This window comes from Dunckerocampus dactyliophorus, chromosome 9 (assembly GCF_027744805.1).
Source record: "Dunckerocampus dactyliophorus isolate RoL2022-P2 chromosome 9, RoL_Ddac_1.1, whole genome shotgun sequence".
Lineage (NCBI taxonomy): Eukaryota > Metazoa > Chordata > Actinopteri > Syngnathiformes > Syngnathidae > Dunckerocampus > Dunckerocampus dactyliophorus.
This window is the reverse complement of record NC_072827.1, coordinates 6133333-6240566: the sequence shown is the minus strand read 5'-3', so window position 1 is coordinate 6240566 and position 107234 is coordinate 6133333. Positions and strand designations below refer to the sequence as shown.

General features: G+C 44.3%; 1 protein-coding gene and 1 pseudogene across 1 annotated transcript; one reads left to right on the top strand and one right to left on the bottom strand.

Annotated features, from left to right (window-relative positions):
- Window positions 1–42621: 42621 nt before the first annotated feature.
- Window positions 42622–74573, top strand: LOC129187279 (centromere protein J-like). Its single transcript, XM_054786319.1, has 13 exons — window positions 42622–43184; window positions 43304–43397; window positions 46775–47297; window positions 47619–47806; window positions 47887–48049; window positions 50222–50353; window positions 50432–50578; window positions 55623–55754; window positions 55833–55940; window positions 64822–64927; window positions 65047–65195; window positions 73019–73159; window positions 73528–74573. Exons 3-13 carry the CDS (start codon window positions 46782–46784, stop codon window positions 73810–73812), a joined length of 2067 nt encoding a protein of 688 aa, XP_054642294.1. The 5' UTR covers window positions 42622–43184; window positions 43304–43397; window positions 46775–46781; the 3' UTR covers window positions 73813–74573.
- A 1514-nt stretch (window positions 74574–76087) lies between these two features.
- Window positions 76088–102411, bottom strand: LOC129188207 (centromere protein J-like; annotated as a pseudogene).
- Window positions 102412–107234: the final 4823 nt, after the last annotated feature.

Sequence of the window (107234 nt, the reverse complement as noted above, 5' to 3'; positions counted from 1 at the left end):
CTCGGTTTTGAGCTACATAGTTGTTAGTGTTCTGCACAAATAGCGGTAGTGTCTTGTCTGCTGTGTTGCTGTGTGATGTTTTTAGTTTTGCATCATGACTGTGACTGTTGTGCTGAGTGATGACCTTCCTGATTTTCAATGTGATTGGAAAAACTGAATGAGAGTTTTATTCTTAATGTGTCCAAAGACATAAAGCACTATCGCTTTATCACTGACTCCTGAGCGCCACAGTATGTTTTAGCGTGCATGCTTGCTATCGTATGTTTGACCATGCTTGTGCCCAATAATACGGTGCACCTTATGTACAGTATGTGTGAAATACAGAAATACTGTAGCAACTGAGACTGCATTTTTAATACGGTGCGCCTTATGGTCGAGAAAATAGTTCTCCTGTTTCCTCCCACATTCCAAAAACATGCTATAAAAGCCAAAATCTAAAACTCAAAATGTTCATTTTCTGTCAGGGATTCCCACTGTCATGCCCTCCTGATAATGAGGATAAGCGGCATAGAAAGTGGATGGATGGATTTCTATGGGATGTGGGAGGAAGTCAGAAGGGGAGAACATTAAAAGTCCACATAGAGATGTTCCACTGCAGTCATGAATCCTGCTCTTCTAACTGCAAGGCCAACATGCTAATAATGAGGCCACCAGAGCCTTTAGTCGCTCTCATAGAAACTTCTGTTCAACCTTCTAATTGATTGAGATACGCCTTCTACTAGCACTCCTCTAAGCCAACTACTTACTAACATCTATATTTTATTTAGGGGACAGCATTGTTGTAAATGCTTCAAGGTCAAAAGGAGAGTGTTAGTGGAAGTGTGTTCGTGAATGTAAAATGTGTCAATGCTTACGTATATCTAGATGTACCATTTTCCCCCAATAATCTAAATGGGTGCTGCATCTGGACTTGTAGGATAACAGTTGATTAATAAACAATGTAAAGTCTATGAAAGGGTCTAATATGTAAATCTAAGTTTAAAAAGGCTAAATGCTAAACTGTTGGCCATGTGGTTCACTAATATAGCAGGGACAGAACGAAGGAGGGGTGATGCCCCGTGCATTACAGCCAGGAGGGGGTGTGATGTCCCCCTTGGACCCTCCAAGGGCCACACACTGGAGTCTATTATCTTGAAACAATTATTGAGTATCACCGATCTTTTCCAAGTTTAGACACAGGAGCCGTGATGTCAGGCATAATTCAGATGATCTAAATTTTGACTGAAGAACTTTTGGTGTGGGACAAAGTGGAGACAAGGAACTCTTAAAACCTGAGCCATTCAATGTATCTTTATGGTTTTCACACCTCAAACATACCAGCCTGATTTTCTTTCACATATATTTCCCATTTTCAAATTCACGTACTTTTCCCTGCCATGGTAGTCATCACGGCCCACAACCTTAGCATCCTCATGCCAGCTTTATGTAAACCTTCTAACTTCAGTCTGCTTTTACTCTGTGTTTGCTTCCACTGACTAAACTTAGCTTTGTGAAATGTGTTGGAGAAATGTATATACATGTTATCATATATTTGCTTAAAGAATGTGTATCTTCCTTTGTTTGAACTGCTATAACCTCTGTGTGTGTGTGCTAAGTAAGGTGATTCCTGCAGCCATAAAGAAGAAGAAACAGGAACTGCTAAACCACAGAGATGCTTGGAATGTTCCGGTGTAACTGTTGGGTTTATGATGTACTTTCATCCCATACACACAGACACACAGTTGCTGTGTCATCCTGTCCACCTGAACTTTTGAACTTCCTGTTTTTGAGTCCGCTGCGAGACAGCAGTTGCACACTCTTGATTGTTTGCTTGTGCACATGTAACCAATGAGTAATTAAACAGAGTCCTGATAGCAGTTTACTATCAATCCAGATTTAATTATTTGCTGGACTGAAATGCATCTCTTATTTTGTTGCACAAACTAGAAGTCAGCGAACATAACAACATGCATGGACAAAAGATTTAAACATAACACACACAAAAAAAAATATCTATATATAATAATGAATGTCCCTTAAACTGTCCTGAGCACAATTTAAGATTTGCTGGCCAGCATACAAAATTAAAGAGTCTATAGAGCTCTATACATGTATATATGGGCTGTGTATGAAGGAATGAGTGTGTGCTGTGGTGCCTGGGATGCTCCAGCAACGGCAGGATGGTGACGATGATGATGACAAGGAGGTGGATGGTGTCCTCTTCCTCCACTGTAGCCAACGAGGAACAGCAACAGTCTCTCACATCCAATTCGCTAGCAGGAAAACAGCATAGTGTCATGCAGTGATGGATTGAGCAGACAGGCCTGGCACACACAGGTGGCTCTCCTACACACTTTGACCATGTGCGAGCCTACAGCGCTCACTAGGGGCACCATGGTAACCAATTAACGACTGTCGCAATACTGTCGTAAAGATGTCCATTTCTTATAAAGACAATCACATACAATTATAATAAAACAACGAATGTATAAAATTTAGTAGCACATTATTTAACTGATTCAAGATTCAAGAGAGTTTTATTGTCATGTGCATGGTAAAACAGCAGTTATACCATGCAATGAAAATCTTATTCTGTTCATTCTCCCAAGAAAAGAAAGAAAACAAATGAAAGAATAAGAACATAAGAAACATAAACACATAAACATATATACCAATAAATTAAGCAACAACAACAGACGAGACATTAATACAAGTAAATAATACAAATAAATAAATAAATAAAGTGCTATGAGTGTGTGCGTGTGTTGCGTGCGGCGTGTGCGAGTGCTTCGTTGAGGAGCCTGATGGCCTGTGGGTAAAAACTGTTTGCCAGCCTTGTGGTCCTGGACTTCAAACTCCTGTAGCGTCTGCCTGACGGTAGGAGTGTGAACAGTGAGTGTTGTGGATGTGTGCTGTCCTTGATGAGGTTGTGTGTTCTTCGTAGGACTCTAGTTTTATAAATGTCTTGCAGTGAGGGGAGGGCTGCCCCAACAATGTTCTGTGAGGTCTTGATCACCCGCTGGAGTGCCTTCCTATCACGTGTTGTACAGTTACCGTACCAAACAGTGATGGAGGCGGTAAGGACACTTTCGATAGTGCATCTGTAGAAGCAACTCAGGATTGTGGTGGACATGCCAAATTTCCTCAGTCTTCTCAGGAAGTACAGTCTCCTTTGGGACTTCTTCAGAATTTGTTGGGTGTTGTGAGACCAGGTGAGGTCCTCGCTGATGTGTGTGCCAAGGAACTTGAAGGTTTTCACCCTCTCCACCTCAGTCTCATCAATAAACAGGGGTCTATGCGGCTCCTTTTCCCTTGTTCTTGGGTCGATGATCATCTCTTTAGTCTTATCTGTATTGAGAAGGAGATTGTTATCACGACACCAAGCTATGAGGTCTGCCACCTCTCTTCTGTATGATGTTTCAACACCACCAGTGATCAGTCCGATGACTGTAGTGTCATCTGCAAATTTAATGATGCTGGTGTTGTTCTGGGAGGCCACGCAACGACAGTGGCATTAATCCCTGAACATTACCTATAGAAAAATAACATTTCTTTTAATCACACAAAAACACAACTGGGTTACACACACACACACACACACACACACACAAACACACACACATACACAGTCAGAAAGAGCATGTGCTGACACGTTGCAGCTTGTGTGCTTTCTCCTCCTTAGAGCTGCAACGTGCTCTGTGTAACTAGGGAACGCCCTAACAGAATAAAAGGGAGGAGATGGCAGAATTTACTCAGAGCGGGTGGAGGTTGTAAACTGAGTACATCTCTGTCCGTTCTCCTCGCGAGTAAAAGCAATCTCGTTGTCGTCTTTCTCGTTGTGCTTTGCATGTTTTAGGTTGCTTGAACCTGACAAAATGTGTGTACAAAATTGTGTCATGACCTCAACAACTAGCATGTTTTTCAGGAAAATCAACCAGCCAAAAACTAACCAGATTAAGCCTGAACCAACTTTCTACTATCTTCACCAACAAACATGATCCTATATAACAAATAGGTTTCATCACACTGCAATATTATCGATATGACTAAGATCAATACAAATTAAAGAACAACTTTAAGCTCACCCTACAAAATTTCAAAATAGCCAATTTGCAGAAGTTCCAGAAGAAGTTACTGCTTACCACAGCCTTCCACAGTCCAGGCCGCATGTTTTGACAACGCCTGCATTCTCCACCAAATGTTAACGCAGGCAATTTTCATTGTCAAAACAAAACTCACCAAGCCTCTGTCAATTTCAGATTCACTTTCATAGATTTATTTTACATTGTGATTGATTGAAGCAAAAACATACAATTTCAGGCGGGCATCCCAAAAAAGGAGACATCCCATCTTCTCCTCGCTCCTCTGAAAGATGTTGGAAAAAATGTCTCCCCTCTCCCAGCTCAGAATGCTTCTTATACTGTCCCACACCCCAAGGGTCAAGAAGGAGAGTCTTTGATATTTCCAGGGGTCCTTTTTGAATCTCTTTTACCGGCTTGCTTCTCGTGACAGAACAGGGAATCCATCCTGCCCGCATATCCATTTGGTCTGCTTTCTCATGGGAAAGTGTGTTGTATTTTTGTCATGTCCTCTGAGTGTGATGTATTCTTGTCGCACAGTCATGCTATCACTGCGATGTCTTTTATCTTTTAATTAGCATTCTAGTGTTATGAATGACAGACATGAGGTAGACTTGCAACTTGCAACCATTTGGGCTCTGTGTCATTCTATTCCAGTAAAAACAGTTTAGAATATATAAAGTTTATAACAAATACATATGTTGGCTCTCAGGAAAATACATATGTTTACATCTGACCAATATTATATTTGTTTTCGCTATGTATACCTATACAGTCAAACCTGTCTTAGCCGCCACATGTATATAACGGCCACCTGCCTAAAGCGGCCACTGAAAAATCCCCCGCAGAAAATTTACGTGTCATAGACCCTGTGTATAGCGGTCACCTGTGTAACGCTGCCAGTGGCCACCCATTTTGTATCCCTTCGTCAATGTCTGACCGCATATAGCGGCCAAAATGCCGACTCAAGCAGAAGTTTCATGCACGAAAAAGTTTCGTTTTTTAAGCAATGAAGCCGTCGTGTGTAGACTTTAATTATTGAGTCCTAACTCAGTCACAATCATTCACAAGATCCACACAAACTGTCAGTTGTTCGACATAAAAAAAGCTGTCTTCTTTGGTGCTTGTTGCAGGCAGTGACGCCGTTTATTTCCTGGTGTGAGACAATGTGCACTGGTCAATACTGTAATGCCCCTTGTTGTGGGGAAGGAGAGACTCACGTCGCTGATGCACTTTAATGGATTTATTAACAGCAGAGAACACTGCAGGACTTTACATCGACGGCAACATCCACACACTTCCCAACTCTCTCGAAACTCACAGCTAACACTAACCGAGCTCTCCTGCTCGTGACGTCGCACCGTCGCTTCCCGTCACTTCCTGATGAACTAAAGCTGTAATGACACTCTGCCGTATATATAGTAGCACTGCTTTGTTCTGTGGGTGGTGTAGAATAACAAGCCTAGTTGTTCTTTACAACTTGTATCCGCAGTCCCACAGTGCCCTCTACTGGTCAACATGTAACAGTATAATTATATGTATCTGTAAACACAACAAGCTTCTAATCACAGACATGTTAATATGTGCTAGCACAAATTCAAAATGGCCGCCAACCTGACTATAACGGCCACCTGCCTATAGCGGCCACTTTTGCCGTTTCCCTTTAGTGGCCACTATAGACAGGTTTGACTGTATACCATACCCATGTTATACACTACACACATCATGTCATTTTTACCATTAGCATGTAAAATTTTATGGAACCTTTACAAAGTATCAAACAAAGGGTTGTCACAAAGGGTATCACACAACACCCACATTTAAAAGCTCAGCTGAGCACTTGTGTAGCCGTCAGGATAAATGGTTCACTGTTAGTTTTCTCGCCTTCCATTCCCAAGGCAGAAGCTTTGATCCCATGCAGGCGCTGGCAAACGGGCTACACTTATAATTTATCCATTTGCACCATGGATATGATATATATTTAAAAAAATCATGGAGTGCACCGTTTTATATAACCGTAGCAAAGCAATGGATGAAAGAAATTGCCAAAAAAACCCACAGGAAAATCAATTCAATTTCACCATTACATACCGCCCTGGCTCTCGTAACAGTAAACCGGAGGCCCTGTCCGGACTCTTTTCCCCTTCTTCAGAGGTCCCTGAGGCTGAACCCATCCTCCCACAGACCCGGATCCTGGGCGCTCTCCAATGGGAGGTTGAGAACCGAGTGACAGATGCCCTCAAGGACATTACCCCCCCCAGCAAAGTGTCCACCTGGCCTGCTATAGGTCACCCCTGCACTGCGCTCCGAGTTTCTGACCTGGGCACACAGTTCCAGGATTGCTTGCCATCCAGGCTTCCACCACACTCTGTTCCTGCTTGGTCAACGTTTTTGGTGGCCGTCCTGTCGAGTGGACATCAAGCAGTTTGTGGCGGCCTGCTCAGTGTGTGCACGCAGCAAGGCTACCCACCAGGCTCCGGCTGGACTTCTCTGCCCACTCCCATTACCCCTCCGCCCTTGGTCACACATTTCAGTGGATTTTGTTTGTGGACTGCCTCCCTCTGACAACAACTCTGTGATTTATACTATAGTTGACCGTTTCTCCAAGATGGCCCATTTTGTTCCCCTCCCCAAACTCCCATCTGCATTGGACAAGGCCAAATTTCTAATCCTCTATATTTTCCGCCCTCATGGCATACATTTGGACATTGTTTCCGACAGGGGGCCTTAGTTTACCTCTGCCATGTGGAAGTGTTTTTGTGAAGCTCTAGGTGCAACCACTAGCATGTCGTCGGGATATCATCCGCAATCAAACGGAGAGAACCAATCAAGACCTGGAGACAGTACTCCGCTGCATCTGCCACCAACAACCTGCTTCATGGGCTACACATCTTCCCTGGGTGGAATATGCTCACAATTCCTTGGTCAGCTGTGCTACAGCTGTTTCACCATTCTACTCTGTTTACGGCTACCAGCCCCCTGCTTTTCCCTTCCTGGAATCGAATGTGGCCGTTCCCTCTGTGCTCCAGCACCGACGCCATGTCCGCCGTGCCTGGCGCAACACCAGAGAAGCCCTAAGACTCATTTCAGAGTGAAACCCACGTCTAGCGAATCGCCACCGCAACCCAGCTCCAAGTTATAGACCCGGCGAGAAGGTCTGGTTATCATCAAAGGACATCCCTCTGGCAGTTACTTCCAAGAAATTTGCCCCTAGATATATCGGCCCATTCACAGTGGAATGAGTCATCAACCCTAAAGCAGTCAAGCTCCAGCTCCCTGCATCTCTTAATATCCATCCTGTTTTCAATCTCTCCCGTCTCAATCCAGTCTCTACTCGTCTTCTCAGCCCTCCAGTCAGGTCACCTACCTACTCCTCCGAGATTGGTCGACGGCCATCCCGCTTATTCCGTTAACAAGATCCTTAACTCTCGGAGAAGGGGTAGGGGTTTCCAATATCTGGTAGAGTGGGAGGGATACGGTCCAGAGGAAAGTTCCTGGGTTAGTGATAAGCTTATTCTTGACCCCTCTCTAATTTCAGATTTTCGGAAACGATTCCCCGACAAGCCTGGTAGGCCGCCGGAGGCGTCCGTTGAGGGGGGGGGGGTTACTGTTAGGGTTCTGTTTCATTTTGGTGTTGTCACCTTTTGACCTCTGTGTGCTTCTTTGTAGATCCCTTCAAAACCTGAGTGGACGGCGCCACCAGGCACACCTGTAGCCACTTTGTCATCGAGGGCTCTTAAACCAGATGGCTGCAGGAGGAGGACGTGGGATTGTACTACTGGTTGTAGTACAATGTCAATTAGAAGGTTGAACAGAAGTTTCTATGAGAGCGGCTAAAGGCTCTGGTGGCCTCATTATTAGCATGTTGGCCTTGCAGTTAGAAGAGCAGGATTCAAGACTGCAGTGGAACATCTCTATGTGGAGTTTTAATGTTCTCCCCTTCTGACTTCCTCCCACATCCCATAGAAATCCATCCATCCACTTTCTATGCCGCTTATCCTCATTATCAGGAGGGCATGACAGTGGGAATCCCTGACAGAAAATGAACATTTTGAGCAGATTTTGGCTTTTATAGCTTGTGGTCTTAAACTTTTGATCAGGTGATAAACAGCCTATTTAAGTTTAATTGTTGTTTTCAATAAATTACTTTTTCAAAATGCTTTTTGTCTCACTCCCCCTTCTTGTTTTTGCATATTGTAGCTCTATTTAAAACCTCATTTAGATCCAAACGTGTAAAATGCAAATTCTAGCAATTTTTCAACTGGTCTTAAGATTTTGATCAGGGGTGTATGTGATGTGAGTTTTGTGTCCCTACTTTTCACAGTAGTAAATTTATTGAACGTACATGTTACAAAAGTCAATTTATTAAACAATATACATAATACAATTTCCTACAATTATTTAAAAGTAAAATAATTGTTGTAGTAATACCAGAAAGAGGTCACTGATGTGTGAGGTGAGTTTTGTGGTCCCACACGTTACAGAAGTGAATTTATCAACTGCCTATAAAAATTACCCTAAATTATGTAATAGGCAATTTTCACAAACTGGTTGCTTAGTATGACCCATCCATCCATTTTCTATGCATGCTGGAGCTGACTTTTGGGGTACACCCTGGACTGGTCGCCAGCCAATCGCAGGGCACATATAAACAAACAACCATTCACAATCACATTCATACCACACATATCATAGCTATGGACAATTTAGTCGTCAATTATCCTAACATGCATGTTTTTGGAATGTGGGAGAAAACAGGAGCACTATTTTCTCGACCATAAGGCGCACCGTATTAAAAATGCAGTCTCAGTTGCTACAGTATTTCTGTATTTCACACATACTGTACATAAGGTGCACCGTATTATTGGGCACAAGCATGGTCAAACATACGATAGCAAGCATGCACGCTAAAACATACTGTGGCGCTCAGGAGTCAGTGATAAAGCGATAGTGCTTTATGTCTTTGGACACATTAAGAATAAAACTCTCATTCAGTTTTTCCAATCACATTGAAAATCAGGAAGGTCATCACTCAGCACAACAGTCACAGTCATGATGCAAAACTAAAAACATCACACAGCAACACAGCAGACAAGACACTACCGCTATTTGTGCAGAACACTAACAACTATGTAGCTCAAAACCGAGTTTGGTTGTACTTTATAGAAGTATTTAACAATGTACTCACGTTATTTCTGTGCCACGGTAGTTCTTGCCCGGAAGGATAGATGCCACCGTTTCATAAATACACCTTTTTCCCTCCTGGGGGTGTGCCTTTCATGTCCTCGTTCACGCCCACTACATCACCCATGATGCCAAACACAAGTCAACAAATATGTGATGGACGTTCACCTACTCTTTAATAGTCAATGTTTTATTGTTCATAGTTCACATTGTATATCGCACATCCTTTATCCATGTCCATTTCGGGTGTCTTATTAGGTAAAAAAAAATGATGTGGTCTGGTGTTTCTGGTGCTTCTGAAAGAACACAGTATAGCAGATTGGATGACACTTTTACAGATAAAATAAGACAAATAATACCAGGTGGACTTTTAGAATCATAAGCTTAAAATAGTGTGCGTGTATCAAACTTGTCGATAGCGGCCACTAGAGGGAGTCTGCAAAAGTGGCCGCTATAGACAGGTTGGCGTCCAGTTTGAATGTTGACCAGTAGAGGAAAAAAAAGAAAAAAAAAGGGAAAAAAAATTATAATAATAATGTTGACCAGTAGATGGCACTGCGGACTGCTGATAAAAGTTGTACAGCACTACTAGGCTTGTTATTATCATGGTTCATGGTTTTAATCCTGAACATGCATGAGTCAAACAGTAGCACATCATATAGTACAATTCACAATGTTGCATGTCCAAAAAGGAGTAGGAAGAAGCAAAGCTTATTTAATCCCACCCCTCATCAGCTTCACATCAGTTGCAATACATTTATTCACCTCTTGTTCTTCCAAGTGTACTTTGTAGGTCTACATGACAATGTAGTGCAATCATAGCCAAGGTTTTTACTTACTAAAAGGAAGCTAGAGGCCTAATAATAACTGATAACTGATAAAATACTTCAGTTAAGTATAACCGAATTCAGTTTTGCTCCCGCTGCCGCATGCATGCTAGCATATGTTTTTTTTTTTATTGTAGCGTCGCTGGGAGCACGTTCTGTTCCCAGCCTACTTTGCGGTAATGTTTTGGTGCAAATGCTCTTAAAGTTACATGTTTGACCAGAAAACATATGTGGAACAACTGACAGTTTGTGTGGATCTTGTGAATGATTGTGACTGAGCTAGGACTCAGTAATTAAAGTCTACACACGAGGACTTCATTGATTGAAAAACAAAACTTTTTCGTGCATGAAGCTTCTACTTGAGTTGGTAATTTGGCTGCTATATGCAGTCAGATATTGACCGAGGGAGACAAAATGGGTGGCTGCTATACACAGGGTCTATAACATGTAAATTTGCTGGGGGGGATTTTCCAGTGGCTGCTATAGGCAGGTGGCCTTTCTATAAAGGTGGCCGCTAAGACAGGTTTGACTGTATATAGTATTCCCCCCCTCCGGCCAATTTTGTTAACTCAATGCGGCCCGTGAGTCAAAAAGTTTGCCCACCCCTGTGGTAACTGCCTGGCCACCTCAGTATAACCATTATTATTTGTAGTTCTAAACATATCAAGGTGCTTTTACCCACTTTTATTATCCCTCCTAGGAGGTTATGTTTTTTCCTAAATCTCTCACATTATATGCAAATAACATGCAAAATAGCCAATGACGTCATTTAGCGACATCTAGGACAGCCAATAGCTACGTTTCTTACTGAGGAGTTGACAACTGATGCCAACCTCCAAAATACCAAAGAAGAAGAAGACATTTGTAGACGGTCCCTGCTCTCCTGTCTCTCTGCCGGCTTCTCGTCGAGATCAATGTAAGTCAGACTGCACAGAAGACGGCTCGTTTTGATCAAAAAAATAGGTTGTAGCTCTTTGTGTTGCCACGGTTAAAAAGAGGGATGGTTTGCAATGTTACAAACATTCAATTGTGAGTTATTGATCGCAGAAGTTCGAATCTTTGAATGTGTTTGTAACTTTACCGCAGTCGCACGCACTCTTCTTACAGAGCGCGCATGCTCAGTGCCAGGATTTTTTTCATCGCTAAAATACTGCTTTTGCAACATTGCTAGTTATATGTGTCGAATATTGACTAATACTGTACAGTCAAACTTGTCTAAAGCGGCCACTAGAGGGAGTCTGCAAAAGTGGCCGCTATAGACAGGTGGCCTCTATAGACAGGTTGGCGTCCAGTTTGAATGTTGACCAGTAGAGGAAAAAAAAGAAAAAAAAGGGAAAAAAAGAAAAATAATAATGTTGACCAGTAGATGGCACTGGGGACTGCTGATAAAAGTTGTACATCACTACTAGGCTTGTTATTATCATGGTTCATGGTTTTTATCCTGAACATGCATGAGTCAAACAGTAGCACATCACATAATACAATTCACAATTTTGCATGTCCAAAAAGGAGTAGGAAGAAGCAAAGCTTATTTAATCCCACCCCTCATCAGCTTCACATCAGTTGCAATACATTTATTCACCTCTTGTTCTTCCAAGTGTACTTTGTAGGTCTACTGTCAGGCTTGTTGGGAGGAGTCTGGTGTAGGATCCCAAGATGCAGCAGCAAGACAACTCCAGGTACGGAAAAAATCTTTATTCTAACCCAAGGCAGTATAACCAAAAAGAACAAAAAACAACGGTGCCAACTAGAGTCCAAGGGCACCGCGATAAAAGGAGTGAGGCGGGTAAGGAAACACAAAATACCTGAGATGCGTGCGGGTTGCCAGATGAGCAGGCGGAAATTCTAACATGCACAAAAACAATGTCTAGGAAGACAAAAGGGTGTCACAGGTACAGTCCAACGCGAGGATTAATCCCACGTCTTCCAGACGCAGCCACAGGGATTAAGTAGCCGAGAAAATGAGATACAGCTGTGCTCATCAGGCAGCTCCGCCCATCTCAGGAGGACCAGCATCTGAGTGACACAGAAAGCACGGCAGTAACTGAATCTAGAAATAAACTTAATGAAAGCAAATGATATGTCACCGTAGAGCGTGACATTATCCCCCCCCTCCCCTCAAGGAACGCCACCTGGCGGTCTACCAGGCTTGTCTGGAAACTTATGGTAGAATTCCGAAAGAAGAGTGGGATCGAGGATGAGCGACCGGGAAACCCAGGAGCGATCTTCAGGACCGTAACCCTCCCAATCGATGAGGTACTGAACACCCCTGCCCCGTCTCCTGGCGTCCAAAATGGATTTAGCTGTAAAGGCGGGATGACCATCGATCAAGCGAGGAGGGGGAGGAGGCACTGGTGGCGGACTCAGATCACTCTCGGCGACAGGCTTAAGGCGGGACACGTGGAATACCGGGTGCGTCTTGAGGGAGGGAGGAATCTTGAGTCTGACGGACACTGGCCCCACCTTTCGATCCACTACGTAAGGTCCGACAAATCTGGGAGCCAGTTTCTTGGACTCCACGGCTAGGGGCAGGTCCCGGGATGACAGCCACACTCTCTGCCCGGGTTGGTAATCCGGTGCTGGCTTGCGATGACGATCCGCACTCTTCTGATTCCGCTTTGCAGTGCGTGAAAGAGCCAACCTTGTGTCGCGCCAGACCCGGTGGACCCGGCGAAGAAAACCGGCCACAGATGACACTGACGATTCTGCCTCCTGGGATGGGAATAGTGGAGGCTGAAAGCCGTGGACTACATGAAATGGGGAGAGACCAGTAGAGGAACACACCAGGGTGTTGTGGGCGTACTCCACCCAGGGAAGGTCACGAGCCCAGGATGTGGGGTGCTGATGGCACACGCACCGTAGAACAGATTCCAGGTCCTGGTTAGCCCGCTCCGTCTGGCCATTGGTTTGAGGGTGGTAGCCCGAGGAGAGGCTGACAGAGGACCCCAACGACTTGCAGAAGGACTTCCAGGTGGCTGAGGCGAACTGGGGACCCCTGTCAGATACCACGTCGACGGGTATTCCATGGAGTCGCACAACGTGCTGGACCAAGAGTTTGGCTGTCTCCAGTGACGAGGGAAGTCTGCGTAGAGGGATAAAATGGGTAAATTTAGAAAATCTGTCCACAATTGTAAGAACGGTGGTGAACCCCCTAGAAGCGGGCAGACCGGTAACAAAATCCATCGCGATGTGTGACCAGGGGCGGGAAGGGATGTGAAGAGGTTGCAGTAATCCGGCTGGTGGTTGGTTCGATGACTTGTTCCTGGCACAGACGGAGCAGGCTGCCACGAATCTTTTGGTGTCGGTGTGGAGGGAAGGCCACCAAAAGCGCTGGGCCAGGAGGAAGGCCGTGCGTCTGGCTCCTGGATGACAGGCGATCCTGGAACAATGCGCCCAGGTCAGAACCTCTGAACGAAGGATACGAGGAACGAAGAGCCGACCTGGCGGACAACCTGCCGGAGGAGGTGTGTCCCGAACAGCTTCTGCCACTCTCTTCTCCACTTGCCACTGAAGACCCCCCAGAATGCGGGAATGAGGAAGGATGGTCTCCGGAGGACACTCCTCAACCGGGGGGGCGAACATCCTGGACAAGGCATCCGGCTTGCCGTTGCGTGACCCAGGCCGATAGGTCAATGTAAAATCAAACCTGGTGAGGAACAGTGCCCACCGAGCCTGGCGGGGGTTGAGGCGTTGAGCTGCCCGAATGTAAGCGAGGTTTCTGTGGTCCGTGAAGATAAGGAATGGATGTGTTGCTCCCTCCAACCAGTGCCTCCACTCCTGCAGGGCGAGGACTACCGCCAACAGCTCCCGGTTGCCAACATCATAGTTCCTCTCAGCGGGCGAAAGACGCCTGGAGAAAAAGGCGCAGGGGTGCAGCCTCTGGTCGTGACTGGAGCGCTGGGAGAGCACGGCCCCGACCCCTGTATCAGACGCATCAACCTCAACGGTAAAAGAGAGAGAAGGATCAGGGTGGATCAAAACAGGTGCTGAGGTAAAGGCGGACTTAAGGCGCCTGAAGGCCAGGTCGGCCTCCGGCGACCAATCAAAGGGGACCTTAGCGGATGTTAGCTTGTTCAGAGGTTCGGCTACTTTACTGAAATCTCGGATAAAGCGCCGGTAAAAATTGGCAAATCCCAGGAACCTCTGCAAAAGCTTTCTGGATGTAGGAGTAGGCCAGTCCACCACTGCCTGAATCTTGGCAGGGTCAGGGCGAAGTTGGCCCTTCTCCACAATGAACCCAAGGAAAGACACCGAAGAGGAGTGAAAAGAGCATTTCTGTGGTTTAACGAAAAGCCTGTTCTCTAATAATCGTTGCAATACGAGACGAACGTGGTGGTGGTGCTGATCGAGTGAGGTAGAGAATATGAGAATGTCGTCCAGATAAACAAAGACGAAACGGCCGATCATATCGCGGAGGACGTCATTAATAAGGGATTGAAACACTGCGGGGGCGTTGGTGAGTCCAAAGGGCATGACACAATATTCAAAGTGCCCCAGAGGAGTGTTAAAAGCAGTTTTCCACTCATCCCCGTTACGAATGCGCACCAAGTGATAAGCGTTACGTAAGTCCAGTTTAGTGAAAATATTAGCATTGTGGAGCGGTGTAAAAGCGGAATCTAGAAGGGGTAGAGGATATTTGTTGCGTACTGTAATTTTGTTGAGCGCGCGGAAATCAATACATGGCCGTAGGGAGCCGTCCTTCTTTTTAACAAAAAAGAACCCCGCCGCTAGGGGCGAAGAAGATGGTCGGATGTGACCAGCGGCGAGCGAAGTGGTAATATACTCCTCCAGAGCACCTTGTTCAGCTAGAGAGATGTTATACAGGCGAGCGGAGGGAAGAGGTGAACCAGGAAACATATCAATAGCGCAATCATAGGGTCTGTGGGGGGGGAGTGTCATGGCGTGGTCCTTACAGAAAACCCTCCCAAGGGAGTGATACTCCCTGGGAACAAGTGAAAGGTCGGGAGAAACGAGTGGGGAGGTGTGGGAGGGCGTGACAGGAAGTGAAGCTGAGCCTAAACAGTGTGAATGACAAAAAATGCTCCAATTGGAAATTTTGAATGTAGACCAATCAATAGTGGGGCTATGACGGTGAAGCCAAGGGAGACCCAACACCACGGGAGCAGAGCGAGAAGGAATAATAAAAAAACTAATGCATTCACGATGATTACCCGAGAGTAAGAGGGAAAGGGGGCGTGTCTGAAGCGTGACGCTAGCTAGATGTAGACCGTCAAGAGAACGAACATGTTTGCGAGTCTCAACAGGCATAGTGGGAATGTCCAGCTGTTTAACAAGACCAACGTCAATGAAATTCTCGTCAGCTCCAGAGTCAATAAGAGCGCTAATAGTGTGCCCCTCCCTCCCCTGCCAAGACAGCGTACCTTCCACTTGGAGACGCCCCACGGAGGAACTGGAGGGAGGAGGAGGAGGTGAAGATCCTCTCTCCGCTGGAGCGCTCGTGAAAGCAGCCGGTCGCCGTGAGTGAGGACGACTTGGACAGCGGGTGATAGTGTGGTCCGCTGCTCCACAGTACAGACACAGCCGCAGGAGAACGCGACGCCTCCTCTCCGTGGCCGACAACCGACTGGCACCCAGCTGCATCGGCGACTCCACCTCGGCGGTCTCCAACGAGGATCCGGACAGTAGCGGAGGAGGCGGCAGGGTTGGGGGGAGATCCAGGCGGCGAAGAGATGACTGATCGGCCGTGTGGGGAAGGAGCCCGCCCCGTTGTCGGACACGCTCCCGCAGGCGGTTATCCAGCCGGATAGAGAGGGAGATGAGTTCCTCTAGCGTCCTCGTCTCGTCGCGGGCAGCCAACTCGTCCTGTATACGGGAGCTGAGGCTGGCAAAAAACACGCAGCGGAGGGCTTTCTCGTTCCAGCCACTCTCCACTGCCATGATGCGGAACGTGATGGAATGCTCCGCAACTGAATTCGAGCCCTGGCGAAGAGCCAAGAGCCGGAATCCGGCCTCTCGTTCCCGCACTGGATGATCAAAAACGCTCCTCATCTCCTCCATGAATGCCTGCAAACTGGTGCGGAGCTCCGGCTTGCTCTCGCAAACAACCATAGCCCATTTGGCGGCGCGACCCGTGAGCAAGCCAATTATATAAGCCACCTTGGATGAGTCGGAGGCATAGGTCTGAGGCTGCTGGTTAAAAATCAACAAGCAGTGATGAAGGAAGAGTCTGCACCCACCAAAGTCTCCCTCATACCTTGAGGGGTGAGGGAAGTTGGGCTCACGTGGTAACTGGCTGGGTGACATGAGCGTCAGAGGACCCGGCGCCAGCGGTGAAGACGCCTCAGGCGCTGTGGTGACAGGGGAGCTCGCCATGCGGGCATGCATCTCCCGGACGAGGGTAGACAAGTCCTCCAGGGCCTGGTCGTGGCGACTTAGCATCTGGCCCTGGGCCTTGAGGGCGTACTGCAATTGCTCCTGTTCTGCGGGATCCATGACTCTGGTGGGATTATTCTGTCAGGCTTGTTGGGAGGAGTCTGGTGTAGGATCCCAAGATGCAGCAGCAAGACAACTCCAGGTACGGAAAAAATCTTTATTCTAACCCAAGGCAGTATAACCAAAAAGAACAAAAAACAACGGTGCCAACTAGAGTCCAAGGGCACCGCGATAAAAGGAGTGAGGCGGGTAAGGAAACACAAAATACCTGAGATGCGTGCGGGTTGCCAGATGAGCAGGCGGAAATTCTAACATGCACAAAAACAATGTCTAGGAAGACAAAAGGGTGTCACAGGTACAGTCCAACGCGAGGATTAATCCCACGTCTTCCAGACGCAGCCACAGGGATTAAGTAGCCGAGAAAATGAGATACAGCTGTGCTCATCAGGCAGCTCCGCCCATCTCAGGAGGACCAGCATCTGAGTGACACAGAAAGCACGGCAGTAACTGAATCTAGAAATAAACTTAATGAAAGCAAATGATATGTCACCGTAGAGCGTGACATCTACATGACAATGTAGTGCAATCATAGCCAAGGTTTTTACTTACTAAAAGGAAGCTAGAGGCCTAATAATAACGGATAACTGATAAAATACTTCAGTTAAGTATAACCGAATTCAGTTTTGCTCCCGCTGCTGCATGCATGCTAGCATATGTTTTTTTTTTTATTGTAGCGTCGCTGGGAGCACGTTCTGTTCCCAGCCTACTTTGCGGTAATGTTTTGGTGCAAATGCTCTTAAAGTTACATGTTTGACCAGAAAACAGGAAGCTCAAAAGAATACGGCTTTTTTATGTGGAACAACTGACAGTTTGTGTGGATCTTGTGAATGATTGTGACTGAGCTAGGACTCAGTAATTAAAGTCTACACACGAGGCCTTCATTGATTGAAAAACAAAACTTTTTCGTGCATGAAGCTTCTACTTGAGTTGGTAATTTGGCTGCTATTTGGTGCAGATATTGACCAAGGGAGACAAAATGGGTGGCTGCTGGCTGCGTTGGACAGGTGACTGCTATACACAGGGTCCATAACATGTAAATTTGCTGGGGGGGATTTTTCAGTGGCTGCTATAGGCAGGTGGTCCTTCTATAAAGGTGGCCGCTAAGACAGGTTTGACTGTACTTAGTTTGGCTAATGTTGGCTAACGGCACGGATGAGCATTTCAGTGATAGCTATTGTTAAAAGGTGTTTTGATTGTCAAATGTACTTTCAAATGTGCTATAATTTAAAAGTGTATGGACGATGTAGTTTTATAACTGATGTACCAATATATGAATGTCAAGATGTCTACACAGGAACTACGGTAGTAGGAGAGCACATATGATGCAATCAAAGTGCCACTCAGTCCAGACACCGGTGCTGACCGTTTATTTCTCCTTTGATGTTTCAGCGCGACATAACATACATGGAACACCTTGAAGTGTCATCTTCATGTGTGTAACATCTGTACAATCCCCGTAACCCGTCTCCATAAACTGTCGCTCAAGTGTCGGATAGGACGAGTCTCGAATCTCCGGCCGCCGGACTTCCATACTCCAAGGTGGACTTTTTGTCCCGCTGGACGCCCAGCAGCACCAGGTCAGGAGGAGGTAAGAAGAATTGAACAGACTTGTCTAAAGTTCAGGTGAATTCAAAAGTTTGGTCATGTTCAAAGGTGACAGTTTTGATTGATGTGATAAACTGCATTGCGTTGTGTACCTAATTCAATGAAGGTGGTCATCTTTCATACAAAGTGAAATATTTTATTTCATCTTTTTAGTGAATTTTATAGGGTCACTGACATGAGTTTTCAACTCTGCTTAAATATGTTCAATATTGTTTATAATTATGTTCTATGTTGTTTTTTTTAAAATCGAACTTTAAATTCGTAAAATTTACATTTTTGTACCTGCCGTCCACCATTTTGGGAATCATCTTCTTAGACAAAGGGCGTTTGCCAAGTGTTGGGATTGAGGCCTCCTGTGACTTCAGGCCAACAATTCCCGTGGGTGTCGAATTGGAGGAAAGGAGACTAGATTACTACCATATAATCAAAAGTAAATATTTATTCTTGACAAACAAACCTAATACAATCGGAGCTCCGGGCCTAGCGTCTTTCCCTATAGGCCTACACAGAGGTTGGTCTTAATACAGAGTCAGAGAGGAAGAGCACAGCTAACTATCCCTGCCCGGTCCTTGTACATTTTTAGATGCAAATGTAGGTTGATCCTCAGCCAATGGTAAAGACAGCGCCCGTCACTGTAGATGTTGGAGAGCCAATCAGATGCCGCTGAAGGTGTGGTGTTGTAGTCCCCGAGGACCAATTAGATGTCTCTGGAGGTGTGGTGTTGTAGTCCCTGAGGACCAATCAGCAAAGTGGGGCGGCACCAGCCGATGTGAGAAGCGGGCCTTTGTTCGTTGTGAAGGTCAACAAGCTGCTGTAAGCAGGATGTTGCTGTGGTTTGAGTACTCCCTCCTTGAGCTGCTTATCAGTTGTGAGGTATGTGTGGATGAGATAATGAGCGCGGGCCATGCAAGCACGATGTGTTTTGTGTGACTGCCTGTATAAAATGGGTGCGAGCGGCTTAGCAGATTAATATGCATATAATAAGAACACAAATGAGATATAAAACCCTTCATTCCCCCTCATGCCCTCAAAAGAGGCCAAAGAAACACACAGTAGGAGATAGTACTTTATTTTTCAGGATCAGGAAGCACAGCTCGCGTGTCCCCCTCAGGAAGTGGCGGAAGCCGGATCAGTTGGTACTGACCTCGACCATCGCCAAAAAGGCCTATTGTGGCACGCTGGAAAAGGCACTTGAAACAAGGTATACAACAACACGCAAACAAGGCAAAGAGAATGAAGGAAACCATAACCGCAATAATAATACCAGAAGCCAATTTTTGCCATTTACCAAAGAAGCTTGTCAAGCGGTCCCAAGGGCTGGTGTCCACTCCCACATGCGATTTCATTCGCACGTTAAGTGCGAGACCATCGATGGCATGGGTCAGTCGGCCACCGGGTGCAGTATGATTGGGAATAAGTGTGCAACATTCAGTGCCAATCATTGCACAAACTCCATCTTTTTCAGCCAATAACATGTCTAGGGCGATACGATTCTGGAAGGCCATGAGAGACGTGGCTCGTAACTGGTCACTCACCGCTCTGAAGGCTTCCTCGGTCTGATTCGATAAACGCCACCACTTGATCCCACCCGTGTGTGCATTTCCCATTGGTGTTGTGTCCCTGCCTTAGATACCATGCCCATGGCCATCCCGACGGCGCCACCTGCCCCAAGTTGTAAGAATTGTGTTGAACACCCTTATTTTTTGCATGACAGGTAACCAGCTGCCGCCTTGGCGGCCAAGTCAGCAGCCACGTTTCCACGTGCCTGGAGGGTTTCAGCTTTGGAGTGGCCAGCAGTCTTAACGATTGCCACGCGAGAGGGGAGAAGCAAGGTTCCGCTAGCTGTTCCACAATCTCACGGTGTGCGATCGGTTGACCGCGAGCCGTCATGTAGCCACAACGGCGTCACTCCGGAAGATCACAACATGCTGCGCTAACAGCATAAGCAGAGTCAGAAAAGACAGTGGCCGCCACTCCTGACGCATGACGAAGAGCCAACACCAGAGCACGCAGTTCAGCAGCCTGAGCAGAAGGAGAAGAAAACGCAGTGTCAGTACACACAGTGTGGAAGGTGTTAGCCACAGGGTCAAACTGGACAACTGCGGAAGCTGCATGGAGGTCACCAGAGGGCGACCGGAAACAACAGCCGTCCGTAAAAAGTACCAGTCCGTCACTCAACGGTTTGGTTTGTAAGTCTGGGCGCACTTTGGAATCAAATGAAACCTGCAGGGCGCACTCATGAGGAGTGCCGGAAGCCGAGATCGAATCGGCCATATTAACGCCAGAATGTATGAACTGAATGTTTGGGGCCTGCAGGGTGCGCAACAGACGGGACTGGCGGAGGGCTGTCATTGTAAACGAGGCAGACGCGACGAAAGACACAACAGAATGAGGTGACAAAATGACCAAAGGCTGATCTCGAACCAGGTGAGCCGTCTTGAGGACCAGAGCAGCGATCCCCGCCGCGTAGCGAGTACACAACGGTTGCCGACGCTCAATGGGGTCAAGAGGGACACTGGCGTACATCAGGACCCTACGGTGCCCATTGGCACGCTGGAAGAGGACACCATTCGCGACTGTGTCCGTGACAGACACGTCCAGATGAAACTGGCTGGTAGGATCTGGAACAGCCAGGGCGGAGGCCGTCGCTAAGGACTGGACCAGGGACATAAAAGCCTGCGAGGATTCCATGTCCCAATCCAGAAGCGCGTTAGAATGGCGCGAACCCTTCGCACGGACGAGAGCACGTAACGGAGCGGTGCGCTCGGCGTAACACGGAATTTAGTGTCTGCTGTAGCCACACAGCCCCAGAAACGAAAGCATCTCCCCCACTGTGGAGGGCTTCGGATGCCTCAAGATGGCCGTCCTATGGGCTGTGGACATGGCGTAACCGGACGCGGAGAGAACGCGGCCCAAGAAAGTGACAGTACGACGACAACACTGCAGTTTCTTGCGCGACACCTTAAACCCGAGTTTATGCAACTCCGTCAACAGGGTTTGAGTAGCCAATAGGCAGACGTCAGCTGAATCACAGGCAAGTAGAACATCATCCACGTACTGGACCAACAGGCACCCCTCCGGGAGCTGTAGGCCAGACAAGGCCTGACGCAGGTGGTGGTTGAACAAACCAGGGCTGTTTTTAAAGCCCTGTGGCATGCGCGTGTATTGATAACGCTGGCCATGATATGTAAAAGCAAAATACTTTCGTGAGTCTGGATGGAGCGGGAGACAGAAAAATGCATTTGCCAGGTCAATCACTGAGAACCACTGGAATGAGGGAGACAGGGAGGACAGGATCCTGTGAGGGTCAGGTACCGGAAGCACCGGCGTCAGAGTGACATCGTTAACAGCACGTAAGTCATGTGCCATACGGTAGGTTTTGCCGTCGGCTTTCAAAACAGGGCGGAGGGGTGTGGACCACTCCGGGTCCGAGTGTTCCAACACCCCTGCATCCCACAGACCCGCCAAGGCCTGTGCCATTCCCTCGTCTGCCTCAGGAGGCCACCTATATTGAGGTTGGAACACAATGGGATTCTCTTGCACCTCAAGTGTAATAGGAGTGACAGATGAACAGAAGCCCACGTCAAAGGGACCCGTTGACCACACCCCCTCAGGGATGCTGTCAAGCATGGGTGCCGACAAATCATGATCAGTGAGCTCTTTGCGCATGTGTGGGTCAATCAGCTGATGTTGGACCAACGAGGGGTCTTTGAACTGGCCAAATATGCGATACGCTGACTCAGACGGAGAAAAGTGCACTTGTGGGAGATCAGGGGACGGTGTCCAGTCAGTTGCGGCTAACAACCGTTTGACCATGGGACCTAAGGCCCTCTGTTCGTGACCAGGTGCCACGGCCAAAGAGATGTGAGGTACTGACGCTGGACCTCCACAGAACCAAGCCTGTTCCAACGCTTCTACAAAGTAGACGGAAGACGCCACCTCCTCAGGTCCTGCAAAGATACAAGAAGAGTTTAGCACCCAAACAGTGTTTTTGATTTCCTCAAACTCTTCACGATATATCAAATCTTGTTCTGTGTCATAAAACAATGTGCAATGTGGTGATGTGACAGTAGGCAGTGAAGGGTTTTTTATCTCATTTGTATTCTTATTATATGCATGTTGATCTGCTGGGCCGCTTGTGTCCATTTTGTACAGATAGTCACACAAAGCACATAGTTTTCTTATGGTCTGTGCTCACTACCTCATTTACACATTCCTTACAACTGATAAGCAGCTTAAGGAGGGATTACTTGAACCACAGCAACCCCCTACCTTTGGCCGCTGGTTGACCTGTACAACGAACAAAGGCCCACTTCTCCCATCGGCGGGTGCCACCCCACTTTGCTGATTGGTTCTCAGGGACTGCAACACCACCCCTTCAGCGGCATCTGATAGGCTCTCCAACTCCTGCAGTGACGGGCGCTGTCTCCTCCCATTGGCTGAGGATCAACATCCATTTGCATCTACAAATGTATAAAGGCCGGGCAGGGATAGCTAGCTGTGCTCTTTCTGTCCGACCCTGTATTAAGACCAACATCTTTGTAGGCCTATAGGGAAAGACGCTAGGCCCGGAGCTCCGTTGTATTAGGTTTGTTTGTCAGGAATAAATTTACTCACTTGAACATAGTCTCATGTAACGTTTTTCCCTCCGACTTCGACACCCACAAGGATCAAGGATTTTCCTACAGCAGGTAGACAGCCTGGGAAAGGATCCAAGGCTTCCACATCTCATAAGCTGTCAGCACACTGTCCGGAGCGGATGTCGGCTGGAGGACACACCAGTAGATGTCAGCAGTTGTTGTAGCTGGTAGTTCTTTCAACAGATATTGGCCACCTCGAGGGCTGCCGTTGCAGTCCAACGTTACACCATTTGGTAACGTGAGTGTGAGTCCCTTGTCAGTACACATGATGGTGGCGTTTGCAGCACTGAGAATGTCTCTTCCGATCAAACACACAGGCGCATCCGTGGCATGGATGTAAGCGTGTGTAAAATGTGTCCCAGCAAAATCGGTTGGTAGGTCAACAGTGAATGGCAGCAGACGTCGTTTCCCCGAGAAGCCAACCAGAGGTACGCAGCATGGTGCGGTGCGGTGACAGTGGAACATTGATGACAGAATGTGTCGCCCCCGTATCTACAAGTCCTTTGATTGTCTTATTGTCCACTGTGAACAAGAGCATGGGGTCTGCTGTTTCCCTGCTCTTGGGGCCTCCCGTTAGGGCCCTGTTGTGGTGGCGGGCCCCACCCTTGCTGCTGCTGTGGACCTTGCATGTAGCGGCGTTGTGGGCAGCTGCGAGCCCAGTGATCCATGGCGCCGCACACGAAACAGCCACTGAAGCCCTGCGACATGTTACCTCTTCCTCTTCCCCTACCAGCTGCACCACCCCGCCCCTGCCACATCACACTAGCGGGTTTTGCTTCCTTCTTTTGTGCAGTGCTTTTTGCACGTGCAACAACCACATTTATAAAGCTCAGCTGAGCACTTGTGTAGCCGTCAGGATAAATGGTTCACTGTTAGTTTTCTCGCCTTCGATTCCCAAGGTATAAGCTTTGATCCCATGCAGGCGCTGGCAAACGGGCTACACTTATAATTTATCCACTTGCACCATGGATATGATATATACAGTATTTTAAAAAATCATGGAGTGCACCGTTTTATATAACCGTAGCAAAGCAATGAATGAAAGAAATGACCAAAAAACCACAGGAAAATCCATTATATGGTTGAGTGTTAAAGAACAACCCATAGGACAACACATTAGGTACAGTGACATATTTGTCATCGTTTTGCGATCGTTGACCTTTATTACAGATAAAATGTGTGCTATAAGCACATAAAACATTGTTTAGATCCACAGCTGTTCGACCAGGGGTGTTAGGGTTGCAGGAGGAGGACGTGGGATTGTACTACTGGTTTGCTTGCTGCCCGCGAAACACCAGTTTGGTTACTCCTGTGCTCTTGGCCTTAAGACTGCTGTGTTATTTATACGTCTGTTCCACGTGCTCATTGGCTCCGTGACGCCGTCTGCTCATCAGTGAGTTTTTTGGCTTTTTCCACGGTGCCTTTTTGTTTTACTACCTTAGTTGCACCGTTCTACCTCAGTTTGGAATCTGGAATTTTTGTAATTCCTTTGTTACTTGGTTCCTGCTCAACTAAATGAAATAGTATTTTTGACCTGGATTGTATCTGGCTCTGCATATTGGGATCTCCACCTGACTGTCCGTAACAAGGGTGTTGAAATGAAAGAATATGGCGTTTGCTAGCTAGCACTGTTAACTTCGCTAATGCTAATGTGTTAACTTTGCTATCTTAATGCTAATTTCATGCAAAGTCCCAGCGTGCACTCAGAACATAAAACACTCCTAACTTATACAAATGGTTGAACCGGGGGTTAAAATGAATAACATATGGGATAATATGACGAATTTAAAGAAGGCTAACGATCGCCAGCTAGTACTGTTAATACATACTTAATGGTTTTATGGTAGGATCATCTTAGTCACAATCTAAAAATTATAATAGCATTGTATGATGATATCAGCATGATTATATGAATGATATGACAATGGCAATGACATAAATATGTATCATTGATACATCTTTCAATAACACTAAACCATTTTTCGAGGCTGGACTGTTTTTAGTCAGCAATAAAGATACCAGAAGATTATGGTCACGGAAACACGAGTCCATCCATCCATTTTCTATGCCGCTTGTCCTTACTAGGGTCGCTGGAGTATGGTGGAGCCCAGGCACGGACTGGTCATCTGTGAGTTCTGGAAAATTCCAGAACGGCCGTCCAGTCTACGGCCGATAATTGGTCTTTTTTTTTTTTTTTGGTCAACCAGCCCTGTCTAACAGTCTAACACCTAGGCCTACCAGCAGATGGCGCTGTAACGATCATTTGTCAATCAAACATAGGCCTACATTCTGTCAAAAAGCCAACAAAGAAGACACGAGTGTTTTGGAAATGGCGAGGAGAAAACGTGGACGTGGATGGCAGAAATTAAAAAAGAAAAAAACAAAGTTATTGGAGAATGAAGCTTAGAGCTTTTTAACCACGGCGAGTGTAACTCGCCCTGTTTCTCACCTGCCCGCACCGGGGCTCGAACACAGTACCTTTGTAATGGGAGGCGACGGCGCTGACCACACGACTAAAAGTCTGGACTGTTGCAGATCATGTGGAGGGAGAGACAGGATCTTCACCGCACGATAGGCATGGCTACTTGCCGGGGGTCGGGGGGGAGAAGAGGAGGTACTGGTAAGTGACGTTATGTAGGCTACTCAGTTGACTACTCTGATAATCAGCTTCTACTTATTTGCGTTGTGATGATGATAAATAATGGCTTATTGCCATAAAAAAAAACACGCAGTGAATTTGACAAATTGGCTGTCACGAAAGGCTGTAAGCCAAGTGTTGGAACCCAAAATGCAGAAGGAACAAGCGCTGGGTGAAAAAATGTACGTTTATTACTGCAGGTAATAAATATACAAAAATACAACACAAGTACAAAAACACACAACTAAGAAGCTCAGGGCTAGGCCAAAAAGTATAACAAAAAACACTGCAAGGCAGGAAGAAAAGACACATGCGGTAACTAAGGAAGCTGTAGCAAAAACGGCATACAGAGTAGGAAAAAACACGTAACTAGGAATCACAACAGTAGCAAGGCAAAGAGTAATAAGGCCCAGGTAATTGGTCACAAGTGATTCACATGAGTAATTTGGGGTATGGTATGCACTGCAACAGAAAACAGATAGGCGGCAGCAAATAACACAGAATGTGACAGTACCCCCCCCCCACACAAGTCGCCCCTTGGCGGCGTACCTGGTTTGTCTGGATGGAGAGAGTGGAAGTCGCTTAAGAGTGTTGGGTCAAGGATACAGGAGCGGGAGACCCACGATCGCTCCTCAGGTCCGTATCCCTCCCAGTCGACCAGGTATTGCACCCCCCTACCCCTCTTTCTCGAGTCAAGAATGGCCTTCATTGTGTAAGCTGGTAGGCCATTGATCATCCGCGGAGATGGCGGAGACACAGCAGGAGGACACAGTGGACTGGTGGACACTGGTTTGAGGCGAGAAACATGAAAAACAGGATGAATCTTGAGGGCAGAGGGGAGCTTGAGCTTGACAGCGGAAGGGCTGATGACAGTCTGGATGGTGTATGGTCCTACGAATCTGGGTGCCATCTTTCTGTTGGTGTTAGTCAAAGGTAAGTCCTTGGAAGACAACCAGACCTCCTGGCCTGGTTGATAGTTCGGGGCCGGGGTCCTGTGTCGGTCTGCTAGTCTGCGGTTGCGGGCTGCAGTGCGTGAGAGTGCAGCCCTCGTCTCTCGCCAAATCCGTTGGGCCCGGCGGATGTATTGATGTACCGACGGTATTGCTGCTTCTCTTTCCTGGGCTGGAAACAATGGCGGCTGGTATCCAAAAACGGCCTTGAAGGGGGACATGCCAGTAGCTGAGCAGATCAGTGAGTTATGGGCGTACTCGACGCAGGGGCGGTGGGAGGACCATGCGGAAGGGTGGCGATGGCACACACATCTCAAGGCGGCCTCCAGGTCCTGATTGGCCCGCACAGTCTGGCCGTTGGTCTTGGTCAGAAAGATCTCCAGACCTTGGACGCAAATTGGGGCCCCCGGTCAGATACAAGGTCGGGAGGGATGCCGTGAAGGCGAAAGACGTGCTTGACCAGCAACCGAGCCGTTTCCATGGAAGAAGGCAGCCTGGAGAGAGCAATGAAGTGTGCCATTTTGGAAAATCTGTCAACCACATTAAGTATCACCGTATGTCCTCGAGAAGTCGGCAACCCCGTGATGAAATCGAGTGCGATGTGGGACCATGGACGGGAGGGAACAGGAAGTGGTTGCAGAAGTCCCGCTGGAGGTTTATGAGACGACTTGCTACGGGCGCAGACTGAGCAGGCAGCGACAAAAGCGTTGACGTCGGAAGTCAGGGATGGCCACCAGAATCTCTGTCCTAGAATAAACTTGGTGCGGCCAACCCCTGGGTGACATGCCACCTTCGAGTCGTGCCCCCACTGCAGGACCTCGGACCTAAGGGAATCCGGCACAAACAACTTGTCCTCCGGGCACCCGTCAGGGGGCGTGGTCCCAGTGTTGGCTTCCGAGACCTTCCTCTCCACCTCCCACTGGAGAGCTCCAAGTACCCGGGCCACAGGCACAATGGTGTCCGGAGTCGTGTCAACCTCCGCCGGGCCGTAGACCCTGGAAAGTGCGTCAGGCTTCACGTTGCGGGACCCCGGCCTGTAGGTGATGGTGAAATTAAATCTTGTTAGAAACAGTGCCCAGCGGGCTTGGCGAGAGTTGATTCTGTGGGCGGCTCTTATGTAGGCTAAGTTCTTATGGTCGGTGAGTACGATGAAAGGTGTGGTTGCGCCCTCCAGCCAATGTCTCCACTCCCTCAGCGCAAGAACAATAGCCAGCAGCTCTCTGTTCCCCACATCATAGTTCCCCTCTGCTTTGGTGAGGCGACGTGAGAAGAATGCACATGGGTGGAGCTTCTGGTCGACCGGGGACTTCTGGGAAAGGACCGCTCCCACTCCTGTATCTGAGGCGTCAACCTCGACAAAAAATTGAGCAGACGGGTCGGGGTGAGAAAGAACGGGAGCAGAGGTGAACAATTGCTTAAGCTTAGTAAAGGCTCTTTCAGCCTCAGGGGACCAAATAAATCTTTGATTAATGGATGTTAGCCTCGTCAGAGGTTCCACTATGGAACTAAAGTTCCGAATAAACCTTCTGTAAAAATTAGCGAAGCCCAGGAACCTCTGTAAAGGCTTTCTTGCTGTGGGAGTTGGCCACTCGACCACCGCCTGAATCTTGGCGAAGTTGGCCCTAAGTTTGCCACACTCCACAATGTATCCTAAGAATGAAACAGAACTGGTATGAAAGTCGCATTTCTCCGCCTTGATGTAAAGTCTATTCTCCAGAAGGCGTTGGAGTATCTGGCGGACTTGCTGAATATGTTCCTGTAGGTTGTGAGAAAAAATTTAAATGTCATCAAGGTAAACGAAACAATGCTTATTTATAAGGTCGCTAAGCACATCATTAATTAAATTCTGGAATACGGCAGGTGCGTTAGTTAACCCAAATGGCATGACCAAGTACTCGAAGTGTCCCATGGGAGTATTGAAAGCAGTTTTCCACTCATCCCCATCCTTAATACGAACTAGATGATATGCGCTCCTAAGATCTAATTTGGTAAAAAATTTAGCGTTATGTAAAGAGGCAAACACTGAGTCCATGAGTGGCAATGGGTAGCTGTTACGGATGGTAATCTCGTTGAGACCGCGGTAGTCGATACAAGGACGGAGCGATTTATCCTTTTTCTCGACAAAGAAAAAAACGGCTCCTAGTGGAGACGAGGAAGGTCTAATAAGTCCTGCTGCTAATGATGAAGAAATGTATTCTTGGAGTGCAGAGAACTCCGGCCCGGAAATATTATAAAGCCGGGAATTAGGGAGCGCAGCGTTGGGTACTAGATAGATCGAGCAATCGTAGGGGCGGTGCGGGGGCAGGGACTGAGCCTGGTCCTTGCTAAAAACCTCACTAAGATCATGATAACAGCTAGGCACATTCCCGAGGTCAATCTTTTCAAGGGACTTGACAAATGGAATCACTGCTCATGGCGGAGCGCAAACAGACGTTATGACATGATGAACTCCAATTAGATATGCGGCTGTTGACCCAGTCAATAGTGGGGTTGTGACGTTTAAGCCAAGTGAGGCCGAGGACGACTGGGGCGTCTTGTGAGGGAATAATAAAAAATCGGACTTCCTAATGGTGGTTACCAGATAATTGTAACGCAACTGCTTCAGTTTGGTGAGTGACGACAGCGAGTTGGTTCCCATCAAGGGAATGAACCTCCTTAGGAGCTGGCAGTCTGACGAATCTTAGACCTAATTTCTTAGCCAGGTCAGTGTCAATAAAGCTTTCGTCCGCGCCAGAGTCTACTAGAGCAGTAATGGAACGCTTAGTTCCCCCCCCCAGATATAATTCCATTAATTTGGAGTCTCTGCTTAGCGTAGCAATCATCCATAGGAGTGTCCACATACTCACAGTCTGAGCTCGGGTTGCCCTTCTTCTCCATGGTATGAGACGGGGTGTCAGCGTGCTGCTCCTTGTGGTCACCGTCCGAACAGGGCGTGGGGCGACGAGGAGGACGTAATGGACATCTAGCGATGTGATGATCTGGTTCCCCACAGTAGAGGCAGAGGTGAAGGCGGCGCCGGCGAGCCCTTTCCGCGGCGGAGAGTCGGCGTCCTCCTAGTTGCATAGGCACCTCTCCGGCGTCGGAGCCAGCATAGCTGGGTGGAACGTCAGTACGCCGTGGAGTAGAGTAGGTTCTGGCGTGTGTAGAAACTGGAACTCCGGCTGGTTTGTCCTCCTCGTGGAACTTGCTCTAAGCGTTGGTCAATTGAACCAACACTGGAGGCTAGCGCGGTAATAGCGTCCTTCATCTCGCGTAAAGATTTGTCGTGGCTCCCCACCAGCTGTCCTTGATGATTCAGGGCGGAGCGCAGGTGTTCCAGATCTGCGGGTTCCATATTGGCCAGTTATTCTGTCACGAAAGGCTGTAAGCCAAGTGTTGGAACCCAAAATGCAGAAGGAACAAGCGCTGGGTGAAAAAATGTACGTTTATTACCGCAGGTAATAAATATACAAAAATACAACACAAGTACAAAAACACACAACTAAGAAGCTCAGGGCTAGGCCAAAAAGTATAACAAAAAACACTGCAAGGCAGGAAGAAAAGACACACGCGGTAACTAAGGAAGCTGTAGCAAAAATGGCATACAGAGTAGGAAAAAACACGTAACTAGGAATCACAACAGTAGCAAGGCAAAGAGTAATAAGGACCAGTTGGGAGCCAGGGAAGGAAGGTGCAGGAAGCAGGATTGGCAAAGGAATAACTGGCAACTGGTTGTGGTCTGGCAGCAGCTGATAAAGGCCCAGGTAATTGGTCACAGGTGATTCACATGAGTAATTTGGGGTATGGTATGCACTGCAACAGAAAACAGATAGGCAGCAGCAAAGCGATAACACAGAATGTGACATTGGCTACATTAAAAATAAGGAGACACGTTAAATGACCGCAAATTAATTTCTTTATGCGCCGCAGTTCATTCATGTGTTGGCCTGGAACCTATTTCAAAACCATATAGACCCCCCCTGCCCCCCCCCCAAAAAAAACCTCCCCCTGGCGGCCCCCAGCTGATCGGTGGGCCTATTTGGGGAAAAAGTCCAGGGCCCGAACATTTTAACAGGCTAGATCATTTTAATTCATTATTCACGCACGGGGAGAACATGCAAACTCCATACAGAGATGCCCAAACAGAATTCCAAACTAGATCTTCCAGACCTCCTGACTGTGTGGCCAACATGCTAACCACTAGGCCACCGTGTGGCGCCACATAAGTTTTTAATATTAAATTTTTTTTCAATTAATTATTTTCATTTATTTAGTTGATTTTTTTCATTTCATTTCTTCTTCAGTACACACTTCAGTACACACTTCAATTACACGTTAACTATAACTTTAACTTACTTGTTTGTATGTCATATCTGTAGTTTGCGTGTTTTTCTAAATTATTTATACAGAAAGTTGCTGTGCATCGTTGTACTTTACATTATCTGTCATTTTCCAGTAACTCCTTCAAAGAGTTTATTTCATACATTAAAAAAATGGATTTGGTCTACTTTCTTATTATTCAATACAGTATGTCCATTTTTATACCGCTTTCCCCTCATTAGGGTCGCAGGGCCTATCTCAACTGACTTTGGGCAAGAGGCGGGGTACACCCTGGACTGGTTGCCAGCCAATCGCACGGAATCGAACCCAGGTCTTCCCGATCTCCAGGCTATGACTGTGTGGCCAACGTACTAACCACTAGACCACCGTGCAGCCTCTCACACACACAGTATGTACTCAAAACTTTTTGAGTACTGTTTGAGGCATCGCTGGTAGTGGTGGGCGGATCGATCCAATTATCGATCATGGCTTTGGTTTAATTTATTTGAACATGAAGGTTGCAATGGAATACATCTCATGAATCATTCTTTCACAGTTCCACATGTCCAAAAGGAGTAGGAAGAAGCAAAGCTTATTTAATCCTACCCCCATCTATTCCACATCTAGTACAGTACATGTTATTCACTTCCTGCTTTCCATGTCATGTTTTATATAATAATCAGAATATAAATATGAATAAAGAAACAAAACATTTTTTCCTAAAAAAAACTGAAAAAAACCCTAAAAAAATTACAAACCTGACAGAACAATCATTGTGATGATCAAGACTCTTCTACCTTGTATTTAGCAAACACCAACTGCATGTATTGTTTTTTTAATTTACTCATCTCTGTACATCCGTTCCATAATTTTATTTCACACACGGAAATGCTGTGGGTTTTCAGCATAGTTCTCACGTATAAATGTTTTAAGTTTAATTTTCCTCTAAGATCATATTTCTCCTCTCTGATTGAAAAATACTGTATGAGGTTTCTGGGTAACGAGTTATTATTACCGTAAATCACGGTGTATAAACCGCACCCGTGTATTAACCGCACCCCCATTTTCAGGCTCACGGCGGGGGAAAAAAAAATCCATGTATTGTACATATAACACATTATGCTGCATTGCTTCAGTGTGAATTTGAATAAACTCCAACGTTGTATTCTATTTTACATCATCTGCAATGTTTTAATGGAAGCTTAGGTTAGCTTCAGCGTATATAGAGATCGTTTCACTGTGTGAAAATAAAGACAGATAAGTTATAAAGAAATTGGCTGAACACAAGCATTTTCAGCAACTGTACAGCAGAGGGCGCTAAAGTCATAGCAATGCTACTCATTATCAGTATGCACTGTCTGACCCACAGACGGCTATTCCCAAATGGGCTCCTGGTCCATTTCTCCCCGTATTTATAGCCAAATTCTGGCCTAGCGGACCCAAGCGTCCACGAACTTGCGTTTAACGGCACCAAACTTTGACTGTGCGTTGTTTTGAGCTGCAAAACTTGCAAGCGGTGAAGAGCAGCTAGCCACAGAATGTCCAGACTGTTACAAACAGACCTGTCCGATCGCCCTCCAGCTGAACTCCCAAATGTGTTGATCTAGATGACATGTGAATGTTGGAGTTGTCTGTCTTAGTACTCTTCCACTGTTTGCTCCACCCTAACGGTATCTTTGCTGAAGCATATAAAAAGGAGTCAGATGAGAAATCAGTGTGCCAATTTTGCAAAGATCTGTCATGCTTGTTGTCATTGATCCTTGTAAAACACCCTGGGCTCAGAATAAACTGTTTTACTGCTCCAACTGTTTTCTGACCTTCTTCATCATCAACACGAGATCAATTGACGCTTCAACTTGGTGACACCCGACGTGATGCCGATGCTTCAGTATCAATATTGATCGATACCAGTGGAAAAAGATCGCTACTTAGGCTTCAATTGGTTTCCTGTCCGACTGCAGCGGACCTGGCTGTGTGTCTCTGAGAAGGCTCTCCTTGCACCCCCCACGAGACCACAGCAAGTTGTAAATGTAATTTGTAAGAAGGCTGTCAGAAATGGTAGCAATGCCACAACCTTATACAAACATATGAAAACTCATCCAAAACGCAGAGTTACAGAAACAGAGAGATGAGGGGAAAAAACCCTGCACCCTCAGGCCCTGACAGACCGCCGACCCAGGTCAGGCAGAGGTCTTTCAGTTTGCCAGAGTATCCAGGTACACTGTAAACCCGAATGCTCAACTTAATTAAAAAAAATGATTGGTGTATAATTAAAAAATGTTAAACTTGCTACTTAATTAAATTTTTAGATTTTTTAATGCATATGTCCAATTTTTTTGACTTAAAATTATTCATTTTAATTATTAATTACATACAATTTTAATTAAGCAGAACTTATAGTTTATAATTTTCTTTAATATTATTTTTAATTTACAATTACTTAATATTTTCAACAATCCATCTGGACAACAATCAGAATTAACAATTGCATACAACAATTTTTCCACTATTTTATTTAATGTGTTAAATGTGAAAAGTATGCCAATACTTGCCAAAAGATCAAAGATGGCGCCCTCCGTGGCAGACGTCTCTGTGACACTCTCCCGTGTTTTTCTATTTTTTGCTATTTTATTGTTCATTTGGGACATTCAACACACTCACGCAGTACATTACAACAGGGAGACACTTTTGAACATCGGCAGGGTTCACCATGAACTTTCATTTAGCCTCTCAGACTTTGCCTTTCTTCTGCGCCGGGAGAACGCAGCAGCCTGCGGGTCCGGTGAGCTGAATACCCGGCGAGCAAAGCATCCGAGGCGTAAACGAGGCAAGCGAGCCGGCCTGCATGCTAGGCTAAAAGCTAGAGCGACGAGGCCACCGCTACCAAGCCTGCTGCTAGACAACGTCCGCTCTCTTGAAAACAAGATGGACGAACTAAGAGCAAGGATTACAGCTCAACGTGAGATCAGGGAATGCTGTGTCCTCACCTTCACAGAAACCTGGCTGACGGAGGATATACCGGACTCGGCGATCCAGTTGGAATCATTTGCTGCTTACCGGGGAGATCGGACTTTAGCGTCTGGTAAACACAGAGGTGGCGGCGTCTGTGTTTACGTAAACAAACGGTGGTGCACAGACGTACAGACGATGGAAAAGCACTGCTCGCAGGACATTGAGCTGCTGATGGTGAAATGCAGACCTTTTTATTTGCCTCGTGAGTTTAGCGCTGTGTATTTAACTGCTGTTTACATCCCACCACGAGCTAACACTGCTAATGCACTAGGCCTCCTGCATGACATCATTGATAAACACGAGACCAAACACCCAGACGCTGTATTCATTATATCTGGCGATTTCAACCACTGTAACCTCAGGACTGTCCTCCCCAAATATTACCAGCATGTGAGCTTTCCCACAAGGGAAAATAACATCCTGGACCAAGTCTACAGCAACATGAAAGGTGCTTTGAAGGCTGTTCCAAGACCCCACTTTGGAAAGGCCGACCACATCTCTATATTCCTTTATCCAACATACAGACAACTTCTAAAAAAGCTCCCCCTGTAAGTATAGCAGTTAAAGTGTGGAATGAAGAAACTGATCAAGTACTTCAGGACTGCTTTGGCTGCACAAACTGGGATGTGTTTAAAACTGCAGCAGGGAGGGAAGATTGTACTGTTGATTTGGATGAATATGCTTCTGCTGTTACTGGCTACATTAGCACATGCATAGAGACTGTTACCACCACCAAGTATTACAGAAAATACCCTAACCAAAAACAGTGGATGAACTGTGATTTAAGGGCTAAGCTCCGTGCTCGTTCGACTGCATTTGTCATCGGCACCGCTGATGACTACAAAAAGGCCAGATATGACCTGAGGAGGTCCATACGAGAGGCCAAAAGACAGTACAGACTGGAGGGCTACTATTCCACCTCAGACCCTCGGCGCATGTGGGCGGGGCTCCAGCACATCACAGACTATCGACAGCAGAGTAGCGTAGCCACGTCCAGCCAAACCACACTTCCAGATGAGCTGAACGAGTTCTATGCCCGCTTTGACACCCAAACTCCTGATGAGCAGAGAGGGTGGCTGAACCTGGGGAGCACACAGGACTCACCTCTCATGGTGACATCAGCTGATGTGCGCAGGGTTCTAAACAAAACAAACCCACGAAAAGCAGCAGGGCCAGACAACATCTCAGGACGTGCACTTCGGGTTTGCTCATCAGAGCTAGCTGATGTGCTTGCTGACATATTTAACCTGTCGCTTGCACAAGCATCTGTACCGACCTGCTTTAAGTCCACCACCATAGTGCCCGTACCCAAGAAGAGCAACGTGACCTGCTTGAATGACTATCGCCCTATAGCACTCACTCCTATTGTTATGAAGTGCTTTGAAAGAATAGTCATGACCCACATCAAAAAGAGCATCCCGGCGGCAACTGTGGACCCTCTACAGTTTGCATATCGCCAGAACCGGTCCACGGATGATGCAGTCAACACTGCCATCCACACAGCCCTTTCTCACCTACAGGGCCAGGACACATATGTCAGAATGCTATTTATAGACTATAGCTCTGCTTTTAACACAGTCTGCCCCCACAAACTCACAGATAAGCTCCTCACACTTGGCCTGTCTCCCTCCCTCTGTAACTGGGTGTTTAACTTTCTCACAGGCAGGCCCCAGTCAGTCAGAGTCCACAACCGCACATCCAGCTCAAGAATTGTGAGCACTGGGACCCCACAGGGGTGTGTGCTGAGTCCACTCCTCTACACGCTCTTCACCTATGATTGCGTGGCCTCCCAGAACAACACCAGCATCATTAAATTTGCGGATGACACTACAGTCATCGGACTGATCACTGGTGGTGTTGAAACATCATACAGAAGAGAGGTGGCGGACCTCATAGCTTGGTGTCGTGATAACAATCTCCTTCTCAATACAGATAAGACTAAAGAGATGATCATTGACCCAAGAACAAGGGAAAAGGAGCCGCATAGACCCCTGTTTATTGATGAGACTGAGGTGGAGAGGGTGAAAACCTTGAAGTTCCTTGGCACACACATCAGCGAGGACCTCACCTGGTCTCACAACACCCAACAAATTCTGAAGAAATCCCAAAGGAGACTGTACTTCCTGAGAAGACTGAGGAAATTTGGCATGTCCACCACAATCCTGAGTTGCTTCTACAGATGCACTATGGAAAGTGTCCTTTCCGCCTCCATCACTGTTTGGTACGGTAACTGTACAACACGTGATAGGAAGGCACTCCAGCGGGTGATCAAGACCTCACAGAACATTGTTGGGGCAGCCCTCCCCTCACTGCAAGACATTTATACATCTAGAGTCCTACGAAGAACACACAACCTCATCAAGGACAGCACACATCCACAACACTCATTATTCACACTCCTACCGTCAGGCAGACGCTACGCTATGCTCCGCCTCCGACACCTCCATACCAACGCCAAACCAAGTTCATCACCGCAATGGATCGCTGCTTCATCGCTGCTTCAACGCCTGACACCGTTCCAGCAATCCCGTGTCCGCTCGTAAAGCGCTTACAGCCGCTCCAACTAAGTTTATGCAACGTTTAATCACCGCCCGGGCAAAGCTGGCAAAGCAGCAGTGGTCCAGCGTTCAAGATTTCTGCGTTGGCGTAGCGACCCAAGCGTCCACGAACTTCCGTCTAGCGGCACCGAACTTTAACTGGGCGTTGTTGGAGCGGTGATGAACTTTGCCGTGGCGGAAAATTGTCCGCTCCTCACCGCTGGCAATATTTTGTGCAGATCAAAAAAGGGATCATATACGGCGTTGCCCTAACGGGGGCCAACTTCTGTTAAACGGTGGTGCGCGGTTACGAGCGATTTTTTTCACCGCTCCAGGGACGCTACAGCAAAGTTCGGGCGGTGTGACCGGGCCTTTAAAAATTCATTCAGATTTAGATTGATTCAGAGTGATGTTCAAATGATTGATTACCAAATCTAGCGCTATCGCACACCAATGATCACTGGATCGATCTAAATAGGAAAGAAACCTATTCATATGTATGTATGTGTACTGTATGTAATGCTGTGTAACCATGGCAACACATCTCACACAATATGAAGAGGCGGGTGGAACGTTCACAATGTCGATATTAACGATACAGTGGGCAATTCGGTTCGGTGATGTGAAAGTTTTGTATGCTGTTTTTGTATTCTACTTTTGTACTACTTTTGTTTGTTGTTAATAGAAATTTTTTAAAAAGAGTGAAAGAAGTGACCTAGTTTTCGCATATGCACCACTGATCTGTATTATATATCTGGATAGCTCATTGGCGATGACACACGGCCGCCATATTCCTTCTCGCAAGAAACACTTCTCGGACAAGCTTTTGCATTCGTGGTGAACTTCTTTTATTAATTCGGATTGGACACAAATTTTGCCTTGAGATGCCTGCATGTGCAGCTATTAACTGCACAAATCGCCAGTTCAAAGGCTGTGGATGAACATTTCACCTGTAAGTATGATTGAAATGTAGATTTCTGATTGATCATTAAAGGGTTTTGCATTTTTGATCTCTCAGATATTTTCGATTGTGTAAAATTTCTCTGATTAAATGTATGTCCAGAATAGATACGTTTATATAGCTCTATAGCTAAGTAGCGACATACTTTTTTGTTATATCATGATATATGTATTTTTTTAAGGGACGAAGGTTGCATTACTTGAAGGAATGGGAGAATCTCAGCGCTTCCATGATGCTTAGCAGGCATTGTATACAGTGCAGTTAGCAAGCCAGTTTGCATACAATTGACCCGGCATGACCCTTCATTTGGATAAACAACCTTTTTTTGCTGCTGAATGACTGACGTAAAAGGATTCATTGATATGATATGTTCTGGAAAATAATATTACTGAACATGCATACCGGTATGTTTGAGATTGCAAACAACGTATTGTCTTACCCAAAGCATGTGGTTTTGTTTCAGTGTTGTTGTTTTCTGTGTGTGTGTGTGTGTTGGGGGGGGGGGGGGGGGGGGGGGGGGTATTTGTTTATGGTTATTACACATTATGGTTATCACATACTGTATTATTCCTGTGGTTTTTGTTCAAATATATTTCTATATCAGAAAAGAGGTTATTTCTATTTCATAGCACAAACAAAAAAATCAGAAAAAAATGTTAAATGATGTCTTTTATGATTCATATTTTGTACAGACGAGAGCATAGTGAATTGTATGAAAGTAAGAAAAAAGTAAAGGATCATGACCATGGATTTTAGTGGAAAAAGGGATGGGACATGCAGTTAAAATTAAAATCTTTCTAAAGTAGTAAAGCTATGCATTGAGGAGTGCTGAGCCAGGGTGCAGAGTAGAATTTTGTCCCAAAGGCAATGAGAATTGGAAGGGGGAAAAGTACATTTAATATAGCCAAAAGATAGAGAATAACGTATAAAATCGTTTTTAAGAGATGAAGGTTGCGTTACTTGAAGGAATGGGAGAATCTCCCCGCTTTTTAATTTAAAATACAGATGTTCTGCGAGCCTTCTACATCTGCATTGTACGCTGTGCGAATGGAGTCGAGATGTGAGTAGTAAGATAGCGTCTCTGTGGCTTCAGCGGCTTGCGACGTATGAGCTATCCAGATATACAATACAGATCTGTGATATGCACAGAACCACTCGGGTTTCCTGTACGGCTCGGGAAGTGAAGCATGCATACTTTCATTTTTCACGAAACAAAAATGCAAGCAAGAGGTTTGAAATCTTGTAAAATTCGTTGATTGAACTGGTCTGACTGTAAAATAATGTGGCGATACCGACAACACGATTGCGTGAGTTCAGGTGGTAGCCATTTTTCTTTATTGCTTCATTCCATGTGCTCGTACAACACTGCGCAACTCTACTGCGCACGCTACGGCAGCTGAGAAGGGACAGTATGGACTCACCACTTCTTGGACACAACATGCACAGTGCATTACACTGACAGTCTAGCATTATTCTTAATATTAGCTGCCTTTGTGAATATGATTGACTTCACGCTCACGTTGATAGTTAATCCCCAGATTCACTCCAATCCAGCAGGTGGCGGTAGAGACGTTACACACCCCTCGATGGTGGCTGGATGCTGCCGTTGACAACTTGCTTTTCGCGGGCTTTGTTTTAACATGGCGGAAAGGTTCGAAAGTTTGTCTTTTTGAGAGTTGTTTTAACGCTTTAAAGGCTTCGTTTCACTCCAGTTCCTCACACATCCTTTCTTTATGTTCAAGGACCTCACATGGAGAGACGCACAGTTTGGCTGAGATGTCCATCTACTCTCAGGATGCTCCCATTGAGGTGAAGGTGGAAGAGGTAAGAAGAATTGAACATACTAGACTTGTCTAAAGTGGAGGTGAATTCAAAAGTTTGGTCATGTACAAACGTAACAGTTTTGATTGATGTGATAATTGCATTGCTCACTGCATTGTGTACCTAATTCAATGTTGTTTGGTGCATTTCATCTTCATTACAAAGTGGTGTATTTTATTTCATATTATTCTTAATGAATTTTAAAGGGTCACTCAAATGAGTTTTCAACTTTGCTTAAATACGTTCTACATTGTTTAAAATTATGTTCTATGTTGTTTGTTTTTTTAAAGTGAACGTTAAATTTGTAAAAATTACATTTTTGTACCTGCCGTACGTGATGCTTTGAATGCTTGTCATTGTGGTGGCATAGTGTTTACAATACTATTCATATATACTGCTAAAAAAAATTTGAGGAACACTTTGAAAACATATCAGATCTAAACTGGGGGGGAAAATGATCTTGAATATCTTTCCTGATAATAAGTGGGTGATGTATTAGTAAGAAAATGATGCCACACAATTTGATAGAACTGAAAATGATCACCCTATAGAGGGGGGAAATCAAAGACACCCCAAAAATTAAAGCGAAAAAATAATGCAGCACACATGCTCCTAATGAGACTACGGATGGTGTTCTGGGGGATCTGCACCAGGGCATCACTGCGGTACCTGGTCGCATGGAGGAGATTCCAGGAGACAGGTAGTTACTCCGGGAGAGCTGGACAGGGCCGTAGAAGGTCCTTCAACCCTCAGCAGGATCGATTCTGCTCCTTTGAGCAAGGAGGAACAGGATAAGCACTGCCAGAGCCCTACAAAATGACCTCCAGCAGGCCACTGGTGTGAATGTTTCTGACCAAACAATCAGAAACAGGCTCCATGAGGGTGGCCTGAGGGCCCGACGTCCTGTAGTGGGCCCTGTGCTCACTGCCCAGCACCGTAGAGCTCGATTGGCATTTGCCATAGACCACCAGAATTGGCAACTACACCACTGGTGCCCTGTGCTCTTCACTGATGAGAGCAAGTTCAACCTGAGCACATGCGACAGACGTGAAAGGGTCTGGAGATGCCGTGGAGAACGTTATGCTGCCTGCAACATCATTCAGCATGACCGCTTTGGTGGTGGGTCAATGATGGTCTGGGGAGACATATCCCTGGAAGGACGCCCAGACCTCTACAGGTTAGATAACGGCACCCTGACTGCTATTAGGTATCGGGATGAAATCCTTGACCCATTGTCAGAACCTACGCTGGTGCAGTGGGACCTGGGTTCCTCCTGGTCCACGACAATGCCCGACCTCATGTGGCTAGTGTATGCAGGTAGTTCCTGGAGGATGAAGGAATTGATACCATTGACTGGCCCCCACGTTCACCTGACCTAAACCCAACAGAACACCTCTGGGACATTATGTTTAGGTCCATCCGGCGCTCCATCAGGTTGCTCCTCAGACTGTCCAGGAGCTCATTGATGCCCTGGTCCAGATCTGGGAGGAGATCCCCCAGGACACCATCCGTAGTCTCATTAGGAGCATGCCCCGACGTTGTCAGGCATGCGTACAAGCACGTGGGGGCCACACAAACTACTGAGAATCATTTTGAGTTGCTACAATGACATTTTAGCAAAATGGACCAGTGTGCTGCATCATTTTTTCACTTTCATTTTTGGGGTGTCTTTGATTTCCCCCTCTATAGGGTGATCATTTTCATTTCTATCAAATGATGTGGCATCATTTTGTGACTAATACATCACCCACTTATTATCAGGAAAGATATTCAAGATCATTTCCCCCCCAGTTTAGAGCTAATGTGTTTTCCAAGTGTTCCTTTAATTTTTTTGAGCAGAATATAGATATACACACACACACACACACACACACTAAGTTCCCAACTAACGAACACAATTGGTTCCAGGCGACCGTTCATCATTCTTTAATTCTAGGGAGAAATGACAAAATTACCAGAGAAAATATTGTTAATTTCACAACAAAAGTAGACATGCTTTACATGTAACATTTCATTGTCCAAATATAGACACTTTTTTACAACATAGCCGTGTCAGCGCAAAATCTAAACATGAACAGGCTTAATTTATGGTTGGGTAAGCTACTTCACTCTATAAACGTCCGACATATGAACTTTCGGAGATACGAACACAAGCCGACTGGTCTATTTTTTCATGTGTTTTGCCTTATAAGTCCATATTTATTTATATTTAAGTCTCCATATTTCACATGGTCGACCAGTAGAGGGCACTGTGACACTTCTAATGGGACCAACAGACAGGGTGAGAAAGCTAAATGGAAAGCTAAATTGTAGCTGTATGATGCAACCCTGACAGAGCGTGTGATTAAAGTTTATGAAGGGTTAATAGGCCTGCTTCATTCTACACCACCCACAGAACACTACCTCTTTTAGAAGAGTCTAACCACGACGATGACGATTTAACCCTTTTTTTCAATATCTCCTCCTCCTTTTCCACCACAACGAGTATGCTCGACCACTCCTCTTCAAAGGTAAATAACATTTATCATTACGTATTATTATATCATTTTTATTATTGTGTTTTTCCATTAATTATCCTCACTTAATATTACTACTGCATCCAAACTCATATTTACATACATACACAGATACTGTATATGTATACACATACATGTGGTACATATATCATTGGTAATATTACCTCTTCCCCGACTTACGAACAATTTGACTTACGCTCGGTCGTCTGAAACCAATTGTGTTCGTTAGTTGGGGACTTAGTGTATATAAAAATAACACATCACATACCGTCTTCTGTGGCAACTTTGACGCCTTTCTCCACCTTTAGTCCTGTCGTTAGCTTCCTAGCATCCAAAATGTGTTTAATACTGTACTTATAAAGGTGTTTCTTCATAGCAGCTTTCAGTGAATTGAACGCAAGGCGGTGGTCCATATCGCATGCACCGAAGTTAGCATTTGCTTTGTTCTCCTGACATCCCAAGTCGCTCGCTCCACGCTCTTCTGTGTGGTTCTCTTGGCAGTCACAGCTGTGCACGGGGCTCCTCACAGCATGTTGCCGCTTAAAATGCATCTCGCTGTATAACCTGGTTCTCCTCCATTAGCTCATTGTAGTCTAAACCTTCGTCTTTTGGAAAAGAAAAGAAACAGTATCAGTCGGACACTGAACAGCCAGCGCAACGAAACATTTTGGCATGACTACTGTTTTGATGAAAAATATACCGAACGAGATCGACCAGCTAACTCCAGTGTTGTTTACTAGCGTAAAATGAGAGCCGTCCCTACGCCGACGTCACTTGGGAAACGTCCCCTATTTCGGGATGGAGATCAGAAAAAAATTCTGCCACTACTTTAAATGTAATTTTTACTAATTTAACATTGGAACAACGTATAGAACATAATTACAAACAATATATTGAAGCAAAGTTGAAAAATCATGTCAGTGACTGTCAGACTGTCAGCAGAAATTGCGGGAGCAGAAATTGAAGGTGCAGCAATTGCGGGAGCAGCAATTGCGGGAGCTGAAATTTTGGGAGCAGCAATTGCAGGAGCAATTGCGGGAGCAGCAATCGCAGGAGCAGCAATTGCAGGAGCAGCAATTGCGGGAGCTGAAATTGCGGGAGCAGCAATTGCGGGAGCTGAAATTGCGGGAGCAGCAATTGCGGGAGCAGCAATTGCGGGAGCAGCAATTGCGGGAGCAGGGTCTGCACGAGCTCCCTTGCCTCCAGGAGAAGTGGCAGAGGCCGTTGGGAATGATGAACACATCCCATCTTTGCACAGAGGGTTTGCACGCATGTCTTTGCTTCTTGAGATGAGTGTGCTATTGCACGTTTGCACGTCACGTCAGTGGCTACCATGTGTCATGCATGTCTCTTAGAGAGTTTAGGAGCAGAACATGAGGCCTCCCGTCCCAGACAGAACCAGTACAGCACCCCTGTCAGCTGTCTTGTGAACCTCCGGCAGAAAGAGACGCTGACAAGGCTGCAAAGTGGTGTTGAAATGCAGGACAAGGAGGATGGTGGGATGTAAAGAAAAAGGGTGGCATGAAAGTGACAGTACTCTTAGGCTTTGTTTTGTGTGATTCCCTCAGGCACCAGGGCTGATGCTACTGAGAAGCAACTTGATGGGTCTTCATCAAGACAAAGTGAAGACACGGCTTCTACTGGCAACATCAGCAGAGAAGATGATTCAGTGCTGGAAGACAGGTATGTTTCATTTAGCCGGAACGAGCCTAGAATTCTTTCTTTAAAGTCCTGGAAAACGACTTGGAAAAGGTGTGTGAACCACGATGGTTGTCTTTGTTTGTTTGTGCGTCACGTTGCAGACCAATAATGGCAGGCAAGCAGACGTTTGAGCAGTTACTGGAGGAGCAGCTGAGCTTGGAGGAGCAGAGGTTGGAATCTGGCCGGCAACACCAGGTCAGAGAACATCACAGAGATCCACTAAATGTCAGCAGCGAAACTTACTTGTTGCAATAGTCCAGAAAACCGGGGATGAAGGAAAAAACAAAATATGTATATGTATATATATATATATATATATATATATATATATATATATATATATATATATATATATATATATATATATATATATATATATATTCCCTTAAAAAAATGGAAAAAAACAAAAAAAAATAACAAGCATGACAGAACAATCATTGTGATGACCGAGACTCTTCTGCCTTGTATTTAGCAAACACCAACTGCTTGTATTGTATTTTGAATTTACTCATCTCTGTACATTGTTTGAGTTCCTTACTCAATCTGTTCCATAATTTAATTCCACACACAGAAATGCTGTGTGTTTTCAGCGTAGTTCTCGCGTATAAATGTTTTAAGTTTAATTTTCCTCTAAGATCATATTTCTCCTCTCTGATGAGAAATACTGTATGAGGTTTTTTGGTAACAAGTTATTATTAACTTTATGCATTATTCTAGCGTTTTGAAAGAATACTAAATCTGCACATTTTAATATCTGTGATTTTAGAAATAAAGGGTTTGTATGTTGTCTATACTTGGCATTATGAATTATTCTCACCCATCTTTTTTGCAGTACAGTGAGTGTGTGAAGATTGCTTTTGTAATTATTACCCCATATCTCCACACAATACATGAAGTATGGTAATACTAAGGAACAGTACAGAGTGTGGACTGATTTTTGGTCAAGAACATATTTTGCTTTATTCAATATAGAGATATTTCTCGCCACCTTTTGTTGTATATATTTAATATGAGATTTCCAACTAATTTTTCGTCTATTATTACCCCCAGGAATTTATATTTTTCCACTTTTTCAATGTCCACTCCATTTATTACATCTCCCTTCTGCTATCTATGACCAAATAGCATTATTTTAGTTTTACTTAAGTTCAAGGATAATCTGTTCCTGTCAAACCATGATTTTAATATGACCATCTCATACTTGACCTTTTTAATGAGTTCTTGTGTGCTTTTCAAGAAGGGTTACCTGCGGGTGTTTTTCCAACTACAGGGGGATCACACTCCTCAGCCTCCCTGGGAAAGTCTATTCCAGTGTGCTGGAGAGAAGGGTACGACAGTTAGTCGAACCTCAGCTACAGGAGCTGCAATGTGGTTTTCGTCCTGGTCGCGGAACACTGAACCGGCTCTACACCCTTGCAAGGGTACTGGAGGGTACTTGGGAGTTTGCCCAACCGGTCTACATGTGATTTGTGGACCTGGAAAAGGCATTCGACCGTGTCCCTCGCGGTGTCCTGTGGGGGGTGCTCCGGGAGTATGGTATTGTTGACGCGCTACTACGTGCCATTCGGTCCTTGTACAACCAGCAGTAAGTCAAGCCTGTTTCCGGTGAACGTTGGCCTCTGCTAAGGCTGCCCTTTGTCACCGATTCTGTTCATAATTTTCATGGACAGAATTTCTAGGCGCAGCCAAGGTGTCGAGGGAGTCCAGTTCAGAGGCCTTAGGATCTCGTCTCTGCTATTTGCGGACGACGTGGTCCTGATGGCCTCATCGGGCTGTGACCTCCAGCGTTTATTGGGACGGTTTGCATCTGAGTGTGAAGCTTCTGGGATGAGACTCAGCACCTCTAAATATGAGGCCACGGTTCTCAGTCGGAAAAGGGTGGATTGCTCCCTCCGGGTTGGGAATGAGGTCCTGCCCCAGGTGGAGGAGTTCAAGTATCTCTGGGTTTTGTTCTCGAGTGAGGGAAGTTTGGATCGTGAGGTCGATAGGCGGATCGGCGCAGCGTCTGCAGTAATGCGGTCGCTGTACCGGACCGTCGTGGTGAAGAGAGAGCTGAGTCGGAAGGCAAAGCTCTCAATTTACCGTTCAATCTATGTTCCCACCCTCACCTATGGTCATGAGATTTGGGTCATGACCGAAAGAACGAGATCGCGGATACAAGCGGCTGAAATGAGTTTTCTTCGTAGGGTGGCGGGACTCACCCTAAGAGATAGGGTGAGGAGCTCGGTCATCCGGGAGGAGCTCAGAGTAGAGCCGCTGCTCCTTCACATCGAGAGGAGCCAGCTGAGGTGGCTTGGGCATCTAGTCCGGATGCCTCCCGGACGCCTCCCTGGGAAGGTGTTTTGGGCATGCCCAACTGGGAGAAGACCCCGGGGAAGACCTAGGACACGCTGGAGGGATTATGTCTCACAGCTGGCCTGGGAACGCCTTGGTGTCCTCCCGGTGGAGCTGGAGGAGGTAGTCGGGGACCGGGAAGTCTGGGATTCCCTACTAAGACTGCTGGCCCCGCGACCCGGACCTGGATAAGCGGAGGAAAATGGAATGGTCTGCTTGTGGAACATTATTTCCTCTCTGTATAAGAAGGGGGGAGTAGGATTAAATAAGCTTTGCTTCTTCCTACTCCTTTTGGACATGTGGAACTGTGAAAGAATGATTTATGAGATGTATTTCATTGTGACCTTCAGTTCAAATAAACTAAACCAAACAGTCGCAGGGCACATATAGACAAACAACCATTCACACTCACATTCCTACCTATGGACAATTTAGAGTCACCAAAAAGAACATGTCTTCTTTTGGGATTATATTAAAATCTTGAATGCAAATACAAATTCATTCATAAAACTGATTTCATATAGATTTTTTCTGGACTTTTTTCATATTCTAACGTAATCCATAAAAGTTCTGTCCCTTCAAAAATTTAAATCAACATTTAGACATATTTTTTAAGTCTCAGGTAGCCCCTCAGGCCCCTTCAGGTAATGACAGATAATTCTACAGATACAGATATTTCTAGTATCTTGTGTGTACATATTTATGTTTATATACCGTTAAGTGTCTGCAGTAGTGTTTTCTTGCTTTGAAGTATTAAATGACACTACATTAAGTGCAAAGATCCATTCATCCATTTTCTATGCCGCTAATCCTCACCATTGTCACAGGTATGCTGGAGCCTATCCCAGCTGAATTCGGGCGAGAGGCGGGGTCCAGTCGTAGGGCACATATAGACAAACAATCATTCACACTCACATTCATACCTATGGACAATTTAGAGTCACCAATTAACCTCACCTGCATGTTTTTGGAATGTGGGAGGAAACCGGAGTACCCGGAGAAAACCCGCGCACGCACAGGGAGAACATGCAAACTCCACACAGAGATGCCCAGATCTTCCCGATCTCCTGACTGTGTGGCCAACATACTAATCACTAGGCCACCGTGTGGCCCAGCGCATAGATCTTCTATCGTAAATGATGTACCACCCTGTTAACTTGATCATGGAGCATGTGATATGATGTTGATATGTGATGGCTTTTTTTTAACTTAACTTTGGTGTGTCATCATGTTCACAGAAGCCACATGGAGGAGACCCCCCCCCCCCCAAAAAAAAGGACCTTTCTGAGGCGAGGCCAGGGTCTGTCTAGATTTGCCAACAACCGCAAGTCTTCTTTCCCCAAGGAGGACACGATGACTGATACCGCCACCCTCAACAAGGAAAATTGTCCGAGTGGCACCACTTGGCCACCCCAGGATCTGAGATTTGAGAGTAAGGCAGCGCAAAGTAAGGTGTTCGGCGGCCACCAGAGACCAAACACAGACAGAAGCGAGGATGTCTTCATTGCTCAATGCAGCAAGCAAGCGCAGCACAGTCAGCTCCTCGTGACAAAGCAGGTGGCCGCCGAGCAGAGTCCAAGACCCGAATCGCCGGACGGGCAAGCACTGGCCAGAGTTCCGCGGGAATCGTGCGTGGAGAAGATCCAGATACGCGAAATTCCGCTGGAGAGCATGGGGTTGGAAGAGTTTGAACCCCTGGAGCAAGCGGCCGAGTTGTCCTTCTCCTCCTCCTCCATCTCCTCATCCTCCTTTGTCACCAAGGTGATGTTTCTCATTACGCGTCAATCATGACACGCAAGTCAGCGCTTTCCAGCAATTTACACTTTTTAACCTCAGTAACGTTTTCATTTCATAATCATCCATCCATCCATTTTCTATGCCGCTTCTCCTCATTGGGGTCACGGGGGCATGCTGGAGCCTATCCCAGCTGACTTCGGGCGACAGGCGGGGTACACCCTGGACTGGTCCCCAGCCAATCGCAGGGCACATACAGACAAACAACCATTCACACTCACATTCATACCTATGGACAATTTAGAGTCACCAACCAATTAACCTCACCTGCATGTTTTTGGAATGTAGGAGGAAACCGGAGTACCCGGCGAAAACCCACGCACGCACGGGGAGAACATGCAAACTCCACACAGAAATGCCCCATTTCATAATCAGATGGTGGCCCAGCTAGAGATGGAGATCAAGCGCTTCCAGAAGCAGAAAGCGGCGCTGGCCAAGCTCAGACAAGAGAATGAGACGATCTGGAAGAACCTCAGGTGTTTGAAACAATCCACGTAGGAACCATCCCCTGTCCTCTCCCCCTGACTTGTATGTGGTCCACATTTGTGGTGTCCAGGATGGAGTGCGAGGCTTTTGAGCAGAGAGCAGAGAGTCTGGCTCACTTTGAGGACTACAAGAAAGAAGAAACCAGGAAGCTGCAGAGGGAACGCAAACTATTTGAGAAACACGCCACGGTCGTGCGAGCCACGCCCAACAGGAATGAACGGAGGCAGATCCAGGTAACGCGAGCAGGATCTCCTCGATATTGTTGAAAATACTTCTAATGAATGTCACTTCTAATGTTTGCCACTTACCATCACGGAAACAGGTGCTTACCAGGTGCTCGTTCCTTTCACGCATCTTGTAAGATGAGATCTTATTTACTCAACTGCAGAAAGTAGTAAATTTGTATTTATTTACAAAGCACATTTTTACACCACCTCTGCTGCCCAACGTGTTGTACAATAAGAACAAGAGAAATCACAAATTTCTAAAAAATAGTGAGGATAGATAAAACCAATATATTAAGTATAATACAAAAAATATAAAAACATGCCAATATAATAAATGCAGTCCTATAAAAAGACAATCCAGACCGGCTTGGTTTGTATTAAAGGGATGGATAGTTTGGATGTTTTGAGATTAAGTTGTATGACATCCCCATCAGCATTGTCGTCTAATAACAGCGACTAACCCCCACTTGGTCTCCTGAGTCCAGTTCTGGTAAGATTTCTGTGATGAAGAACACAGTTCCGCTTAGTTGCTTGGGACAATTAAGGAAAGAGTTTGGCTTCTAAAAATAGTATGTGTCCAAAAATGCCTTCTTAAATACATCAGACCTCACAAAAGGCTCTGCACAGGCGACAGTGTGCAGGGATACCGCGGGAGACAAATATATTACGCCAAGCGTTTTGTGAGGTCTGAATTTTTTTGAGAAGGCATTTTTGTGATGCAAATATATTCATCTTTTGAACGCATATTGTTTTGAAAAGCCAAAGTCTTTACTTAATTGTCCCTAGCAATGCATTTATGCACCTATGCATTTAGCTTGTTCGCTTCCTTCGTCACAAGTGAGCAGTGGCAATGAAAGAGAGATGGAGAGGGTTATTGGAGATGGAAGGCAGGAAGCAGAATGAAGGGGTTGATGTGACGGCACCTGCTGGGCGGAGTCCCGTCTCCAGACTCTAAAACGGTTTCAAGTAAGTCACAGCTGCACTGTTGAGAGATGAGAGCAGGAAGAATGTGATGCTGCAGGTCTTCATTCGTTACTGTGTGGAGAAGCGGAAGCCAGGCTCAGAGATTCCAGCGGTCAGCGCAGCCACATTGATCGCAGACAGAGTGGCCTAGCGCACGAACATGAACATTTTATGGCCTCCTTAACAGCGACTGCTCACCTTTTTCTGCTGTAGCTGAACGGACAGCAGCTTGTGCATCCCTTGAGGATCCTTCAGCGGACCCTTGACCTTGGAAGCAGGCTGAAACATGAAACCTAGATGCGAGCGTCTTCGCTACATACACGTGAACGCACAGGCGACATGCGGGAGACAAATAATAAAAATAATAATAGCTAGTATTTATGGAGCACTTTTCGGTGGTTTATCTTTATCATGTATTTTATGAGTACATTCATGGAAAAAATGATTGGACCCTTGTTCATTCACTTTATTGATCCATGTTAATGCCTGGTACAACTAAAGTTACCTTTGTTTGGACAGGTATAATGATCACAAATATAGCTCATAAAAGTGGATTGTAATAGCTGATATCTAGTAACTTCCATGGTTTTCTTGATAATAACCAAAATCACTTAAGTTCTTACATGAATAGCTCCAGCATTGTACTACCAAAAAATGTAACTCTTCCAAGCTTATTTTGTTGTCATTGTTATATTTCTCCAAACAAAGGTGCCTTTAGTTGTATCAGGCATTAGGATGGACCATCAGCGGTGGCCGTGTGGATACAGCGTTGCCTTAACGGGAGCCAACTTCTGTTTAACGGTGGTGAACGAGCGGTGATTATTTTTTTTCACCGCTCCAGGAACGTTACAGCAAAGTTCAGGCGGTGTGACCGGGCTTGTAGTACGAGTGATCTTCCGCTGAAGCGTTGTAGAAGCGTTGTCTGATATTATTTTTCAGTCCGAGTCTGGGCACAGACCTGTCATCGTGTATAAACCGCACCCCGATTTTTTGCTTCATAGAGGTGGAAAAAAAGTGCGGTTTATACACGGTGCTTTACGGTAATAATTACAATCGTTGATGCCTGACATTAATATTTTTTAAAGTATATTCCAAACTCTAAATTTTTTATTGTGCACCAACTACTTTTCACAAAGTTTCACACATAAACGAAGAAGTGAGTGCTGCACACTTTGTGTACCTAACCAACTGAACAGCAAACAAATGTGATTTCAGGCGCTGGATGAGCAGCTGAGCTCCCTGCGGGAGGAGCTGAGGAAGAAGGGGAGCCTCTGGTCGTGCAGGCACACTTGGCTTCGCCAGCAGATTGACTCTCTCAGCCTGGAGAAGCTCAAGCTGACGGACCAAGTGATTACTTCATGAAAGAGGCAGGTGGTATGGCGGAAGCGTGTCCTAACGTCTTTTCTCTGTCTCTCCTCTTGTGAGTTGAGAGAAGCATCGGAGAAGCTTCGTCTCAGAGCAGAGAGGGACACTATAGAAACCAGGAAGTTGCAGAGGGAACACACACTGCTGGAGAAACACGCCGCTGCTGTGCAAGCCATGCCCGACAAGAAAGAACGGGAGGAGATACAGGTGACACCAGCAAGGTCTCATCTATTCAAAATGCTTCTGATGAATGTTAAAATGTTTGTTTGCCACTTTGCAACCATCACGGAAGGGCTCCTTAGCAGGTGCTCCTTCCTTTCACACGTTTTGTAAAATCTTATTTACTCAACTTCAGAAAGTAGTAAAGTTGTATTTACTTACAAAGCACGTTTTTACACCACCTCTGCTGCCCAACGTGTTGTACAATAAGAACAAGAGAAATCACAAATTTTTAGAGAAATGACTATGATAGATAAAACCAATATGTTAAATACAATATAAAAAATATAAAAACATGCCATATAATAAATGCAATACTATCAAGAGACAATCAACACCGGCTTGGTTTGTAATATAGCTACTTTGTCACTGGCTCAAAACTACATGTATTGTATTTATACACACACATATATATATATATATATATATATATATATATATATATATATATATATATATACACATACATACACGTACATAAAGTATATATACATATAGAGGTGGCTATATAAAGCTTCATTTATTTTTTTGCCATAACAAATTTTTTAAATAGTACACTATGTCCTCAACCAACATACACAATTGGTTCCAGATGACCGTTCTTATGTCGAATTGTTCTTAGGTAGAAAAGGTAATATTACCAATGATAGGTACTACATAGTATATAGGTACTACATGTACGTGTATACATATACAGTATATGCGTATGTATGTAAATATGAGTTTGGATGCAGTAGTAATATTAAACTAGGATAATTAATGAAAAAAACAATCATAAAAATTATATAATAATACGTAATGATAAATGTTATTTACCTTTGAAGAGGAGTGGTCGAGCATACTCGTGGTGGAGTTGGAGGAGGAGATATTGAAAAAAGATAAATGGTCGTCGTGGTGGTTAGACTCTTCTAAAAGACGTAGTGTTCTGTGGGTGGTGTAGAATTAAGCAGGCCTATTAACTCTTCATAAACTTGAATCACCCGGTCTGTCCGGGTTGTATCGTACAGCTACAATTTAGCTTTCCATTTCTCCTTTACACTCTCTCCCCACCGTCTTCCTCTCTGTTGGTCCCATTAGCAGTGTCACAGTGCCCTCTACTGGTCAAGTATGTAGCAGTATAAATACTGATGAAGCTACTACAAGGCAAACTACATGAAAAAATAGACCAGTCGCCTTGTGTTTGTATCTCTGAAAGTTCGCATGTCGGATGTTCTTAAGTTGGGGACTTAGTGTATTGATGATGATCATGACGACAACTGGGATTTATGTCGCACTTTTCAATGGTTTATCGTCATCATATACAGGGGGTGTATGAAAAGTTTTAAGCAACAAAGTTTTAAGCAACAAAAAACCTTTTGATAATTTATTTTTCAACATATTCCCCCTCACGGGCTGAACAAAACTCTCTGCTAATGTTCTCAACATGTCATCCTTTGAAATGCAGGTATTTTATGACTTCATTAATTTCTGTTTTCTCTGAATCCTTTACGCTTGCTTCTTCAAAAATCTGCAAGAAATATAAGAGGCATGTGAGAATCTTAAAATTTGGCAGGAATACTTTCAAAAGGTTGAACTTTCAAAAAAATCAAAAGTTTGACCATGCATCAACACTTTTTATACACGATGCTTAGAACTTTTCACACCTCATGTTTTATTAATATAGAGAGGAGGTAAAGCTACTTTTTATAATCCATCCATCCATTTCTATACCGCTTCTCCTCATTAGGGTCGCGGGTGTATGCTGGAGCCTATCTCAGCTGACTTCGGGTGAGAGGCGGGGTACACCCTGGACTGTTCGCCAGCCAATGGCAGGGCACATATAGACAAACAACCATTCACACTCACATTCATACCTATGGACAATTTAGAGTGGCCAATTAACCTAACATACATGTGCTTGGAATGTGGGAGGAAACCGGAGTACCTGGAGAAAACCCACACACGCACGGAGAACATGCAAACTCCACACAGAAATGCCCAACGGAGATTGGAACCCAGATCTTCCCGATCTCCAGACAGTGACTGTGTGGCCAACATGCTAACCACTAGACCACCGTGCGGCCCCTTTTCATAATAATATTCAATAATAATAATCATAGATGACACCGTCAAGACTCTCAAATATGCTTAAACAATTAAAAAAGAAAACATTTTTTCCACAAGTCATAATAATTAAAATCATGTTACTACTTAAAGGGTCACTCACATGAGGTTTCAACTTGCTTAAATATGTATCTATATTGTTTGGACTTGTGTTCGGTGTTGTTTGTTTTTTGAAAGCGAACGTTAAATCAGTAAAAATTAGATTTTCGTACCTGCCTTCCACCATTTTTGGACTCATCTTCTTAGACAAGGTGCGTTTGCCAACTTCACAAGTAAACAAACATGAGCGATCATTAGTGATTATAGCAAAGATTTGAGGGATGTGTCGTTAGTTTTCCTGGAGGAAGAAACTTGCAGAACATGGGATGAAGCCGTTTTGATGACAACCACAGACGATGGGACGATATGTCTGATGCTGAGGTGTTCGATGACAAAGACATGGAGATGAAGATTGGTCGGCTTCAAACACAAAATGGTAAGTATAAATGACCTTGGAGTTTCTTATCCTTCAAGTATTGTTTTAAGTCGACTTCTTAATGAGGGTAAAGGGCTCTTTTGAGCCTTTTTAATGTGTTCGTTTATCTGCGCCCCGCCTCCAACATCAACATATCGCTGTGAAAGTAAGTTTTATAACATGTATAATACTTTGAATGGTGGTATGGTGGCATAGTGTTTACAATACTATATAGTAAAAATTATGTATTGTTAGTCCTTCGTAGCCAAAGATGACCATGACATCTCATTTAGTTGCTGGTGGGGCTTTTCACGGTGTGTCCGGAGATGGCTGATGAGACCAATCCGGGCAGAGAATACTTGTCCACAGCTTGGGCACGTGTGGGAGGGGCTGCATTGCTAGCATTGGATACTTTCGTCTTTTGCATCTGGCGTTTCTTTTCTGCCTCGTATCATTCTCACTCTCTCCGCTGACCTTGCTCTTTTGAAAATGGGACTCACCAGGTAGGGCTATCAGTGGCAAGTTGTTCCCAGTCCGATGTGGAGATGTCAAAGTCTCTCAGTGATGCTTTGAGGCTGTCTTTGAAGCGCTTCTGTCGTACATTTCTTTTGCACCGGCTACTGTAGGTGGCCAGCCCATCGGATCTGTGCCTTGTGCATGATAGTAATGTTGCTGGGGGTTTCAGCCTGTTTCAGAACCTCAGAATTTGAAACCTTGTCCTGCCAGCAAATGTGCAGAAGGTTACGCGGCACCGGAGGTGGAACTGCTGCATCATCCTTTCATGACGCCTATAAGGGTCCATGTTTCGGATCCGTATAGAAGGATAGATAGCACGACCTCTTTGTAAACCTTGATCTTTGTGGCAGGCGTGATCCTCCTCCTGTCCCATATAGAGTTCCTCAGTCTTCCAAACTTCCTGCTGGCCTTGGCGATGCCGTTTGTGACTTTGCTATCCAAATTTGCTGAGCGAGAGGGTGTGCTTCGAATGTATGAGAAGCTGTTCACGGTTGGGAGCTTTTGTCCCTTCACTGGTATTCGTTTCCGGGGGCAGGCTGAAGCACTGCTTCTGTCTTTTTGGTGCTGATGGAAAGGCCAAAGTTGTCACAGGCAGATGGGAAGCAGTCCATCTGCAGTTGCATGTTATCTGCACTGAGTGCACAATCATCGGCGAAAAGGAGGTGTCAGATAGCTGTCTCTTTTACCTTTATGACTGCCTGGAGGCGCCTGGGATTGAACAATTTATCATTGGTCCTGCACCTGATGGGAATGCCTGGATTGGTGTCTTTGAAGGCGTCTGTCAACATTGCCAAGAGGAACATGTCCAATCATGTTGGAGCAAGAACACAACCCTGTTTGACGTCATGTAGAGGTCCTGGTGCTGTTCCACACATTTTTTTTGGAGTTGGCAGGCAGCGAAAATCGTGTCCACTGTTCACACTGTCTGGGAGGTGGTCACTCTCCTAAGTGTTCAAGGAGGCGATTAAGAAGCACCCGGGCCAGGAGCTTGTAGGCAATGGAGAGGAGAGAGATTGGTGGCTATCTGGGGGAGATGTGCTATGGCATCATCATTTATTGATGTGGTTCGGTCAAGCACGGTTCTATTGCTGTGAAAGTAAGTTTTATAACATGTATAATGCTTTGAATGCTTGTCGCCGGCATAGTGTTTACATAATCTATATAATAAAATATAATATAATATATATACAGTATATATATATATATAATAAAATAATGTATTTTATTATTTATTTTATTATATCATATTATAATCTATATAATAAAATAAATAAGTCTATATCATAAATATGTAAATAAGACATCACATACAGTGTTTTGTGGCAACGTTGACGCCTGATCCCGCGTTCTCCTGTGTTCTCCTGGCATTCACAGCTGCACACGGGGCTGCTCACAGCATGTTTCCGCTCACTCTGCGCCTCACTGTATAATCTGGTTCTCCTTCTTAGCTACAATAGCTCATTGAAGTCTAAACCTTTGTCTTTTGGGGAAAAAAAAAGAAACTTACAGTACGACTCAGACAATGTGAACCGCTAACGGTATGACTACTGTTTTGATGAAAAAATACCCAACAAGATCGACCAGTGTTGTTTAGTAGGCTAAGATGGCCATCCCTATGCCGACGTCACTTTGGAAACACCCCCTATTCCGGGACGGGGATCAGAAAAATTTCCAGCCACTACTTTAAATGTAATTTTTATTAATTTAACGTTCGCTTTCAAAAAAATAACTAACAACGTAGAACATAATTCAAAACAATATATTGAAGAAGAGTTGAAAAATCATTCCAGTGACCCTTTAATATCAATGATGTCTGACTTGAATATTTTTAAAACAAAATTCCCTTGTCTACATTTTTCATTGTCCAACTTTTCACAAAGTTTCACACATAAACGAGGAAGTGAGTGCTGCACACTTTGCGTGCCTAACCAATTGAGCAGCGAACAAACGTGATTTCAGGCGCTGAAGGAGCAGCTGAGCTCCCTGCAGGAAGAGCTGAGGAAGGAGGAGAGCCTCTGGTCGTGCACGCACACTCGCCTTCGCCAGCAGATTGACTCTCTCAGCCAGGAGAATCTCAAGCTGAAGGACAAAGTGACTACTTCATGAAAGAGGCAGGTGGTATGGCGGAAGTGTGTGCTAACGTCTTTTCTCCGTCTCTTCTCTTGTCAGGGGTGCATGTGTGAGCTGCTTCATCTCAGACCCATGACAAAGAACTCTATGGAAGCAGAAAGCGACACTAAATATGTGCCTTCTGTGAGCAAAAGAGACAAACTGGCTGTAAGGGTTTTGTTTTTGCAACTTTATGCTAAAAAACTGTTGTCAGGGGAACCTGCCCCCAACCACCAAAGAACTAACAAAATGACACAGAAAACAAGATTTGAGATTTTCCCGTGCGCAAGGAGAGAGCGTCTGTGCCACACTGCAACGCTCTCTGCCGGGACACTCTCTTCGCGCTTCTTTTAAGATTCAAGAGTTTTATTGTCATATGCACAGTAGAACAGGTAGTTCTGCTATGCAATGAAATTTGTGTTCTGTTCATTCTCCCAATAGAAAGAAAGAAAGAAAAACACAAGAAAATGAATAAGAACAGAAGAAACATGAATAACAATAAACCAAGCAACAACAACAGAAGAGACATTAGCTTTTTCAAAATGGGGACTTGGAAGACCCTTCAAAGCACCTCTCATGTTGATGTAGACTTGGTACAGGATGCTATTTGCCCTATTTGCCTCTCCATGCTGGTAACATTCGGGGAGAACAGTCCCGAGGCTCTGTGTCCACAACACGCCGAAGTCCGATTCCCCCGGCAAGCGGCAAATGTCCCCAACCGGACCGCCGAGTCCGGTAAATCCTCCGTCCAGCCAGGCCTCCGCGAACACACACAGCACTCTCCGATCTCACGTAGAGCTGCAATCCTTGCTCTCAGCTCGTCCATCCTGTCTTCGAGAGAGCGGACGCTGGCCAGCAGCAGGCTCGGCAGCGGTGGCCCAGTCGCTACAGCCTTTAGCCTAGCACGCAGGCCGCCCCTCCTGCCTTGCCTCCGCCCCGGACGCTCCTGGGCATTTAGCTCACCAGGCCCGCAGGCTGCTGCGTCCTCCCGACGCAGAAGAAAGCCAGTCTGAGAGGCTGAACGAAAGCTCATGGTGAACCCCGCCGATGTTCAAAAGTAGTCTCTATGCTGCAATGCAACTCAGCACGTTGAATGTCCAACATGAACAACAAAATAGCAAAAAAATAGAAAAAAACGGGAGAGTGAAACAGAGACGTCTGCCACGGAGGGCGCCATCTTGCTGTCCTACTTTTTTATTGTCACAGATGGGCGGTATTACAGAAATGTCTGTGATGAGTTCAGTTACATTATCAGTCATGATTAGTTTAGAAAGTGGACTGACAGAGAAAAGAGCTGACTTCACCCGCTGGTGTAATGTGCCCCATGACCTTTGTATGGCCCATTTGTTCCCCAAGCCCATGCATGGGGGTCAACTCAACTGCTTTTCCTCAGTCCACTTTACAACACTACTCAATAAACAAAAAGTCACAGTGACTGTTTGATTAACTTCAGATAACATCATAGAGGGCATTTACAAACAGTAGCAAGAAAATCCTTAACATTTCCCTCCTGTTTATCGAAGTACATCAAATATCACAACAACATAACTTCTTTTGATTTTCTATGAGTTGGTCACACGGATGTACAATATGATTGACAGGAGCGAGACATATGCTGCAAGGAACAAAGTAAAATACACATGATATTTATATTCCAAAATCTGACTCGTGCTCCACATAGTTCATGAGGGTCTGAACCTCTTCATACAGATTGATTCGTACTTCTCCGAACATTTTGTCAAACACACGTAATATAATGAACTGGGTGCATGGAATACAACAGCATCCACAGAAAGTGAAAGTAACTATCACTACAATGAGAGTGATCAAAATTGACAAAGCAACATTTTTCCAATGGCCAAAAATAGAATAGAGCCATTGTTCTATGGGATTGTTTACTCCTGAGTGAGAAAGCACAGTTTTAGAAAACACCTGTAAACCTTCCATTGTTTTGGTAACTGATCCATCTGGGGCTGTGTTATTGGGAATGAAAGTGCAGCATTGGTCTCCAAACTCCACAAACTCCATCTTTCTCAGCCAATAACATATCTAAGGCCAGTCTGTTTTGATAAGCCACCATGGATGTTGCATGCAGTTGTTCAGCAATGGCTGTACCGAGTGCTAACTTGTAGTTGGTCAGGCGTAAGACATTTGGAACGTTTGGAACCCCTCTAGGCACCCCAATGGCATCAGTATATGTGGGGTTGCGACACATTTCTGGTAAGTTGATGTGCACTCTTTATACAGCTATAATTGCCCTGTTTGGGAACCTAGAACATTGGGGGTTTTGGGGGAACGGACATAACAGGATAGGCTTGCATATATTGTGTATAGTTAGGGGCTGTTATGTGCTGATTACTCTTATAGCGACTTAATTGAACTGAACAAGTAGGATTACCAGGGACAGCTGGAACTAACAACATGGTAGGTCTCGGCTTCATGCATACAATGCAGTCAGACTTCACTTCCTGTCCTGCCTGCTGTGCTTCTTTTACCCAAATGTTATTAGATACATTTGGGTACCTTGTGTACTTTGCCACGGGTCTGTACCCGTGGCAACGTACACAATCTGGTCATACGTCAACACTTTTACTGGGAATGCCTTGATGGGGGTCTCAGTTTGTATGGGGCTTGGAGCCACATTAGGATGATTTATGTCGGGCGATTAGCAGATAGATACCTTCGTGTGGGCATCGGAGTTAGCAAAATATGGCCAGAGGAAAAGCCTCAGGCATGATTTCTTTGCTGATAGGCCCTTTAACTTAAGGTTGGTGGTGTTAAAGGTCAGATGTAAGTGTGAACTAGTTTTTATTAACTTAATGCGCGGACGGAGGGTCTTGGCAACGTGTTGTTCAGTGTAACTAGTCCAATCAGCTACAGTTTCAGCTACAAGTGTGTCCCATCCCCTGACCCATAGGGTGAGGTACCACTCGTACTTCATATACCTTTTACCGGTATGGCCAGTACTGAGGGGAATTGATGACCATGGGAAAGTCAATGTCGTAATCTCGTCGCATGGTGCACACACTAGACTTACACATTGAGTGGATTTTACGTTCCTGGGCCAGGAACGCTCTCGCTGTGGTTACAGAAGTGGTGGTGAAAACCAATGCCGTCAGGACGAACCCCAGTCTCCGCAGGTTGTTCATCGTTGCAGCGCTCAGGGGCAGAGGTTACTAGCACGTATCCCCCAAGAAACCACTGTGTCGTCTCTGCTTAGTGCGAAGTCCTGCGTCTTACCTTTCTTTTACCGTGATGAAGCGGTCGTGGTGTCATCGCGGTCAGGTCTCCCTGTCGCTACCTCAGTGAGGGTACGGTGCTTGCAATGGGACAGGTGAATCCACCCTGTCCGTCCCTCAACTTTCACTGCAGTTGGCGTCATGAAGAGCTCTTTAAAGGGGCCGTCCCACCGCTCGATGGACCACGTCTTCCGCTTGATGACCTTGATTAACACAAGGTCTCCGATGCGTAGAGGTTGTTGCTGCGAAGGCAAAGGGTCGCCTGGCAGTTTATTGGCATCACACTCACTCCGTACTTCCGAAGTTTTCTTCATGAAATATGCCAAATCATGAACTGAGTCCAGGGTGTCTTTAGTTTTCAAAGTCAAGTCAGGTAGGTTGTATTGACGTCCATACAACATTTCAAACGGGGTCAATGACTGTTAACTGTTAATTTTAACAATGTCGATACATTCAGGCCAAGGGCAGCCTGTTTCCTTCATTGTTTTACATAGTTTGTTCTTAATAGTGCCATTTGTCCTCTCAACCAATCCTGCTGATTGCTGGTGATACACAAAATGTCTTTTCAGGTCTGTTTTTAAATGTTATGCCAATCTATTTATCACTTCGTTCACAAAATGTGTTCCATTGTCACTCCTAATTATTTGTGGAATTCCAAATGTTGGGATTATACCTTTGAATAATGCTTTTGCTACCGTTAGTGCATCTGGTTTGGCTGTTGGATATATTTCAACCCATTTTGAAAAGGCATCAATGATTACGAGACAGTATTCAACACCTTGAATTTTGTTTAATTGAATAAAATCCATGTGTATGGTATGGAACGGATGTGGGTGTCTGAAAAGCTCCCCCTTTTAGGGCGAACCTGCCCTTGTGGGTTATTCTTAATGCAAATGATGCATTGTCTGCAAACATTTTTAGAATATATTGTGAATCCGTGTGTATGGAATGATCTATTAATTATCTCCACCATCCCTTCTTTTGAGACATGGCACAACCCGTGACTCAATTCTGCTGCCCATTTGAACATAGAACGCGGTAACCACGGTTTGTTACCAGGTCCTATGTAAATGCCATTCACAAGGGTGGCTTCATTATTGAGCCACACTTTTTTTCCGAGGGAGGTGCTTGGTGTTGTCTAGTTCTTAAAATATCCTGTAGATCTTCCTGTGTGCTTTTATCATGGTCTTGTGCTGTGCAGATGGTGGCAAAGCCTTGCGCAGCATCTTTTGCTGCTCTATCAGTTAGCCGGTTACCCACCGTGACATCGTCGTTGCCTTTTCGATGTGCTTCACACTTACAGATTGCCAATTGCTTGGGTAACTGGACTGCATTTAGCAAATCTTGAAGTAGAGCTTTGTGTGCTACTTCCTTACCAGTGGTAGTTTTAAACCCTCTTGAGTTGCCACTGTCAAAGAACACATGTACTGAGCTGTATGTAAACTGACTGTGTAAATGGTGACGTTTTTGTCCTTGAATAAATTGCACGCTTCTGTTAATGCAATCAATTCAGCTGCTTGAGCTGACAAATTCGACTTCAATTTTCGACTGTTTGAGCACTTTTAAGGTAGTTGTGATAGCAAATCCCACCATATTTTTACCTAATTCGTCTTTTCTTGCCGAACCATCTACAAATACTGTCTGTACTCAGTGACGGAACTGTTATTTGTATGGCGCACTCAGTGGTGTCAATTTGGTAATACCGTTTGCAGACATTACTCGGATGGCTAAGTTGCTTGTTGGGAAGTCTTGAACATCTCTGATGAATGTTTTTTCAGCTCCTGAATCTACCAAGAATAGCATTGTCTTACCATTTACTTCAATCAAAATTTCAGGTCTGATTTGTTTCTTCTACTGCCATGTATATGTCTATCCCTTCATCACTTCCTATTTCAACTCCTTTTCCACTTCCTGTATCAACTTTCTTGTTCTTCTTTGGTTCTAGTCATGTTGAATATTCTTGATCACTCCGGTCCGTGTTTTGGGGACAGCTCGTTTGTAACAGAGGAAACAACGTCCTTCACGCCTATCTTTTTCTCTTTCTTCCCCTTCATTTGTCCTTCTAAACTGACTTCCTTGGTTCCTTATATAATTTCGCTTATTCCTGTTCTGATTCTGTCCTTTTGTGTTCCTCTCTAACACATATGTTTCTGCCGTTTCTGTCATATAGATTGCGGTTGCATTTTTCTCAGCTTTTTCAGTAATTACTTTTTCTGCATGGACTGCATGAGTCATGAAATCAGTTAGACCAGCAGTTGGAAGTCCTACATAATTTCTGCGAATCCAATCTCTGATTGCTGGTTTGAGGCCATTTAGGATGGCATTCTTAAGTTGTTGGCTGAAAACGCCATTATCTGCGCCATCATCGGTTTCTAAATTCCTGTACGGTTTCACTATCGTTTTGCGTTGTTTGTCCAATTATTCCGTAATCTGGGTTTTTACGGAAGACTCGTCTTATTGCAACAAATAGGGGATGCAGTTCACGGTTCACTGCATCTGGAACCATAAATCTTTGTGTTCTCCGGTCCACTGGGTCCCAATCCCCTCTAAGTAAATGCCATTTTATCCCTGTTAAATGCATGAGGGCTTGTTGGGTTTCCATACCATTTAAATGGTAGCGAGATTGTAAGGCACAGAAATCTTCAATAAAACTTCCAACATCTACCTCTGGTTTAGTGACATGTTCAGTTGCATCTATCATGTCTGTTTTAGTCCATGTGCGGTAGACGTGCGGTGATAGTTGGGGGTTGGTCGTTTCCTGTCTGTGGGTTCGCAACTTCCACAAGAGGAAAAACTTCCATCCTGTCAACTTCATATTCAGTGTTGCGGCTAAAACTAGCCCTTTGTTGTTACTAAAACCCTTTCAGTGCTCATCTCTTTATTCCAATCACCCACCGATCCTTGTGATCGGGTCCTCGGGCCTGCCTTTGTATATTTTGGAGGTGGACTGTTCACCATGGGAGGGGCAGTTGGCAACTCTCGGTATAATTTTAATGAAGGCACCGTATTTTGTTGTTGAACTTTCCCTTTGAGTCGGTCAGTTCTTTACTTTTGACCTTCCTACGGTTTCATTATCCTCTTCTCTTACTACTGCGCATATTTTTACATTATTTCGAGTGCGTGCTTCACTTAACCATACTTGTCCTTGCGTCATCTGTTTACCGGGACATTCTTTGTTCCGTCCCTTTTGCCTGTCATGGATGACTAATTTACGGACTAGTTCGGACACGCTTGCCAAATTATCTGGATCCGGAATAAAATCATAACGTTTTTGCCATTTCTCTATATACTTTGTGGATCCGGGGTATGTTTTTTCCATGTATTTAATCTTATCTCTAACAGTCGTTTTTTCAGGCTTTCTGCCTGTATTTCTGATTTTGTCCATTATGAAACTACGAGCCGGTGTGATGTCAGTATGAAATGCAGAGTGCCTAATCACAACCTCGATGCCAAGCTTCTACCTGAGACCTGTGTCTCAGGCGGACATCGACTGGGTGACTTCGTTTTAGATCAATACTGAATCACGTTGGCAGTTCAAGTTCAATAATTCTCCACTTTAATAAACGTGAGGAGCTTGTGTTAGCACCGCCAGGTTTCCACTCCTTGTTTATTGGTCTGAGAATGTATTTATTACTGAACACACTCACTCACAAACCATTCATACCATTCATACTATCTGGCCAGTCGTTTACGGTTGAAGAGACCACGTTTCATGTCCAAGGGACAGTCGGCTGAAATTTCCACTGAGACCTGTGTCTCAGTAAGACTGTAAATTACTTTATATAGTCGACCGTAAATTACTTTATACGGTCAGGTGTCCTTTTGGAAAAGTTAACTTAAATCTCACACTAAGGTTCTTTTGATATACATTAACTTAACCTCATACTAGGAAATTTCCAGCCCCGAAGTACTTCTGACTGAGTCTCCAATACCCAGTCCAGTCACTCAACTGACCTTGTTCTGTAGTCGAGTTGTCAGTTCGTTCGGATGACGTTAGCGACCCCTCAGAGGATGACCCAGAGAGACTAGCCACGTAGAAAAGTGGACTCCTTCAGGAACCCGTCAATGGCTGTGCGCACAGACTTCAGTCGCTGTCGATCACCCTCTTCGTGATGGCGTTGTCATCCGGCTCGAAAGACCAAGTTTTAATGTCAAGGGAACTTGCCCCAACCACCGAAGAACTAACAAAATGACACAGAAAACAAGATTTGAGATTTTCTCGCATGCGAGGAGAGAGCGTCCGTGCCACACTGCAACACTCTCTGGTGGTACACTCTCTTCACGCTTCTTTTATTGTCACAGATGGGAGGTATTACAGAAAAGGCTGTGATGAGTTCAGTTACATTATCAGTCATGATTAGTTTAGAAAGTGGACTGACAGAGCTGACTTCACCCGCTGGTGTAATGTGCCCCATGACCTTTGTATGGCTCATTTGTTCCCCAAGCCCATGCACGGGCGTCAACTCAACTGCTTTTCCTCAGTCCACTTTACAACACTACTCAATAAACAAAAAGTCACAGTGACTGTTTGATTAACTTCAGATAATATCATAGAGGGCATTTACATACAGTAGCAAGAAAATCCTTAACAACTGTGTTATTATTCATTAGTAGTGTCAACATTTCAGCCCTTTGCAGTGTTTTTTGTTTTTTTTTATTTTTGCTGGTTTTTTTTGTTTATTTATTCTTACAATGACAAGTCCATCACCAATGGCTCCCGGTCCCCACTTTGGACACCACTGGTCTTGGGGAAAGTGTATTTGCATACAACAGAGGATGCTGTGACCTCATCACACCCTAAAGCACAGCAAATGTTTTTACACTTGAATATTAAGACCAGAAAACCTGACAAAACACATACAGTACCAACCCAATCTGATGTATAAAAGCCGTGATACAAATGCAGCAAACAACACAGTATGTATGTGAAAACCATAAAATACATCCACCAATATGTATTCATTTCATTTCATTTCATTTACGACAATGAAGTGGTAAATTTACAAGAATGGACTGGTAACTTTATGTCACAGAAATTGCCTGAGACAGCTATGAAAAGGGGGCACTTGTGTGACCTTTGGCCTTGGGCATGTGGAGGGGGCAGGGTAAGGAAGGTGGAAGTGAGAAGGGCTAGACATGCTAATCTAAACGCTAAATGCTCAACTGCTCTGTTTTGCTGCCACCTAATAAATAATAGCTTGCTTGAAGCGATAGGATAGTTTCCTTTCTTCTTGAAGATCTGTGCTCTATTTTTCCTCTGACACGTATGACACCATCACACCTAATATGACCACTTTATTCTCAGAAATGTACCACTTTTTTCTCATAAATGTGTGCCTTTTTTCTTGTAAATTTACAACTTTATTCTCGTCGTAATACGACTAGTAGTGCAGGAAAAAAGTTGTACATTTACAAGAAAAAAAAAGTCCTACCTTACTACTTTTTTCTTGTAAATGTACAACTTTTTTCCTGCACTACTAGTCGTATTACGACGAGAATAAAGTTGTAAATTTACATTTACAAGAAAAAAAAGTCCTACGTTACTACTTTTTTCTTGTAAATGTACAACTTTTTTCCTGCACTACTAGTCGTATTACGACGGGAATAAAGTTGTAAATTTACATTTACAAGAAAAAAAAGTCCTACGTTACTACTTTTTTCTTGTAAATGTACAAGTTTATTCTCATATTACGACTTTCTTTCTCGTAAACGTATGATTTATTGGCGTGAATTTACAATTTTATTCTGGAGATCTCTGATTATAATTTTTCTGTGTGGCCCTAATACCCTGTAATATTTCTTTCTAAAAGAGTCCTCTGGACGCCAGAGGGAGCGTCGGCCCTCCAAGCTGCAGTACTGCAGCGGCCGCTAGAGGGAGCTCCAACGACAGCAGGCATCCTGACCACGAGCCCAAAGGTAAGATTGACTTCAGCTTTATGTTAGGCGATATAAAAATATGTGATTTATAATTGATATACACTGCAGTAACACTTTATTTCTGATGTGCGTGTGTGTGTGTGCGTGTGCATGCACAGAAATGGACGACAGTCGAAGAAAGCCTGGCGAGTCATCGTCATCATCACACATGTCTGCCAAAAACGTGTCCAGGGGGTTTACGACCTCCATGTTGGATCAGGACATCCTAAGAACGCAGCCGCTATTAAGGGTTCGTTTGTTCAACGATTAAAGTCCTACGTCATCTGAGTTCAGACCGGAGTAATCCAGGTCAGTTTCTATCTATGAAGCAACCTTCTCCAGCACGACAGGACCGAGAAGGAAAGGCCCATTCTAACAGAATACCTTTCTCTTATCTGTTGAAAACCTATAAAACAGTCAAAAGAGTGCCCACCCGGTGCCAAAGATCAAGGCATGTTGAGGTGGCAGATCCCGGCTAATGCAAAAGACCTAAGCCCCTTTCAAAGAAGTTCAAATCTTCTCCTTAAATATGATTGCCGTTTTATTAACCCATATTATTAACACACTAACCTACATCATCCCGGTACTATTAGCCGTCACATTTTTAACCCTAATTGAACGAAAAGTACCAGGGTATATACAGCACAGCAAAGGACCCAACATTGTAGGACCTTACGGCCTACTTCAACCAATCGCTGACGGGGTGAAATTATTCATCAAAGAACCAGTACAGCCATCTACCTCACCCCCCCCTGTTTTTCATCCAAGCCCCCATGTTAGCCCTGACATTGGCACTAACTATGTGAGCCCCCCTACCAATACCTTACCCCATTATAGACATTAACCTAGGCATTGTCACGCCTGGCGTAGACACTAGTTTTACATTTTGGGTTCAGATTATTATTTGTGGCTTATTTCCTTTCCCTTGTTCATTTTCTGCTTTTGTGTCATCACACAGACCCAGGTGATCTCTAGTTGGGCGGAGCTACAGAACAGGCACAGCTGTGCCTCATTGTGTGTCACTCCTTTTTTAAGCTCACCTGTGGCGACTGGATGGCACTCGGTGATTCCTCGTGGCAGAACCTCCAAGCCAAGATCCGTGCTGCTGCCGTCGGCCATCCAGTCCCGCCTGTTTTTTTCCTCACGGCTTTGTGGTAGCTCCGCCTGACCAGCTTTGGTATATTTTCCAGTTACAGTATATATATTATTCCATTTTTCCGCGATGCCCTTCTCTTTTCCGTGGCATCGTAGCCTTTTGTTCCTGATCTGTTTACACCAGTATTAAAGACCCTTTCATTCATTTCTCGTGTACGCCTCTGCATACTGGGATCCAGACAACTGTCATACAAACCCTCACAGGCATTTTATTCATTTCAGCTATCTCTAACCTAACTCTGTACTCAATCTTAGGCTCCGGATGAGCATCCAACTCAAAATATGCCCTAATTGGTGCATTGCGAGCTGTTGCCCAAACAATCTCTTACGAAGTAAGTCTAGGACTAATTCTCCCTACCACGATTATCTTCAGCGGAGGATTCACTTTACAAACCTTTAGCACCACCCAAGAAACTATCGGACTAATAATCCCAGTCTCACCCCTAGCAATATGGTATATCTCAACCTCGGCAGAAACAAACCGAGCCCCTTTCGACCTGACAGAAGGAGAATCACAACTAGTCTCAGGATTTAATGTACAATATGCAGGAGCACCATTTGCATTATTTTTTCTAGCAGAGTACGCAAATATTCTAGCAATGAATACCCTTTCCGCAATCTTATTTCTAGGAGCTAGCCACCTCCCAAACATACCCGAACTCACCGCCACAAACCTTATAATTAAAGCAGCCCTTCTATCCTTAGTATTCCTGTGCGTACGAGCCTCATACCCTTGCTTTGGGTAGGACTAACTTATACACCTTATCTGAAAAAACTTCCTCCCCATCACTCTGGCACGAGTAATTTGACATCTATCATTACCAATTGCCTTTATAGGACTAGCCCCACAATTTTAGAAGGAGTTGTGCCTGAATATTAAGGACCACTTTGATAGAGTGTAGCATGGAGGTTAAAGTCCTCCCAACTCCTTAGAAAAGGGGATTTGAACCCCACTGAAGAGATCAAAACTCTTAGTGCTTCCTTTACACCACTTCCTACTAAGTAAAGTAAGCTAATATAAGCTTTTGGGCCCATAACCCAAAAATCCCCCCCTTTGCTGATGAACCCAATCCTCCCCTTTATTTTTTTATCATCAATTTCTTTAGGGACAACACTTACACTGATAAGCTCACACTGAATGCTTGCCTGATTTGGACTAGAAATTAACACCATAGCAATTATCCCCCAATAGCTTACAATCACCACCCCCAACCAATTGATGCCACCACTAATACTTCATAGCCCAAGCCACAGCTGCAGCTCTGATCTTATTCGCTAGTATACTTAACGCCTGAATAACGGGACAATGATCTATTGACCAAATAACACACCCCACTGCCGTAGGGCTTGCCTCCCTTGGCCTAGCAATAAAAATCGAAATTGCCCCCTTCACATTTGATTACCCGAAGTCCTCCAAGGATTAGATCTGACCACAGGACTAATTCTGTCCACTTGACAAAAATTAGCCCCCTTTGCCCTACTTACCCATTCCCACCGCTTAACCAAGAACTATTTATTGCAATAGCCCTCATATCAACAGTAATTGGGGGATGAGGGGGATTAAATCAAACCCAATTCCGGAAAATTTTAGCCTATTCCTCCATCGCCCACTTCGGATGAGTATTCCTAATCTTACAATTTTCAACCTCTTTAGCTTTAATCACGCTTTTAACCTACTTCTTCATAACTTTTTCCGTTTTCACCATATTTAAAATTAATAAATCAATTAACATCAACTCACTATCTATATAATGAACAAAAGCCCCAGCACTTACTGCCCTGACCCCACTTATTATTCTCTCATTAGGAGGACTGGACCAAAATGGATAATCCTTACCACACTCACATCACTAGACCTAAACATGGCAGCCACATTAACAGCCCTTTCCACCCTCTTAAGCCTATACTTCTACCTACGACTAACTTATGCTATATCTATTACCATACCCCCCGACAACACCTCCGGCACCCTACCCTGATGTTTACACAACCTAAACCTGACCATACCACTAGCCTCCGCTTCAACACTCACAATTATACTTCTACCAATTCCACCCACAATACTGTCAACACTAAGCTAGAGGTTTAGGATAACATCAAAACCAAGGGCCTTCAAAGCTCTAAATAGGAGTGAAAATCTCTTAACCCCTGATAAGACTTGTGGAATACTACTCCACATCTACTGCATGCAAAACAGACACTGTAATTAAGCTAAAGCCTTTCTACATGAGCAGGCCTCGATCCTACAAACTCCTAGTTAACAGCTAGGCGCCCAAACCAGAGAGCATGCCTTTCAGAGCAGGAAGGCGGGGGAAAGCCCCGGCAGATGTTAATCTACTTCTTTGGATTTGCAATCCAACATGTTATACACCTCAGGATTTGGCAAGAAGGGGGTTCAAACCCCTGTATGTGGGGCTACAATCCACCGCGATGCTCAGCCATCCTACCTGTGATAATCTCACGCTGATTATTCTCAACCAACCACAAAGATATCGCACCCTTTATTTAGTATTTGGGGCTTAAGCTGGAATAGTGGGTCCTGCTCTTAGCCTATTAATTTGCACAGAATTAAGACAGCTTGGCGCTCGACTAGGCGGCGACCAAATTTACAATGTAACTGTAACAGCTCATGCTTTTGTAAAAATCTTTTTTATGATAATACCCATCATAATTGGAGGCTTTGGAAACTGACTAGTCCCCCTCATGATTGGCGCCACGGATATAGCATTCCCGTGTATAAACAACATAAGCTTTTGACTCTTACCCCCATCCTTTCTTCTCCTGTTAGCATCTGCAGCAGTAGAAGCGGGGGCAGGCACAGGATGAACTGTATACCCCCCTTGGCTGGTAACCTTGCCCACGCAGGAGCCTCAGTCGATTTAACGATTTTCTCCCTACAGCTATTAGGGTTCTATTAAATGGGAAGCCCCACTTTTTTGGTCCCTCGGGTTTATTTTCCTATTTACTGTTGGAGGACTAACGGGTATTATTTTATCCAATTCTTCTTTAGGCATTGTTCTACATGACACATGCTATGTGGTGGCTCACTTCCATTACGTGTTATCCATAGGAGCTGTGTTTGCTATTATAGGGGGATTTGTACATTGATTCCCACTGTTCACAGGATACACACTGCACGACAGCTGAACAAAGGTTCACTTTGCAGTAATATATGCAGGTGTAAACCTAACCTTTTTCCCCCAACATTTCCTAGGTTCAGCAGGTATACCTCAACAGTATTCAGACTACCCTGATGCATACACCTTGTGAAATACCGTATCATCAATTGGCTCACTAATTTCCCTAGTCGCGGTAATCATATTCCTATTTATTATTTGAGAAGCATTTGCCACCAAACCTGTAGTTCTATTTTTAGCACTAGCCTCTACTTACGTAGAGTGACTCCACGGCTGCCCTCCTCCTTATCACACGTTTGAAGAGCCTGCGTTTGTTCAAGTGCAGTCAAACTAACGAGAAAGGAAGGAATTGAACCTACGTAAGATGGTTTCAAACCAAAACATGACCACTCTGTCAGGTTCGTAATAAGATGTTAGTAAAACCATTATACTGCCTTGTCAAGGCAGAGTTGCAAGTTAAACCCCTGCACATCTTAAGTATGGCTCACCCCTCTCAGCTAGGCTTTCAAGACGCAGCATCCCCTGTCATAGAAGAAATGTTATACTTCCACGATCACGTATTAATGGTTGTTTTTTTTAATCAGCACGATTGTTCTTTATATTATTGTTTTAACAGTTTCAATCAAATTAACCAACAAACTCCTACCTGACTCACAAGAGATTGAAACTATTTGAACCGTACTGCCAGCTATCATCCTGCTTCTCATTGCACTCCCCTCACTACGAAATTGTTGCATTTTCAACATCCAGCCAACTAGGATGTATAATAGTAACTATTGGACTTAATCAACCACAACTTGCTTTCCTTCATATTTGCACACACATTCTTAAAGCCATACTATTTTTATGCTCAGGCTCCATCATCCACAGCCTAAACGATGAACAAGACATCCGGAAAATAGGAGGCATACACCACCTTGCCCCGTTCACCTCTTCCTCCCTAACCCTAGGAAGTCTGGCTTTAACTGGCACCCCATTTTTAGCCGGCTTTTTTTCTAATGATGCCATCATTGAGGCCTTAAACAACTCCAACCTAAACGCCTGAGCCCTAGCCCTAACACTACTAGCCACCTCACTAACAGCAGCATATCGCCTTCGTATCGTATTCTTTGTAACCATGGGACACCCTCGATTCTCCCCACTACCTCCCATTAACGAAAACAATCCATCGGTTATCAATCCTATTAAGCGCTTAGCATAAGGAAGTATTATTGCCGGACCCTTAATTACATCTAATATATCACTACTAAAAACCCTCGTAATAACCTTGCCTACCTTATTAAAAATGGCAGCCCTGGCATAGCATAACACATAGCATAACCCAGCGCAATCAAAACCTATTTAATCTCTCTTCTATTGTCATTAGCCCTAATTACTATTACACCCTTAATATTTTAAACAGCACGCAACGCACCACTATCTCAGTCCCGAGTCAACTCCAACACCACAAACAACGTAAGCAACAACGCTCACGCACTAACTAACAAGCCAAAGCTGCTGATTAAGCAAACACTACTAATATACCCCCCAAATAAATCAGAAAAAGAACTAAAGACAAAAATGATCCACCAAAACAAGCTACCACCCCGCACCCAACACCCGCCACAAACACTAAACCCAAAGGAGCGAAATGAGGAGAAGGGTTGGAAGCTACAGCAATGAATCCTAAAACTAAACCTACTAATAATACAGACATCATATATGACATAGTTCTTACCCAGGCTTTAACTGGGACCAATGACTTGAAAAACCACCGTTTTATGCAACTACAAAAACCCCTAATGGCCAACTTACGGAAAACCCACCCGCTACTAAAAATCGAGTAATTCTTCTTATCCTAGTAATAGCAACTGCATTCGTAGGATATGTACTACCATGAGGACAAATATCTTTCTGAGGCACCACAGTAATCACCAATCTTCTCTCAGCAGTCCCCTATATCGGAAACAACCTTGTTCAATGAATTTGAGGCGGTTTTTCGGTAGATAACGCCACCTTAACCCGTTTTTTTGCATTTCACTTTTTAGTCACACTTATTGTAGCAGCCGCAACAATTGTTATTTTAAAAATTATTATTTTTACACAAAACCGGATTAAACAATCCAGCCATTTAAAACTCAGATGCGGATAAAGTATCATTCCTCCCTTATTTTTCCTACAAAGACCTCCTTGGCTTTGCCGGCTTACTAGTTGCACTCACCTCCCTCGCAATATTCTCCCCCAACCTATTAGGAGACCCAGACAACTTCACCCCAGCCAACCCCTTAGTCACCCCACCACACATCAAACCTGAATGATACTTCTTATTTGCTAATGCCATTCTCCGGTCCATCCCAAACAAACTAGGGGGAGTATTAGCATTATTATCTGCCATTCTTGTATTCATACTGGTACCAGTCCTACACACCTCTAAACAGCAAGGCCTCACCTTTCGACCACTTACCCAACTCTTATTATACTATTATATTATACGGCGGGGGAAAAAAAAAATTTTGTTCATAAATGCTTTCCAACTCTTTCATCTCAACTCAACATGCGTAAAGGTACTAAGCAATTTCAAAAAGAAGAAGAATTCATCTGCAATGGAATTCATGTAAGAAAAGTTTGCCGTTCACTTGCCGATGATGTCCGCTCTCCAACACCGGATAACTGACTCGTCCACACCGTGCTGCCGTCCTGCTGCCCGGTTCCCAAACTCTTGCATACCGGCAGACGGAGAGTTTGAAAGCTGCAGTGTCCTAGCGGTGCACCGCTGAAGCCGGCTTTGCTTCAGCCTTGATTTAACGGTACCGAATGTTGGTTTAGCGGTGATGCAAGCGATGACAGAGGGGCGTTCTGCACATGTGCATGCGGATCAGTTATCCATGTATTGTACAGAACACAACGCTGGATTGCTTCAGTGTGAATTTGAATAAACTCCAACGTTGTATTGTATTTTACATCATCTGCAATGTTTTAATGGAAGCTTAGGTTAGCTTCAGTGTATATAGAGATTGTTTCACTGTGTGATATAAAATATTAACTTATCCTTTTCCTCTTTTCTGACCTATAAATGTTGTTCCAATGTTGCATCCTCGTGTTAAACAATGCCAGCGTGTCATACGATGAGGTTTGCGCATTTGGAAGTGAGACCTGAAAGCAGTTTTTTTTTAACACCGAGTTCCATTGACATCAGTGCAACCCGGACTTACTGTATGTTGCCCTTATACGGGCATGCCCAGCACCCCCGCTCTGCTTCACTCTGTTGACGGTGTTAGCACGTGTGGTTCCCAGGAAATGTTTGTTGGGGTGTGCCTAAAGAGGCAAGCAACAGGCAGAAGTGGTTGGAGTTGCTGATTCCCGAACATGCTCATCTGTCAACGGCAATTCACACGGGACTGTTTTGTGAACACGGGCAAATACCAAGCCGGACTATCCGCTAAACTGTTGCTGAAGTCCGACGCCTTTCCGACATGACTTGGCCGTGTTGAAGAGTCAGTCAGGCAGTTGGGATATCATATGCTGACAGATGCCAAGAAACATCAACAGGCTAGCTTGTTATTAAGGTGCTAACTTCCTCACCCTGGGGAACGTCACTCCATTCACTTCACACTACCAGTCTGTGTTGCAGTAATGGTGTGATGGCTTCACCAAACCTCATCAATTTATTTTAGCTTCAGAGGTTGTATTCCTTCTCTGTATCGTCTCCTCCGTGGGTCTGAATGAACTGCGCCCTCTGGTGGTTGTTGCAAAGTCATGCAAAAAGAGCACAAACATAACTCGTGGCCACTCTGTCTAAAGTGAAAGGTGATCATTCCAGGTGGAGAAGTTCCTGGCCAGCGGCGCTTACATTGCCATCTTCCCGAACGGGATGAGGACCAAGCTTTCATCGGACGGCGCCACGCTCACAATCGCTTTTGCCAACGGCGACACCCTTGATTTAACACCTGACCACAGAGTGGTAAGTCCACTTGATGAGTGGACCCTTGGACCCATTAAAAATAATAATAATAATAATAATGAGGGGAGTTTGCATGTTCTCCCCGTGCGTGTGTGGGTTTTCTCTGGGTACTCCAGTTTCCTCCCACATTCCAAAAAAAAACATGCATGTTAGGTTAATTGGAGACTAAATTGTCCATAGGTATGAATGTGAGTGTGAATGGTTGTTTGTCTATATGTGCCCTGCCATTGCCACCCCGCCTCTCGCCTGAAGTCAGCTGGGATAGGCTCCAGCATACCCCCGCGACCCTAACGAGGAGAAGCGGCATAGAAAATGGATGGATGGATAATAATGAGGATTTTTAGATGTAATAATTGTGTGCTTGTCAGATCTACAACTACGCAGACACCCAGATGACGCACATCATCTACCCAGACGACATGGAGGTGCTGCACTTCCCTACACAGGTGAGACCCCTCGCAGCGTCCATCTCATCGTCTCCTCCCTCCTCCCGCAGAGAGGCACTTCCCCGACGGCAGCAAGGAGAGCGTTCTGACGGAGTGAAGTTTCAACAACGGCCAGTCGAGGTCCACACGGCCGACTACAGGATGAGATGGTATCCAGACGGCACCATGAAGACCATCTACTCTACTCACAAAGTATTGCTGTCATAAATTTATTTATTGATTCTCATCTTTTATCCTAACATTGTCTGGCGACCAGTCCAGTGTGCACCCCGCCGTTTGCCCAAAGTCAGCTGGGATAAGCTCCAGCATACCTCCGTGACTCTAGTGAGGATTAAGCGGCATAGAAATGAATTGATATCCTCATGACTTTATTCTCATTGCAACTTCATTGTCTTAAAATATTGTTTTCTCTAAATATTGCGAGTTAATTCTCATGAAATGTGGAATTTATTGTTGTCATGTAACAACTTTGTAGTTTGTCTTTGTAGTTGAATGACGTAGATTCTCTGAAATGGCTTAATTCTAATACTTGTTGGTAGCACGTGGAGCATCTGGTCTTGTTCGTATTTTTGTCAGACTCACCGACCTCCTCGCTGCAGCCTTTGTTCAAGTCATCCAAGTGCCAACCAAAGTGACCCGCGTGCCGCAGCCTTTAAAATATCAGAAAATAAACGACCACTGTTTTAGAGTTTGAAAAAAAATGTAGTTGATATTTGAAGTTGGAAGTTTTTTGTAGTGAATGAAATGTTTTTGTGTTTTTCATGATCTGTGACGATTCTATTTAGTAAAAATGTTGAAGGTGTTTATTTTCTAAGCTGAGTGACGTTTATTCTCTGAATTGAGATGTTTCACGTGTCAATCAGGAGAGTCGGGATGCGTTCAATAACAACAGACTTTAATGGCACAGCCGTCTGTATCGTGCAAAACTGAGAACAAACTCAGAGCACAGACGAGTGATAAAGTGTAAAACGGTGAAAGAAAGAAAACCTTCTGAGAATGCGCCTCTGCCAAACTGTTTCAGTGAAGACAAAAGTGGGGAAAACAATATACATTTGTTTACAAATGTTGTAGTCTTTTGAATGCATATTGTTTTCAGAAGCCAAACTCTTTACTTAATTGTCCCCAGCAACTAAGAAATCTGACCAGAAATGGACTTAGGAGACCAAGTGGGGGTTAAATCGCTGTTAACGGACTACAGTGCTGTTGTGGATGTCATACAACTTCATGTCAAAAAATACAAACTATCCATTTAAGTCCCCATTTTGGTTGTTAAGCAGTTCCGAGTCCGTGCAAGGATACGACATTGGCTGCTTTAAAAAAGAGGCGTCTAGTACCTCCACTGAGGCCATGAGGTTGCCATCCAGCAGGTCCATCATGGCCAGTGTGGCTTTCATGCTCCACTCTGGACGGTAGGAAAGCACCTCGTCTTCCACTTCCAATTGAATCCGGCCACGTGGGCCATGAGAACCTGGACGGGGAACCGCAGCAGCTCCACGGGCATCTGACCCGAGGCAGGCTAGGCTCCATGAAAGGCCCGAGCATCGCCTCCTGAGGGCCCGTCAGACCCTGGAGAAGTGGGGGGACGCCTTCCCATTCAATAACATGACAAGTGTCTCCAAACTTATGACCGGTACTGGATGCTCAAGCACCTCTGTGTCCATGTCCCACACGTCTAGAATGGTGACAGCAGATGGCAGGGAAGGTGTCTGGAGACCACGACACATTTACATGAAACACACACACACCTTCAGTGCTGTGGAGTCCATGAAAGCATGTTTGTGGTGACACAGGATGGTGTTGAGGCTCATTCCATCTATGACGAGCTCAACTGCCAGAGGTTCCCTGGGGTCAGTGGGCACCTCCTGCGCATGTACGTACACACACACACACACACACACACACACACACACACACACAGTCTTATAGAGTTGATTCCATGAAGCCTGCAGGCCACACAAAGCTGAGGAATGTTGTCACACAGCAGACTCATAGAGTTTGGTGAGAACATGCTTCTCAGACCTGGATGGTAATGACAGCTGAGTCTAACTCAGCTTTACCATGTTGCCGTGGTAACAGTGCTTCACCAGGCAGCACAGAGACAAAAAGAGTTTAATTAACTCATGCACGCCTGTCTCCTGCTCTCCCGATCTTGTTACATACCTGTTCCCAAGCTCTCTGGTCTTCCCTTCCTAGGCTTTGGAAGTACTTGTACTCCCTGCTTGCCGGTCTGCAGCAGTGGCGTTTGCTTTGTGCTTTGCTTGTTACATCCTGCTTGGTTTTCAGCAGCAATTTGTGTTCTTGTACGTATTTGACAAAAATGAACAAGAACCTTTTTTATTCCTGCTACTTCCGTGTTTTAGCAGCGTCCTTAGTTTAGTCATTTTGTTTTTTGTATTTTTTCCATGGCTAGGCCTGGAGGATTTGGGTTGTACTTTGTACATTTTTGCAGTTTTTTGTTAACTTTTATTTATTTTTGTGTGTGTGTGTGTGTGTGTGTGTATTTTGTGTAGACACTAACATTTTTTTGTTACACGGACACAGTCTCTTCCAGATGAGCTGAATGAGTTCTACGCCCGCTTTGAAATTCAAATTCCTGATGAGCAGAGAGGGTGGCTGGGTTTGGGGAGCACACAAGACTCACCTCTCAATCAGCTGATGTGCGCAGGGTTCTGAACAAAACAAACCCACAAAAAGCAGCAGGCCCAGACAACATCTCAGGTCGTGCACTTCGGGTTTGTTCATCAGAGCTAGCTGATGTGCTTGCTGACATATTTAACCTGTCGCTTGCACAAGCATCTGTACCGACCTGCTTTAAGTCCACCACCATAGTGCCCGTACCCAAGAAGAGCAACGTGACCTGCTTGAATGACTATCGCCCTATAGCACTCACTCCTATTGTTATGAAGTGCTTTGAAAGAATAGTCATGACCCACATCAAAAAGAGCATCTCAGACACTGTGGACCCTCTACAGTTTGTGTGCTGAGTCCGCTCCTCTACACGCTCTTCACCTATGATTGCATGGCCTCCCAGAACACCAGCATCATTAAATTTGTGGATGACACCACAGTCATCGGACTGATCACTGGTGGTGTTGAAACATCATACAGAAGAGAGGTGGCGGACCTCATAGCTTGGTGTCGTGATAACAATCTCCTTCTCAATACAGATAAGACTAAAGAGATGATCATCGGCCCAAGAACAAGGGAAAAGGAGCCGCGTAATCCCCTGGTTATTGGATTGGATTGGATTGGATTGGATTGGATTGGATTGGAACACCCCCCCCTCCCCCAAACAGCCACAAGGTGGCAGGAGTGCATTTGAAGAGCTAGGGAGAGATCTTTTGCATGTGAAAGCACACTCAACAGCAAGGAGGACGTGGAATAGCATGGAAGAGTGTAGCATGCAAAAGGTTATGCACTTTAGGCAAATTTTAACACACATATTTTCGCTCCAAATATGAAGCTGAAGAGTGAAGCTGCAAAATGGCGATGGATTACTGTGTTTGTCTTATTTTGCACACACAGTGTTTATTTGTGAAATGCATCCAGTGGCATCGCAGTCAAAGGAGCATCATGTGTTCATTACACCAGATGTGACCAGACATTAGTTTGAGGGAAGACCTGCTGCATATATCGCTGTCAATACTGACCTTGTAGTGGTACGTGTGTGTGTGTGTGTGTGTGTGTGTGTGTGTGTGTGTGTGTGTTCCCCTCACACTCTGGCGCACTTCTTGCGGTTGGGCCCGTGGTACAAACAGTCACCTTGCCCGCCTTGACCTGTCTTTCTTCCAGTGATGAACCAGTGAGGCGGGGCAGATGATCAAGGTGCTTTCGGAGGGCATCACCAAACTATCTCCACTTCCTCGGTTATTTTCTCTGACAAAATGGCGTGAGAAAGTTACCAGTTTTAGAGAGTCAGACCCCTTGTTTCTTCTATTCTTCTTCCTGTTTGGGTTTCACCTTCTTGGCCAGAATGAGCGCAATCATTGTCAGCGTTTTGGCCAGGCCCATGTCGTTAAACAAATCAAGTCAATCTATCCTTCGTCATTCCTCATACCCAAAAATTCCTCCACATGGATTGTGCGTTCTCTCCAGAGCGGCCAGGCCAGAGCTCTTGAAGGGGCCGTCCGGATACTCTCTCATCCTGTAGTCGGCCGTGTGGACCTCGACTGGCCATTGTTGAAACGGATCTCCTTGGTACCGTCTCTGCGGGGGACGACACGACTGATGTGAACACCTGGCGTGGAAGGCAGCGGGAAGCTAAGCCGACGTGCCTACGTACGGTTTCACGTGCACGACGGTACCGTCCTTGAGCACTCTCTCCTTGTTGCCGTCGGGGAAGACGTTTGTCAGCGTCTCGTCCGCATCCCAGACCTCCTTGTGGCCGTCTGGGAAGTGCCTCTCTGCAGGAGGAGGGAGGAGATGATGATGAGATGGATGCTGCCTGGAAGCTCTTGAGTGATGACGTGGGAGGTGTCTCACCTGTGTAGTTGTTGGGGAAGTGCAGCACCTCCACGCCGTCTGGGTAGATGATGTGCGTCGTCTGGGTGTCTGCGTAGTTGTAGATCTGACAAGCACACAATTATTACATCTAAAAATCCTCATTATTATTATTATTTTTAATAAGTCCAAGTGTCCACTCATCAAACGGACTCACCACTCTGTGGTTGGGCGTGAACTCCTTGGTGTCGCCATTGTTAAAAGTGATTGTGAGCGTGGCACCGTCTGATGAAAGCGTGTTCCTGATCCCATCGGGGAAGATGGCGATGTAAGCGCCGCTGGCCAGGAACTTCTCCACCTGGAATGATCACCTTTCACTTTAGACAGAGTGGCCACGAGTTATGTTTGTGCTCTTTTTGCATGACTTTGCAACAACCACCAGAGGGTGCAGTTCATTCAGACCCACGGTGGAGACGATACAGAGAAGGAATACAACGTCTGAAGGCAAAATAAAATAAAATGACGAGGTTTGGTGAAGCAATCACTCCAACACAGACTGGTAGTGTGAAGTGAAGTGTAGAGCAGCGACACACGATTACCCGCACAGAAAGCTTTCTAGATCTTCCAGACTCTGCACCTCTTCCTGCAGTGTTTCCTGCCTCCCGCCCAAACGGTCTGTGTAATTTACTCCACCACCGGCCCTCCTCCTGGTACGCCTCCAGCCGAGCCCACCCCACCGTGATCGGTCACACTCCCGAGGACTTCCGGACAGCTGCCCTTTTGTCCGATTACTTACACAAATAAACACAGTTGGGACACTGATGAATTGTTACTCACAACTTGCTCTTCTGACTCTTCAACACGGCCAAGTCATGTCGGAAAGGCGTCAGACTTCAGCAACAGGCGGATAGTCCGGCTTGGTATTTGCCCGTGTTCACAAAACAGTCCCGTGTGAAATGCCGTTGACAGATGAGCATGTTTTTCTCTTGCTGGCCGGGAATCAGCAACTCCAACCACTTCTGCCTGTTGCTTGCCTCTTTAGGCACATCCCCACAAACATTTCCTGGGAGCCACACGTGCTAACACCGTCAACAGAGCGAAGCAGAGCGGGGGTGCTGGGCATGCCCGTATAAGGGCAACATAAGTCCGGGTTGCATTGAGTGTAAAAACAAAAAAAAAACTGCTTTCAGGTCTCACTTCCAAATGCACAAACCTCATCGTATGACACGCTGGCATCGTTTAACACGAGGATACAACATTGGAACAACATTTATAGGTCAGAAAAGAGGAAAAGGATAAGTTAATATTTTCTGCCACGACAAACATTTCAATTATTTCATGTTTAAATTATGTTATTTATATTTTGTCTTTAGTATTTTCTGCATTATTTAATGTTCAGATTTGATGCATTGTTTTGTCTTTATTTTTTTCTGCCATTTAAAAGGTAGATAAAAACGTTTTTCAATGACGGTAAGTAAACCCATTGTGCATGAGATTTTTCCCCTATTATCTAGAAGCAAGTGTGGATCTTTGCTGACCTCGCCATCAGGATACATGATGACCTCCAGAGCATCTTCTTCCTCGCTGCATTTGGTTGGTTTACTTGGCCTCACGGCTCTTGGCTGTGTAAGAATTATTAGTCATATTTACCAGTATTATTATTATATTCCATGACATTAGCACCTCTGTGAATTAGCAGTCAGTTAAGAGTGATGCCTCTTACCGGGGAACAGCTATGTGAATGTGCTGGAATAGGCTGGCTGGTGGACACGTTCTGTTTGGCAGACCTCTGTGATGATGACGATGATGACTCGCCAGGCTTTCTTCGACTGTTCTTCATTACTGCGCACACACACACACACACACACACACATCAGAAATAAAGTGTTACTGCAGTATATATCAATGATACATGACATATTTTTACATTTCACTCATCTTCTGCGACACCGAACAAAAAGCTGAAGTCAATCTTACCTTTGGGCTCGTGGTCAGGATGCCTGCTGTCCTTGGAACTCCCTCTAGCGGCCGCTGCAGTACTGCATCTTGGAGGGCCGACGCTCCCTCTGGAGTCCAGAGGAGTCTTTATGAAAGAAATATTACGGAGTATTAGGGCCACACAGAAAAAAATATAATCAGAGATCTCCAGAATAAAGTTGTAAATTCACAAGAATAAATCATACGTTTACAAGAAAGAAAGTAATATGAGAATAAAGTTTCTTGCACTACTAGTCGTATTACGATGAGAATAAAGTAAGTTTGGGAGAAAAAAAGGCACACATTTCTGAGAATAAAGTGGTCATATTAGGTGTGATGGTGTCATACGTGTCAGAGGAAAAATAGAGCACAGATCTTCAAGAAGAAAGGAAACTATCCTATCGCTTCAAGCAAGCTATTATTTATTAGGTGGCAGCAAAACAGAGCAGTTGAGTATTTAGCATTTAGATTAGCATGTCTAGCCCTTCTCACTTCCACCTTCCTTACCCCGCCCCCTCCACATGCCCAAGGCCAAAGGTCACACAAGTGCCCCCTTTTCATAGCTGTCTCAGACAATGCCTGTAACATAAAGTTACCAGTTCTTTCTTGTAAATTTACCACTTCATTCTTGTAAATGAAATTAAATAAATACATATTGGTGGATGTATTTTTTGGTTTTCACACACATACTGTGTTGTTTGTCTTCTGGAAGACTGGGGTGAATCTTTTCCAGGATATTGTCAATGTGCTGCATTTGTATCATGGCTTTTATACATCAGATTGGGTTGGTACTGGATGTATTTTGTCAGGTTTTTGGTCTTAATATTCAAGTGGAAAAACACTTGCTGCGGCTGTGCTTTAGGGTGTGATGAGGCTACAGCACCCTCTGTTGTATGCAAATACACTTTCCCCAAGACCAGTGGTGTCCAAAGTAGGGACCGGGGGCCATTGGTGATGGACTTGTCATTGTAAAAATAAAATAAACAAAAAAAAAAAACAGCAAAAATGTAAAAAAACAGTGCAAAAGGCTGAAATGTTGACACTACTAATGAATAATAACACCATTTTTTAGCATAAAGTTGTAAAAACAAAACACTTACAGCCAGTTTGTCTCCTTTGCTAACAGAAGACACATATTTAGTGTTGCTCTCTGCTTCCAAAGACTTCTTTAGCAAGGATATGACACGAAGCCGCTTCAATGTGCACACCTGACAAGAGAAGAGACGGAGAAAAGACGTTAGGACACGCTTCCGCCATACCACCTGCCTCTTTCATGAAGTAGTCACTTGGTCCTTCATTTCGAACGTGTCCTGGCTGAGAGAGTCAATCTGCTGGAGAAGGCGAGTGTGCGTGCACGACCAGCTGCTCTCCTTCTTCCTCAGCTCCTCCTGCAGGGAGCTCAGCTGCTCCTTCAGCACCTGAAATCACATTTGTTTGCTGTTCAGTTGGTTGGTACGCAAAGTGTGCAGCACTCATTTCTCGTTTATGTGTGAAACTTTGTGAAAAGTAGGAAAATGGAATTTATTTTGAAATATTTAACTGATATTACTAAGTAGTAACATGATTGTATTTCTTATTATTTATGGAAAAAAAAATCTTTTTTTTAAATGATTTCAATAATAAACCACTGAAGATAAAACACTGAAACCACTGCAACATAAATCCCAGTTATTATTATCATGAATGTAAAAAATGTGTTTGTAATTGCAAAACAATCCATCGAACTTTATTGACACTAAATGCAAATTTGAGCCAGTCTTTTTACTCTATTACATTTATTATATGGCATGTTGTTATATATTTTCGGTGTTGTATTTAATATGTAGGTTTTATTTATCATAACCATTTTTCTACTAATTTATTTGTGATTGTTTTTTCTTCTTTTAATTGTACAACACGTTGGGCAGCAGAGGTGGTGTAAAAATGTGCTTTGTAAATAAATACAACTTTACTACTTTCTGCAGTTGAGTAAATAAGATCTCATCTTACAAGACATGTGAAAGGAACGAACAGCTGGTAAGCACCTGGTTCCGTGATGGTTGCTAAGTGGCAAACAAACACACGTTACCTGGATCTCCGTTCGTTCTTTCCTGTTGGGTGTGGCTCGCACGGTAGTGGCGTGTTTCTCAAATAGTTTGCGTTCCCTCTGCAGCTTCCTGGTTTCTTCTTTCTTGTAGTCCTCAAAGTGAGCCAGATGCTCTGTTCTCTGCTTCTCAAACGCCTCGCACTCCATCCTGGACACCACAAATGTGGACCACATACAAGTCAGGGGTAGAGGACAGGGGACGGTTCCAATGTGGATCGTTTCGATCACCTAAGGCTCTTCTGCTTCTTCTCGCTCTCTTCTCTGAGCTTGGCCAGTGCCGCATTCTCCTTCTGGAAGCGCTCAATCTCCATCTCTAGCTGGGCCACCATCTCCCTCACCTGTGTGGAATTGACACACAGGCCTGCATGCACACACACATGCAAGCACACACACACAAAGCTCTTACATTAGTCCTGCAAACTACAAGCTAAATGGAACAGAAACACATTTACATTGCAAGGTGCGATCCAGAGCAGATCCGGATTAAACTTGGTTTGACATTACAGCGTCTCCAATAGATTTGGTTCAAGTCGGATAAGTGCTCTTGCTTTAGACAGTAATCTAGTTGGGGCTGACTCAACAGCGCCTCTGCTGGGTGCAGCCAAGTAGTGCACTCCATTTTGCCTCAGTCACTCCAAGACTTGATTAATCAAGAAAATCAATTTGGATTCATCCTCAGAAAGCCCTGCTTTGAAACGACGAAAGACGGAAGAGTGTGTCTCACCGGCCTCCTTTTCTGTCTTCTTGTCCTGGGTGGGGGGCGGAGGTAGAGGTGCATTCTGGATCTTTGGCTTGGTTGACGGGAACAGTGTCGTCATGAGTTTGGAAGGAGGAGCTTCTGGCTCCTGATTGGCCGCTCCCGTGGAAACCAGGTCAGCCGCTCTAACCGCTGTGTCGTCAAGGTCGCTCCACGTGTCTTCGTCGTTAAACACGATTTGGACTGGCGGCGCGTCTGTGTCCTCAGTCAGCGAGGAGTTGATGCTGCTGATGACGTCATCGCTCTCGCCGTCGCCCTCACTGGCGCCGTCCTCCTCCTGACAGGAGTGTCTGTCGTATGCCGGCTCAGACGGGACGGGGAAGCAGCTTGGAAGGCCGCTGGGGGAAAAGTGCGCCGAGTCGAAACCTTCCGGCTCTTTAATGTCGGCGCCGGCCGCTGATGTGAAGTCCTCGCCGTCGTCAAACCTCACTTTGCTCTTCTTCACAACGACACGGCCGCTGTCACCATGACTTCCAGGACTGCGGCGCTGCTCCCTGGTGGGCGTGGACTTGATGGGCATGGACGAGAAGCAGCTCTGGTCCGGCCCGGCCACACCGAGCAGCTTCCGGTTCTGCTGATCCATCTGGAGAACCTACAGGACCACAAAAACAATATGTCACACCTCATCTTGAAACTTGTTTTTACAGCCATAATTGGACACCACAGTAGAAGCATGTGATTTCTCCCAGCCAATCAGCACAAACATAAATAACCATCAAATCTTACTCTTCAAAAAGAATGGCAAACAAATGATATAATACTTGCATGTCACATACAGTGGAAGCTGCTTGCCTCAACACCCCTCAGACTGGCTGACTGAAGACGACATACGCGGTTTCGCGGCGCTCATTTCCTTTTGACTCCAACGACAAAGATTTCGTACCTGCACAAATCTTACCTCCTGTTGCTGACAACTAGGGGTGTCACAAGACCTCGTGTCGCAAGATCTCTCGTTCAGAAAACAAGGCCATAGATTTTTGTGTCTATTTTCTTCCTCCCCGCATCCAAACAGGTAAGAAGAGGTTTCACTCTGTGCATTGATTTCAGCACCCTGGCACGTTTGCTCCAAAGAACAACGGCATGAACGGAGTGAGCCCTTTTGTCAGTCATACAGCCTCTTTGTCTCGGTGGGTGGAGGCGGAGCCGCTAGCATACACACAGTGCAAAGTCTAACGTAGGAGAAAAGAAATTAAGAGATTGCAATAAATTGGCACATTTTGTAATTGTACTTTTCTTCAAAGTAATCTCATCTCGTCTTGTAGACCCAATCTCGTCTATCGTCTCGTCAACTGCGTGTCTCGCGACACGTCTACTAACAATCATTAACGGACCATTTTTCCTTCAAATCACCCCTTATGTCGACGTCGACTTAAGCGGACACTTTTTAGTAATAACAAGAGTGTACCGGGACTTGATGAATTAGTCCACATGGACGGATTGTCAACATAAGAGGGACAATTTAAGCGGGTATTATAAATGCACTGATTATGAAATGAAAACGTTACTGAGGTTAAAAAGTGTAAATTGCTGGAAAGCGCTGACTTGCGTGTGTCATGATTGAAGCGTGAGGAGAAAACATCACCTTGGTGACAAAGGAGGAGGTGGAGGAGAAGGACAGCTCCTCGGCCGCTTGCTCCAGGAGTTCAAACTCTCCCAGCCCCATGCTCTCCAGCTGACGCTCGCGCTTCCAGCGCTGTAGCTTCTCCACGAACGGTTTCTGCGGAACTCTGGCCACCGCTTGCCTGCCCGGCGATTCCGGTCTTGGACTCTGCTCGGCGGCCACCTGCTTTGTCACGGCGAGCTGACTGTGCTGCACTTGCTTGCCGAGTCGAGTAATGAAGACATCCTCGCTTCTGTCTGTGTTTGGTCTCTGGTGGCAGCCCAACACCTTCCTCTGCGCTGCGTTACGCTCAAATCTCAGATCCTGGGGTGGCCAAGTGGTGCCACTCGGACGGTTTTCCTTGTTGAGGGTGGCAGCGTTCCGTTGGACAGGAAGCATCTGGGATGCTTTTTTGTCACCTCTCCGGGTAAATGTGGGCCCAGACTTGCTGTGGGCAACAACTTTGGCCTGGGTCGGTGCTTTGGAAGCAGTCATCGTGTCCTCCTTGTGGAAAGAGGACTTGCGGTTGTTGGCAAATCTAGACAGACCCTGGCCTCGCCTCAGAAAGGTGCTTTTATTGGGGGGGGGGTCTCCTCCATTTGGCTTCTGTGAACATGATGACACATCAAAGTTAAGTTAAAAAACCCGTCACATATCAACATCATATCACATGCTCTATTATCAAGTCAACAGGGTGGTACATCTTTTACGAGAGAAGATCTACGCAGGAGATCGGGAAGATCTGGGCATCTGTGTGTGGAGTTTGCATGTTCTCCCCGTGCGTGCGTGTGTTTTCTCCGGGTACTCCGGTATCCTCCCACATTCCAAACACATGTATGTTAGGTTAATTGGTGACTCTAAATTGTCCACAGGTATGAATGCGAGTGTGAATGATTGTCTGTATGTGCCTTGCGACTGGACCCCGCCTCTTGCCCGAAGTCAGCTGGGATAGGCTCCAGCATACCCGTGACCCTAGTGAGGATAAGCGGCATAGAAAATGGATGAATGGATATTTGCACTTGCTGCAGTGTCATTTAATACTTCAAAGCAAGAAAACACTACTGCAGACACTAAAGGGTATATAAACATAACTATGTAACACACAAACACTATATATACTATAATTATCTGTATCTGTAGAATTATCTGTAATTATCTGAAGGTACCTGAGACTTAAAAAATATGTATAAATGTTGATTTTCTTTTTTGACACGACAGAACTTTTATGGATTATGTTAGAATATAAAAAAATTATCCAGAAAAAATCTATATGAAATCAGTTTTATCAATGAATTTGTATTTGCATTTAAGATTTTAGTATAATCCCAAGATGACACGTTCATATTTTTTAAATCTTGTTAAAAGTCGAAGAAATTGTATTTATATATTTAAAGAAGCTTTGTGTTATTTATATTGACTATCACAACAGTCATTTTTATTACAAATGTTGATCTGAAATGGAGGAGTTCAGAGATGGGCTGCTCACCCGCTGAACAAGTCTTATACAGAGAGGAAATAATGTTCTACAAGCAGACCAATCACACCTTTTTAAGGAAAATTGCACTTTTTTTCTTTATTTTGCCCATCATCCACAAGCCTTCTGTGAGACATGAACACGCGTCTTTCTCTTTTCTGTGCGTTCTAACGATATAAAAATAGGTGAAAAGAGGCTGCCAAGAATGCATGTTATGGGACACATTTATTCCGCCAATAAAGCCTTCTGAGAAAAAACAACAACGCCAGCAACGTCCATTTACATAATGGGACCTGCATATTGACAAAGCTAGAACGACACTGTTATTATTGTTATTAACATTGTTATGACAAAGAACTACATTACCGGCATAGTGACACGTCGCCACACCACATCAGCTAGCTACTAGTCGGCTAACGACTAGCTTCACCACGCTCACTCACAATGTCTCAGGCCACTAGCGAAAGGTATTGTATTGTATTGTATTGTACTTTATTTATCCCACAGCAGGGAAATTCACTTGTTACAGCAGCAAGCAAGATACGCAAGTAAAGAATACATGGTGACTACAACATGGTTCAGGTGGTGCAGGTGTTGTAGAGCCTGACAGCGGTCGGTATGAAGGACCTGCGGAACCTCTCCTTCTTACACCGTGGGTGTAACAGTCTGCTGCTGAAGGAGCTGCCCAGGAAAACAACAGTGTCATGTAGCGGGTGAGCGGTGTTGTCCATGATGGATGTCAGCTTAGCCAACATCCTTCTCTCCCCCACTTCCTCCACGGAGCACAGAGGACCGTCCAGGACAGAGCTCGCTCTCCTGATCAGTCTATTGATCCTGCTCCTGTCCCTGTCCGTGCTGCCCCCTCTCCAGCAGCCCACAGCATAGAAGATGGCTGAGGCCACCACAGAGTCATAAAAGGTCCGTAAGAGAGTCCTGCACACACCAAAGGACTTCAGTCTCCTCAGCAGGTGGAGGCGACTCTGGCCCTTCTTGTAGAGGGTGTGGGTGTTGACGGACCAGTCCAGTTTGTTGTTAAGGTGAACACCTCACGCTACATATAGGAGCTGCCGCCGCTGCTGCTGTGTTTTTGTTTTTGAGTTTGGAAAAGCTAACGCTAGCTGTGCCGTTCCTTTCTTTGCTGCTATGTGAAATCAATGAACGCAGAAAGAAAGTTCCACAAATGCTTTAAATGACCAAAATACAGCAAGTATTAGATGCTATCATGAATGTATGTGTTACTACATGGTCACAGCATGTATACAAAACCATAAAACCTTGTTGGAGGCTTTTGGAGGTGTTTTAATAGCACGCTTCCTAGGCAGAATAGGTGCGTCCCATGGCATGAATTAATTACCTGCCTCTTTTTAGCTGTTCTTATATCTTTAAAACGCGCATCTATTACTTTGTGGCTAGATTTTCCTTTTTTTTATGTACAAAAAATATATAAAAACTGATGCATCTAAGCCCTAAATGAATAGTTCAACACTTTGAACATCAAAGGTGAAAACTGACCACAGCTGCTTTTAGCTGAAAGGACAGTGGAACTTGAAAGACAAACTTAACACGGGACTTTTTCTTTTTTTCTTGTGACTTGTTCATGTCCACGTCTTCCAGACTTGGGTTGTTAGGGTTGACTTGAGTTTGAAAAAAATATATACTGCATTGTTTTTTAAATCTTGGTGTCTCTTGTGTTTGGAGGTATTATTCTCGCTATGTAGAGATGTCATTGACAACCTCCTTACGAATCTGAAGACACTGAAACCCCAAGTATTGATTTGAGATCATTTGGAACTCGTAGATTTACAGATGATAGAGAAGTGGACCTTCCTGCTCAGTCAGGTACTTAAAGGGTTACACACAGAAAAGAGAAAGACGTGTGTTCATGTCTTACTACGAATTGGGGAGGGCAACATTCCAAAAAAGTGCAATTTTTCCTTCTTTGCCACAGTCACAAGGTTGTTTTTTTTGGGGGGGGAAGTGCAGGTCACGCTACCAAGAGGGTTTGCAGACGCAGCCAAGTTTTTTTCCTTCGTCTCTGGTTTTCTGGACTATTGCAACAAGTAAGTTTCGCTGCTGACATTTAGTGGATCTCTGTGATGTTCTCTGACCTGGTGTTGCCGGCCAGATTTCAACCTCTGCTCCTCCAACCTCAGCTGCTCCTCCAGTAACTGCTCAAACGTCTGCTTGCCTGCCATTATTGGTCTGCAACGTGACGCACAAACAAACAAAGACAACCATCGTGGTTCATACACCTTTTCCAAGTCGTTTTCCAGGACTTTAAAGAAAGAATTCTAGCCTCGTGAAATGAAACATACCTGTCTTTCGGCACTGAATCATCTTCTCTGTTGTTGTGAGTAAAAGCCGTGTCTCCACTTTGTCTTGATGAAGACCCATCAAGTTGCTTCTCGGTAGCATCAGCCCTCGTGCCTGAGGCAACCACACAAAACAAAACCTAAGAGTACTGTCACTTTCATGCCACCCTTTTTCTTTACATCCCACCATCCTCCTTGTCCTGCATTTCAACACCACTTTGCAGCCCTGTGAGCGTCACTTTCTGCCGGGGGTTCACGAGACAGTTGGCTGCAGGGCTGTACTGGTTCTGTCTGGGACTGGAGGCCTCATGCTCTGCTCCTAAACTCTCAAAGAGACATGCATGACACATGGTAGCCACTGACTGTGTGCAAACGTGCAATAGCACACTCATCTGAAGAAGCAAAGACATGCGTGCAAACCCTCTGTGCAAAGATGGGATGTGTTCATCATTCCCAACGGCCTCTGCCACTTCTCCTGGAGGCAAAGGAGCTCGTGCAGATGGTCGGCTTTAAGCTGCTCCTGCATTTGCTGCTGCGACCTCCTCATCTGCAAAGATTGCATATGTGCTCTTAAAGTGTCACTGACATGATTTTTCAACTTTGCTGAAATATATTGTTTGTAATTATGTTCTATGTTGTTCGTTTTTTGAAAGCCAACGTTAAATTAGTAAAAAAAAATTACACTTAAAATAGTGGCAGGACATTTTTCTGATCTCCATCCCGGAATAGCGGGCGTTTCCCAAGTGACGTTGGCATAGGGACGGCCATGGGGACGGCTCTCATCTTAAACAACACTGCAGTTAGCTGGTCGATCTCGTTTTGTGCAGTAGTCATTCCAAAATGTTTTGTTGCGCTGGCTGTTCAGCGTCCGACTGATACTGTTTCTTTTCCTTTCCAAAAAACGAAGCTTTAGACTAACGTTTTATTTAAACTATTTATTTATTTATTTAGTTATTTGTTTGTATTAATGTCTCTTCTGTTGTTGTTGTTGCTTAATTTGTTGGTATTTATGTTTCTGATGTTCTTATTCATTTCCTTGTGTTTTTCTTTCTTTTTTTGGAAGAATGAACAGAACAAGAATTTCATTGCATAGCAGAACTACCTGTTTTACTGTGCATATGACAATAAAACTCTTGAATCTATTGTAGCTATGGAGGAGAACCAGATTATACAGCGGGGTGCAGAGCGAGATACATTTTAAGCGGCAACATGCTGTAGCAGCCCCGTGTGAAGTTGTGACTCCCAGGAGAACCACACAGGAGAGCGCGGAGTGAGCTACCCGCCATGGCTGGGCTAGATGCGTTGAAAGCAGAAGGGCTGTTGGATGTCAGGAGAACGAAGCAAATGCTAACTTCGGTGTATGCGATATGGACCAAAGCCTCACGTTCATTTCACTGAAGGCTGCTGTGAAGAAATACCTTTACAAGTGCGGTATAAACGTCTTTTGGATGCTAGGAAGCTATCAACAGGACTAAAGGGGAGAAAGGCGTCAACGTTGCCGCAGAACACAATATATATATAAATAAGACATCACATATAATTATGTAGTATTGTAAACGGTATGCCACCACAGGGACAAGCATTCAGAGCATTATACATGTTATAAAACTTTTCCAAAAACTAAAACTTTTACAGCAATATGTTGATGGTGGGGGGCGGGGTGTCGACGAACCAACAAAATAAAAAGGCTCAGAAGAGCCCTTTACCCTAATTAAGAAGCCGATTTAAAACAATACTTGAAGGACAAGCAACTCCAAGGTCATTTACACTTAGCATTTTGTGTTTGAAGCCGACCAATCTTCATCTCCATGTCTTTGTCATCGAACACCTCAGCATCAGACATGTATTCCCATCGTCTTTGGTTTTAATCAATACGGCTTAATCCCATGTTCTGCAACTTCTCTAGTTCATCTCCACGTGTTTCTTCCTCCCCGAAAACTAACGACACATCCCTCAAATCTTTGCTATAATCACGAAACATCTTCTATCTCGTCCGTTCGCTCGTGTTTGTTTTTCCTTTGAAGTTCAACTGCACGGACGTCACTTGGCAAACGCCCTTTGTTGAAGAAGATGATTCCCAAAATGGTGGACGGCAGGTTCAAAAATGTAAATTTTACTAATTTAAAGTTCAATTTTAAAAAAAAACAACAACATAGAACATAATTATAAACAATATTGAACATATTTAAGCAAAGTTGAAAACTCATGTCAGTGACCCTTTAAAATTGACTAAAAAGATGAAATAAAATATTTCACTTTGTATTAAAGATGACCACCTTCATTGAATTAGGTACACAATGCAATGAGCAATGCAATTTATCACATCAATCAAAACTGTCACCTTTGAACATGACCAAACTTTTGAATTCACCTGAACTTTAGACAAGTCTAGTATGATCAATTCTTCTTACCTCTTCCAGCTTCATCCTCATGGGAGCATCCTGAGAGTCGTTGGACATCTCAGCCAAACTGTGCGCCTCTCCATGTGAGGTCCTGTGACTGTGACCCCCAGGCCTGTCTCCTCCAGGTGCCCTGGACAGGCCTTGCACGCCGAGGCAGCTGTCCGCCGAAACCGGCAGGGAGGCGAAGTCTGAGGCGCAGGAGTCGCCCTCGTCTGGCTCCAGGGGCGGAGGTCGCGGGGTGGATGAGGGGGACGTGTACCGCAGAGACTCCGCCTGGTCAGGGCTCGGGTTGAGGATAACACCGGACCTGGTGCTGCTGGGCATCCAGCGGGACAAAAAGTCCACCTTGGAGTATGGAAGTCCGGCGGCCGGAGATGACATTGTGGCGGCCTTTGGTCCTCCAAGTCTTGAGCGACAGTTTATGGTGACGGGGTTTGGACAAATGTCACACACGCTGAAACATCAAAGAAGAAATAAACGGTCAGCACTGGTGTCTGGACTGAGTGGCACTTTGATTGCATCATATGTGCTCTCCTACTACCGTAGTTCCTGTGTAGACATCTTGACGTTCATACTGTATATTGGTGCATCAGTTATAAAACTGCATATTCCATATACTTTTGAACTATACCACATTTGAAAGTACAATTGAGAATCAAAAGACCTTTTAACAATAGCTAAATATCACTAAAAAAATAAAAGCGCATACACACTGCGAATGGAACAGAATAGCATGCCGTTAGCGACTAACATTAACCAGCTAAGTAAGGTATTAGTCAATAATCGACACAACTAGCCATGTTGAAAAACCCATATTTTAGCGATGAAAAAATCTAACACGTAGTTTGCGCGCTGCTGTAAAGTTAGAAACGCATTCACAGATTTTAACTTCCACGATCAACAACTCCCAAGCGAATTTTTATTACATAGCAAACCATCCCTCTTTTTAAACATGACAACACAAAGAGCTACAACCTTTTTTTTTTTTTTTTTTTTTTTTAAATCAAAACGAGCCGTCTTCTGTGCAGTCTGACTTACATTGATCTCTATCGATGAGTATATTTTCACCGTGTTTTACTGCTTTAATGTAAGGACCACTTTACATTTCCCACTGACGACGTGCAGGTTCTCAGTGAAAAAAGACAAGAGGCACGTTTATTCTTACACCCAGTGCGTACCAACCGTCAACTGCCATTCAAACACACACACACACACACACACACACACACACACACACACACACACAACACATTCCGGCCTTCAATATAAGAGAGGTCTTTGCCACATTTGTCTAATGTGCAAACAAAATAATGGTGTCATTAAAATATCTTACATTAATAACGTGATTGGAATTACTTCTGTGACGACATCTTCCTTAATCACAAGCACGGGCATTACAGTTTGTTGAAGATTTAGTAGCAATATGTGCTGAGGCTGACATCCCATTAGTAAAGTTATCTAAGATACATCCATTTCTCAATGACTGGACAAAATGGGCCAATGATGTATTGCATCAATAAATGTAAGGATTTTTGCATTTTATTCTCTAACCCAAATAGCACACACTCTGTGCTGGTAAGATAAGTGGAAAAGGTAAAAAACTGAATTCTGAAAAATTTAAACGGAAAAAACGGAACTTCGAAAGAAATAAAAACAATTTCATAGGGCCCAAATATGGAATCACATGAGTGCCAAAATTATACAAAATACATGAATACATGTGGAAATATAAAGAGAATCAACAATAAAAAAAAAACAACATACAAATGCAGTCATATTCTTTTTCCATTTTGTCATTGTTTTTTCTGTATTGTCTTTGTTTTTTCCATTTTGGCGTCACTTTCCTGTTTTGTATGTCTTTTCCATTTGCATTTTGTCATTTAGTCATGACAAATGCAATTCTGCCAGGATGATTATTAGTCTATACGTGATTACACGATTTCTGCTCGCAGTGGCTATGTAGTGATGGAAACTCAGCAGACTGGAAAAAATGTCACGGACAGGAAGTAGACGCAAATACACGTGTATCAAAAGTATTGGGGGGGGGGGGTGTTCCGGTTGTGGGGGCGTCTCTGGGCCTGCCTGTGTGTGGCCCCCGGTACTCGTCTGCCTTTGTGGGGTGTGATCTCTCGCTGGTCTCTGGGGTTGGCTGTCCTCCGGCTCGCTGGCGCCCTGTCCTTGGCTGGGATTACCTCTCTGGGGCCCCCTGCTGGTCTTCCTGGGGGGGTGGGCTCTCTGGGCTGGCTCTTGGGGCGCTGATCTTTGTGCTGCCTGCCCCTGTGGGCCTGGTGGCCTTCTGGTGGCAGGGTCTCGGTCTAGCTATTTGGGATGGGGCTCTCTGGGAGGTGGAGGGCGGTCCCTTTCCTTTCATGCATTCTCAGTGACAATTACACGCCCACACATTCCTGCACCTTTATACTGTATACAGTATATGAAGACTTCCCCACATACAGAGATACCTGTACACACGTACATATGCACACTCACAGTACATACGTACTTCCCCACATTACTCACTGAGTTAACCAGGGTGTTATTATGTTGTTGGTTTTATTACAGCGACAGTGATTTCACCAGTATGATTATAGTTTTCTTACAATGATGTGCATTACAGTTATTGTCATTCTGTTCACTATCATAGTTCATCATATCATGACTACTATTATGTGTGACTGTTTCAATGCAGCATTGTAACTGTGGTTGTTGATATTATTTTGTCCTTTCCGTCAGGGTCGGAATAGTCGTCCCAGACATTTATTTGCTGATGTCGTTCTGTATGTTTCTGTTGTTCTGTTCTTGTTGTCACAATTGTTGTAGCTGCTGTTGTCCTTGTCTCTTGTCTCTTTTTTTGTCCCTCTCTTATTCCCCTCCCCCCCGCGTTTTTTTCTCTTCTTCTCTGTCCCCTCCTGCTCCGGTCCGGTCGCTCCAAATATGCTTAATAACAACCATCTAAGTCAAATAAATCCTGTATAACAGGGCAAGTGTATATCACACTTCTCCCTAGCAGAGTAAATCTGTTGAGCACTTGAGGGCATTTAGATCTACAATTCTATCTGCTTTAAAGGCTGGACAGGACAGGGGGAATTTCAATAACATAAGACTTACTAAGATAAGGCATGTAATAAGATAAGGCATTTACCTCCTCAAGATTGCGCCACACAGCTTTATTCATATCTGCATTCATCAATGCAGAAATAGCCTTTAAAGACTTTTATAAAAACTTTCCATGACATCTTCCACCAACCGAGCAATTGCTCATAATTCTCGTTGAACACCTCTTCTCAATTCGTCTACCATATTTAAATTTGCCATGTAAATTTCCCAAAGGTGGGCGGGGTCATTCTTTTGTCATTTGCATGCTTTTGCATTTGTCATGACTGAATGACAAAATGCAAATGGAAAAGACAAAGACAAAAACAGGACAAACTACGCCAAAATGGAAAAGACAAAGACAATACAGAAATCATTCTTTTGTCTTTGTCATGACGAAATGCAAAGACAAAACACAAGTGGAAAAGACAAATACAAAACAGGAAAAGCAACGGTAAATTGGAAAAAACAAAGACAACACAGAAAAAAGAAATACCAAAATGGAAAAAGAATGACTACATTTGTATATTTTTTTATTATTGATTCCCTTTGCATTTCCACACGTATTCCCTTTTAATTTTGGCACTCCTGTGATTCCATACCCTAAGAGACGTAAAAAAAAAAAAAAACATATATTCTAAATCACACCACACATTGATTTATAACCATGTCAAATTATTAGTCCTACCCTAAAAGTATTTTGCACGCCCATTATTTTCCAATTTGATCTTTTATTGGATTAGGGAACTGACTAACAGAGGTTTGTTAGAAGCGCCAAATGATATTGTTGGTCATGCTGTGTAATGAAAAGTAAATTCAGCAGTAATTTGGTTGCGTTATTTTTAATGCTTTAAGAGCTATTTGCATAACCATATTAAATTCTACAAATTCATGTTTGTAACGAAATCTTTATTATTAAAAAAATAAATGAACAAAAAAAGAAAAGAAAAAGATTGCTACCAGATCGGAAGCCAAAAAATGTGGATCAGGACATCCCTACCTTTTACATAATTTAAGGGAAGTTTTTATTTGGCTTTTAATAAATTCACTTCTGTAACGTGTAGGACCACAAAACTCACCTCACACACCAGCGACCTCTTCTTAGTGTTACTACAGCAATTAGTTTGGGAAAATGTAATTGTAATAAAATGTCTCAAAATTATTTATGTATATTGTTTAATAAATTCACTTTTGTAACATGTGTATTGAATAAAATCAGTTCTGTCAAGAGTGGGGACACAAAAGTCACCTCACACATCAACGACCTTCGCCTAGTTATACTACACCAATGTGTTTGGGAAAGTAGCGGTCGTCCTTAAAAATGCCATTTTTTCATATGATAAAGTGTATTTTAATTCGTATACATGTTTTCTAGGTAGATTACTTCTTCATCTTCAATTTCGTATCGGATTTACATTGTGTGTTCAAGTCAACCACAACAAGTCAAATTGTGCTTGGAAAATTAAGTACTACTTTAAGCCTTTCAAACTCTTGGACCGGAGCTATAGAACAAGATAAAAGGTATATGGGATATGAATTTACTTTAATATGTATCTGCAGAGGAAATTTCATTGAAATTGAATTGTGCAAAATGTTTTTTTTTTGCCCGGAAATACTGCATGTCGCTTTTGCATTGTGGTTAGTGTGGGGTGACAACAAACACACAGCATGTCGCTGCACTGCACTGTGAGGCATACACATGAAATTTCTTCACTGGACTTTTTGATTGTCAAAAAATGTAAACGGCTACTTTGTTGACTTCCATCCATCCATTTTTGATACCGCTTCTTCCTCATTAGGGTTGCGGGGGCATGCTGGAGCCTATCCCAGCTGACTTCGGGCGACAGGCGGGGTACACCCTGGACTGGTCGCCAGTCAGTGGCAGGGCACATATAGACAAACAACCATTCACACACACATTCATACCTATGGACAATTTAGAGTCGCCAATTAACCTAACATGCATGTTTTTGGAATGTGGGAGGAAACCGGAGTACCCGGAGAAAACTCACGCACGCACGGGGAGAACATGCAAACTCCACACAGAAATGCCCAGGGGAGAATCGAACCCAGTTCTTCCCGATCTCCAAGCTGTTACTGTGTTGGCCAACGTGCTAACCACCGTGCGGCCCCTTTGGTGACTTTTAAAACAGATTTTCGCAGCCTAAGTTATTATATATATTGTAGTATGGTTGTATTTGCCAAGGTCAGTGGGTCCATCACAGCTTTTGTCTTGACTAAAGCAAGGGGGACCAAAGACAGTATTTTCCGGTATAAAATCTGTTCTGACTTCTTCAATATTTGTGGTCGAGAAGTAAATGAGGTATCAAATTAAAGTTCAAGTCATGCTTCAGACAGAATTAATCACAGACTTGAGTTTACACATTTCAAAATGTTGTACATTGCTAGCATTAGCCAATAAAAACAACAAACAAGCATAAACAACAAACATAAACCTAAATAGCATAGAAATATAAGAAACAGTTTCTGTCCGAGAACTGTCACCATCCTGAACTCTCACATGTAAAACACACATATTCCTTTCACGGTTACCGCTGCTGCCTACAAAACTACCTCACTATTCCTCACCTTTACCACGAATTGATTCATCCTTTATTTAACCAGATAAACCTCACTGAGATGAAAAATCTTTCACAAGAGTGACCTGGCTCAGACAGCAGCATAACACAAAGAATGTCCAAGACATTCCCAACATACAACGTTCACAGTGAACAATCAACAATTTCAAAACAGTTAAGTTCAAAGCAGAAACGCAGCTGCAGCATACAAAGTACAATGATGAACACCATTTCCACAGCCAGTCATGAAGCGTACAGCAGAGTGGTAAACAGTGTCAGACTTTTTTAAAAGATGCTCTGACACGTTCACAAAAAGGAGGTCACCATAATTCAGCAAAGGTAAGAAAGCAGCAGAAATTAAACGCTTCCTTGTATAAGCTGAGAAGCAAGATTTTTTTCTGAAGTTTTAGCTTCAGCTTACGTACAAGATTCTCAGTATGTTGTTTAAAGCAGGGGTCCCCAACCACCGGGCCGGGGGCCCAGTACCAGACGCAATGATTTAAAAAAACTTTGTACTTTATTACTGTGTTTGTACTGAAACGGGTGACACCTTTTTTGATCTCGTTGTACCTTGCATATTGATAATAAAGGTATTCTATTCTATTCGACACGTATAAGTGAAATGGAATGGAATTACGAAGAAGCAAATACTGATAACAGCGAGTGTATTTTTGATACACACGCCCACCTGAAACATCAAATAAAAAATAAACAATTAGCACCAGTACAGAGTGGCACTTTGATAGCATCTTATGCTACTACCATAGAGTAAAGGCCTCTCCAGTGCCCATTCTTACCGCGGCTGCCACCTGGTGACGAAAACTAGTACTGCAACTCTTTGTATAAAGATGTTTTTTTTTTGCCGAGGATGACCGAAAACGCAATACAAAAAAAACAATGTGGTTGGGGATAAGAACATGAAACTAACAGTTAAAACAATTATTTTACATCCCAATATTGATGTGAACAAGGCATAAACATTTATTTGAAGTGCAACAACAGACATTGTCCACTGAGGGAAGTATCTAATCAACAAAAGAGAAATCAGCTGTGGATGACAAAAGGACTGCAAAATGCCTGTAAGAAGAAAAGTACATTATATAGGAGATTTATCATTTAAAAAAATTTGAGAAGCAGAAAAAAATTATAAAATATATAAAAATAAGACAATAAAAGAAAATAAGAAATATATAAAAATCATGTAATCATGTAAATAATACAAAAATATATAAAAAAATAAGATTAAACATTTTGAGAGTGTGTAGGAAAGAATATTATATTCAATTATTAAACAAGAACAAAAACAATATTAGACAGCATTATACGGAATGGTGTTAAGAAAGCAGACTACCCTCATTATTTCACAGATGGAAATGTCAAAAATAACAATATGAATGAGGTAGTTGAAAAGCTCAATAACAACTTTGCCAATATTGGACCGGAACTGGAAAAAAAGATCCCAAAATCCCAAATAGAGGAAAGGAATGAAATTATAGACAGGAATCCCAATTCCATGTTCCTCACTAATGTTACAGAAAAGGAAATCATCAATATTATTAAGACATTTAAAGCCAAAACATCAACCGATTGCAATGAAATAGAAATGGAAACGATGAAAAGGGTTTAAATGAGATTGCACAACCGCTAACGTACCTTAGTAACCTATCATTCCAGACAGGTAAATTCCAAAATAAAATGAAAATAGCTAAAGTAGTTCCAATTTTTTTAAATATAGACAAACATCAATTCCCAAACTACTGACCAGTGTCCTTATTACCACAATTTTCCCAAATTATCAAAAAGCTATTCAACAACAGGTTGGACAAATTTATAAATAAAAATGAATTACTCGCAGACAGCCAATACGGATACAGAACCGACATTTCAACTTCCATGGCACTAACTGAAATTACAGAGGAAATTAGCAATGCTATAGACCACAGAAAGAGTGCAGATGCAGTATTTATGGATTTAACAAAAGCCTTTGACACAATCACGATATCCTAATGACAAAACTAGAAAGGTATGGAATCAGAGAGTTAGTCTTGAACTGGGTTAAAAGCTACTGAGCAAACACAAGGCCATATGTGAAGCTAGGAGAATATACATCCGCGAGTTTAAATATATCATGCGGCGTACCTCAGGGGTCAATCCTAGGACCAAAACTGTTCAATCTATATATAAACAACATCTATAAAATCACAAAAGACCTAAAACTAGCATTATTTGCAGACGATACAACCGCATTCTGTTCTGGAGACAGCACAAAAGAGCTCGGACAAACAAAACAAAACAAAAAATCACAGATGAATTAACTACAATATTTTCATGACCACTTAAAATTGTTACATTTTCTCCAAAATGGACGGGGCGGCTTATAATGCGGAGCGCCTTGTGTGTGCACCGAGTTTCAAAATCTGTTAATGTTGTTGTGTGACTTTGATGAGCGCTCCGCCTGACTGACTGGGAGCATTTCCTGCCAACAGGCTGCTTTTACACTAGAGGAAAGGCGGACGTGACTGCGGACAGCATGTGGACGTTAAAGGGGGAAGTGTGGGCGTGAAAGAGGACGCTAAAGGCACGCCCCCAATAGATAGTACATAGTGCCAGTATGTGCATTGTGGAAAAACAACATATGTTTGGCTAAGGACCCTCAAAAATGCCACCTAGAAAGAGACAGGCCTTCAAATACGGTGCGCCTTATGGTCGTGAAAATACGGTATACTCAAATGATGGTTTGATAAAAACATCCCTGAACCTGAGTAAAACCAAAGTAATACTATTTGGTAAGTGCAAAAAGGATACGGATGAGCAAATCCAAATTGATGGTGTAGACAGTGACAGGACGAACGAAAATACATTTCTCTGGGTTATAATAGACGAGAAGATGAATTGGAAATCTCACATTAAAAATATATAACATAAAGTGGCAAGAAAAGCCTCAATACTGAATAAAGCTGAATTTGTTCTAGGCCGAAAAGCACTACTGTTCATTGATATTACCATAGCTAACTTATTGTGTGGGGTTATGGGGTAATAATTACAAAAGTGTACTTCACTCACTAACTGTGCTACAAAAAAGGTCACTCGGGATAATCCGTAACGCCGCTGACAGAGAACACACAAACCCTTTATTCATAAAATCACAATTATTAAAATTTGCGGATCTAGTAAACATTCAAACCGCTAAAATTATGCATAAAGCAAACAATAACCTTCAACCCAAAAACGTAAAACAATTCTTATCAACAAGAGAGGAGAAATATGATCTTAGGGGAAAATGAAAACTAAAACACTTCTATGCATATTCTTTCCTACACACTCTCAAAATTTTAATTAATCTTATTTTTACAATCTTACAACACTAAAAACGTTCTGCATTTCTGTATGTGGAATGAAGTTTTGGAACGGATTGAGTAAGGAACTCAATGCACTAAAATGAATGATTTAAGAAAAAGTACAAGCAGTTGATGTTCACAATATACAAAGAAGAAGAGACCTGAACCACTGTGTACATACAATACTACACTACTGCATATCTAACCACTACTACACTGACTACTAACTCTTCATTCTGGTGAGTACATTGTCTGTACTCACTCTTATCAACCTACGATCCTGTCAACCATTTTATCAGTGATTATCATTAAGTCGATAGTTTCCTTTCAGTAAGTATAAACCTCGACTATGATTGCACTATATTGTTATATGGCAGGAGTCGGCAACCCGCGGCTCTTCAGCCTACTTGATGCGGCTCCCTCCGCAGTGATTTTTTTCAACACCTAAATAAGGTAGATGTCCATTTTTGAAAAGAATATGAAATATCCGACGCACTGCAAGTCCGTGAACGCATCTAGACTGCATTCTGACTGCTGATTAGATGAGCAACCTAGGCTAGTGTATGCGGTGAGACTTACTGCGAGAGAAAAACAAGGTGAGGGAGTTTTGAGTTGAATCTGAAGCAAGTTACGGCACAGTAAAATAAATCAATTTAACAAGAGCATAGAAAATGTTTTATAAGTAGAAGAGCGGCGGCTAGTGGTTAGCATGTTGGCCACACAGTCACAGTCTGGAGATTGGGAAGACCTGGGTTCGATTCTCCCTTGGGCATTTCTGTGTGGAGTTTGCATGTTCTCCCCGTGCGTGCGTGAGTTTTCTCCGGGTACTCCGGTTTCCTCCCACATTCCATAAACATGCATGTTAGGTTAATTGGAGACTCTAAATTGTCCATAGCTATGAATGTGAGTGTGAATGTTTTTTTGTCTATATGTGCCCTGCGATTGGCTGGCAACCAGACCAGGGTGTACCCCGCCTGTCACCCGAAGTCAGCTGTGATCGGCTGCAGCATGCCCACGCAACCCTAATGAGGAGAAGCGGCATAGAAAAATTGATGGATGGAAGTAAAAGTGTGCTGTAGCTACGTGCTCGGAGCCTGTGACATGCTAATCGCCGAGGTGCTGACTCCAGGAGAGGCAGATAGTGTGCTGCAGCTGGCTGTGCAGTCACGGCTCAGAATAACATGTGCTTTCGCTTTCACATCACCAAATACTAGAAAACTCTCCCAGCAACGTCAGAAGTCTTTGCATTTGTCGCTAGTCGCTTTTGAGAAAATAAGTCACCAAGAGGGTTTGGAAAGTCGCCAGATTTAGCGAGAAAAATCGCCACTGAGCTGCACATGATATGGGAATCCATTCAAAGATGGAGAATACATGAAAGAATCGTTCATAAAAATATCAGCGCATCTGTTCTCCAAATTAAGAAAAAATAAACAGGAAATTATTGATAAAATGAAAGAATGCCTCTCTTTGCTAAGACAGTCAAGGACAGGACCAATAGAATGCTTACTGATGACAATTTAGCACAAGTATGCAGATATGTGAACTCTGGACTTTATCTTAAAGTCATCTACATTTTGTTGGAATTTTACACAAATATGGGGACCACTCAGTAAGACTTACAGAGTAAAGTGTTGAAATGGTTTCAGAGTAGACCTACAAATGTAGGCGCACTTCTGTTTGATGAATTTTGTGGTTGTAACAAATTTATAAGTTGTGTAATGTTTTGTGGCTCCTGACTATTTTTTTTTACTGAAAGGGGAGGCAAAATGGCTCTTTTGATGGTAAAGGTTGCCGACTCCTGTTATATGGCCTTACAAAGCACATTTGGAAAACAAGCGAGGTGAAACTGACGAGGGGTAGGATTAAATAAGCCTTGCTTCTTCCTACTCCTTTTTGGACATGCTAAACTGTGAATTGTGCTATGTGATGTACTCCAGTGTAACTTGTATGCATGTTCAGAATGAATTAAACCATTACCATTACCATTACAATTGTCCAGGGCGCCACACATACATGGTATTCAAATGGAGGTAAAGTATTCCTGGAAACACTTACTATCATGAAGTAACTATATTAATAAGAGTTCGTGTCTCTTAAAAGGAGTATGACGAACATACCGTGAAATAAATGGTATGTTAGCTTAATCTCCATTAGTTGTTAAATGCTTCTCGGAACACAGGCGACGCCTCAACAAGTACCTCAATAGTCAACTTCGAACGCTCGCAAACATTTTTAAAAATGATCAAAAACACTCACCTTGAACACAAACGATGGACGCGCGAGGAACTGGAGTGAAATGATGCCTTTAAAGCGCTAAAAAAAAACTCTCAAAAAGACAAACCTTCGAACCTTGCCGCCATGTCAAAACAAAGCCCGCGAGAGGCAAGTTGTCTTTGTGTAAATCCGGGACCTGCAGCCTCCCAGTCCGCATTTGTGGGCTGTGTGACGTCATCGCGCCGCGCGAAGGCTATCCAAATTAGAAAGTCCGCGAAGGCTCCTCCAAATGTGTCCTCCTTCTCCACTGAAAATAAGTCTGCATTCAAACCATCTTTCGTGGCCCATCATATCCCAAGATTCTTTGCGCACTTCCGTCCAGCCCTTCAAAAATGTCGCTGGCTGTGTCAAATGTAAGGGTCTGCAGCCCACAAGGCCAGTAGCCTTCCCGGTTGACGAAGGCCAGACATTTGGAGGTAATTTCAAGCCGTGAAACAGCCCTGTGAGTTCAGTCGGTCAAGCCTTCCTCACACTTCCTGGTTGTGTCACGTGTTCTCATGTTTCCCCTGACATCATGACAGAATGACTGCCTTCAAACAAAATGTGACATTACAGAAGCAAAGTTATTAGTTTTTTAAAATGTAGGTTTTACAGTAGAAAGAAGAGAGGTACTACGTCGGCAGATTTCTCTCATTTGTCTGAGCTAAACCCAACAATAGTCATATTAATAGCTACTTATTGGTTACTCTTTGGCTACTCCGTTCATTTGTACAACACTGATCAGCAACAACACATTATGAAATGTGTTTAAATAGAGATACGAGCATTTAAGGATCATTTGATTACCTCCACCAACTTGCATCGAATTTATACGTTTTAATAATTGTATTATTTGATCACATATATGACTTGATGTAATAAAACAATGTAGCATCCTGCACAGTTAAAAATTATAGACACTCCTGATCAAAATATTAAGACCAGTTGAAAAATTGCTAGAATTTGCATTTTGCACATTTGGATCTTAATGAGGTTTTATACAATATGCAAAAGCAAGAAGGGGGAGTGAGACAAAAATGTAATTTATTGAAAACAACAATTAAACTGAAATAGGCTGTTTATCAGCAGATCAAAAGTTTAAAACCATCACTCAAAAAATAACAAAAAAACTCTCCAACCAGAACAAAAAATGTTCTCAGTAGGACTCAGTAAAGAGTAGCTCCACCGTTCTTGTTAATCACTTCAAAAATTGGTTTGTGAAAAAGATAATGATGGAAGACAAAGAAAAAAAATATTAGCTAAAACAAACAGTAAAGAAGACTCTGGTGAAGAATGGAAAGTTATTACAAAGAGCAAAGATAAAGGACATTTTCATATGACTAAAGCAATTGAAAAAGAAATACGGAAAGTCAAATACGCCAAAATGCTCAATAACAGAAGAAAACTTATGTCAACAGTAAATAAAAAACAGCAAGAAAATATTATGAAGTCGAAGTACCTTGATGGTGGAGAAATAAAAGTACACATACCAGGAGTGCCAGCAGCAATAAGAGGAGTTATATCAAATGTACCGTTGAAAATGTCTATGGATGAGGTGAAGAGAGAAATCAGGTGGCAAAATAACAGGCTAAACAACTCCAAACCAGAAGAGGAGGAGTAAAAAGTGACAGTTTGTCTGTACTACTTGTTTTTGAAAAGACAATACCGACAGACATACAGTACTATTGGGTGTATAAATTTTAGGGGGGAGTACACCCCACAACCCATAAGGTGCTATAAATGCCAGAGAATGGGACACACAGCACAGCAATGTCATTGGAGTCAAAGGTGTTCAAAATGTGGTGGAGAACATGACTATAGGAAATGTGCTAACGATGCTAAGCTAAGATGTTGCAATTATGGAGAACACGGTGCCGCATATGGTGGATGTGAAGTTCAAAGACCAGATCAACACCAATGAAAGCAATACAGGTTGAGTTAGGAGAAGTAGCGTATGACCTGAGAAGAGATAACCTTATGTTGACATACTGGAGTAGACTTAAAGGATGTAGGCATGGACATCTGGCCAAGAATGTGATAGACGAATGTTGGGAGTATAATACAACTAAAGCTTTGGGTGGGTAATTAAAGATAAAACTGAAAAATATAACAAAAAATCTACATATTAATAATTCTATACCCATAAGTAACGTTCCTATCTGGCTATTTCCAAAACCTGTTGTAGATATACATATAACAGAGTTAAAAAATAAGTGGGAAGATGGTGAAAAAGGACATAAAGCAAGTCAACATATTAGAAACAAATATTACAGTTATTTAGATATTTATACAGATGGATCTAAAAGTGAAGAAGGGAAGGTGAGGATTGGAATCTACGTACCATCAATGAACTATAGCATTATAAAAAGATTACCAGATCAACTTTCAGTTTATACAGCAGAAATTGTCATGGGCGGCCGTGGAACACGGCGAGTATTTTAGGATCCCAAATGCAGACAAGGGAGGCAGAAAGTACAAAAGAACAATTTAATATACAAAAGAGTCCAAAGCAAAAATACAAAGTACAAATAAGGAAAATCCAACAAGGTAAGAGTCCATAACAAAAAACACTAACAGCAAAAGGCTGTTAGGATAAAACTAGAAATAACAAAAATACACTGCAGGCAAACCTTACAGGAGAATATCACAAAAGGGCTAGCAGGTAGGTACAGGTAAGCGGGGAGCCGGGGAGCCAGAGAGCAGGGTAAGGAGCAGGTACAGGGAGCAGGTTGTCAAGGAGTACAATCTGGCACCGGTCTGGAGTTTGGCTGGAGCTTAAGTAGGCCGGTGGTAATGAGCTGCAGGTGTGTGTAATTAGGGCTGGGTCATGTTCAGGGATGTGCTGCAACAAATAAACGACAGAGGGCAGCAGAGCAGAACACAGAACATGACAGTATGCCCCCCTCTTATAAGGCGCCGCCTGGCGGCTTACCTGGCTTGTCAGGATGGAGACGGTGGAAGTCGCTAATGAGGGATGGATCCAAGATAAGGGAGCGGGAGATCCATGAACGCTCCTCAGGACCATAACCTTCCCAGTCGACCAGATACTGGAACCCTCTGCCCCTCCTTCTTGAGTCCAAAATGGCCTTCACAGTGTAGGCTGGGTGGCCATCGATCAGGCGCGGCGGGGGCGGAGCCTCGACCGGAGGGCACAGGTGACTGGTAGATACAGGCTTGAGACAGGAGACGTGGAACACTGGGTGTACTTTGAGACTGGATGGCAGTTTGAGTCTCACGGAGGAGGGGTTGATGATGGAGTCCACAGTGTAGGGACCCACAAATCTGGGCGCCAGCTTCCTATTAGTCCCTGCTAAAGGTAAGTCCTTGGATGATAACCAGACCTCATCGCCAACCTGATAAGTGGGAGCTGGGATCCTGTGACGGTCAGCCAGCCGTCGATTTCGTGCCGCCGTGCGGCCTAGTGCAGCGACTGTCTCTCTCCAAATCCTCCGGGCTCGGCGTAGATGAACCTGCACGGATGGCACTGCAACTTCCGCCTCCTGTGAAGGGAACAGTGGGGGCTGATATCCGTAAGCGACCTTAAAGGGTGACATACCTGTGGCAGAGCTGACAAGCGTGTTGTGTGCGTACTCCACCCAGGGGAGGTGGGGGGCCCAGGAAGATGGATGCCGGTGACAAACGCAACGAAGGGCAGCCTCCAGGTCCTGGTTGGCCCGCTCTGTCTGGCCGTTGGTCTGGGGATGGTGACCGGAAGAAAGACTGACCGAGGCCCCCAGCATCTTGCAGAATGCCTTCCAGACTCTGGACGTGAACTGGGGGCCCCTGTCTGAGACGATGTTCGTGGGAATGCCGTGAATACGAAAAATGTGTCTCACCAGCAGACGAGCTGTGTCCAGGGATGTAGGTAGTCCAGGTAGTGCAATGAAATGAGCCATCTTAGAAAACCGGTCCACAATGTTCAATACTGTCGTGTTCCCCCTAGAGGCAGGTAAACCGGTAATGAAGTCCAAGGATATGTGAGACCAGGGCCGGGCGGGGATGGGTAATGGTTGGAGCAGGCCGGCTGGTGGTCGGTTTGAAGACTTACTCCTGGCACAGAGAGCAGGCCGCGACGAACTCCTTGGCGTCCGCCGCCATAGGCCACCAGAATCTTTGCGCCAGTGCGTATAGCGTCCGTTTGAGTCCCGGGTGGCAGGTTACTTTAGACGTGTGACCCCATTGTAGTACCTCTGACCTGAGCTCCTCTGGGACGAACAGTCTTCCTGGGGGGCAGCCCTCTGGTGGTCTCCTCCCATCTGTTGCTTCCGACACCTTCCTCTCCACCTCCCACTGGAGTGCACCCAACACTCGAGCCACAGGTATGATAGTCTCTGGTGCCTTTCCCTCCTCCGTGGGGCTGAAGACTCTTGATAGGGCATCGGGCTTGACATTGCGTGAACCGGGTCTGTAAGTGATTGAAAAATTGAAACGGGTGAGGAATAATGACCAGCGGGCTTGTCGAGAATTGAGTCTTTGAGCGGTGCGGATGTATGACAAGTTCTTATGGTCCGTGATGACTATGAACGGAAGTGTAGCACCCTCCAGCCAATGACGCCACTCCCGCAGCGCCAGAACGATGGCCAGCAGCTCCCTGTTACCCACATCATAGTTGCTCTCAGCCTGTGTGAGGCGACGAGAGAAGGCGCAGGGGTGCAGCCTCTGGTCGACCGAGGATCGCTGGGACAGGACGGCTCCCACTCCCGTATCCGATGCGTCGACCTCTACAAAAAATTGCAGGTTAGGATCAGGATGAACGAGCACAGGTGCTGATGTGAATAACGATTTCAGATTCCAGAAAGCCGTCTCTGCCTCTGGGGTCCACACAAACGGAACCTTAAGAGATGTAAGCCTAGTCAGAGGTCCTGCCTTACTGCTGAAATTGCGGATAAATCGCCTGTAGAAGTTGGCGAACCCTAGGAACCTCTGTAAGTGCTTCCTTGATTTAGGAGTTGGCCATTCGACCACCGCCTGAATCTTGGCGGGATCGGCACGCAATTGACCCTTCTCCACGATGTACCCCAGGAACGGCACTGATGTGGCGTGGAAATCACACTTCTCAGCTTTAACATACAACCTATTTTCAAGGAGACGTTGAAGAACGAGTTTGACATGCGTAGTGTGTTCTTGTAGATTCCTAGAGAAAATCAGAATATCATCAAGATACACGAAGCAAAACAGATTAATCATATCGCTTAAAACGTCGTTAATCAGATTCTGGAACACCGCTGGGGCGTTAGTAAGACCGAAGGGCATGACAAGATACTCAAAGTGCCCCAGCGGAGTGTTAAACGCAGTCTTCCACTCATCTCCATCCTTAATGC

Bases quoted from the DNA above. Each gene is read 5' to 3' on its own strand.
- LOC129187279 (XM_054786319.1), top strand. From the start codon at position 46,782: ATGGAGGAGACCCCCCCCCCCCCAAAAAAAAGGACCTTTCTGAGGCGA. The intron at 48,050-50,221 runs GTAACGCGAGCA...ATGTGATTTCAG, and splicing joins ATGAACGGAGGCAGATCCAG to GCGCTGGATGAGCAGCTGAG. The intron at 65,196-73,018 runs TAAAGTCCTACG...TGATCATTCCAG, and splicing joins GGGTTCGTTTGTTCAACGAT to GTGGAGAAGTTCCTGGCCAG.